The sequence below is a fragment of the Hyperoodon ampullatus genome (genome assembly GCF_949752795.1).
Source record: "Hyperoodon ampullatus genome assembly, chromosome: X".
Taxonomy (NCBI): domain Eukaryota; kingdom Metazoa; phylum Chordata; class Mammalia; order Artiodactyla; family Ziphiidae; genus Hyperoodon; species Hyperoodon ampullatus.
In genome coordinates this window covers 96,827,472-96,949,367 of record NC_136913.1, presented here as the reverse complement: position 1 = coordinate 96,949,367, position 121,896 = coordinate 96,827,472, and the positions used below count along the sequence as shown (strand labels likewise).

The 121,896-nt window shown below is 37.6% G+C and overlaps 3 protein-coding genes and 1 pseudogene across 4 annotated transcripts; 1 reads left to right on the top strand and 3 right to left on the bottom strand.

Moving 5' to 3' along the window:
- Positions 1–4,805: 4,805 nt before the first annotated feature.
- Positions 4,806–57,957, bottom strand: LOC307069773 (UDP-N-acetylglucosamine transferase subunit ALG13-like; the record flags this gene model as incomplete). Its single annotated transcript, XM_079728098.1, is given in 27 exon segments — positions 4,806–5,083; positions 15,068–15,245; positions 17,012–17,052; positions 20,851–21,024; positions 29,405–29,570; positions 30,853–30,924; positions 34,190–34,204; positions 34,208–34,234; positions 34,238–34,270; positions 34,636–34,691; positions 34,788–34,820; positions 37,518–37,638; positions 38,343–38,499; positions 38,688–38,801; positions 39,373–39,619; positions 40,381–40,508; positions 41,533–41,633; positions 41,959–42,023; positions 43,624–43,732; positions 45,039–45,114; positions 47,243–47,405; positions 47,600–47,687; positions 52,783–52,855; positions 54,252–54,298; positions 55,066–55,116; positions 57,160–57,243; positions 57,817–57,957. Coding segments are annotated over 27 exon segments (2,838 nt in total).
- A 14,568-nt stretch (positions 57,958–72,525) lies between these two features.
- LOC307069177 (UDP-N-acetylglucosamine transferase subunit ALG13) lies at positions 72,526–77,927 on the bottom strand (the record flags this gene model as incomplete). Its single annotated transcript, XM_079727353.1, has 4 exons — positions 72,526–72,640; positions 75,357–75,495; positions 76,743–76,905; positions 77,847–77,927. The coding sequence occupies 4 exons, from the start codon at positions 77,925–77,927 to the stop codon at positions 72,526–72,528; spliced, it is 498 nt and encodes a 165-aa protein (XP_079583479.1).
- Positions 77,928–98,470: 20,543 nt separating this feature from the next.
- Positions 98,471–99,411, top strand: LOC307069123 (heterogeneous nuclear ribonucleoprotein A1-like; annotated as a pseudogene). The gene has a single exon. The product of its transcript is annotated as a heterogeneous nuclear ribonucleoprotein A1-like (transcript).
- Positions 99,412–100,089: 678 nt separating this feature from the next.
- Positions 100,090–101,302, bottom strand: LOC307069479 (heterogeneous nuclear ribonucleoprotein A1-like; the record flags this gene model as incomplete). Its single annotated transcript, XM_079727855.1, has 1 exon — positions 100,090–101,302. The coding sequence occupies one exon, from the start codon at positions 101,300–101,302 to the stop codon at positions 100,340–100,342; it is 963 nt and encodes a 320-aa protein (XP_079583981.1). The 3' UTR covers positions 100,090–100,339.
- Positions 101,303–121,896: the final 20,594 nt, after the last annotated feature.

Genomic DNA, 121,896 nt, shown 5'->3' with positions numbered 1-121,896 from the left:
AATTTTCTTTGTAATCATCAAAAAATAGGATTTATAGATGGTTATGTGAAAAGGTAAGTGTAGTAAAATGTTAATTATATGATCTAGGTAGTGGATATACAGATGTACACTGCACAGTTATTTCAACTTTCATGTTTAAAATTTTTCATAATAAAATGTTGGAAAAAAATAAGCAGTGAGTAAAAGAAAAGAACTAGGTTAACAAAAGCCAAATCTATACCGTGCTTCAAAACAACTAGGAGGAAGAAAACTTGAGTAGCTGAAGCTCTTTTAGCAGAGCTAAAAGAATGAAAGAAAATTTAAACAAAGTTCAACTGCTGATGCAAGCAAAGCAACTGAATATAAAAGTTTGTTTTTCTGTGGGACTACACATGTGGTAGAACTTTTATTTCTTTTATTGTGGTAAGAACATTTACCATGAGATTACCCTCTTAAGACATTTTTAAGCGTACAATACAGTATTATTATCTACAGGCACAAAGTTGTAGAACAGATCTCTGGAACTTATCTTGCGTAACTGAAATTTATCAAGATAAAAATCGTTACTCTGATCTGGTTAATACACCAGCAAGGAAATAAAAGGTTTTTTAAGTCAAGAACTCTAATACCCTAGTATTAGCGTAGAATTTTTTTTCTACAATTCTGCAAATGATTTGAAAAAGCTGTACCATATAGTTTAGAAAAAGCCATAAGATCTGCAAGAAAAGGTTTGTTAGTTGATTAGGTGAAGGGACTGATCACCTATATAACACCAATACATCAATAACTATTATTAATATTTGGCTAAAATAGATCTTAACATTTTACTCATTGACTGGCCTTAATTCATAAGAATTGATTCAGTTTAATCTCAATATTGTAGAATTACTCTCCATCCCTCTCATAAAAGGTTTAGCCAGTGGCAGGAGCCACCTACCAGGCAAAAAAAAAAAAAAAAAAAAAAAGCTCTTCAACACTAAAGGATTCCTGGTTTCCAAGCTCCCCTCTGGCAGCCATAAGGAGAAAAGTGAACTCAAAAGTGGTGGTGGTGATTATTAGAAAACAATGAAGCAGTTAAACCTGAAGTGGTTCACTCACCTCAATTAGTTTCAACTATAAATAAATGTCATGGTTTAATATAATTTAGTTTTACATGTAGCTAGTGAATATTCTTGAGAATTACAGGACTTTAAGAATCAGTTGCCTATACTATAGGCTTCCCCCAACCCCCAGATACCTTAACAAGGGTACCTATGAACCTTATGGGACAGTGTCTCTAAGATCTTGTTTCTTTTCAGGATTCAAGGCAAAATGTTTAAAAACCTGAACTTTTACTAATTTTATAAACATTACCTCTCCAGATGGCCAGTTACCAAGGTAGTTTTTCTTCAACTATTATGAAAGATTTCAAACACAAAAGTAGAGGGAATAGCACAATGAACTCAATCTTCAACAGTTATTATTCAACAGTTACAAACATGCAGCTTATCTTCATCTATAAACCCCACCCCCCAGATTATTTTGAGATGATACCCAGATTTATCATTCTAAAGCAGTTTTAGTCACTCAGTAGGTAGTTACCTAAACTCAGGTCCAGCCTTTCCTGAAGCTCCATCTTTCCACATACAGGCACCCCACACATCCCTGAAACTGCCTTTGATGACTGAGGCAGGAGAGAAGACAAGTGTTCTAAATCAAGTTGCTCCAACTGAAATTTAACACTCTAGCTAAGATGGGGGAAACAAGAGGTTGCCTTTTGCTGTATTAGTTCTCCTGAATTCTTTTTATTATAAATGGAAATATAAATGGCCTCAAAGAGGTTTCATGTAAAATGGACAAAATTTGACCCAGATTTAGAAAAATCTAGATTAAGTTCATGCCCTACCCTTCTCCAATGGACTATTTCATTATTCATGGAGATTTATGTCTGAATTAAGTTCTGAATGTATGGTGTTCACATAAAAAAATCATGATTTGTTTATACTTTTACTTCCAAAGCTAATTAAAAGGTTATGCCTTGATTATAGGCTCTAAGGAAATGAAAGATGTTTTAAATTCACAAGTCTTGAATTTCAACAGTAAAACAGATTCAATATTTTCATCTGCTCTTAATCAAGGCAGAAAACCACAATTAGTCTTGAGAATAAATATACACAGCATAAAAATGAATTCTAATTGTTTTTCCTCACTATGGAAATGAACCAGCTTTCTACCTTTGGTGTAAACCAGATTTATCTCAGGAAGGTGGTGAAAGTAAAGGGTCCAGAACAAACCACAGTGCCTTTATATCCTCCTTTCTCCAGCAATTCTCAATGTCTACCACTATGCTTATACTATAGGTTGATTAAACATGTTAAGTCTTAGGGTTTTTTTTTTTAACCAGAAAGACCACTTTGTTTTTAACCCAGAAGCTGCCTTCAAAAACCACTGCAGGGCTTCCCTGGTGGCGCAGTGGTTGAGAGTCCGCCTGCCGATGCAGGGGACGCGGGTTCGTGCCCCGGTCCCGGAGGATCCCACATGCCGCAGAGCGGCTGGGCCCGTGAGCCATGGCTGCTGAACCTGCACGTCCAGAGCCTGTGCTCCGCAGCGGGAGAGGCCACAACAGTGAGAGGCCTGCGTACCGCAAAAAAAAAAAAAAACCACTGCAGACTTCTGCTTCAGTACAGGTTACCTTCACCCTCCCAACTCACAAAACAATAGGAGGGTCAGGGCTCACTCCTTGATTATTTCTTAGAGAAGTCTGACTGTAAAGCATAAACAAGTGGACTATACTTGTATGATTTAAACAGACCATTCATACCACTGATTTCAACACTGGTAACAACAATTAGGTTGATCTTGGGTTTTTAAGTTAATAATAAGCATCTCACTAAACTGCATTAAATTAGTAATGGAAATCAAGGCAAGGCAGCAACCTACAAGTTTAAAAAATAAACAAATCAACTGGAAGCCTAAGGCAAATGTACTTATCTCAAAACCACACAATTTCCAAACCCACATTCTCAAGATAGACTACAACCTTCTAAAACACTGCTTAGAAGCTAATTAGTGAACCACTGACAGTTGAAGATACAGGGCAATCACTTGCTGTGAGTTATGTACATTTCAGAAATGCTGGCATATTTGAAAAATGTTGGAGAGGGGTTGTTCCATGTTTCAAGCTTGACTAAAATAAACCTTTAAACATAAAACAATCTGTAGGCTGCACAAATTGAGAACCCAAGAGGTTAGCAGAGAAAAAGCTGAAACATTAATACAGAGGTTGTTAGATAGATCAGTGCACTGTTGCCCATCTTTCTTTATTAAAGTTGTCAGATGCCAACTTGTAGAGCAAGGACTTGTAAAGATCCAGGATGCAAAACCAAAACACTACCAGTTCCATGTCTATTACGAAGCAGAAGCCTTAACTAGTACACTGACTGATTTGAAACTCATTGTTATCAATCATCTTGAGAACAGTATACTGAAGATAGGATATCTTCTTTGCAATGGATTCCACTCTAGTTCTTTCACCTGTTCAAGCACCTTGAGCCCTGAGTCTCAATTGGTTCTTTTTGCCTGGGGTATAGCTGAAGGTGGGAAAGAACAGAATGATTCACAAGCATAAATAACTTTTAAAGGAGGCAATATAAATAGGTTTTGTGGCAACCAAAGAACACTTTTAAAATAGCTGTTTGTAGGTGAGACAGAGCAAAGCATTCATGATGAATTACCTCTCAGAGGAGAACTGAATGAATACAGAAAATCTTGTAATCTTTGGGTAGATGAAAGGGAGAGAAGGGAGAAGGGCTTATAAAATGTGTCTCACAGAAAGCTGAAGACAAGGCAGGCCTGAAGAGATACAAGGTAAATCTAAGCAATAATTTAAAGATTCAACAACCATTAGAAATATAGGAAAATGAGAAAGTAAGTCTAGATTAAAGTTCCATAAGAGAATTAACAGATTTAAAAAAAAAAAACAGAAACACAACTTAAAGGGACATTCTCAAGGGAAAAGAACTGGATATGGTAGTATGCATTGCAATGTCTTGAGATTAAGTAACATTTCAACTGACCCTGCCAATCCATGCTATAAATTCACATTTTCTGGCAACCAAAATACGAGGGGGAAAACATATGGAAACAATCAAATGTCTGGTACTCTTTGCTGCCATGAAAAAGCAAAAGAAAATCTCACTCATTTTAGCAATTTTAAATGCTAATTTTTATTTACTGCTAAATGTGCAAAGGACACCAATACTGTGCAGGAAAATGGTTACATAAATCCAATATTAAACAACAACACATGGGATAAATCTAAAGCAGAGCACCATGTGCCTTCAGAACTGATTAATATCATAGAACACAACTCAGTTCACACAATTCTTAAGAAACCTGAAGAGAACTCTCACTTAATATTAAGCTAGTTACTCAGAAGCAAATGCGCTTGGTTTTGTTGTTTCATTTTCTAGGAAAAAGTAGAAGTTTTTCCAATTTTGCATGGTTTAATATGATGTGTGACATCGGAACCAAGGCAATAGTTCATAAGATTTACTCCATTTATCAATTGGTACCATCAGCTAATACAAAGTTGACAAGCTGGCTAACAGGAAAACAGCTGAATACAATGAAATATGCTCAAATATGAGGCTACATGTACATTCATCTCAATGTCCTTATTCACAACCCAAAGAAATATTCCTTTATTTTAAAGAACTACTTTAAATCAAAAGATAAAATAATCTTAAAGACAGATACAACAGTAACCACTCTAACCACTCTTAAACACTAATATAAAACACTTTTTAAAAACAAAACAACAAGAAAAATGGCAGTGCAAGAACACGTCATACTACTGAATCTTCCATATTCTGAGGTACATAATGAGAAGGTGAGGGAGGTGAAGCAATATAGGCAAGTGGCCCAGGACTCATAGCACCACGAACCTGAGAACCAACATATGCAGCACTGACTGGATGCCAGGGGGCAACACAGGGATAATCTGGCACAACAGGAAGGCAGGAATCAAAACCTGGCAAAGGTCGCTGCCCATAGGGATCTGACATCACTGGATAACAGAATGCTCCATGAGGGACAGATGCAGGGTCAGCATTTGGAAAAGTACCTGAAACAAAGAAAGCATATAGTACACTTCATATACAAAGATTCATTAACATCAACATAAATAGATGTTCTTACAGGTAAAAATGAAATTTAGCATTAACTCCAAGAAAGATCATAGCAATGGCAGCAGGAGCACTTTAGATATTAACATTAGTGACTAAAACAGGCTACTAAAAAATAATATGAAAATTTTCTAATTAAACAAATTAAATATAGGAAGATGGCGGAAGTAGGACGCAGAGATCACCTTCCTCCCCACAGATACATCGGAAATACATCTACACGTGGAACAACTCCTACAGAACACCCACTGAATGCTGGCAGAAGACCTCAGACCTCCCAAAAGGCAAGAAACTCCCCCACGTATCTGGGTAGGGCAAAAGAAAAAAGAATAAACAGAGACAAAAGAATAGGGATGGGACCTGCAACAGTGGGAGGGAGCCGTGAAGGAGGAAAGGTTTCCACACACTAGAAGCCCCTCCGAGGGCGGAGACTGCTGGTGGCGGAGAAGGGGAGCTTCGGAGCTGTAGAGGAGAGCACAGCATCAGGGGTGCGGAGGGCAAAGCGGAGAGATTCCCGCACAGAGGATCGGTGCTGGTCACCAGCCAGAGAGGCTTGTCTGCTCACCTGATGGGGCGGGCGGGGCTGGGAGCTGAGGTTCGGGCTTCAGTTGGATCCGAGAGAGAGGAATGGCGTTGTCGGCGTGAACACAGCCTGAAGGGGTTAATGCACCAACCACAGCTAGCCGGGAGGGAGTCCTGGGAAAAGTCTGGACTTGCCAAAGAGGCAAGAGACTTTTTCTTCCCTCTGTTTCTTGATTCGCGAGGAGAGGGGATTAAGAGCGCTGCTCAAAGGAGCTCCAGAGACAGGCTCAAGCCGAGGCTATCACCGCGGAACCCAGAGATGGGCATGAGACGCTAAGGCCACTGCTGCAGCCACCAAGAAGCCTGTGTGCGAGCACAGGTCACTATCCACACCCCCCTTCTGGGGAGCCTGTGCAGCCCGCCACTGCCAGGGTCCCGGGATCCAGGGACAACTTCCCCGGGAGAATGCACGGCACACCTCAGGCTGCTGCAACGTCACGCTGGCCTCTGCCGCTGCAGGCTCGCCCGACACTCCATGCCCCTCCCTCCCCCAGGCCTGAGTGAGCCAGAGCCCCCGAATCAGCGGCTCCTTTAACCCTGTCCTGTCTGAGCGAAGAACAGACGCCCTCCGGCGACCTACATGCAGAGGTGGGGCAAAATCCAAAGCTGAACCCCGGGAGCCGTGTGAAGAAAGAAGAGAAAGGGAAACCTCTCCCAGCAGCCACAGGAGCAGCGGATTAAACCTCCACAATCAACTTGATGTACCCTGCATCTCTGGAATACCTGAATAGACAACGAATCATCCCAAATTGAGGAGGTGGACTTTGAGAGCAAGATATATTATTTTTTCCCCCTTTCCTCCTTTTGTGAGTGTGTATGACTATGCTGCTGTGTGAGATTTTGTCTGTACAGCTTTGCTTTCACCATGTGTCCTAGGGTTCTGTCCATCCATTTTCTTGTGTTTTTTTGTTTTGTTGTTTACTTAAAAAAATTATTTTTCTTAATTATTTTTTATTTTAATAACTATTTTATTTTATCTTACTTTATTTTATCCTCTTCCTTTCTACTTTTTCTCCCATTTATTCTGAGCGGTGTGCATGAAAGGCTCTTGATGCTGCAGCCAGGAGTCAGTGCTGTGCCTCTGACATGGGAGAGCCAACTTCAGGACACTGGTGCACAAGAGACCTCCCAGCTCCACGTAATATCAAACGGCGAAAATCTCCCAGAGATCTCCATCTCAACACCAACACCCAGCTTCACTCAACGACCAGCAAGCTACAGTGCTGGACACCCTAGGCCAAACAACTAGCGAGACAGGAACGCAACCCCACCCATTAGCAGAGAGGCTGCCTAAAATCATAAAAAGTCCACAGACACCCTAAAACACACCACCAGACATGGACCTGCCCACCAGAAAGACAAGATCCAGCCTCATCCACAAGAACACAGGCACTAGTCCCCTCCACCAGGAAGCCTACACAACCCACTGAACCAACCTTAGCCACTGGGGACAGACACCAAAAACAACGGGAACTACGAACCTGCAGCCTGCAAAAAGGAGACCCCAAACACAGTAACATAAGCAAAATGAGAAGACAGAAAAACACACAGCAGATGAAGGAGCAAGATAAAAACCCACCAGACCTAACAAATGAAGAGGAAATAGGCAGTCTACCTGAAAAGGAATTCAGAATGATGATAGTAAAGATGATACAAAATCTTGGAAATAGAATAGACAAAATGCAAGAAACATTTAACAAGGACCTAGAAGAACTAAAGATGAAACAAGCAATGATGAACAACACAATAAATGAAATAAAAAATACTCTAGATGGGATCAATAGCAGAATAACTGAGGCAGAAGAACGGATAAGTGACCTGGAAGATAAAATAGTGGAAATAACTACGGCAGAGCAGAATAAAGAAAAAAGAATGAAAAGAACTGAGGACAGTCTCAGAGACCTCTGGGACAACATTAAATGCACCAACATTCCAATTATAGGGGTCCCACAAAAAGAAGAGAAAAAGAAAGGGACTGAGAAAATATTTGAAGAGATTATAGTTGAAAACTTCCCTAATATGGGAAAGGAAATAGTTAATCAAGTCCAGGAAGCACAGAGAGTCCAATAGAGGATAAATCCAAGGAGAAATACGCCAAGACATATATTAATCAAACTGTCAAAAATTAAATACAAAGAAAACATATTAAAAGCAGCAAGGGAGGGGCATCCCTGGTGGCGCAGTGGTTGAGAGTCCGCCTGCCGATGCAGGAGACATGGGTTCCTGCACCGGTCCGGGAAGATCCCACATGCCACGGAGCAACTGGGCCTGTGGGCCATGGCTGCTGGGCCTGCGCGTCCGGAGCCTGTGCTCCGCAACGGGAGAGGCCACAACAGTGAGAGGCCCACGTACCTCAAAAAAAAAAAAAAAAAAGCAGCAAGGGAAAAACAACAAATAACACACAAGGGAATCCCCATAAGGTTAACAGCTGATCTTTCAGCAGAAACTCTACAAGCCAGAAGGGACTGGCAAGACATATTTAAAGTGATGAAGGAGAAAAACCTGCAACCAAGATTACTCTACCCAGCAAGGATCTCATTCAGATTTGATGGAGAAATTAAAACTTTAACAGACAAGCAAAAACTGAGAGAGTTCAGCTCCACCAAACCAGCTTTACAACAAATGCTAAAGGAACTTCTCGAGGTAAGAAACACAAAAGAAGGAAAAGACCTACAATAACAAACCCAAAACAATTTAAAAAATGGGAATAGGAACATACATATCGATAATTACCTTAAATGTAAATGGATTAAATGCTCCCACCAAAAGATACAGACGGGCTGAATGCTGTCTACATATATATGCTGTCTACAAGAGAAACACTTCAGACCTAGGGACACATACACACCGAAAGTTAGGGGATGGAAAAAGATATTCCATGCAAATGGAAATCAAAAGAAAGCTGGAGTAGCAATTCTCATATCAGACAAAATAGACTTTAAAACAAAGACTATTAGTAGAGACAAAGAAGGACACTACATAATGCTCAAGGGATCGATCCAAGAAGAAGATATAACAATTGTAAATATTTATGCACCCAACATAGGAGCACCTCAATACATAAGGCAAATACTAACAGCCATAAAAGGGGAAATCGACAGTAACACACTCATAGTAGGGGACTTTAACACCCCACTTTCACCAATGGACAGATCATCCAAAATGAAAATAAATAAGGAAACACAAGCTTTAAATGATACATTAAACAAGATGGACTTAATTGATATTTATAGGACATTCCATCCAAAAACAACAGAATACACATTTTTCTCAAGTGCTCATGGAACATTCTCCAGGATAGATCATATCTTGGGTCACAAATCAAGCCTTGGTAAATTTAAGAAAATTGAAATTGTATCAAGTATCTTTTCCGACCACAACGCTATGAGACTAGACATCAATTACAGGAAAAGATCTGTAAAATATGCAAACACATGGAGGCTAAACAATACACTACTTAATAACGAAATGATCACTGAAGAAATCAAAGAGGAAATCAAAAAATACCTAGAAACAAATGACAATGGAGACACGACGACCCAAAACCTATGGGACGCAGCAAAAGCAGTTCTAAGGGGGAGGTTTATAGCAATACAATCCCACCTTAAGGAACAGGAAACATTTCGAGTAAACAACCTGACCCTGCACCTAAAGCAATTAGAGAAAGAAGAACAAAAAAACCCCAAAGTTAGCAGAAGGAAATAAATCATAAAGATCAGATCAGAAATAAATGAAAAAGAAATGAAGGAAACGATAGCAAAGATCAACCAAACTAAAAGCTGGTTCTTTGAGAAGATAAACAAAATTGACAAACCATTAGCCAGACTCATCAAGAAAAGAAGGGAGAAGACTCAAATCAATAGAATTAGAAATGAAAAAGGAGAAGTAACAACTGACACTGCAGAAATACAAAAGATCATGAGAGATTACTATAAGCAACTCTATGCCAATAAAATGGACAACCTGGAAGAAATGGACAAATTCTTAGAAATGCACAACCTGCCAAGACTGACTCAGGAAGAAATAGAAAATATGAATAGACCAATCACAAGCACTGAAATTGAAACTGTGATTAAAAATCTTCCATCAAACAAAAGCCCAGGACCAGATGGCTTCACAGGCGAATTCTATCAAACATTTAGAGAAGAGCTAACACCCATCCTTCTCAAACTCTTCCAAACAATATCAGAGGAAGGAACACTCCCAAACTCATTCTACGAGGCCACCATCACCTTGATACCAAAACCAGGCAAGGATGTCACAAAGAAAGAAAGCTACAGGCCAATATCACTGATGAACACAGATGCAAAAATCCTCAACAAAATACTAGCAAACAGAATCCAACAGCACATTAAAAGGATCATACACCATGATCAAGTGGGGTTTATTCCAGGGATGCAAGGATTCTTCAATATACGCAAATCAATCAACATGATACACCATATTAACAAGTTGAAGGAGAAAAACCATATGATCATCTCAATAGATGCAGAGAAAGCTTTCGACAAAATTCAACACCCATTTATGATAAAAACCCTGCAGAAAGTAGGCATAGAGGGAACTTTCCTCAACATAATAAAGGCCATATATGACAAACCCACAGCCAACATTGTCCTCAATGGTGAAAAACTGAAACCATTTCCACTAAGCTCAGGAACAAGACAAGGCTGCCCACTCTCACCACTCTTATTCAACATAGTTTTGGAAGTTTTAGCCACAGCAATCAGAGAAGAAAAGGAAATAAAAGGAATTCAAATTGGAAAAGAAGAAGTAAAGCTGTCACCGTTTGCAGATGACATGATACTATACATAGAGAATCCTAAAGATGCTACCAAAAAACTACTAGAGCTAATCAATGAATTTGGTAAAGTAGCAGGATACAAAATTAATGTACAGAAATCTCTGGCACTCCTGTACACTAATGATGAAAAATCTGAAAATGAAATCAAGAAACCACTCCCATTTACCATTGCAACAAAAAGAATAAATATCTAGGAATAAACCTACCTAAGGAGACAAAAGACCTGTATGCAGAAAATTATAAGACAGTGATGAAAGAAATTAAAGATGATACAAATAGATGGAGAGATATACCATGTTCTTGGATTGGAAGAATAAACATTGTGAAAGTGACGCTACTACCCAAAGCAATCTACAGATTCAATGCAATCCCTATCAAACTACCACTGGCATTTTTCACAGAACTAGAACAAAACATTTCACAATTTGTGTGGAAACACAAAAGACCCCAAATAGCCAAAGCAATCTTGAGAACGAAAAATGGAGCTACAGGAATTAGGCTCCCTGACTTCAGACTACACTACAAAGCTACAGTAATCAAGACAGTATGGTACTGGCACAAAAACTGTAAGATCAATGGAACAGGATAGAAAGCCCAGAGATAAACCCATGCACATATGGTCACCTTATCTTAGATAAAGGAGGCAGGAATGTACAATGGAGAAAGGACAGCCTCTTCAATAAGTGGTGCTGGGAAAACTGGACAAGTACACGTAAAAGTATGAGATTAGAACACTCCCTAACACCATACACAAAAATAAGCTCAAAATGGATTAAAGACCTAAATGTAAGGCCAGAAACTATCAAACTCTTAGAGGAAAACATAGGCAGAACACTCTAAGACATAAATCACAGCAATGTCCTTTTGACCCACCTCTTAGAGAAATGGAAATAAAAACAAAAATAAACAAATGGGACCTAATGAAACTTCAAAGCTTTTGCACAGCAAAGGAAACCATAAACAAGACCAAAAGACAACCCTCAGAATGGGAGAAAATATTTGCAAATGAAGCAACTGACAAAGGATTAATCTCCAAAATTTACAAGATGCTCATGCAGCTCAATAACAAAAAAACAAACAACCCAATCCAAAAATGGGCAGAAGACTTAAATAGGCATTTCTCCACAGAAGATATACAGACTGCCAACAAACACATGAAAGAATGCTCAACATCATTAATCATTAGAGAAATGCAAATCAAAACTACAATGAGAGATCATCTCACACCAGTCAGAATGGCCATCATCAAGAAATCTAGAAACAATAAATGCTGGAGAAGGTGTTGAGGAAAGGGAACACTCTTTCACTGTTGGTGGGAATGTAAATTGATACAGCCACTATGGAGAACAGTATGGAGGTTCCTTAAAAAACTAAAAATAGAACTACCATATGACCCAGCAATCCCACTACTGGGCGTATACCCTGAGAAAACCATAATTCAAAAAGAGACATGTACCAAAATGTTCATTGCAGCTCTATTTACAGTAGCTCGGAGATAGAAGCAACCTAAGTGTCCATCATCAGATGAATGGATAAAGAAGATGTGGCACATATATACCATGGAATATTACTCAGCCATAAAAAGAAACGAAATTGAGTTATTTGTAGTGAGGTGGATGGACCTAGAGTCTGTCATACAGAGTGAAGTAAGTCAGAAAGAGAAAGACAAATACCATATGCTAACATATATATATGGAATCTAAGAGAAAAAAATGTCATGAAGAACCTAGGGGTAAGAGAGGAATAAAGACACAGACCTACTGGAGAATGGACTTGAGGATATGGGGAGGGGGAAGGGTAAGCTGTGACAAAGTGAGAAAGTGGCATGGACATATATACACTACCAAACGTAAAATAGATAGCTAGTGGGAAGCAGCCGCATAGCACAGGGAGATCAGTTCGGTGCTTTATGACCACCTAGAGGGGTAGGATAGGGAGGGTGGGAGACGCAAGAGGGAAGAGATATGGGAACATATGTATACGTATAACTGATTCACTTTGTTATAAAGCAGAAACTAGCACACCACTGTAAAGCAAGTATACTCCAATAAAGATGTTAAAAAAAGGGAAAAAAAATTACATATATAAATGTATGTACAATGTGTCAAATGTATTCTACCTAGAGACAGCTATCTTCCTGGGATAATTTAGATATCAACAGACTACACAAAGAAACGTTCTCTAGAGTCATTCTTGTCAGTTCAGTTCTTATAAGAGTTTGTTGCAATTAAGTTGTCATATAGTTTTCCAGTATAACACACACCGTCCAAATAACCATTTTGTATTATTTTTGCAATTAAAAACTCAGGTGTTTTTACAGTCTGGTCTATACTTGAAGGCAAAACTCTGAAGACCATCCCAAAAGACCAAACATTTAAGTGTCATCTCTTGAATGTCATGAACATGCTAGCATCATTTAAAATTTACAGCACTTTCACTACCATGCACCAGTTTCAATGGAAATAAATAGATGCTGTTCTGACCTTATTATAGTAACTATATAAATATTTTAAAAAAGGAGTCCCTCATTACTTGGGATAACTTAAGTTCGTTTTGTGAAGTAAAGACTGGCGCTGTCTCATGTTTACTACAATAAAAATAGCTCTATAAAAGGTACATGGAACAAAAATGTAATAAAGGTTGATGCTTTAATTTTTATTACCATGGGCCATATCACACCACCACATGAAGAATAAGATTCTATAGTGCTAATATTCTAAAACTATTAATATTCTAAGAAAAGGGAGGAGAGAAAGAAAATTCACATTCCTCACATGCACCAGAACAGTATACTTATACATATAAGGTTTCATATAGTTCTTATAACAACACTGGAAAGTCATAAAATACATTATTTCCCACTTTACACAAAATCAGGCTTAGGGAGGTTAAGTAACTTAGCCAAAATCACAACCATCAAGTAGCAGTCGCTGGAATGGAAAACAGATTTGGTTAGGTTAGTCCAGATCGTTTCTTCTACCTCCTGCTGATTCTAAGAAGGGCAGTCCAAAGATCCTATTCTAAATCCTTGAAAATGCCTCCCCATCTATATTATACTGTGAACTCATAGACAAAGCAACCATCCTTATAGTCTGGCACAGAGGTCTCAAACTTTTTGGTCTCAGGATCCCTTTACACTCTTAAAAATTGAGGATCCCAAATAGCTTTTGTTTATGTGGGTTATATCTATCAATATTTACCATATTAGGAATTAAACTAAGTTAAAAATATTATTTCATGTAAAAATAAACTCATTATGTTAAACTCATTTTCCATACAAATTTGTATTTTCCAAAAAAAAAAAAATTGTGAGACCAGTGGCATTGTTTTACACTTGTGCAATCTCTAATGTATGGCTTAATAGAAGACAGCTGGATTCTCATATCTGCTTCTGTATTTTATCTATTATGATACATTTAGTTTGAAATATATGAAGAAAATCTGGCTTCATACAGATATGTAGCTGGAAAAGAGAGAAGTCTTAATAATTAGGCTTTTCAGATAATTGTAGATATTCTTTGATGCTGTACCAAAACTAGGTAAGTGGTAATTTCTTAGAGGTCAGTAGCAATGTGGACTTTTCATACTTTGTTAACATTAAAATCCAAGTCCACTGTTTTATCTTGCATCTTGGATAGATCTTTTACTAAATCATGCACAGGTAAGATTATACATTGGTAATTGGGAAAATGTTATTTCACTGAGTTATACGATCTACCAAATGTTGACACAGTTCATTATACAATGTAAAGCACCACATTCATTAATAGCCCCCCACCATTTATTTTATTAGAAGAGTTAATGAAGTATTGGAAGCTGTCAAGCTCATGGTGGTAGATAAAAATTAGAATTTTGGATAACATGTATTTGAGTGCTGGAATTTTTATCTTTGACAAAAAATACTATCCGTTGCTTTTCTTGAAGTGATAAGGCTTAGCTGTTCATTTGAGAAAATGTCTGCCGGATCCCCAAGTCTGAATAACCATAGTCTGTCTATCACTCTTTCAAGTAAAAACAGTGTTCCATGAAAAGTCAGCTAGTTTAGCTCGAAACTCAAGCTTACAACCCTTTTCTTTAAAGTTAATCAGTATGCAGAGAGCTTTATGAATACTTCCTATTTTGTCATACAGAATACTAAGTACAATTATTCAAAGAATAAAAATTTAGTAAAATAAGAATGTCTTTGATCAAACACAAAATAAATAAAACTGGCATTTTTATATCATAAGTGTGAAGGCACTAAATACTAGCACAGTTTGGTGCCCCTGCCTTGATTTGTGCTTAGGTGCCAGCTATTCTACCCGCCACTGATTTTTGCACCCTTAATACAAATCTAACACAGCAAAAGGGACAAAATCCGTGTATTATGATGAATACTTTTAGCCTCATAGATCCCTTGAAAGGGTCTCAGGGGCCCCAAAAGGTTCACATACCATGCTTTAAGAAATGCTGGTCTAGTATAATATCTGAAGGCTATTATTAAATTACACACAATAAAATCCAATTGTCTTTCTTGCAGGGAATCTCATTACATACTTACCATGTGCTGATACATCTGCCTGTGTGCCATCTTGTCTCCCCACCTCACTGTGTAACTGAGGAATGGTTTGATTCACCAGAGGTGGCGGCTCAGTATAGACTGGATAATTCTCTACATGAAGCTGCTGCTGCATCTGCGGCACACAGACCATGGAGTGCCACAAGCTGTGGTGATAGCACTTGGGCAAGAAAGGGAAAAAACACTTTACTATTCCTTTTCTTAAACTAGTACCATTCTTCACTGAAAAAAAAAAGTTGGGCCATGATTTCCAGGTGGGATAACAATGACTTTTGAACTAAGATACGACATTTAGAAAATCTATTCTCTGTAACAACTTTAAGATCTTTCGCAGCCTCTGTATCTCATATGTGGACCTAGGAATTATTTTAGGAAAGCACCCTAAGGAAATTAGAGATATACACAATGATCTGTATACAAAGGTGTCTGTTATAGCATTGTTTTTAAAGGCAAAAAAAATTAACGACCTAAATATTCAACAATAAGAAACTGGATGAATGAATTATGATATATCCATGATGGAATAAAATACAGGCAATAAAAAAATCATGGTGTCAAATATTTAAAGAAAAAGTGTTCATATTGTTTAACTTAAAAGTTTACAAAATTACATAGCATAGTCCATATTTTATAAAATAAATAAATAAGCTGTAAGGAAATATACCAAAGTATACAGTGATTATACAGGTGATTTCAGTTTTCTTTACACATTAGTATTTTCCATATGCACCATAATGAATGCTATTACTTTTAATATGAGAAAATATTAAAATATCTATTCTACATTTCCTTGTATTCCCATGATGTAAAATATAGGAGACTATATTGTACAACACGGGGAATACAGCCAATATTTTATAATAACTATAACTGGAGCATAACCTTTAAAAATTGTGAATCACTATACTGTACACCCGTAACATATAATGTTGTACAACTATACTTAAATTTAAAACAAACAAAAATACTAAAAATAAACAAATAAATAAACTGCCTCCACCTTGTCTCCACAGGTGACTATAATAAACAAACATAACTGAAGGGGCAAGCACTTTATTTTTTCAATTTTTGAAACTGCATTTAGGAAATATAATCTCAAGAGAACAAAAACCCACTCTACTACTCTTAAATTATAAATGTGTGCCAGTCAGTAAAGATAGTTTTCTGGAAATGATATGTCCAATGTTTTAGGGAAATCAGTGTCTTGGAAAATATGAACTAATCTGAGTATTATCCAGGAGACTATCTGGTTTACTATGTCATATGCCAAAACTTAAGATGCATCATTCCTTTTCAGAAAATGTGTCATCTTATTATATCAGAAGTATATTTCAGGGGGAAAATGATCCCTGAAAGTATAAAGTAAAAGAGCTCTTACCTGAAATCAGAGACACCTTTCAGTGATATTAAGGTATCTGTCAGTACTCCCTTTCTACAATTCAGGGAAGTGGCAAAAATCAGTGTTTGGCAAATATCTATGAACACATGAGTGCTTTAAAAATAATACAGCTCTTTAAATGTCTTTGAATTAGTCGGATTACTTTTCACATAAAATGCAGAAATAGCTACAAAAATGTTTTAAGTAAACAGGATAAATAATCCATTTGTTATTTCAAGACAGAAAAACATAGTGAAGGGTTGGCATATGATGTTAAATATGGAGGCCAATATATGCTAAAGTTGTACTTCATAGGGCCCCCACTCATGACAATTTACAACTCTTTTATAAGAGAAACTGAAGTATTGGGAGGTTAAAGTAGAAAACTGACCTGTGTCATCTTCAGAGATATAAAGACAGAAATAAATCTTTTAGGGCCCTCACAGTGTTCTTGGGTTTTAAGGTTCAAGAGTCTGATTATCAAAATGGCTTACATTTTTAAGTTAGAAGTTTTTTTTTAATCAAAGCAATTTTAACAGGACGCTTACCTGCAATCCCAGATTGAAATAGTACTGCAAAACTTTTGCATCTAAAATTAAAAATTTAAATTTTAGTGACTAGATGACATAAACAATTAAAACTTACCATTTAAAACCTCTTCTATTTCAGTATTATGGTAGATACAACAAATGTAGTCTTCCCACATCAACACTACCCTCAATTCTACCTTATAGTAAATGACCATTTACCTACCACTATAGCTAAGATCATTTTCTGAGCCAAGAAGGTTTAATCAACAAATACAGATTTTATTTCTATTCTTAATATTAGACAGATGTTACAGGAATACTACTCTGCAAATATTTAGAGAGACTCTAGTAAAGGCATTTTCTTGCTTGTCTCAAGACTAAAATTTCACTTTAATACAAATCTACTACAAAAGCAATCATGTTGGTCTTCAGAGCTAATACATAGTACAAACTAACGTTCTACAAATGCCAAGATTAGTGATGTCTACTAAGATAACTAGCACTGTTTGAAACAATTCACCTTGTTTTTATTTAACATGACTAACATACCACCACTAGGACTCCAAAAAGAGGAGGCAATGAGCAAGGTAACTTGAAATAAGTTATACAGTAAGGTGATAAAATTTCTCCAGACATAGAACTTTAAAGTATTTTACAAATGAACAAAAAGCAGATGTATGAGAGAAGAGGGAATAGCCTTAGCATTTCAAGTATATCTCTAAATATATTTTTATTGATTGACCTGTGATTCAAATATATTCTTATAAATAAGATAATGTAACTTGATTCCACTAACAAACTCTCAGAAAACCCCTCTTTCTTAATTTGAAGACTCCCAATACATACAAATGTATTTACTGCCACTTTAAAAGAATGAGCTTGTAATTTGACTATTATGTGGGAATATAGTATAAAGCGTAATGCTCAAGCTAAAGAATATGAAAAGATAATAGCAGGAAGTAAATCCACAAATGGCATGGGATTCCACCCCTTGGTATTCACATACATCCACAAAAAAAATCCATAGCAGTATTACTCTCAATAGCAAAAATGTGGAAACAACTCAAATGTCCATCAACTAATAGATAATAAAATATGGTACATCTATATAATGGAATGTTATTCAGCTGAAAAAAAGAATGAAATACATGATACATGTTACAACATGGATGAACCTTGAAAACATTATGCCAAATGAAAGAAGCCAGCCTACAAAAGACCACATATTGTATGACTCCATCTACATGAAATGTCCAGAACAGGCAAATCCATAGAGAATAGTAAAAAAAAAAAAAAAAAAAAAAAAGAAAGCAAAATAGTAGTTGCCAGGGCCAGAGAGAATGAGGAGTAACTGCTAACGGGTACAGGGTTTCTTTTTGTGGTGATGAAAATATTCTGGAATTAGACAGTGGTGATGGTTGTACAAATTTGTGAATATACTAAAAAGCACTGAATTATGTACTTTACATGGATGACTTGCATGATATATGAATTATATCTCAAGCTGTTAAAAATGTGGCAGGTAAGGACTATTAAGAACTCAAAATCATCACTTTGAAATGCAACTGGGGGGTGGGATCATGAAAATGATAGGATTTAAACAGGAAGTTAGATGGAAGAGTAGAGGGGGAGAGAATCTGAGTAGAATCATCATGACAGCAAAGTCTTAGAAGTAGAAAAACAGGTGCATAGAGTTCTTGTGAAAGTAGAAGGAGATAAGGTACAGTTTTGGAAAAATGACCAGCAATTTCTTATAAAACTAAACACACACCTATCTATGCTCATCAATTCCACTCCTAGGTATTTGCCCAAGGGAAATGAAAACACATGCTCACAAAGACTTTTACAAGCATGTTCATAGCAGCTTTATCATAACTGATCCAAACTAGAATAGTCCACGTGTCCCTCAACAGGAGAATGGACAAACTGTAGAATACCCATACGATGAAATACTACTCAGCAATAAAAGCAAATAGACTACTGATAATATGCAGCAACATGGAAGAATCTCAAAAAACATTACATTGAGGTTAAGAAGCCTTCCATAAAGAGTACATACTGTATGATTATATTCACATGAAATTCTAAAACAGGTAAAACAAGGGCAGAAAAATATCAGAACAGTGGTTGTCTCTGGGGGGAAGTAGAGACGGGGTAGGGAAAGACTGGGAAGGGGCATGAAGGAACTTTGTGGGATAATGATAATGTTTTATAACTTGATTGGGATTTGGATTACACAGGTGCATGTACTCATCTGTCAAGACTCAGCAAGTGTACATTTAATATTTGTTCATTTCGGGCTTCCCTGGTGGCGCAGTGGTTGAGAGTCCGCCTGCCAATGCAGGGGACATGGGTTTGTGCCCCGGTCCGGGAAGATCCCACATGCCACGGAGCAGCTGGGCCCGTGAGCCATGGCCGCTGAGCCTGCGCGTCCGGAGCCTGTGCTCCGCAACGGGAGAGGCCACAACAGTGAGAGGCCCGTGTACCGCAAAAAAAAAAAAAAAAAAAAAAAGATTTGTTCATTTCATTATATGTAAACTTTACATCAAAAGAAAAAATAAATATCCAACTCTAGTTAATGATATGTATGTTCAAGTTTTTAATGGGGAAGAATGATGTCTACAATTTACTTTGAAATGCACCGAAAAGATGGATTAATTGATGGACAGAGAGATGGATGGAGGAAAAGATGGAGAAATGCATGCTAATGCAAGTATAGTTAACAATAGAATATAGGTGGTGGATATATGAATATTCATTTTAAAATTCAAATTTCATGTATGTCTAAACATTTTCAAAATAAAATGCTGGAAAATGCAAAATCAGCATTATGTGCTGAGAAGATCTTGGGCAGGGGTAGGTAGGTGAGGGGAGAGGAGTAAAGGGATCATTGTTCAATGATACATTATTAATAAAATAGAAAACCAAGGAAAAGAGTCAATGTTTTGCATGGCCTCAAGAGAAGAAAGAAGGGAGATGAAAATGAGAAATTTCATTGTAGACAGACTGAGTCTGAAATAAAAGTAAGAAAGCCAAGTGAAAATGTCTAGCAAGTAGGTAGAGGCTAAGGCCAGATAGATTTAGAAATCATCTACATAAAGTTGATAATCAAGTTTTAAGGAAGGGAAGAAGAACAGAATGGAGTTGAAGATCCTGGTGACTACCTTAGAGGCTGAAAAAAACCAAAATAGAATAGAAAAGCAGCTAGAAAAATCAAGGGAATGTTACAGCAAAAAAAAAAAAGTATGAATAAACTACAAACAACTTTCGACTACAATTCTCTTTTGAGATACACTGCTAAACTGAGGGGTAACAAAAAACTTCCAATGGAAAGCTACTCCTTAGTTTAATTAAGGAAACAACACATGGCTGAAATCCAAGGCAGATCAGAGCCCCCCCCCCACAATTCCTCCCCCCAAAACCTTTTCCAATTCTTCAAAATTCAGTTGGAATCTTAAATATCAAGAATGCAACAATTTCATGCACTTATGGTAGGCATTAAATAAAAGAAATGGAGAAAATTGTGTTATCAACTCCTGCTTTTCAAGAGAAATAATTGAGAGCAGATATCCAGTTGAGAATCTTCTTCAGGGCAGACATGTAGCTACCTTAGAAAAGCAGTGTGAGTCAGCTCAACCATACACTTCTTGATTATGCAGAAGATATTCTCAGCTTTCGATTCCTTCTTTCCTTAGTCATTTACCTAGCATTATGCTCTCAAGTCAATTTCCATTTGGTCCACCACCCTACCCTCATTGGTCAACCAAAGAGAGATATGCTCTAAAATTTAAAATTAAAAAACCGAAAAAAAAAAACAGACCTAAATAACCCTCACCCAAGTCTCAAAATCTACTTACCTTGAGGCAGATCACTGCCATGTGGATCACAGGAATAAGGGGGAGGTAGTGGTGGTAAGTTTGAAGCGTCTGTCACCTCAAGAGGAGGAGGAGGAGGAGGTGGTGGTGGAGTAGGTGGAGGTGGTAGAGAGGCAGCAGCAGCGGGAATAGGAGCAGCCAGGTATGGATAGGATGCTGAAGCAATCACCAAAAAAGAAACAAAACAAAGTAGCAATGTACAGCTGTAACATCTTATAAGCAGTAGCTCATCCTCTATTTATTTTGTGTTCCCAATATGGTCAAGCAACTCTGAGTCTTATGGTTTGACCTAAAAACAAAAACTTAGGGCTTCCCTGGTGGCGCAGTGGTTGAGAGTCCGCCTGCCGATGCAGGGGACACGGGTTCGTGCCCCGGTCCAGGAAGATCCCACATGCCGTGGAGCGGCTGGGCCCGTGAGCCATGGCCGCTGAGCCTGCGCATCCGGAGCCTGTGCTCTGCAGCGGGAGAGGCCACAGCAGTGAGAGGCCCGCGTACCGCAAAAAAAAAAAAACAACTTAGAAGGTAAATTGCACATATTCTTTTAGACATACATGCCAGTTGAAAAGTAGGAGTTCATTACAAGTTATTTTGAGTTAAGGAAATTACTTGATATTAAAAGGAAAAAACCCTGGAAACTACAGAGGCTTGACTACCAAGATTTTGAACATCAGCTAACATGTACATAAATAAATACTACTAAAGCAAAATTTTTACTTAGCTTAATACAAAGTTAAGGATGTTTTCAGCCATCTGCCAAACCACAAGATGTAGAAGCTAATAAGAGAGACTAAATTGCACAGATTACAGATTTAAGCAATCCTTGAAGGTTTCTACTTGGTAGCATCAGAGGAATATAGAGAACTCTAAATCGTAACAGTTTCATTTCTAAGGACCTACAGCATCTAAAACAGACAGGCTAGATGAACTATCTTATCCCTTTAAATTTCTATAACTGTTACTATAGTTTAAAAACCACAGTCACTTAGGAGTTTCACAGTTTTTGACATAAGAAATTCAAATACAATTATGTTTAAATATCAATACATTCCTCTATGATGATAAAGGCAGCAATGTGGTTCCAACCTAGTGAAAATAAATTATCTCCACATATACATACTATGTTACATAAATTTGTTAAATTGTTTGATACAACCCTTAAAGTTTAATTGAACATTTTAGCTGACTTAGAAATTCCAGTACTAAATTTTATCACTGTGTTGCCTGCATTATAATTTTACCCCTGAGAAGTATAGAAAGTTTGGGCTCATTGTTCAATAAAGGTTTAAATTTGGAGTTTCATAACACTTAGTTTAGTAAAAGAACAGTCCACACAAGCTGAATTTGTTATTCTGGTAATTTAGCAAGAGGAATTTAAGGCCAAGTATTAGAAGTAATCCACATTGCTTTCATTCACTAACAACACATTTATTTATACCCTTTATACAACTACAGGCTAATAGTAATAGGAAATCTAAATCTTAGGGTGATTTAAAACTTGATAACCAACTCTTTTGGGGTGATGAGACTGTTCTCTTGATTGTGGTGGTAGTTACACAATGTTATGCATTGTTATAACTCATAGAACAGGGCACCAAAAAATAAATTTTACTGTATCTAAATTAAACAGTAAATTTAAAAAATTTGCTCAAATAACTTTCGAGTTTTGGAGTTTTGTCATGCATGTAGAAATCTCCACCTTTACCGTTTTAGAAGAGGATTTAATTTTTAGAACATCTCCAAATGCTCTAAAGATTCATGGATTTGTTTTCTATAAAATAATGGCTTCAACAAAGCCACACTCTTATTCCTTTTAAACTAGCACTCAAATCACACCATTTTTTTCAAAAACAACTGGAATAAGTTCAATTAGCTAAAAATAGTAGAATGTGATTATGATTACAAGGTAAAAACCAACTACTAGACATAGAGGTAGCTAAGTAAGTTCTCCTGGGCCTGAGAGAATCAAGGACGGAAGAAATTTGGAGGTTACTTTGAACTCAACTTTTTCTTTTTTTTTTGATAACTTAAATTACATTAAAATTAAGAATTTCTCTTCATCAAAAGGTACCACAGAAAAAATGAAAATATCAACAAAGTGAGAGAAAATATTTACTATACATATAACTGGTAACATTAGTATCTAGGACAAACCTCCGGTTTCATTTGGCATGATTAACATATTGGGCGCAATAATTCTTTGTTGTGGAGGCTGTTTTAGCATCATCCCTGGCCTCAACTTATTAGATGCCAGTAGCTCTCCCCTGCCAAGTTGTAGGACCACTGAAAATGTCTGCAGACATTGTCAAATGTTTCCTAAGGGGCAAATTCTCCTCCAGCTGAGAATCACAGATCTAAACTAAGTGAAAAATGAAATAAGTCAGACAAAGACAGATACCCTACATCAGGGGTCCCCATCCGGTCACGGCCTGTTAGGAACCGGGCTACAGCAAGAGGTGAGTGGCGGGTGAGCGAGTGAAGCTTCATCTGCTGCTCCCCATCGCTCCCCATCGCTCGCGTTACCGCCTGAAGCACCCCCTACCCTCACCCCCGTCTGTGGAAAAACTGTCTTCCGTGAAACGGGTCCCCGGTGCCAAAAACGTTGGGGACCAATGCTCTACATTATCACTTATATGTGGAATCTAAAAAATAAAACAAATGATTATAAAAAAACAGAAACAGATTCAGATATAGAGAACAAACTAGTGGTTGGTTACCAGTGGGGAGAGTGAAGAGGGGCAAAAAAGGGGTAGGGGATTAAGAGATACAAACTACTATGTATAAAATAAGCAACAAGGATATTGTACAGCACAGGGAAATATAGCCATTATTTACTAATTGAACTCAACTTTCTTTTAAAATGCATATTATAATACGTTCCATAAGAAAAAGCTTTTAAAACTTTCAGTTGCTCTAGAGATGCATGAGCATCTAATTCGCAGACTTAACAGGGCTCTATAGGCTTACCAGGTATAGTTCAAGGGATGGATCCAGAACAATGGAAGCAAACTTTTCTAAAAGTGAATGGAAACCAATGAAATTCATTCAAAAAGCTTATTTCCTTGTCCATGCAGCTACAGTCTGCTTCAGGACATTTCAGAAAAGAACATGAATATACATAGTAAGACTCAGCTTCTCTAGAGACCAAAGGGCAGGGCCAGTACTAAAGTGCAGTGAGGTGCAAAATTTAAAGGGCCACCAAATTAAAGCAAAAAAAAAATTCATGATGAATAAAATACCAAAATTCTAAAAGACAGGATCCAAGCTTGCACTTGCATGACCACAAGAGTGAGTGCCTCACTCACCTCACCCTAAGCCTGGCCCACAGTTCCTATCTTTTAAAAAAAACTTTGATACTTTGTTTATCATGGATTCTTTTTTTGCATTAGTTTTTTTAATAGTGCATTAAAGTATTATTTATCTTGATCACTGTGGGTTTTTTTTTTTTTTGACACTCCCTTAAATTTTGTACCCAGAGCAAGTAAGTCACCTGTTCTGGCCCTGGCAAAAGACTTGGAAACAGTTACCAAAAAACTCAGTTAACAGGATTTAATGCCTATGAAGACAATCATAATAAAAGCAATCATGGCATCTAGTTACCTGGCAGATAGGAAGTGACTTAAAGGAGGATGGGATGGGGCTGCCAGACAGACACATGAATAACAATGAGAAACTTGAGTTTTATCTAGAGGACAGGAATGACAAAGAGCAACTAAAAAGCAGCCATTACCTATTAGAGTTATAGTTGAGGTTCACAAGTGGCTCAACAAAAAGTAAAATGAAGGCCGTATATATTTTTAGAAGTATCTACAAAACAACATAAATCTGGCATTTAAAGGGTAAGCTTTCAATGATTCTACATAAATGGGGTATTACAATGCTTGATTTCACCGGTCACTTATTTTTTTAAGCTCAGACATCTGCTGGAAGCAGACAGCCAACATGTTCCCCTACAATTAGCACAAAGTAGTAAAACCAGTATCTACATTAACATTTCCAATGAAGAATTCCTGTGGTCATTAATGAACATATATTGCATGTTTTGTTCCAGGCACAGTGGCTAAATACTTATTTTTTACATTATAAATAAAAGATACAGAAAACAAATCAAACTAATTATTTTCAGGTGGACACTATCCAGGTTAAGAAAGAAAACTTTGCCAGCCATTTCAGAAAACTTCCATGCACTCCATCACAATCACCACCCTCTTACCCCCACCATAATCAACCATTATCCTGACTTTCATAGTAATCACGTCTTTGTAGTTTTAAGTGTTTTGTCACCCAAATGTGCACCCCTACACAGTTTTTTAAAAACTGTATCTTGAACCTCTTTTAATCTATAGGTCCTTTCTCCATCCCTGTCATTTCCTTTCAATTTGTCTTTTGAAGACCCCTTGACCTGTTGAGTTTCCCAGTCTGGATTTTGCTGATTACATACTCATGCTGCATTTCAATATGTTCTTGTATTTCCTGCAAATACAGCAAATCTAGGCAGCTAGATCCAGAAGACCAGATCAGACTCAGGATTGATTCCTTTGGTAGTCTATAGGTAATGTCTCTCTATCTTTGCAATCTTAGCAGCTATTGCTGTTCAATATGCATCCGTTCAGTAACGACTGCAAAATGATTACATTCTGCCACTTATTTTTCACTGATTAGAATACTAATATATAGAAATATTTCCCCTCATCTACTATTTGGTTACCCCATATTATAGTTCATATAAGAAAGGCAGGATAAATACTTGATTCTTTCACTTTACTGTCCCGTTTTCAAGAACGTAAACTGGTTTCCTAACATCCTCTTAAGAGAACCAATTCTTTTTTCAGTTATGTATTCTTTTCAGATTATTTTCCATTATATGTTATTACTAGATATTGATTACAGTTCCCTGTGCTATACAGTAAATCCTTGTTTTTTAATCTTTTATGTATAGTTGTTTAGATAGATAGATAGATAGTTGTTAATCCCAAGGGAAGAAATTTTTTAAATATCATCAGGAACTTTTAAATATATTTGACATGTTCCAATCTATTGCAATTATCATTGTTGAAGCTCAAACTGTTCCATCTTTGGCCAGTGGGAACCTCTTCAAGATGGTTCCTGAGTCCTTTTGACATGACCCCCAGTACTCGCTGATAGCTTCCTTGCTATCTAGCATGACAAGATGATCCAGGCTAATCTTGAACATTTCCTGCCCAGACCTGGAACCACAAATTTCTCCATAAAGCTGTTTGTTTCTGTTTAAGTGAGAAGCAGCATTTCAATGTCACAAACTGAGTGCTAAAGATACTCATTGTTTCTAGGCCTTTTCAGTGGACAGAGCTAGGAAATACACAAATTTAAAGATAAAATACCTCAAGTTCATATTGATACTTCCAATTCAAATGTGATACCATAAAAGTTTCTCCTTAGCCTCTTTTAGTACATGTGTATTACCTTTCTTCCATACTAAGATCCCGGTTTGCAAGGACACAGAGGGATAAAACTGGAATATCCCATACTCATTTGTTTTAGCCAACATTATAGTCTCTGAATAACAATCTAAGTATCTAGATAAAAGAATCTGATGTGTTTACTGAAAGCATTAAAAAATGCTTGGCACATGGTTTCTCAATTCTCCCATTTTTAAAAATAGCTATACTGTACCTATATTGTTCAAATATAAGGCTTTACATAGTATATTATCAACCTCTCAGCCCTCATTTTGTGTTAAGTATATATTTAATACTTACAATTAGGTCTTAAGCTGATGTCTTTTATAAGTTTTGGTGGTCTAAAAGTCAAAATCATTCTCCAATACACTCTGTCCCTCCAATACAACTTTCTGTGATGGCAAAATATTCTGTATCTGTGCTGTCCAATACAGTAGCCACTAGCCACATGTGGCTTTGAGCACCTGGCATGTGGTTAGTGTGACCGAGCAACTGAAGACTTATTTTACTTAATTGTAATTAATTAAAATTTAAAGTGTCATACGTGGCTAGCAATTACCTTACTTGACAGCGTATCTTTATTAGATTCTTCAAGAAGGGCTCATGCAATAATATTCTCTGAATTCTTTTTTTTTTTTTTTTTTTTTTTTTTTTTTTTTTTTTTGGTGGTATGCGGGCCTCTCACTGCTGTGGCCTCTCCCGTTGCGGAGCACAGGCTCCGGACGCTCAGGCTCAGCGGCCATGGCTCACGGGCCCAGCCGCTCCGCGGCACGTGGGATCTTCCCGGACGGGAGCACGAACCCGTGTCCCCTGCATCGGCAGGCGGACTCTCAACCACTGCGCCACCAGGGAAGCCCTCTCTGAATTCTTATACATTACCCTTTAAGCCTGAAAATGTTTGGCTGGATATAAAATCTTTGGTTCACATATCCTTTCATTATCTTAAATGTTACTCCATTTTCTTGTAGCATGAAGCATTGCTGTCAAAGTTTGATGATTATCATTTTATTTCCTTTATACTCCATAGGCTCTTTTTCTTTAAAGTCCAGTTGTTTTATTAATAGAATATCCTGGTGTTGGTTGCTCTGGCTCAATATTCTGCAGAGCGCTGTTTCAGTATGTAGTTTTGAAGTTTTTTAATTTCAGGAAAATTTTCTGAATTACAGCTTTTAGTATTTATTCTTTTCCCTTACTTTGTTTTTCTTCTTCAGGAACTTCTATCAGTGTTGGATATCCTTTGCCTAACTTCAATATGTCACACTTCTGAATCTTTCTCTTCGTTTTTTTCATTTTAGATTTCCCCCCTTTCTTACATCTTTCTCTTAAAGCATTATCTGTTGTACATACTTGGTCATGTTCTTTATAGTTTAGTCTTCATTACCAAAATGACTTTCTTCCATTTCTAATGCTTTCCTGAGTTCTGTCACCTCATCTGAGTTTTTCTAATCCTGATTTGTTATTTTTTAACATTTTGTGTTATTTTATTAATGTCTTTACCTCATTTTGAAATAGTTGTTGGTTTAGTTTAAGTTCTGTTTAGTGTGCACATACTGACATGCTTTTACTGTCTAACAGGGATACTATTCTGTTTTCCTCTTAAAACTTACCTTTGTATGCAACCTTAGTGCTTCTCTTTCATTCATTTTTTTTTTTTTTTTTTTTTTTTTTGTGGTACGCGGGCCTCCCACTGTTGTGGCCTCTCCCGTTGCGGAGCACAGGCTCCGGATGCGCAGGCTCAGCAGCCATGGCTCACGGGCCCAGCCGCTCCGCGGCATATGGGATCCTCCCAGACCGGGGCACGAACCCGTATCCCCTGCATCGGCAGGCGGACTCTCAACCACTGCGCCACCAGGGAGGCCCTCATTCATTTTTTTAACATCTTTATTGGAGAGCAATTGCTTTACAATGGTGTGTTAGTTTCTGCTTTATAACAAAGTGAATCAGCTATACATATACATTCATTTTTATGTGAAATTATTTTTCATGAACTCTAGAATGAGGTGGAATACAAGAAAGGTTTTCTAACTTCTTAGGGATCTCTATTGTTTTTGTAGTGTTTAAAAACATGACTGCTTTCTAGGATTCCTTGGCTCTGTTCTCTCAGCTTTAGTTTGAACCTGCTCTTTCCCTATCCTCATCAATTTTGATTCCACTCCCAGCAGTTTCTACCCAGTGAGGAATATTATCCTAAAAGGTAGCCCTGCCAGGTCACTTTTCAGAATTCTTAGGGGCGAAACTGTTCCAAGCCCTTTAGTCCCTTTACCATGTACCCAAAGCACTCACCTAGTACTGGAGAGGTCAAATCCCTTCCCAGTCTTAGCTGTTCCTTCCAAATTGGCTGCCCCACTGTCCAGTGAATTCTTATTAGCTCTTTTGGGGTTCTTCTGTTCTCAGGTCCATCAGACAACATCCCCGATGCTTCCATCTTATTGCTCCCACATTGACCCTGACAGCATGCAGGTCTTGTGACTGATGGTTTGTCCGTACCTCCTTAAATTTTGGGGTTCATGGGGAGACCTTGTCACCTAGTTTTGTTGTTAAACATTATCCCATGGGTTTTGGTTTTGCTATTTCCATTTTTATTTGGGGACGCAGACTGAAAAGCTATGCTGTTGTTGCCACCACTTTCCCAGAATTCTGCTGAAAATTTTAAATCATATTAACTCAGTGGAATTTCACAACCACTTCATAAATTGGTACCATAAGTACCTCCAAGCTCACAGATAAGAAAGGTTCAATAATTTGTCCAAAATTACATAGCTAGTAAGTTGTAAAACCAAGATTCTAACCTGGATCTCTTAAATTCTAGAGCCAGATTTTTCAGGAATTAATTCTGTGAAGTGTGAAATCCCTTTACCTTAATTTCTGTATAATAAAACTTAACTTGAAGTTTAAGAAACTAGTACAAGTCCTCTAAATTTTCAATGGGGTTAGCAAAACAATAGCTATGAAATCATACCAAAGCCAAATTTTCAAGAAAAAAAAATTGAAATTTAATACTGGAGATTAAAGTAATCTTATCTAATCACTAGAATTGTTGTATGGGCATGTTCATGAATAGAAAAAGAGGCTTCCAAAGTAAGGAACCACTAATAACCTACCTGGCCTGCCTTGTGTAGGCGGAGATACAAATAGAGGCTGTATAGCATTCTGTGAGCAAATTGAAGTGGTACTACTAGCTTGATTAGCTGCTGCACAGTTAGGCAAGACTGGAGCTGGAATAATATTTGCACAGGAAGCTGCAACTGCTGCAGAATTTACCATCACCACCTGTAAGTGTGGAAGAAAGTTTAGAACTCTAAGTTTGGTTTCACAAACAATATTAGTCTCTTATCTGATCCTAAACTTCAGGAAATAGTATTCTAATAACTAAAACACCAAGAAGCCAATATTTATGTAAACCTAATATAGGAAGGTTATTTCTTTTAGAAGACCCCAGATGACTTTGAGAGCTTTACTTTTTTATTTTAATATTTTTCTGGAAAGGTAATACATTAATATGATTCAAAAACCAAGTATAAAATTGTATACAATGAAAAGTTTCCTCTAACCCCTGTCCTCCATCTGCCTAGTTCCTCTCTCCACAAACAAGTAACCTCTGGGTTTCCTGAATACTATCCAGAAATTTATAGTATGTATTTATCTTTACATGCATATATGTTTCCCCACACACACTTTAAAAAAAAAAAAACAAACAGAAAATGTTCTTTGCTTTTTTTTTTTTAACTTCTTGAGACTGTACTTTGTTTTTCTGATTAGGCCACAGTACCCAATACAGGGCTGTGCACAGAAAGATGTTCAATAAATGGTAACAGATTCTTCTTCATGAACACCCTGTCCTCACTGTAGTCTCCATTTTCTTATTACCCACTGCAATATGGCTGCTACCCTCTCTGGTTCTCAGAAACTGTATTCAAAGTCACAGTGGTCTCCATGGCAACAAATCATAGTAGACTCTTGTTAGTCCTTATGTTGCTTGACACTTGACAGCAACTGACACTTGACTATTCCTTGAAACATTCTCTTCCTGGGGCTTCCATAATAATACACTCTCCTGCTTTTCCTCCCTCCTTGGCTATTCCTTCTCTACCCATTTTCTAAATGGTGATGCACAGGCTCTGTTCTAGATGCTGTTCTCAATCTCTTCCTTTTTCCAGGATGATCTTATTTACTCCTATGGTTTCAGCTACCTTTCTGATGCCAGCTTCCCATTCTATAAGAAAGCTTTACATTTTAAGTTTCAAGAAATGGCACAGACTTGACAGGTTATTTATATTAACTCACTCATTATATAAGAGGTTCAGAGTAGACTGAGTAGTCCAATGCCAGCACACAGAACAGTGTCTGGAACAGAGCAGATGCTCCATCAATTTGTTAATAAATTTACTAATTACTGTGCCAGGCACCAGGAAGTACAATAACACTTAACATAAGAATATAAGCAGCTTCTTTGAAGTATGATGAAGGGCAAAGAGAACAAAAAGAAAAAATTCATTTTCTGCTGTTTAGGCCACTGAAACTGACTGCAAAATAAAACTATAAAGATTACCTTCTGGGGGTAGTTGTATGAGGTAACTGTATCATGAGGAGACATAGAACATGGTCTTCTATCCTGAAGAGACTTTAATGAATACAGAAGTACAAATAAGGGGAAATCAAGAAATTAAACAATACATCAATAAAAGATCTGCTTTGTTTCAACACCTCCTAAAGATAAGTGAAAGTGATCTGTCCTCAAAGTATTCAAATTTGGAGGTGACTACTATGATAATGCTCCAAAAGGTATCACTCTAGTGCCTGACTTAGGTGACTGTTCTATTTCCTATCTACAGAAATCCTGATCATATCCAACTCTAGTCCCAATATAGATACTAAAATGTAATGGAGAATTGTAATTTAAACACTTTCTCAGTGTCCTCTGTTGCCTTAAAAACCTCAAAATCAGTAGGGCCAGCAACAGTGTTGCTAAAAGAAAGCATTCCATCTAAAGGAACAGCTTGGGACAAGGGTGGATAACTGGCTGGTCAGCTGCATCCTACCTAAGCAGGATGTAGTATAATCCAAACACCATTCCCCTTTGGCTCAAGACCTTGTCTTTGTGAAAGTAACAATGATTTTAAAAGGCTCAGAATTATGCATGACAGACTGTCATGACAGAAAAATAAACTAGCAGCAGAAGTTGGTAATAAGGACACAGAGGAAATCAGGGGAAGTAATCACAGGAAACAAGAGGAACCACATTGGGACAAAGACAAGGCCAACTTAACATGGACCTAAGAGTGCATGTTTCGAAAGTCTGTGTTCAAGTACAGCCCAAGTACCGGCCAAAGAGCAAACTTTAGCCCTGGCTCAGAAGGCCCAGTGTGAATTCTAAACAATTCCAGAGAAGGATTTAGGTGAGAGTTGGGCGTGGAATTAAGAAGAAAAAATGTTCATGGTTTCTTAGAAGGTTCTGTACCTGGAAATCTTTAAGTCCTGCATTGGTCTTCTCCCCTCAGAATGCTGTGAAAAAATCACTTAGAAAACTTACTTGGTGACTGGAGAATGGGAGTGGAGCACGTCATGAAGAGATTGAAACCTACTGGGGATGTATGATAAAGTAAGTTCAGAACAAAAAGGAACACGTGACAAGTGAAATTAAAGGGACAGAAAGGAAGTGTCTACTCCTGTCATCCCTGAAGGCGAGATTTTTACTTGCTTTTTCAACTTGGGTGGCTATTTCAAGAAATGGTGTAAAAACATGTGATATGAGAAGAGTAATGACAGAGTGAGAGGAAAAAACTATTTCTCTAGCAGGGGCAAAGGAAGGGAAGGAGAAATAATGGGAAGAGAATTATATATCAGTTTTCATCACCTTCCTAAGATGTACTGCCTAAACAGTAAAAACAAAAATTCAGTACATGAAGCTATCAAAGTTAAGATTAATCACAGAGAATAGAGGGTAGTCATTCAACTTCCTCACAAATATTCCAGCTCTCCTCCTAGGTACATGGGTAGGTTGCTCTTCCTGGCCTCATCTAATTAGGTATGGGCACGTGACTTGTTTGGACAATGAAATATGAGCAGAAATATTGAGAGCCAGTGTTTAATTTCCCTATCTTCAGCTCTGCCAAGGTGACTGTGAAAGTACATGTCCAGCAGCCTGGATTCCTGAGTGACTCTGATAAACAAAGGCCTGCTACCAACCTGCACTGGACCTATAACATTAGCAAGAACAGCTGTGTTAAGCCGCTGAGATTTTGGTGGACTGTTGTTGCAGCGTAACCTAGCTTGACCAAAACAGTAATTGGTAACTAAAATCAGGGTGCTGCTGTAACAAAAACCTAACTTGAGAAGGAGATTATGAATTTGTAGCTCTTAAGGGAAGAGGTTTGGAAAACAGAATGTTAGTTTTGTGTTTTGATTACTGCTGGCAGAGTTGAGCAAGGTATTTTAAGACAGATGTGTAAAGAAAAGTAGTTTGTAGGCAGGAATGAAAGGGAATAGAGTCCTTGAATACTAGGACTTGTAGGGTTTGGAAAGGCAACTGCTTCAACTCAAAACTCTAAAAGATAAAATTGATAAATGCTTTGAACAACAAAGAGAAGTTAAAACTTGGCCTTGAAGGAAGACTCAAATCATTGTTAAAATATGATTGCACTAAAGTATCTCAAAGCAAGAGTACCATTAAGGATATAACACCCAATGAATCCTTGCACTTGGACAAAATGGCTCATGGAAAAGTATTCAAAGGTATGGCTCTTTCATCAATGCCTGATAAGCTGAAGGTATTTGCAATCAAGTAGAGACAGGGATAAGAATGCAAAGAATTATAGCAAATCTAAGTAGTATATTTATAAAAAAGAATTGTCAGTATGGCTATTGGCAAATGAAACTAATAGGAATCAGAGAAGCTGCACAATAAATTACTCACATAGCCAAAGAAACCATGAGCAGAACTAAAACTATCCAACTGAGATAAAACCACCCTTGGGCCCTCAATATTCTATGAGTAAGAAGCAGGCTGAGAAAGCTGCTCAGCTGCCAAGATGGATTATTCTCCAATGCCTACTTCAAATATAGCCAAGGAAGGAAGGTCCTTGGAGTAATCAAGAGCCCCAGAAAACAATGAACCAGGGAGCCTCTCCAGGGAACAGTCCCCATGCCTAGGTTGGGGGCCCTCAAAATGTCTGTCCAGCATGATGTCAGAATTGCTATGGACCAGTAACTGTTTCTCCCATTTTACCTGCATCTGAATGGAAAGTTCTACTGCAATGTTTCAGTCCCTGCTCTACCACTGGAAATTGGGTATGTAGGGGGTAAATAACTTTGTATATTTGGTTTAGGCCTCCAGATCAAGAGGAACCACATCTGGACCCAATACAAAGAGTACTACACATTTCCCAGAAACCTTGGGCTCTGAGTTTTATCACACTGAAGGGGATTTTGGGGTTGCCTCTCTTGAGGTAGAAGGAAGTATTTTGCCTGTGGGAGTTTCCACTGAATGTTGTAATCCTTAGTGCTGTTAAAATATTTCCACCTTTTTGACTTCTAGGCACAGAGAAGTTAGAGTCTTCAAGAGAAACATGCTCTGGCCGACGAAAAAGAAATGGAGGGCTTCCCTGGTGGCACAGTGGTTGGGAGTCCACCTGCCGGTGCAGGGGACACACGGGTTCATGTCCCGGTCCGGGAGGATCCCACATGCCGCAGAGTGGCTGGGCCCGTGAGCCATGGCCGCTGAGCCTGCGCGTCTGGAGCCTGTGCTCCTCAACGGGAGAGGCCACAGCAGTGAGAGGCCCGCGCACCGCAAAAAAAAAAAAAAAAAAAAAAAAAAAAAGAAATGGAAAAGAAAGTGATATGTGTCATCTCCAGGTAGAAGCTGTAAGAGCCAGTGCACCATTCACTACCTCTTGTTTCCTGCCTTAGCAATCATGGACGGAGCTTCCGTCAGCCTAAGTCCCTAAGCAGAGCCCTCCTGCAGACCTCCACTACACATGTAGCATAACCAAGAAGTAAACTTTTGTTATATTAAGTACCTGAGATTTATGGCCCATTCTTACTGTTAGAAAGATCATGATAAAATCCTCTAAAAAAATCATCATCGCCAATGTTCAAATTTCCTCTTCTATCAACACATATTAGGAACATCTCTAGGATAATTTCTAGAAAGGGGTGTGATCTTGGATGAGTTACTTAATTTCTGGGCCTCAATTTCTTCATCTACAAAATGGGAATGATACCCTAATACCTCATAGGATTGTTCTGATTTAAATACATTTATATGTACAGCACTCAGAACAGTGTTCTAGTACACAGGAACTATATGTGTTTGTCATTATTATTAAATACCTACCAAGTTTGCTGTAGATTCAGTTGTGCTGTAAACACCTGAAGTTTCATAGTCTTGTTCTAGAGGATATAGCCAAAGTAAAAATAATGAGCATTATTTTATAGTTTGAAATTTTATAAATAATGAATATCAGACTTTACCTAGATCTCACTGACCTGAAGGATAAATATATTCTTCATGATATCCCCCTAGAAAAAAAAGACAGAAAAAGTGTGTTTATGTAGGACTTTTTGCTCAGCAGAGCCAGATGGCCAGCACTTGCTTTTTCTCAAGTTTTATGGATATATGTTCAAAACTAAAATGTATACATCCTTGAAACAAGTGATTTGAGCTTTCATACTACTCAACAGATATTAAAGCCAGAGACTGGCTGTAAACAGTACAAATTTCTCCTTTGAAAATTCCCTTAGTTCTTAGAGTTCAGACAGACGTGAAAAACCCACTTGTGTCCAATTCTGGCGGTACAGTATGGTGATTAACTTCACTGGCTCTGGAGTTAGGACTGTCTAGATTTGAATCCTAATTAACTATATCACTTTAGGCAGGTTATTTAATCTTTGTGTCTTAATTTCTTCACTGTAAAACAGGGTTAACAGTACCTAGCTCATAGTGGGGTGAAAAGAACATAGCATGATGCTTGGCATATAGTAAATGGTGATTATAAAGTAATCTGAGTATAATAACCAATAGTTTGCTTAGGTGAACGTTAAAGGAATATGGCATGCTTCATCTGTTTTTCAGCCTGATTCAGGTAAATAATACATTTACAATCAGTTTGTTCTCAGAAGATGGCTTAGAGGACTGAAGTACTTTGCTCTAAGATGCTACACCATTGAAACTCAGAGAAAGTCAATCTTCAACTCGACAGTTTTCCAGCAAATAACACCCCAAAGGTCAAAACTGGATTGATTCTTAAACATGTCACTTATCCAACACACATACAGGTAACCCCTCCAGATAACAGGATTTAAGGTGAGAACGAATATTTGGTTACTCTGAATATGCCACTATAGGTGAACAGTACATATGAAGATACCCACTGTGCTAAAAGGAAAAGGAAAAGGGTCATCCTGAGTAAAAGAGCAGAGAATACGCATACTCAGGCACATGCATGCACACTAAGTTCTTAGAAATGTCTATTTTCTCCAACATAAGTAGCAGAAAGAAGAATATCACAAGAAAATACGTTGACCAGTAAGTCAAATCATTCAGACTGCCTCACACCTCCTTAATCCACCCAATTCCTCCAGAATTGTTTCAGTAGGCATATTTCATTTTACACAAAAGTGGTAAAAAAAAATAAGCAATCCAATGATGAGAGGCATTCTAACAACTATAAAGGTCATGTATACATGTTTTAGAGTCAGATAAACCCAAATTCAAAATCGATCTCTGCCAGTCACAAAGGACCACATATTGCATGATTCCTTTTATATGAAATGTCCAGAATAGACAAATCCATTAAGACAGAAAGCAGACTGATGGTTGCCTAACACTAGGGGCAGGGGATGCTGGGGGGATAATGAAGAATGATGGCTAATGAGTACAGGGTTTCTTTTTCTAAAATTGATTGTGGTGATGTATGCAACTTTGTGACTATACTAAAAACCACTGAATTGCACTTTAAACATTGAATTGTACAAGTTAGGCTAATTGTATAGCATGTAGATTATATCTAAATAAAACTGTTATAAAAAAGATTAAATCTCTGCCACTTACCAAAGGTATGACTTTGGCCATGTCATTTACCCTTTGAACCTCAATTTCCTCACATAAAAAACAAAGAAGGGCTTCCCTGGTGGGAAGAATTGGTTAAGAATCCACCTCGGACTTCCCTGGTGGCACAGTGGTTGAGAGTCCACCTGCCAATGCAGGGGATGCGGGTTCGTGCCCCAGTCCGGGAAGATCCCACATGCTGCAGAGTGGCTGGGCCCGTGAGCCATGGCCGCTGAGCCTGCACGTCCGGAGCCTGTGCTCTGCAACAGGAGAGGCCACAGCAGTGAAAGGCCCGCGTACCGTAAAAAAAAAAAAAAAAAATCCACCTGCGAATGCAGGGGACAGGGGTTCGAGCCCTGGTCCGGGAAGATCCCACATGCTGCAGAGCAACTAAGCCCGTGTACCACAACGACTGAGCCTGCACTCTAGAGCCTGCACGCCCCAACTACTGAAGCCCGCACACCTAGAGCCCGTGCTCCACAACAAGAGAAGCCACCGCAATGAGAAGCCCATGCACTATAACGAAGAGTAGCCCCAGCTCACTGCAACTAGAGAAAGCCCGCACGCAGCAACAAAGACCCAATGCAGCCAAAAATAAATAAAAATAAAATAAATTTATAAAAAAATTTAATAAAAAAATAATAAAGATACCACATTCCTCAGAGTGATAAAGTATTATATTAAATTGTAAATATAATTGCTTAGTACAGTACATGGCCATTAGAACTCAATGAACAGTAATGTTTATAGATCAAGTAGATTTCTTTGGGAAACGAAATTATTTCATAGCAGTCTTGTAAAATAAGAGTCACATGAAAAGCCTAAAATAGTTATACAAATGGGGAGGACAACATGAATAGCTCCTCACTAATAAGGAATAGATATTTTCCATACTGAAATCTCACCAAATCAAAACTCACTGAAGACCTATGCAGAGAGCTGAAAGTTTTAACAATGTAGTGGTCTACAGATATAGAAGTCTGTCTTTCTGAAAAATACCAAGACATCTTCAAAAACCTAGCAAGCTCTGATACAAGAACTGATAACTCTTTCAAAATGAGTTGCCAGAACAGAGTGAGACCCCCCACCCCAAACCAAAACTTTAGCCCTGTTGTGCTAATACAACAAGAATCATCTTTTAAAAAAATATTTAACTGGAACTGACTCACCATTGTCACTCTGGCCATCACCTTCCTCTGAATTCAGAGTCTGTTTGCCTGAGCTATGTCCTCGCCTTGCAACATGGTATCTCGAAGTAGCAGGAACCATTGTAGAGGGCCCTCCATGATTCTGTACCAAAGAGATACACACATACACATGCAGTTCTCCCTATATAGTCAGAGAAAAAGCTATAAATATTTTAAATTTACTTTAGAATCAAAAATATGTGAGGAAATAACGATCAAGAGAACAGAAGAGGGCTTCCCTGGTGGTGCAGTGGTTGAGAATCTGCCTGCCAATGCAGGGGACACGGGTTCGAGCCCTGGTCTGGGAAGATCCCACATGCCGCGAAGCAACTGGGCCTGTGAGCCACAATTACTGAGCCTGCGCGTCTGGAGCCTGTGCTCCGCAACAAGAGAGGCCGCGATAGTGAGAGGCCCGCACACTGCGATGAAGAGTGGCCCCCGCTTGCTACAACTAGAGAAAGCCCTCGCACAGAAACGAAGACCCAACACAGCCATAAATAAATAAATAAATAAATTTAAAAATTCACGACATATGTCAATATTAAAAAAAAGAGAGAGAACAGAAGATTTTAGCCCATACTTATATAGGCAAGATTATTTGTCCACCTCTACTCCTCCTCCATAAGAACAGCTTAAAAAAACATTCTCTCCAATTTTTAAAAGCTCTAGGATGAAAACTCACGTTTTCCAGGAGGGGCTGTATTTGGTCATTTGTAAAACAGCTAAAATGTATCCATATTACCTTCACTTAAAAAAGTACAATAAAAAAAGTAAATGGCTTTTTGAGTAAAATTTTGACCTACTTACAGGTAAAGCTGGATAAGAAGTCTCATCCCCTTCTTCAACTTCATAAAAAGTAATGGTTTCTTCCAAGCCCCTGGGCATCTGTCCATTCTCTGGAACAAAGCTAAACTGGCACTCCTTATTCATACAATGCATCTGGCGGTGACTACGTCTAAAGGAACTTAAGTAGTTTGCAGAATGAGAAGGGGAAAAAAAGATAAAATATGGTAGTAACTTGTTTCTAATTTCTAAATAACAGTTCAAACATCTCAATGTTGGCACTTTAAAATTTAGTCCGTATATTTACTGCACAGCAAGAAAGTCAGACTCACTCATTTTCTCTAACTTTCAAAGTTAAAATTCACTTACCGAGATCTATAGGAGAAGTTATCATAGCTCTGGCAGCACCTTCTACCCGGGCCAGGGTAAAAACCAACTTTAGGGCCTGCCATGTTGTGCCTGTTTATAAAGCGAGGTGAATCCCTAAGAATAAAGGGGGAAAAAACCCAGAACTCCTTATTTACTAGTGCTTGAGTAGTCAGTCTTTGTAGTTAAATAGAATTAACATATCCTTCTAAAAATGACCAAATAGAAAGAGCTTTGCTTTCCTCACTACTGACATTAGGCCTATTCATTTTTTTTTAATTGCAGTATAGTTGCTTTACAATGTTGTGTTAATTTCTGCTGTACAGCAAAGTGATTCAGTTATACATATACATACATTCTTTCTTTATATTCTTTATGGTTTGGCCTATTCATTATTGACAGACACAGTGCCATATACATGGCACTCAGCTTGATGGCATTCTATCTTCTAGGATCTCTTCAACTGCTCCATCATATTTTCCTAGACTATGAGAATACAAATCTTCAATAAATTTGACAAGAATTTAAGTATACATCAGTTCCATCCATTACGCTCCCTTCAGGCAGAGATTATAAAATAATTCTAAACTATTGAGATATTTCTAAATTCTACTGTAATTCTGCCGAGGAATTATTTCCAATGTCTAAACAGAGATGTACATTATCTTCAAAGACAGTTAAGACCTACCTGGGCGTCCCACATCCCCGACCTTGTCCCTGAGATGAATGTTGAGGATGAAAATGTCCATTAGACATAACACCGCCAGCTGTCTGTGAGCAGTGCATTGGAGAGTCATGCCCATAACGCATACTATGCTGAAGCCTGGGTGGGAGGAGGGGGTCTCCCCTGCTGTAAGCCATAGTCATATAAACCTCTTTCCCTCTAATTTTCTTGAACATCTTCCTCCGTTGCTTCATGTCCATCTCTGACATAGCTTTCAAGCAAACAAAGAAGTAAGCAATAAGCTTCAAAACCAAAGCAAAAGGTCCAGTGTCTCCCACAAATGTCTAAGACTCTCAGATGTTTTACTTAGGAAAACCATATGAATACAGGGAAGGAACTTCTGTATTTTCAAAGGATGTACTAGGTCTTTCATTCGGAAGGGCAAAACCAGCAAGTAACTTCTGTATCAATGGACATCTCAGCACTACCTTTAGTATAGGCAACTTTGGTCATCAAAACATAGAGTCAGTCATCCAGTCATCTATGTTACTGTTATCCAAAAAATTATGTCTATTAATAGACATATTAATATGGCTGCTTCCAGCTTCTCTGGCTGCTTCCATGAGGTGTTTTTCTAGTTCTTTGAGAAATCTTTTCCCTTCAAGTTTTAGAATTTAAAATCCACTCCACCTTAAGCTTAAACAAAGTCACCTAAACAGTAGTTCTCAGCCAGGGACAATTCTGCCCCTCCCCTTCTTGAGGCACATTTGGCAATGTCTGGAGACATTTTTGGTTGTCATAACTTGGAGAAGGATGCTGCTGGCATCTAGTAGATAGAGACCAGGGATGCTGCTAAGCATCCTACAATGCACAGGACAGCTCCCTACAACGAAGTATTATCCATCCTAAAAAGTCAGTAGTGCTGAAGTTGAGAAACTCTAACCCAGAATAAGACTTAACGTTCCAGCATTTTTTTTAAGTGCAATGTAGGTAAATACAAGAGGAAAATAATAAAACCTTCAGCATACAAACCCATTTCTGGGACACAGCCGCAGGAAATTTTCTGGTAACCTCTTCCTTTCCTACTGGGTGTAACATTCCAGGCAGGAACAGGTGTTACTTGGGTAAGTGGTTTTAAGTTAGCCAGTGGAACAACATGCCTTAAACGTAAAGATACCACCATTAAGCCATTGCAACACAGACTTAATTCTCATTTGACACATATACCTGATCCCTCCTGCTTCATTTTCAAGTGTTTTCTATTTAAACCTGTTAACACTAGCTTCCTCATTGAGGTCTTCTTTTTATGTTAAAAAACCTAAGAGCAGTTTGTACAATTTCACAGCTGTTTGTAGCACATATCATGCTCAGGAGGATAGACTGTGGTAGACTAATTTACAAATATTTGTTGCCTCTCCTTGAAGAAGGATTATATTTTCTCACCCCATTGACTTTAGACTTAGTTATGTAACCTATTTTGGCCAGGAAAATTTGAGCAGATGCTTTAAAAACCAGCACACGGTTTGTCATGTTTTCATTTTTTCCCTGCCTGTGATCCTGGTAGCATACGTCTGGATAGAGCCGTTGTCAACCTGGGTCCCCTTTGCTGACCTACTATGAACATGCTAAATGAGCAAGAAATGAACTTTAAGTTGCCAAAAGTCTTTGGTTGTTAGGGCAGCATAACCTACTTTAATGGTTCTCAAAGTGGACCAACGGCATTAGCATCACCTGGAAACTTGTTAGAAGTTCAAATTCTTGGGCCCCACCACAAACTTACTAAATCAAACTTTGGGGATGGAGCTCATCAATCTGTATTTTAACAAGCTCTCCAGGTAATTCTGGGGTATGTTAAAGTTTGAGAACAGATGGACTAGCCTATCTTGATATTGGCAGAGACTCAGTTAACAAACTAGCTTTCCAGTTAGTATAGTTTTATATCAGAATTCTGTTGTACTTAGTATTTCTAATAAGTTGGCTATTACCCAGGATTTTGAAACTTATGCATAGGTATACTGAAATTTCACACTTCACCATATGCTTTTACAACTCACGACAAGTCATCTTAGGCCAGTACCAGATATAACTTTGGTTCTCTTACTAGCATCCTGGTAATTCTCAATATTACAAAAAGGCATCAAAAGCCAAAGATTTTAGTAATTCAACAAATTATTATATTCTTACTTTTCTGCCAATTCTTCAATGAAGACTGTTACAGAATTGCTTTCATTTCCAACTTCCTGAATATGAGCATTATAATATCTTCCACCTGATTCCAAGTGAACCTGAAAGAGGGGAAGAGACAGTAAGAACACATCTAGTCTCAAGTCAGATCTGGCTTTTGCCAAACAAAAACACTACTTCTCCTCCCAAGTGGAGTTCAGTATCTACTTATTAAAGCAGTTGATAATCAACACTGCCAGTCCAGCTCAATGGAGGCAGCACATGCTGAAACAGCGTTACATCTAATCACAAGTTTGTAATTAAAATTTAACCAAACATTAAAAAAATTCCTAGCATTTTGTAAATTAGTTTTGTTGAACTCATATTAATGACTAAAACCACAATCTCAGAAAAACAAATTACTGATTCTTTAAAGAAGGAACTAACCTGACATTTGTCTCCCAAATAGTACTGTCTCCCAGCATACTCCATATAATCAGATTTTTGAAGTTCTATGAAAAGAAAATGAAGATTCAAGCTCAACCGAACTGGTTCCTTTGCTGTTTTACGTCATTTCATTTTCTAATTTATTTTTACCACAGTGTTTTTGACAATCCTACCACTATAAGCTAAAATCTGGTGGGAAAATGTCCTAAAGGGTCATTCCATCACTCTTGATGGGTTATTCCTGTGGTCAATTTAAGGTGACCTGCCAGAATAGTTCTGTGCTATAAAACACAAATAGGGGGCTTCCCTAGTGGCGCAGTGGTTGGGAGTCTGCCTGCCGATGCAGGGGACGCGGGTTCGTGCCCCGGTCCGGGAGGATCCCACATGCCCTAGAGCGGCTAGGCCCGTGAGCCATGGCCACGGGGCCTGCACGTCCGGAGCCTGTGCTCTGCAATGGGAGAGGCCACGGGGGTGAGGGGCCCACGTACCGCAAAAAAAAAAAACAAAAAAAACCCCACAAATAGGTGGAAATTGGGAGGTTGTAATCTTAAGAGTTGGTCACATACCAACAAGGTACAGTTTGAAAGTAACACACTTCAATTTTTTAAAAAAAGGAAAAAAAAAACACTGTGTAGCTTCTTCAGAGCAATACAGTTTACCCTTGAACAACACGGGTTTGAACTGCATGTATCCACTCATATGCAGATTTTTTTCAATAGTACTACAAGTACCGAGGTTGTTGAATCCGAGGATGTAGAACTGAGGATACAGAGGAACTGGGAATACTGAGGGCTGACTACAAATTATATCTGGATTTTCAACTGCTTAGGGGGTCAGCGGCCCTAACCCCCGCACTGTTCAAGGATCAACTGTGTTTTTATTGTGTTCCACAAGGTATTAACCTCATTCTAGATTATTAACTATACCTAGGTTCACCACCGAGGTTCAAGGAGTTGAATATGAAACATTAGAGGCTACCTTGATGGCAGAACTTTAAGACCTACTTTGATCAACTTAGTTATCTTACAAGGGGAGAGAAACAATTACTTATTTCAAGGGTTGGCAAACTTTCTCTGTAAAGAGCCATATAGTAAATATTTCAAAGTTTGTGGGCCATACAGACTCTTGCAATTATTCAAGTCTGTCATAAAACTTTATGGACACTTAAAACTGAATTTCATATAATTCTCATGTATCACAATACACTGTTCTTTTAATTTTTCCCTGCCACTTAAAAATATCAAAACCATTCTTAGCTCACAGACCATACAAAAACAGGTGGCAGATTGGATTTGATTCACAGGTCATAGTCGGCCAACACCTAACCTATTCATCTATCAGTGAGGGCAGTCTTGACACATTAAACTTAAGATGAACTTATTTCCACTTACAAGTTTCTGGTACTCTTAAAGTTATCTAAAGACACACAGTCTTTGCACAGTTGAAGTCCCTGATGAACATCAGACTCTAAAAGATCCCTCCCAGTTCTAAACCTATTTGTTTCCTCCTTTGGATGTAAATCATGTATTGAGTAGGCTAAAAAGTACCATATAAAAGTGTTTTTTTTATAACAGTAGTTTGAAAACATCTCTTACTAAAAAAATTTGCACAATTATTCTCCTAGATCTGTCAGGATTCAAAAATATCCTGTTGATGTTTCATTACCTTTTCTGCTGTCCAGCCAAACATCAAATTCTACATTACGATAGATTTCTGGATCCAGGGCTTTGAGCACCTTATAAGGGAAGAGCATCTTTGATGGATTTTCTGGAGACTAAAACAAAAATAATCATGCTACAAACTCACCATCCTTAAGTCTTCCTTCTATGAAAAAGGAAGAAATAAGGTTCTTTTCTTCCTTTTTTAAAACTATGTACATATAGGCCTGTCCTTCTTTATTAAAAGAAATAGGACTTCCCTGGTGGCACAGTGGTTAAGAATCAGCCTGCCAATGCAGAGGACATGGGTTCGAGCCCTGGTCCGGGGAGATCCCACATGCATTGGAGCAGCTAAGCCCATGTGCCACAACTACCGAAGCCCGCACACCTGGAGCCCATGCTCCACAACAAGAGAAGCCCCAGCAATGAGAAGACTGCGCACCACAATGAAGAGTAGCCCCACTCACAACAACTAGAGAAAGCCCACGCATTGCAATGAAGACCCAACACAGCCTAAATAAATAAACCTTCATTAAAAAAAAGAAATAAAAGCCGCAATAAATTTTACTGTGTTTTTTAAAAATCAGGAGTCTAAATAAGCAATATGCAGAAATCTAAAAGGTTATAGATGGCAGAAGAGAAATATTGTCTAAAGCAGCCAATAACTCAGGAGATACATAAATCAATGCAACACAGACCAGAATTAAAGATTCAGTCAGGGCTATTCAACAAGTCTCATCTTGATATGCATACAGAGGTGCATATCAAGTTCAAGTGTTTCTGTATCCTAGACACCTAGACAAATCTGAAAAGGTTACTTCATTTTGATTAAAATCTGCTACAATTTCCAAAAGAATTATCTTTTTCTTCTGCTTTCCTAGAATTTCATGGTATTCCATACTGTTTCCAAATTACCAGCACTTGGGGGCATACACAGAGATTGTTCTAGTAGTATCTGCCCTATTTAGCTAGTCTCAAACTGAAGGTCTGCTTGATTTTAGACCTATACAGGTGGTAAAATTCCTCCTGTTTCTCCAACTAGGATTACTACCTATTTTCTGAGTAAAATAGGAATAAACCTTACTCTCTTTAATGACAAAAAGAAACCTCAGCATCAGAAGATTGATTACAAACTAAATATCTATTGGGTTTCTAATATTACTTTAACTTGAAAACAACAGCTTCTGAAATTTCTCAAGTGTTCAGAGTTAGCTTTGAAAAAAATTTACAATTCCATAGGAATAAAAATTCACAGAACATTAAGCACAAATTTTACATTTCAGATCAAGACTTACACGAAGGAAAACATCAGCTCTTCCCCCACCCCATATAACTAAAATGGACCATCTGACCTTAACTAGTTTAAGTTATGATACTGCAATCCAAGATTATGAAAATTCTTTGCCCTAGAAGATCTCAAACCTTTGCTTCTTCTGTTCCTTGATTGTACCCCTCTGGTATATTTTCAACATTGCAGCAGGCACCCCACTCTTCAGTCCTAATTGAAAAGATTTAGAACAAAGAGCTTTATATAAATGCAGTAGCTAAGTCGTAAGTCTAATGACTATACCACCATCTAGTGGTAAAGTAGCTCAGTTCTAAAAATGAGGCAAATACTTTTTCATCCCAGCATTTACACTTATGCTTCCTCTTTTTAAGTACGTGCTATAAATACCTCCTATATATTTCATACCTCCTGTGGGGACACAATCTCAGGATGGTCACTATGATCCCCACCTCCTGGTGTTCACACTCTTGTATGATTTCCCTCCAAGTTTGTGTCTAACCAATAGACAGGATGTATATCATTACACTATATAAGAATGTAGTGCCTGTCTTGCTGATCTCTCTTGCTGACTATAAGGAAGCAAGCAGACATGTTCACCAACCCCATGTGGCAAGGAGCTGAGGGTTACTCTGGCTGACAGCCAGCAAAAAGCTGAAGTTCTCAGTCCTACAGCTGCAAGGAATTGAATACTACCAAGAACCATGTGGATCCTTCCCCAAAGCTCCAGATGAGAACTCAATCTTGGCTAAAACCCTCATTACATTCTTGTGAGATCCTAAGCAGAAGACCCAGATAAGCTGTGCCCAGATTCCTAACCCACATAAATTATGAGATAAGAATGTTGTTTTAAGCTGCCAAGTTTGTGGAAATATTGTTACTCAGCAACAGATAACTAATACACCCTGCCTTCCTACTACTTTAGTTTCTGTAAGCCTCAAGTTCTTAATACAAATAATCAGTGAAGAATGAAGTAACTTCTACCCTGATATATATGGTTGCCACCCCCCCCCCCGCATTCCTTAATACAGTCATCCCTCGGTATCCATGAGGGATTGGGTCCAGGACCCCTGGCAGATATCAAAATCCTCAAGTTTCTCAAGTCCCTCACGGTCAGCCTTCCACCACCCCAGGTTCTGCATGTGGATCAGGAGGGCCGATTGTTAAGCTTTTTTAAAAAACCCTCTTTATCAAAAAAAAAAAGCATTAAACATTCAAGAAATAGAACTGCAAGACAACAAAAAGACAAGGTTATATCTGACTAGCACCAAGCCTATCTGAATTTCCAGACAGAAGAATCAGGGAGAAATATAAGACAATACCTACTTTATTATCTCAAAGTTTTTGACTAAATCTGTTCAATAATAGCTGCTTCCTCAGAGGCCACAATGTATACTCCTAGTGAGTACCAAAGGCAGACACTAAAAGCTCCTAAAACTCCCCTTTAGCCTGAGAGATTCTTTTCTACTAGCTGGATGTATGTGTCAAGTAACCACTTTGAACCTCAGTTACCATTTACAAAATGATGGTGCTGGTTTAGAATCAGGTTTTTTTCCCTCAAAGTGTGGTCCATGGCCTACCTCTATCAGAATACTTGGGTGTACTTGTTTAAAAAGTAGATCCCTGGCCCTACTCTGACCTCCAATTTTGAAAGGAGGCCCCAAAATCTGCCTAACAAGCGCCCTAAGTAATTCATATATAAGTTTGAGAATCATGGGATTATAGTTCCAAAGTCTCTTCTAGCAATTAAAAAACTGATTCTGGAGTCAGACTTGAGATATGTGTCAGGAGGGGGAAATTTCCCCCCTACCCCTCTTGAGTTCTTGTGGCTGGACAAATAATAAAATTGACACAAGACAGGTTAATAGGAGAAAAACAAAAAAACGGATTCCAACTTGGACCAAACCCCCAAAGCCTGAGCATTTCGCAATGCAACATATCTTTTGGTAAAACTTCTCTTCCCCCATTAAAAAATGTATATCCCTGTACATACAAGCATACATACATACATACATGTGTGTGTATATACAGTTGGCCCCTTCATTTCAGCAGGTTCCACATCCACAGATTCAATCAGCCATGGATGGAATTGGTTGAATCTGTGGACACAGAACCCATGGATATGCAGAGGGCTAACTGCACATACTACACTGTTTTATACAAGGGACTTGAGCATCAAGCATTTTGGTGTTTGCAGGGGTCCTGGCGCCAATCCTCCGCAAATGTCAAGAGATAACTATATAAATACACTAAGTCATAAGCTTGCCAGGTCCCTTCCACTTTCAAATGATACACAGAAACATCATGATCTTGTAGTTGACATCCCCTTTCCCTTTATTACCTATCCTGAGTTGAACTCTTGGAGCCAATATGGACATTCCCACTTCTAGTCACAGCATTGTTCCTGTTCTTCTTGGAACCACTTCGAAACAACTCAATTGCAGTCTTCAACTCTTCTTCATCCACAACAAACACATCTTTATAGAGAATTTCATACAACACAGCTAAAGGAAAAAATGACCAAAACTCCAATTATCAAAATAAGAATTTTTATAACAATGTGAAAATAGCTATAACCCAGTATACAAATTCAATAGGTACCAACAAAGTTTTAAAAGAGCTACTTATGGTGGGCCCCTCAATTTAAAGATCAGCAACAAATCATCTGAAAGCACACCCAAACATTTATAAAGCCTACACATGCCTTGACAAACAGCTGCACTTGACTGAAATTGTTTTGAGTACACTGAATCATAATGACCATTACTTGAACAGCAGAGTAGAATCTGAAGAAAAAACACACAGAACAATTAAGTGAATGTTAGACTTCTTACAACCATGAAATACTTCAAATTAAGTTGCTAATCAGAAATTGATAAACTAAATGAATTTGCTTTTTAAAAAAAGTGACTTTCTGATTCTACATATGTGATATCATACAGTAGTTGTCTTTCTCTGTTTGACTTATTTCACTTAGCATACATGTCAATCAAATCTCAATAAGGCTGGGGAAAAAGTGAGTTTAAAATCCAAATACAGATAAATGAAAGCTGTATCCCATAATCAGATTTTCTTGACAGTGACTTTTATTTCTTTAAAAAAGTTTTTTAATAAGTGAAAAGAATCTGAAAAAATATATATATGTACAACTAAATTACCCCGCTGCACACCTGCAACTAACACAACACTGCAAACTAACCACACTTCAATTAAAAAAAAAGACAGTTTTCCAAAGTGGTTGTGCAATTTATACTCATACTAGCAGTATATTAGAGTTTTAGTTATTCCAGGTTCTTGACACAATTTTCCATCCTTTTTTATTTTTGTTAATTGTTTGGAGTTGTTTTTATAGTTCTTTTTTGTTCCTTTCTTCTTTTTCTGCTCTCTTACGAGTTGATAACTTTCTTTAGTGTTACATTTGGATTCTTTTCTCTATTATGTGTGTGTATCTATTACAGATTTCTAGTTTGTGGTTAGCATGAGATTTATATATAGCAATCTCTCTCTCTCTCTCTCTCTCTCTCTATATATATATATATATATATTTACACGTGATTATTTTAAACTTCTGATCTCTTAATTTCAAATGCATTTTATCAACCCTGCATTTTTACTCTCCTTCCCTCATGATTACTGTTTTTAACATCATATTTTACATCTCTTTTGTGTATCCCTTAATGTTTATTGTGGATATAGATATTTTACTACTTTTGTCTTGTAACATTCTTACCATCTTTGTATGTGGTTGACTTCCAAAAAGATGTGGTACATATATACAATGGAATATTACTCAGCCATAAAAAAGAATGAAATAATGCCATTTGCAGCAACGTGAACAGACCTAGAGATTATCATGCTAAGGGAGGTAAGACTGACTTTTAAATGTCAAGATTAAAATCACTGCTAAGGCAACAGTGTGAGCCTCAATCACATTCCTGATAATATACCAAACAAGTCCTGATTTATGAATTTGCAGAAGATGGGAACTTTTACAAATTGAGCAAAAAGAATAGGAAGCCTAACAGAAGTCAAACGACCCAGCTTAACTTCTAAAAATGGAGAAAACAGGTCAAATACCCCAAATTTAGACTATGGGGGGAGGAATTTCATTCAATTTATTCAAAATGGTATCCACTATATTGAATAGCAATATATCAATATGCTATATAGGAGACTTCCTTAAAGAATTGAGGCACTGAGATGGCTATAAAATGAGTTAATTTCTTAGCTGATTCCTTCAATATCTAGTTTTTTCAAACAACGTTCGAAGGCCAGGCTTACTAATCAAATTATTTCAGTAAAAATGCTCCCTGGCTCCATGTGATGAAATCTGTTTATATAACAGGTCCAAAACCTTTTTGAATTTTTCTTCAAAAACCTCTGTCTTGTGTAAGGGATGTAATCCCTAGTGATTAAGTCTATTTCATTTTGAAGCCATCTCTGGAAACAACCTGAGGTACCAAGGACAATTCTCTGTGATCTATGAGTGGATAGTGTCACCAAACTTCCTTGGCAGAAAATTATCCTAAGCACTCTTTCTACTTTCCTACACTACCCTGGGCTAACTTCTCCCAATGAACAAGTTCTCTGACCGCAGGTCTATTATTCTTCCCTAGTCTTTTTTTGCAATCACAACTCTAACTCTATTAGTATAATCCATTTCAAAGTACTGAGAGGGAGTATCAAGCTAAAGTAACCCACAATAAAGTTTAAGTTGCAAAGTTTCACCCGCCCCCAAGGAGTATTTGCATTTAAGAGGAGTTTATTAATCTAAAAGAACAGTGAGCAGATTTTGAGCTGAGAAGCCTTTTGTACTTTGGACTAGAAGAACTGGGAACTCCAACAAAGAAAGGTTAATAACCAGAGGCAGTTAGTAAGGATTAGTTAAAGGAACCCAGCTAACCAGAACTGATGACTAAATAAGCAGGAAAGAAAACAAAGATGAGTATACAATTTCTCTATTGAAGTGGCAAGAAGTTCTATTTTGATTGGAAGAGGCAAAACTAAAGCATGATGGCTTTTATGTTCCTGGTGGTATCTCAACATAAAATAATAATTTTCTCATAAATACTTGTGAGTGGTGTGTTTGTTGGGGGTGGGAAGGTGGGATGTAATGGCAGTAAACTAGTTAAAAATGAGGTAGATCTATATGACTGATGGGGATAAATATCTGAAAAGAACAAGTGACAGAATGTTAAGTATGAGCCCATCTACATAAAAAATAATAAATGAATAAATACATAGAGAATGAAATTGGGATACCCACCCAAACTTAATAGCTGTTACTTTGAAGCACATGAGATTGAAAAGCATGAACAGAAACTTGACTTTACATTTCCAGATACAGGTTTCATTTTGTTTTAAATATAGTGTTTTTCTACTCTTTCTAGATAGAACAAATTGGCTGAGTGAAAATGGCTAGTTTGCAGTAGCATTCACTTTGACACTGGATAACTATGTAAAATGCAGAATTAAGTCAGCTAAAAAGGTGAAAGGTACTAGGGTGAACATTAGGTATTTATTTCTTTGAAAATTTGCTCTAAATTATATTTTATGCAAAGCTTATTAATAATGTTCACTGCTTTTAATAAAGTCATTTTTGAAAATACAAACAATTCAAATATAAATCTTAGGAGCCTGAACTGATACAGCAACTAAGTTTTAGGCAAAGCAAGGTGTCACACAACAAAAGTACCCTGCTGCCACCTGGCTCTTCCATACTTAAATTTCAGTATAAACTAACATTCGCTTTGTACATTCCCAAATCAGACATATATACAGTATCCTGTGCAATGCAAATACCCAACTGCTGATAAGTATTAGCTCTCTCTATATATATGTATGGATGAGACTTACACATGATATTCTCATGGCTGCACACACTAAAAAGGTCTTACATTTTTGTATTCTTATGGTTCCCAATGGGTGATGTTTTCCCCTTAATTAGCTCAAAAATATCTCTGTAAAATGTATAAGACTCATTTGAAAACAGAGCTGTATAATTATAGGAACTAGGTGGTAGGTATATGGATGTTCACTATACAAGTCTTATAATTTCTCTCTGTATGAAAAATTTCAGAATAAAATGGAGAAAAAAATTAACTGCAGGTTTAAAGGTTCCTGGTAAAGATCTAACTGTCTAAATCTCATCTCAGACAATGCTGTGTACAGTTGCTAAAACACAATAGCTAACACGCCTCTTCCTCAAACAAGTCTGATTATGTCACACCATTCTTAAAAACTCTGAATTGAGTGTTAAGGGACAATTATACTAATGTCTGAATTTACTTTGAAATACATCAAAACTTAAGGTGGATTGATGCATGGATAGAGGGGTGGTTAGATATGTGACAAAACAAGGATATTAAATATTAGCAGTGGACTAAGTGGTGGGCTTATGGATGCTCAATGTAAAATTCTTTTAGCTTTTCTGTATGTTTGAAAAACCTTCATAATAAAATATTGGAAAAAAGCTTCAATTGACTATTCTGTACAATGAAAAGCCAAATTATTGGCATAGCCTACTACATCCCTCTAGCCTATCTTCTCAGCACTGTCTTCCCCCCATCCAACTACTTGGTCTCCAAGGGTCTCTTGCTTCTATGCCTTTGCATATAGTGTTTCCTCTGAAGAGACTGCCCTTTATACTTGTTAGACTCATTTTTTTAATACTCCACTTAAATGTCACAACCACCATGAAACTTTCTAAACTCCCTGAAGCACAGTGAAGGGCTTTTTCTTATATGCTCTTTGCATATAGTTCTATTATAAAACATATCACTTCACTGTAATTATTTACATGTCTATCTTCATAGCCTCTTGAGCCCTTAGAGGGCAAGGATTTTGCTGTATTGTTTGTGGTATCCCCAAAACCCAGTAAACTGCCTGGTACACTACAGGGGCTTAATGTTTACTGAACAAATTGGCAGTACCATCAGTAAAATAATTAACATGCCCCAATTTATACTTATGTTCTAAGTTATCTCTTGCATCCTATTCAGTCTTTTCTATTCCTAATGCCACTTGCCTAGTTCAGGTCTTCTGTCTAGATTACTGTAACATTCTAACAGTTCTACCAGTATCTAGTATTATTTTACCATCAAAATGCTGCCTGAATTTTGCTCCATGGTATGAAACAAGACAAAACTCAAATACTGTGTAATCTACATTCACTAATCAAATCATCTGGATAGAAGGCTTTTCTTAAAAACTTTTTGGAAGAAAAACTGTATGCTAAAGAACAATGTTTACCTGCTGAGAGTTCTCAACCAACAAAACAACCTCCTACTATTTTCCAAGCACCTTACTAGACAGTAGTAGCACATTGTCCCTGCACTTAAGAAACTTTCAGACTAATGAGAGAAACAGACATGAAAACATATACAAGGTGATAAACACTATACTTACCTGGGTGATTCTAGGGGAACAAAAAGGGAGGAAATAACTCCAGGGGAGTTGGTAAAGTTTCAAAGAAATTGACATCTGAGATACAAAGGAAAAGAGAGATGAAAGTCGGACTCTCTGGTCGCATGATATACTAAGGTTGAAGGACAATGAAGCTGGAAAGAAGGTTTGGGACCCTATACATTACTGAATGTCTAGCTTCAGAGTTTGATCCTTATCTTCTAGTCAATGAAGAGTCAATTAGGGTTTTGGGTGTTTTTTTCCTATTACAGAGGAGTGACAAGATCAGGTTTGTTCAGAAAGATAGCTAACAATACTTAGGCTGACTAACTGGAGAGGAAAAGGCTAGTTGTAGAAAAGCTTGGCTTTTAGACTGTGCTTATTTTTTCATTAATTAGGTTTAAAAGGATGATTTCTTAACGATAAACTGGCAGCATCATTCAATTTTTTATTTTAGTAAACATTCACTTATCTTACCTTGTCTTCATAGCCATTATCTGTGACATGAGTTGGAGGCCTGCCAGGATAGCGATAAAGAATGAAATCCCGACTACATGGGTAGAAAACAAAGATGGATGAAAAGAGATAATTTAGTATATGCAAGAAATAGTTATAAGAACAAAGATTTGTGCTTTTAAACTGCCTACCTTATTCATCTAAAATAACCTAAATGTTTAAGAGGATAAATATTAATTCAACATAGACAGCTAACTGGCCCTAAAGTCCTATGCATTTTTAAAATGTATCTTAATTTGAGGAAAGGAGGAATAAAGAAGATAAATTGCCAATTGTATGAATATAAGTTTTGGAGGCTCCCATTTATTTAAAGCAGGTGTTGGCAAATTTTTCTTGGTAAAAGACCAGATTAAAAACATGGTTTTTGCAGGCCGTACGATTTACTCAACTTCGACTTTGTAGCCTGAAAGCAGCCATAGACAACGCATAAACAAATGTACGTGATTATGTTCCAATAAAGCTTTATTTATGGACAGTGAAATTGAATTTTATACAATTTTCATATGCCATGAAATATTATTCTTTTTTTAACCATTTAAATTTTTTTAAAAAGCATTCTTAGCCAAGAGCCATACAAAATAACAAAAAGCAGGCCAATTTAAAAGGTTGTCCCTGATTTAAAAGGAACAGCTGATTAGCTGCCTGCTTGATGCCTCTTCTGTACTACTTCTTCCTGGATTTAGTGAGGAATGAGCAGACTGCAAAACACTAACTTGAACAAGTCCCCATACAAGAGGGTTCTGATTCTATCAAGGTATGCACCATCTCACCATCCTAAGAACTGTGGAGTCTTACACAGATCCAACTCCTTATAGGAACAAGATTCCCACTAGCCTCTAACCCACATTATATAACCTACAGCTTTCAGAAATGCAACTTTCGCAGTTTTAAAGACCAAAACAGAACGTCCAAAGCGGTACAGCAGTGTTTTTCAAATTTTTCCACCATTACTGCCTCCCTAAAGAGCCTTTTAAAAACATACGTTTATTAATTTCCCTATAAAATTTTAATACTACAGATACACTGTATATCTGTTTTCATACTGTGACCCTTTGAAGGATCATAAACCAATGTAATCTCTAATATTTGTTGTCCTCAGGAAACAATTTCTACACTCTTGGAAGTGATATTGCCCCACTGAGCACACATGCACAAAAGGAACAAAGTTAAATACACAAAAATTCTAAGATAAGTATTCTGATTTTCTACAGGAATAGTACTAGCAGTTCTTAAAGCCCTTTATTCTTCCATTCAAACGGACACAAATGTAGTTCTCCACCCCCAAAATTACGCCACTGACTTTGCTTAGACCACTTCATTTGACTATCAATACATCAAATCTCAAATATTCCCAGTCCTAAAGGGACTTTATTAGAAACCTTACACACACGCTTTCTCTCTCTAAAAGAAAAAAAAGAGATACAACTTACTTATAAATTAGAGAAAGAGCTCTTATTTCCAGATGGCCAGCACTTTCCTAAACATAAACAGTGCATAAAGTTTTTAAAAGCATTCTGTATCTAGGAGGTAAAAGTTTTTGCAAGTTCAACAATTGTTTTTTTAGATGCTTAGCACTGTTGTAGGTGAAGAATTTGTACAACACACTATAACTTGCTTTGAGGCTTGGGATACTGTGACAGTTACTTATTAACATAAACTTATTCTGAGAAAAAATTGGACCTAAAGATCTTCTTAGTTAGCTATTAAGTAACAAGGACAGGAATATGGGAGATTTAAAAGACACAATAAAAATGTAATTAGTGTAAGAATACGAAGTTAGCAGGGTATTTAGTAAATGTGTTAAGTCCAGAACTATGGAATTAATTTAATCACATAAAATTATTTTTAATTATGTTTATGAATCTTACTCCCACATAAAAGAAGGATAACTACAAATCAGGGGAATTGTTTAACAAAAAAAAAATAATGACCTCCTAGTAACATTCACTGCCATCCCCCTCCCCCATTAAAGTGAAAAGGCTTGGGTTAGTCCTGTTCCCAAGTAGTGTATATATACTCTTTCACTAGTCTATAGATGATAAAATTGTTAACACACAATTTTCAATATTCAACACAAAACAACAGGTCAATTCCCAGCCTCTAAACTTTTGCAAGAACTATTTGATTCAACACAGCTGGCTACTTAAGAAAAGACTGGGCCTAGCTAAAGTGACACAGCTGAATGATATTTAGGCTACTATTCCAAATACTCTGAAAAGATTAAACCCCCATATTTGATCTTACCTTGGGATCTCCCAACCGTTCCAGGTATTTCTCAAAAGATCCCTCCACATACTTCAAAAATAAAACAAACTTGACTTAACCAAATACATAGCATTACTGAAATCTGATTATATTCTGCAATATTATCCTCCAATGAGTTTTTGTTCAGCTGAACAATTATGGTATTAAATGACTACTTTGCACAGCACCTCAAGAAGATTTGTACATACACAAAAGTTGAGTGGAGAAAAGCTGGACTATAAAACTATCTTAGGAACTGGTCCTGGCTTATCCGCATACCAGTGCATTTCATCAAACAGTATGCCTTTGGAGTTTCTTTTGAAATGCCAACTTAAGTAACGACAATTTTCATAAATCAAGCAAGCACAATAATTATAAGGATTTCAAATTTGACAGCAGAAATGCATTTACAAAGTTAAACTGAGGAACTTTAAAAGGAATTTCACTAGTTTCAAAAAAAGCACAGGCAACAAGGGAACTTTTTGGGTGATGGAAATATTTTGTACCTTGACTGCAGTGGCAGTTGCATGACTATATTATTGCCAAAACTTAAAACACTAAACTTAAAATGGTGAATTTTATGATATGCAAAATATACCTCAATAAAAATTAAAATCAGGAAATATATTTAGTTCCATGCATGTATATCACTAGACTTAAAAAATCATGTTAATTTTTCTCAGTTCCCTTTTTAAACAGTTTTGAGGCATAACTGACATACAATAACCACACATATTTAAATGGCACAAATAAGTTGACTTACGTATGCACCCATGAAACCATCATGACAATCGTGATAGTGAATATATCCATCACCCCCATAAGTTTCCTTGTGCCCCTCTATAACTTCACTAACCCACAAGCAACCACTGATCTGCTTTCTGTCACTACAGATTGGCTTGTATTTTCTAGAGTTTTATATAAAGGAAATCATACAGTATGTACTTTTTGGGGGGAGGTCTGGCTCCTTTCACTCTGCATAATTAATCTGAGATTCATCCATGTGATTTTAAAATTTTACAGACATCTTTGTTACTCAAAATGTGGTCCTTGAACAACAGCAAGCATCACTCAGGAATTTGTTAACTGCGGAAATCTTGGGCCCCAGTTCAGATCTAGTGAATCAGAATTGTTTTTTTAACAAGATCCCCAGGTGATTTGTATGCACAAAAACACTTGAGATGCACTGCTTTACACCACCGTCTTGCATTTGAAGTAATTTCACGAATAATCCTTTCCCCAGGTGTGGTGACTGCTAGTTAACTTCAAGGTAATAAGCTTTAAAATCAAGAAGGCTTCATATAGTTTTAAAATTCACAGAAACCTGTTGAGATAATTAAGAGTAAACTTCGAACAGCAGGCAAATACCCATAATATAGTCAGGAGAACAAATAGTACTGGAAGGGCTAGGAATGTTTAAACAAAAACAAACAGCAAAAAAAAAAACAACAGCCACAGGAAAGGGCACACTTCAAATCAGACCTTGATAAAACCTTATTTTGTTAACAAGAATTTAAATACTTCAAAGTATACGAAGATGTCTTCTAAAAGTTGTTTTAAAGTCAATCATTAGTGGCAGAGCTCCAATTACCACAGTTTGTCACATGGAAAGACATGTTCAGGAATAATTTGTTTCCTTAGAGTTAAGTTTTACAAGATTCTTCAAGTTGACTGGCTGACTATCATTGTGCATAGAAATAAGAAAGAACACAAGGGGCTCCCATTTATACAAATTTAAAAATACACATTTAAAAATATTAACATAGCCAAAACCCTCGTGAACTGATTACTTGTTTAAAAAAACTGTGATATGGATAACAGCCACAATGTGACTTTTTGGGTGTGGGGGGGAATAAACAGTGGGAAGGATAAAGATTAACTTTCTTAATTTTTAATTAAAGTACAAAACAATCTAATTCTGGGAGGAGATCCAGAAGCATGCTAGCTAGGAGGAAGGAAGCCAACTGAAAATTAAATATTTGCTATTGAGAGGAGATGGCGGGATATAATATTCATACGTAGGTGCTCAAAATTCATTTCCTACCTGCTACATATTCTATGAACAACTCTCCCTTAGGTATGTATTCTACTTACAGACTCAAAAGTTTGTTGATTTTCTCTCATATATGAGACACAAGCCTTCCTGATTTCCAAGTGATGGACCTGGCTGCAAAACAACTAAAAAGAAGAGAAAGATCAGCTCAACTGTCAGCAGTTATTTGAAACAGAAGCTTCTAAGTTAAGACTATGAACTGGACACTCATGTCCTCCCCTTATTCAGAACATATGTCGGAAATTGGGAAATTAAGTCCTGACCTTACTAAAATCTGTTTTTGTCATCTTTGGCGATATGGAAGAGGTATGATTCTGTCATGCCTCCCCTTTCTACTACTTATGGGCACAACCTATAAATTTTTCCTTAGGCATAAAATTTAGAGGAAGAAGGTGCTGCTCATAAAGGATCAAGATACATTTCAAAGTTTTCTTTAACCCCATTACTTTATCTCTTACATTCCAAAGTGACATTTAGAAAACAGAGAAGATAGCAAAGGCAGAGCAATATATTTGAACTAATCAGCAAAGGCACGCACCAAGCTAATAAGCAGAGAGACCCTGATGTTTTAAATAGGGAAAAGGGAATTTTTGTTTTGTTTTGTTTTGGTGGGCTACAGGTCTTCTAGCTACAGTACTGAGCCAAGTCTCAAACTCCAAAAACTCAGCATAGAGAAGATATATTTGTTTTCCTTTTACCTGCTCCGAAATAGCCCGAAAGAGGCAAGAGGCATCCTTGGCAGTCAGCTTTCGAAACAGCCCTAAGCTGCCTAAATATTCATCCATTGATGCCTCATTCAGAGACTTCTGGCCGCAGTACTTTTTCCATCCTTTATGCATTGTGCACAGGGGGTGGAGTTGGGGAGGGGGAGAAAGTAACACAGGTGTGGCAAGAAGGAAAAAGCAGGGTGCAGGTAGGAATGGGTAGCAGTGACAGGGCTTGCTTATGCAGGTATCCAGAAAGCAGCACAAAGTCTAGGCACGAGAAGGCAGTTGGAGTCAGCGCTGCAGAATCTTGGCACTTCTCAGGAGCGGGAGAAGCAAAGGGCTGGTCCAGGATAAGTCGGGACCCTGTGAAAAGAAGAGGAAGAGCCGATGCTCCTAGGAATAGAGAACTTGACTTGAGAAGGAGATGTGGGAGCGAGAAGGAACTTGCAGAGCTACCTTGTTGGGGAAGGGTGGGATTAACCCAGCCAGCCCAAGGCTGAGAGAAGTATGCACAAGCAGCTGAGCTTCGGGACCAAAAGGAAGCCGAGTCTGCAGCTTAACTCAAGGCAACTGCTGCACGAGGTTGCAAAGGGACTGCAATAAGGCTCAGGTGGGTATGATGTAGCCCAGCCCACATTACATTGCTTTAAGATCTCTGCCCGAATTTTCAACCAGTCTCTGCCCAAGTTCCCTGCTCCCATCATAGTTTAATGTAGATGAGAGGAAAAAAAAATCTGAACATAATTAACTAAGTAAGCTTTTGTGTTAAGACTATCTTAAGAAACAAAGAAAATGGGGGGGAGAGGGGGACTCCCTTGATCTAAAAGGGCAGAGGTCACAGTTCAAGCAAAGTAAAGTGCCAAAGCAAGTTATCTGGATATTTCAGGTATGATGTTTAAGTAATCTCATTTATTTCTCCTAAATAATAATAACCCTCTGCTAGTACCACAGAAATTAAATCCATTAGTTATGCTAGAAAACACGGATACAATTCTTGACTAATGTCTCCAAACTACCATACAACATTAACAGAAAGAGAAATTGCAAAAAGTGTCTTTCTCTGAAAATGCAAACAATGAAAATTTAAAATGAAGCTTAATGGAAGAAATATCTTACCCACAAACTTGCTAATAGGCTACATTTAAAATGCTGTGGCACCACACTAGAGGTGTTGGACATGAGAGGCATGTTTCAATGTTTAGGGCACTTTTCTGGAAAAACTGCTCTTAATTCTGAGAAAACCAAAGTAAATATGACTATACTTTTCTAAGGTTCAAAAACAGCACTGGTCACTTGTATTACTTGATTCCACTGTCAAGTGTTATTTAAATGCCAAAATCCAATTCCGTTCTTACTTTTTCTAAGTGTTTTAAGAAATAAATAGATCTAAAGCTGGCTTTGGAGAAGCTGTAAAATTAAGCTGCTTTCAGACTTGTTTTTCTGGTATCTGTGGCTCCAGTAATCATGACTGCCTCCAACAGGAAAAGCATCAATAAACAATTTTACAATTTAGGAATGAAATAAAAGCATGGTAGAAAAAATAAAATCTTGACTTTCTTTAGCATGCCAATTTGAAATTACCTTGACTAATTTATTTTTCAAAGAAACCAAAACACTGGTGCAAAAGTTCTGAAACATGGTTTGGGAAGAGGGATCACCGTCGTTCTTTAAGACCATAAATTCACTGAGAAAAACTGAATTATAGTGAAAAAGTTAATTCATTTTTGGCATTTTTCACTTGTAGAGAAAAATATAAATTCTTCATATTTATTGCTATTTATACTAAAAATATGGTATATAAAGCTTCAATCAATATTAACCCATACACTTCATTTTGAAAAAGGGAATAGAAGAAGGGAAAACTGGGAGAGGGAGAGAGAATCAGAAAATAGGAGAAAGAGCAGGAAACAGAAGAAAAATTAGAGGCAGGAAGACAAAGAGAGATAGAGGAAAGGGAAAGTAAACACACAAAGAAAACACACAGAAAGAGACCCATACAAATTCAGTCAATTGATTTTTGACAAGGGTGCAGGAGCAGCTCAATAGAGAAAAGATAGTGTTTTTATCAAATGCTGCTGGAACACTTGACATCCATATGCAAAATAAGAACAATGATCCTCAACCTATACCTCACATCTTCTACAATAATTAACGCAAAATGGATCAAAGACCTAAATGTAGAACAAATCTTCAAAACTTTTAGACGAAAGCATAGGAGAAAATCTTCAAGACCTTGAGTTGGGAAAAGAGAACTTAGATATGATATAATAAAAGAAAAATTGATTAATTGGACTTTATCAAAATTCAGAACTTTTGCTCTGCAAATGACACTATTAGGAGAGTGAAAACACAAGCCACAGACTGGAAGATACATATCTGACAAAAAAACTTTGTATCAAAAATACATATAAGAACTCAAAAGTCAACAATAAGAAAAGAACAATACAATTTAAAAATGGGCAAAGATCTGACTACACATTTCACCAAAGATATAGGAGCGCCTAATAAGCACGTAAGAAGGTGTTTAACGTCATTAGGAAAATGCAAATTAAAACCACAATGAGACATCACTACACACCTACTAGGGTGGCTATGATAAATAGTACAGACAATAACAAGTGTTAGCAAGGACATGGAGAAACTGGATCCTAAGTAAAAGCAGCCAGATGCAAAAGGGCGTGATTGCAAAAGATATGATTCCATCTATATGAAATATACCAAAAAGACAAATCTACAGAGAAAGAAAGCAGGTTAGTGGTTGCCTAAGGTTGAGATGGGAATAGGTACTAAATGCAAACAGGCACAAAGGATCTTTTTGATGGATAAAAATGTTATAAAACTCTTTTGTGGTGATGTTTGCACAACTTTGCATAATCACTAAGAATTACTGAACTGTACACTTAAAACTGGTGATTTTTTAATAGCTTTATAACATAGTTCACATGTCATACAATTCACTCACTTAAAAGGTGAATTTCAGTGTTTTTTTTAGTATATTTACAGTTGTATATCCATCACCACAATTTTACATTACCCCAAAATGAAACCCCACATCCCACAACCATCAGCCTCCAATCCTCCTATCCCCACCAACTCCATGCAACCACCAATTTACTTTGTCTCTACATATTTGCCTATTCTGCACACTTCAAATAAATGGAATACAATATACAGTCCTGTGTAACTGACTTCTTTCACTTAGCATGATGTTTTCAAGGAGCACCTATGTATCAGTATTTCAATCCTTTGTATAGTTAAGGCAGATTTTATTTATCCATTCATCATCAGTTGACAGACATGTGGGTTGTTTCCACTTTTTGACTATCACGACTAAGGCTGTTATAAACATTCATGTCCAAGTTTTTGTTTGGACATTTCTATTCTCTTGGGTAATACCCAGGAATAGAGTTGCTGGATCATATGGTAACTCTATGTTTAACCATTTGAGGAACTGTCACCACTTTCCACAGCAGCTGCACTATTTTCATTCTCATCAGTAGTGTATGAGGGTTCCCGATTCACATCCTATCAACACTTACTGTCCATCTCTTAGATTATAGCCATCCTATGTGGGTATGAAGCGGTATCTTGTTGTGGTTTTGTTTTGCAGTCCCCTGATGGCTAATAATGTTGAGCATCTCTTCATGTGCCTATTGGCCACTTGTATATCTTTAATGGGATACTACTACATATATCTTAGAATGACTAAAAATTTTTTTAAATGACAATACCAAGTGTTGACAAAGATGCAGAGCAACTGAAACTCTCATATGTTGCTGGTAGTAATATAAAATAGTACAGCCACTCTGGAAAAATAGTTTAGCAGATTCTTATAAAATAAAAGAGTTGCCATATGACACAGCAACTTCTGGGTAAATATCCAAGAGAAATGAAAACTTAAGTTCACACAAAAACCTGTACATGAATATTTATAGCAGCTTTATTCATAATCATGATTCCTCCCAAACTGGAAACAATCCAAACATCCTTCAACTGGTGAATGGATAAACTGTGGTACATCCATACAACAGAATACTCCTCAACAATAAAAAAAATAATGAATTATGGATATATATAAGAACATGTGTGAATCACAGATGCATTGTGCTAAGCAAAAGGAGAGATTCAAAAGGCTACATACTGTATGACTGCATTTATATGACATACTGGAAAAGACAAAACTATAGGAAGGAAAAACAGATTGGTTGCTGCCAGTAGTTAGCATTGTAGGAAAGGGTTGACTACAAAGGGATGACAGGAGTGGATTTATGGATGTGGTGGAAGAGTTCTGTATCTTGATTGTAGTGGTGGTTACATGATTATGCATTTTTCAAAATTTATAGAACTGTACATGAAAAATGCTAATTTTGCTGTATTTAAATTTAAAAATAAATAAAACAAAAATAGTAGAAGGAATAGAATTTACAGTTGAGGAGCTCACAAAACAGACAAGGTTGGAGAGAAAAAACAAGAAAATTAGAGGATCAATTGAGGAAAGCCAATATCTAACTAACACGAGTCCCAAAATGAGATGAAGAAAGCGGAGAGGAAAAACTAATGATGATGATGATGTAAGGAAAATTCTAGCACTGCAGGATATGACTGTCTATATTTAGATTGAAAAGGTCCATGAAGTAGCCAGAACAATGAAAGCAAAAAAGATGATCTGCAATGCATATAACAACATTCTAAAGCTTTCTGAGAGGAAAAACAGGTCTTAAACAAAAGATCACACATATGAATAGCAATAAACTTCTCAACAGAAGAACTAGAAGCTAGAAAACAATGAAGTTCAATATTTGAGGGGAAATTATTTCCAACCTTGAACTCTATACCAAGCTATCAATCAGATGGAAGAGTAGAAGGCGGCATTTTCAAACTTGAAAGATTAAAAAAAAATGTGCCTTACTGTCAGAAAGCTAGTGGAGGATATCTGAAACCAAAATAAAGAAGTTAAACCACAAAAAGGGGTGGGGCACATAGAATCCTGGAAACAGAAGATCCAACAGGAGAGAAGCAAAAGGAATTTTTAAGATAAGGATAAAGGGGAAATCCCAGGAGGACAGACTTTTAAGCAGGATTAGATAGAGAACAACCAGTTCAGGTAAAAGAAAAGAGAACTCCAGCACAGACATATTAAAAAATAAATAATAATAAAAGTCATAGATAACCTAGCATATTTAAACATACTAGGAAAGATGGCCACCTCTGTTGGAGAGTTTGGGAATATTCTATAGAAAACTGAGCAAATGAAAAAACAGAAATGAGGTAAACAGTTTTATAGAAATGTAATCAATCAACACTTACTACATGGCTCATATGTGAATACTGTACTCAAAGAATCATAATAATGTCAACACTGAAAACAGATCTCACCATAACTGATAAACTAAATTTGTTTTTGTTTCTTAAATTTAAATATCACCTATAGACTTCCCACCGTGGAAGCAAGGGAGGAGGGAGATAAAGCCTCTCTTCCACAGTAGGAAGTCTACAGATGGTATTTAAATTTAAAAAACAATTTCGAAAATATCACTTATAAAACATATAAAATAATGTAATATGGTTACCCACGGGAGGAAGGATTAGAGATGGGGAGGAATGGGACATAGATCTGCTGTTTCTTGTTATAAGCCTTGTAGAACTAGTTAAAATTTTATATATTTACATGTATTAAGAAATAATAAAACAAATTAAAAATTCAATAAAGTGAGCAAGAAACAGACTGGCATAATAAACTGAGAAAATAAATGATAAGTAGAATGTTACAGCTAAAAGGGACCTCTTATTTTACAGATGAAGAAATGGGTTTCAAATAATTATAAGACTTGCCCAAGTTTTCACATCCAATTGGCAATAGTACTAGGATTAGAACTATATATTGTCTCCTGATTCTTGCATAATTATTATAAAGAGGAACTGCATACTAAATAAGAAAAGATATAAACAAGGACTCAGAGATGGTTAAGTACAACTCATGTTCCACAAATTAGTACAATAGGACTTTTAAAAAAAGACCTGTGGGACAATACTAGAATTCATCCTGTATATAATAGAAAGCAATTTCATAGTATTTAATACTGTCCTTTGAAATATCTATTGCATTGAAATCCAAACTGGCTATTTTTCCACAGCAAACTACTCCAATCCTGCAAACTTCTAGAACAGTGGTTCTTAAGTGAAGGGCTTGAAAAAAGATTACCCCATGCCCAGAAATTCTGATTCAGCCAGGTCTGGGGTGGGTCCCAAGAATTTGCATTTCTAACAAGTTCTCAGGAGATGCTGATGCTGCTAGCCCAGGACCACAACTTTGGGAACCAGTGCTCTAGAACAAGGTGTTCCACAAGTTATTAAGTATTCCTAAGAAGAGAGTTTCAAGGCCACCTACTATAATCCTGTCTTTGAGGTTCATATGCCCATTAGCAATATTAAAGGCATCAAGGAATGCTAAAGTTACCTGCTTAACTTTGACCTGGTCTTTCCCTAAGAGGAAAAATGGTTTAGGAAAAGGCCAAGTCAAAGTTAAACAGGTAACTTCAGCATTCAAGTTACTAATGGTTTTTAATGTGCTACAGCTACTGCTTTCAAATTTTAAAAGTTTGAGAAGTGTTACTCCAGGAATTTTTCTGTGGTCTAAATTTAAGGTTGTTGGAATAATTACATAAGATACTGCATGTCAAGTGCGTAGCACATAAGTGTTTAAGTATCGACTGCTGTTAACTGCTACCTGCCAAATAAAGTGGTTCACTAAGAAATTATTCTTTGGTCAAAAAAAAGAAAAAAAAATGGTAAGAACCAGAACAATTTCACCTAAATTCTTGAAAATAATGGGAAGAAAAATAATTGCCTTAAAGACCTTTTAAGCACTGTACTGTGGGTACAGATTAAAACAAATGGAAGAAAATAAAAATAACTTAAAATTATCATTTGACCTGTCATAAAATTGACGTGCTTTAATTTTACAACTACTTTCCATGCTGTAATTCAACTTGAAAATGGGATTTGTTGTTTTAACTGGAATTGCCTATTTCTTCTTTCACTGATGAAGTAGGGAAATTCTTTGAAGTACAACATATAAATACTGATAGTTTTAATTCTAAGATAACACTCCTTCATGTTTCAACCAATTAGATGAGGTATATGCCAGAATTTTTTTAAAGCATACATTGTCTGTGACATATATGGTATAGTTGCAAATGTATAATTGTAAATGTATAAAAATGAAGCTTCTGAGTTATTATTTTAATTTCTGAGAGACAATATGGTACAATGAAAAGAATATTATGAACTTTGTTATGCCACTTTAATCTCTGCATCAGTTTCCTTATCTGTAAAATAAAGGAGATGGGCTGTATGATCTCTAAGCTCTCTTTCAGGTCTAAGGAACTGTGATTCTCTGTGATTCAATGGTGGGTAACAGATTTGCCCTCCCTTTAGAGGATCAAATTTGTGATCAACATTAACCATAAAAATAGCTTATAGGGGGATTAACATATCATCCTGGCAAATTGTGAGGCTGAATGGCCCATATAAAAATGAATGATAAATCTTACCTTATCAAATGAAATAAACAGACCTAGGTTTTTAAAGGTAACAAAATTTGTAACTATATGTGGTGATGGATGTTAACTAAACTTATTGTGGTAACCATTTTTCACTATATACATACATCAAATCATTATGACACACAAGTTAGACAATGTTACATGTCAATTATATCTCAACAAAGCTGAAAAAATTAACAATAGATACATGTATATAAGGACTTGTAACAACCTGCTGAAAAGGCAATTCATATTTTTTTAGAAACTTAATACTAAATCATTTAACTATTTTTAGTACCAAATAACATGGGGGCAATGGGGGAAATAGCTCTGCAATTCTACAGAACCTTTTTAAGGCCTTTCATTATTGAAAAATATAATGGAAAACTGTCTTTTTTTAAAACATGTTTTAATAGCACTCTGAAACTAGAACCTGTCACTTCCTTTCATGGTGAACATTTAAACAGAATTAGCGAAGCAAGGTTAATGAGGAAAAGAAATACAATGGTTCCAAAACAAAATTTGGCCAATACGGCCCTATTCAACCTCCTCAAGTTTTAGGAAGGAGACAATAAAGAAAAAGAACTGACTTCCCAGAGCAGTTATCCTTGCTCAGATATGCAAAACAGAAGAAACATTACCAAGAGCCACTTGCTTTCATTTCCCTCTCTTCCCTACTTTCACCTGAAGCATTCTAATACAGATTAGAAAAAAAGGAAAACAGTATTCTTTAAAAATATATCATCTTGACACAGAAATACTGAAGGTTGCTTTCTGTTGTTTTTTTTTTAAGCTACTTGCAGTGTCCAATCAGTCTACAGACAGACAGGGGATTGAAGAAAGGGAGAATAAAGACCAGAACATTCTTTTGTTTTGATGCACTGAAAAGACTCATGCACTTAAACCTCTAAGTAAACTTCAATTCTCTAACTACAACCCCAACTAGGCTGAATATGAATTTAAATATGAAATTCAATGAAGATTTTGCTTTCTGTATCATTTAGGACTATATATATACTGTGAATTCTAGGAAAATATCTCTAAGCCTATTCCTACTTCTTAAAACGAAAACTCTAACCAAGAGAAAATGTCTTATTTCAACATTTTTTATTTTCAAACATGCCACACAATTGTTTTAATGTCTTAGAAATCACCTATGAGGAAAGCTAGTTTAACTAATTCACAAAAGGAAAAACTGAAATCTAGAAAATTACTTAGGCTGAAAATTTAGGAATGGTTTTCACTCTTAAATTTGGGGAGTGTATTATCCACCCACTTCATACAGTAGTGGAAAAAAGGGGGAAAATGTTCTGGACAAAAGGGGAAATGAACAGTAACAAAGATGCAATATATGGCCTCTCACAGACATCATTCTAACAGTGACTATCAGTTCAGCAAATACTTTAGAAGCACACTTAACAGCAAATGAGTAAATTACAACACTGTATTGCTTTACCAGATAGCCCAATGTAATATATCCTAAAATAATTACTACAAACGAAAATAATTTTCATTTAGTTCCTTTTATCAATTAGAAATAGTACTACACAAGACATTATGGGTTATAGATACTGAGTTAAAGTATTAAGGTTAGTGTCAAAATGTGTTGTTTGGCACGTTTTAAATGAAGAGAAAAATTTATAATTTGTGTTATATTATAAAAATTGGAAATTACTAAACTTAAATGTATTTAATCAGAGGGTTTAATTATAAAGGAGTCTAATAGTTACCATCAAATATTAATGAACAATGACCAAGGAATTACTGAAGTTGGCCTCTGTCTAGGGATTCTTAACCTGGGGCGGCCTCAAGGTACCTGTAAATTCCCTGAAATTCATAGCAAAATATGTATATGTGTGAGTAGAGAGAGAAGCAATAGTTTAAAGTATTTTGAAGGGTTACATGACCGCAAAAAAGCTTAAGAACTACTGCCTTAGAAAGCAGGACTGTAGCCATCAAAATAAAATCATGACATTGGAATTCCCTGGCAGTCCAGTGGTTAAGACTCCGTGCTTCCACCGCAGGGCATACGGGGAGGACATAAAAAAAGGAAAATTCATGACAGAGTGTCAATCATAATAAATAATTTCAGCCAGGATCCAGTAAAAGTTCATAAAGACAATAAGGATCTAGAAGTGAAATATTAAAATAGATGTGACATGACGGTATAAAAACCCCTCAAAATAATTTTTAAGAATCAATATCAACGTCAAGAAACATGTATTTTACTTTCCCGTTTGAAGCTAGATTGTTTTGCTCACACCTTTTATCTAGCCACCAACAAAAATCATAAGAACTCAAAGAACTATACAATATTGTGCTAGAATATTCATGTAAGGAATTAACCATTTAACAAGGAGTTAAGTGTGATTTGGTGGTTATCCTAAACCTTTCTCCATGCAATCTTTTACTGGAAAACACTATAGCTACTGCTGTTTATAAACCTCTGATTTTTAACACCATGTTTGTCCGAAAATCCCCAACAGGTACCATTCTTTGACAGACCCTTAAATACCATTAGAACATTACATAGGATCAGCACTACTACGTTTTAGATGCCATTCCTATAAATGCTTGATCCTACAAACTTCACCATATAATGCGATGGTCACATCTTTCTCCTGAACAAGAGACATACTAGATATTTTGAAGTCAAGTCAAAGAGAGTAGGAAGTGAATATGTGCAAGATGACAATGTTTCCTAGACCCAATACCTAATCAAGATGAGAAAAGAATACTAAGTTACAGAAGTGCATTTATCATTTACCAATAGCCAACTGTTTTTCAGGCAGAGGATGCATGAATATATAGTTCCTCCTCAACTATACTTAAGAGTTCCTCGAGAGCAGGAATCATGTCTTGAGTCCTGCTGATAGAAAAAGTAGATTCTTATCATGCACTTATGTTTAAAAAAAAACTAAGAGAACAAATAAATGGGCTTGAGCCATTTAGGAAGTAAAGCTGAGAGTACCTGGTGACCAATCATATATAAAGGGTTGGAGATGTAAGAGTTAAAGCCTGGAAGACAGACTAAATGGTGACACCATTAACAGAGATAAGGATCTCAGAAGGATGAAAAGGAGAAATATGATTTTAGTTTGGGGCATATCAAATTTAGGGTGCTTAAGAGAATTAACAGAGTGACATGACCTATAAGCAACTGGAAATAATAATAATAATAATAAATAAAAATAAAAAAATAATAAATAAAAAATAAGTAAAAAATAAAAAAATAAAAATAAATTAAAAAATAATAAATTAAAAAATAAAAAAAATAGCAATGTAAAAACTGAAATAGGTTACATACCCATGGCTACCACACAATCTAAATTTTTTGGAATAGTCCACTGATTTCAAATATACAGTCCTGTCCACATAAATGATAGAAATATACTGGAATTCAGTGTTCCAATGACAATTCCCAGACCATCTTTTGGATACTTAAGTAGCATAACTCCTTTTTCTTTTTCTTTCCTTCTTTTTTGCAGTACGCGGGCCTCTCACTGTTGTGGCCTCTCCCGCTGCGGAGCACAGGCTCCGGACACGCAGGCTCAGCGGCCGTGGCTCACAAGCCCAGCCGTTCCGCGGCATGTGGGATCTTCCCAGACCAGGGCACGAACCCTTGTCCCCTGCATCGGCAGGCAGACTCTCAACCACTGCGCCACCAGGGAAGCCCAGCGTAACTCCTTTTTCACATTATGCTCTGACCTCAGTTTCCTGATCTGCAAAATGCAACAATAGTAACTATTTCATAGAGTTATCCTGTATAGAGTAAATGAGTTCATTTGTGTAAGATGTTTCAAACAGTACATGATACATACTAAGCAGGCGGGTGTTAACTGTTACTGTTATTTTTCATTCCCCACTCCCCCATAAAAATATGGTACTAATTGTTCAGCAGAAAACTGATTACCACACAGCTATCAGGACCACTGCGTCCAAATCTTTCCCAAGAAAACAATTTCAAGTAATCCGGCCATACACCCCATTTCTCAGACCACATGAAGATTTTTGGTCATCTCTGATAATTTCCTATTTTTAATAAATCACAGGGTTTAAGTGCTTATACTATAATAAAGGACCAAGAAAAATATCTACATTACTGTTAGTCATTCCTGACATCCTTAGTCTTGGAAAATTTCCTCAAATTATGAAAGTGGTATACATTTTTATATTGCCCTTTGTGTCCACATGATTTGCCTTTAAAAGCATACAAAGCAGTGCTCTAATACAGGTTCTTGGTGTCTAGAATCACTTAATACTTTGAGATGACTACTTTTCAATGTTACAGAACCCTGCATCAAGTTCATCAGTTGTACTGTCTTACCTAACACCAAATCCTTACTCTTTCCTTCCAAATTATAAGCATGTAGTCATCTAAAATCCTTACTTCCCAAGCATACTATAACTTCACATCACTTTTCACCTACTCCAACAGCAATCAACTTTCTATTACCTGTCCACCTTTGCACCTACCAATGATGTGAATTTCTCAAAATACTAAACTTTCTCTTTCACTTCCTCATCCCTGGATATCTAAATACCTCTCAACAGAAAACTGCTACATAAACTGCATTGCACTTATACATTGATTTAAAACATCTGAAGCCCTCTCAGGTAATGAAACTAAACAAATTTTATTGGGTAAATATTTCAAATAGAATTTTGATTACCATGAATCTTTTTCTTAAGGACCAATTAGAAATACCCTTCTAATTGGGCAATTAATTTATCCTAGCCTCTTTCCTCATGTGTAAAATGAATGGTTTGCACTAGGTATTTTTAAAATTCTCTACCAATTCCCAAAATCTACAATTCTTTGTCTTAAAGTCTTTATTTGTTCAATCTAGTATCAATGCTATACCATAGCATTTTGCTAGATTCCAAAAACTCAGGAATCACCGGTTTCTAAGTCCCAGCTAAGGCTGCAATACACCAAAGGAAAACCCAATTTAGTGAACTGTGAAGTTCCTTCTAAAATAATTCAACTTCTGGAAATGAAGAAAATCTCCCTTGGAAGGAATTAAAGTAACTAAAATAAATACTAGGCAAACAACTATAAAGAAACAAAAAGCTTACAACATATATTATGGTATGGTAGAAAGAGGACAGGACTGGGAGTCAAGAAGTTGCTTCTAGTGGCAGCTCTACCAAAGGCTGTTATTTTAGACAAGTTGTAACCTCTGGCCTTCTTCCTCATCTGTGAAATGAAGAGACTGGACTACATGATCTTGAGGATTCCTGCCAAATCAAAATGGTTCTAAGATATCCTTTGATTTTTAAACCCCACAAGTGATATAAAATTTTACAAAGGTATAGTCAAAAGATGTCACTACACACAATTGACACCACTGGCTTAAGCCTCTGCTAAATGAAATAATGGAATCTGGGTTATGTGCTCTTGTGGGAAAGAAGCAGAGGATTTGAGGCCCTATGCTGCTCTTTAGTTGTCTAATGTTTGAGTAGACCCTTTCATTTGTTTCTGATTCTCTATGGTTAATCCTTCATGACATAAGATAATTAAAGACTGAGTGATCAACATAAATTTTAAACCACATTTTTTCTCAAACTAGAGAAACATATTTAAAAGAGAGGCCAGAAAAGTGAAATTCTCTCTATGGATTTGAATAGGGCCTTTCCTACAGCATTATGTTAACATTAATATACAATTATGATTACGGTGCTGAGAATTCTCAACTGTGTAGATTACTCACTTTTCAGGTTATTCTCAGCAAAATTTAATCAAAGTTGGTATCCTCCTGCTACCCGGAGTACTCCTCAGCCACCACCTTCTACCATTAGTAAGAATTTATTTTAGTATTAGCCTACGTAAAACACAATTAGGAAAATAAATCTACAGAAACATTATATAATGCATCCCAAGTAAAATGTTTAGAATATTCAACATTTTGGGATAATACAATCAAAAATGAATCCTTATAGTGAATGCTCTATTTTTATGGATGAATTATATCTAAACTTTCTACCAGAAAACTATCAATACTTATGGATAATCTAGTTTATTTTATAGGTCTTGAAACCACTTACCATAATCAGAATTTCATAAAGTATCTATTTTGAGTTATGTGAATTTTAAAACCATATATTTAGGCCATTACACACGTCAGATCATTTATTCATTTGTAAAACTAAATTTATAAGGGCATAAATTCCTCTATGATGCTACAGCAAATGTTTCAATACCACTGTGGGGGGGGTCCTTAAAAAATAACAGCAAGTCCTATTGGCACAAGTGCTTTTTGATTTATTCTTCTCAAATCAGTAAAGCTTTGACATTGGGCAAGATTATTTTTGTCACTTTCTATTCATATTTTACAGGAAAACAGTGAACACATCCACTCCACTCTATTCTTCAGAATAAAGTAGTTTCTCGAAGTACAATAGATCAACTGACTTGATAGTTAATCTTTTTTTTTTTTTTTTTTTTTTTTTTGCGGTACGCGGGCCTCTCACTGTTGTGGCCTCTCCCGTTGCGGAGCACAAGCTCTGGACACGCAGGCTCAGCGGCCATGGCTCACGGGCCCAGCCGTTCCGCGGCATGTGGGATCTTCCCGGACCAGGGCGCAAACCCGTGTCCCCTGCATCGGCAGGCGGACTCTCAACCACTGCACCACCAGGGAAGCCCGATAGTTCATCTTTTTAAGGTAATTATTGAGCTTTTTATTTCACAGAACACAATCCATCATTTTTTTTTTAAATTTGGTTCCTTGGATTATGAAGCTAAAGATTCTGACTCAAATTTTTTTTACAAGTTTGTTACTGTTCCATTTTTTACTCTAATATTAAATTAACTAAATTTGAGGGTTTTGTCAAAGTTTTCATATTTAATTCATTTCTTTTTCATGATTCCAAATCCATTTGGGATTCTAGAATAAAACGTGTGAATGCTCACTACATATTTCTTTTACTAAAACATGAAGATTAGGGAAAAATCTAATAAATTTGTGAAACTGCAATTAGAATTTGGACCCAAATGCTAACATTCACACCATAAAATTTTCTATACATTCTACAGATGTAGGAGACTTATTAATTTATATTATTCTACAAATATATACTCTATATTTAATTCGATTTAACCACATTCCATAAGTTGAATTTGAGGGGTGTTTTTAAAGCTTTGAGAGTTTAGTGTTTATTTTTGTAATCCAACAACTTTATCCAAAAATGCAGAAAATTTTTCTGGCTGGCCAGGAGGAAAACATTTCAGTGTTGAAAAGTCCATTGACTGTAACAGCCCAGGAAGCGTGCTAAAACAAAAGAAGAAAAATATTAGGTAATATGGGAGAAAATTCCATAATTCAATGCTGCCCACTTGATGGCTGAATCTAACTTCCAAGAATATTGTGATGGTTCTCAAACTGTATATGTGAATTTCAATGTATTTTAATATTATAGGTATACACAATAATAATAAAATAATACAAAGAGTACTACATGTCAACAGCAATTCAACATTTTATCTTTTACATCAACTGAAATATTTCAGAAATGTTATTTCATGAAAGATGTGGTCACATGGCTTTGGAACACTTCTCAGGACTGGGCAGATATAACTTGAAGCAAACTCAATTTATGAAAACAGAATAAATGAAACCAACAGTAACAGCTGCAAGACAAGAACAATAAGCTGGGGAGACTACTAGACCATGCATGAAGATTGTGAAATAATTTTTGCTAGTAATTTACTACCATAAATCCATATATAACTAAGCAACATACAATCGCCATGCACGTTGGAAATAAGGTTCAGACCCACAACATAAAACTATTACTTCAGAAACTTAATTAAACCAGCCACTTAAATTAGAACAGACAATCATCCAGCCTACATTTGGGGCAAATAAATGATATACCTAAAATAAAAATACAACCAATTATTGATTCTCCTTATGGCATCCACGTGTGCAACTTTCTTGAAATTAATACAAGAAAAAAAGAATTCTAAAACTGAAAAAAATTAATAAATTGGAGATTTGTACAGCTCCTTTTTCAGCCTGAGAGTCAGGATGTGTCTATGAAATCAATGCTTTCCCCTTTTTAATGTACTAACATAAAAATCGAAGCTGATTTAATGTTTAGAATGAAAATACTCATCAAAAGTGTCTGGAAAAATTGACTTGCATAAACCAAGGAAGATGAACATTGATTCCTCCTCAAAAATGGTATTAACCCCTAACAATCTCAACTACCTAAGGACAGATATGCCCATTATCTGAAGCCCACATAATTCTGATTATCTAGCTTCTCCCCTGACTCACAATATTTTAAGAATGGTTTCTATATTACAAAGCCACCCTGACATTCCCTCTCCTCCATCATTATAGGGATTAAGACAGCAACCAGGGCTTCCCTGGTGGCGCAGTGGTTGGGAGTCCGCCTGCCGGTGCAGGGGACACGGGTTCGGGCTCTGGTCCGGGAGGATCCCGCGTGCTGCGGAGCGGCTGGGCCCGTGAGCCATGGCTGCTGGGCCTGTGTGTCTGGAGCCTGTGCTCCGCAACGGGAGAGGCCGCGGCGGTGGGAGGCCCGCGTACCACAAAAAAAAAAAAAAAAAAAAGACAGCAACCGTTGCTCCTGGAACAATCCATGAATCTGTCTCCTCTCAATGAGAATAGGAAACTTTGTTTTTGTTCACTGATGATGCCAAGTGCCTAGAATAATGCCTGGCACACAGTATGTGCCCAATAAATAATGAATGAACAAGTATTTACTGAATGCCTAAGACACAGAAACAGTAAAATTAAAAGAAAAGCTTATGTTCTAACCAGTTTTTTCTAAGGTTTATTTTCAAATTAATTTCAATTTATTATAACATAAGAAATATGCATTTTGTAATACTTCTATGAGGTCTTTTCTTTTTAAAACATCAAATTAGGATAGCTTTTAAAGTCAAACAACTGGGAATTACTGACCTGACCCTTTGGCAAGCTTCTAGTGTCTGAAGAGAATTAACAGAAAACCAGCAATTTTCTTCATCCTTCTATTGTGATGTTGATCAGTTCTTGCTGAATTCTAATATACTTCTAGAAAATAATACTCCTTACCATAAAGCAATTCCTCTGCTTAAAATACTCCCATGGCTTCTTATTAAACATAGAAATTGGAACTCTTCTGTGAACTATCCCTACCCAGCTTCATCTTCATACTACATTCTCTCCCTTGCTTACTGTACTCCTGCCACACTAACCCTCTGTTCCTCAAACACACCAAACTCCAAGCTCATTCCCAACTTAGGGCCTTTGCAATTGCTGCTGTTCCTTCTGCCTCTAGAGCTTCACATGACTGGCTCTTCCTGGTTATTCAGGTCTCAGCTCAAATATCATATACCCAGTTATGCCTTCCCTGAGCAATCTAATTAGTCTTCACCTCAGCTATCACATCACCCTGCCCTATTTTCTTCATAACATATTTCACCATATGAAATTATCTCGATTGCTTATTTATGAACCATTTACTGTCTATCTCCCACCACTAGAACGTAAGCACCATGAAAGCAGGGACTTTATGTCATGTTTACCACTGTTATCCACAGCACCAAAAACAATGCTTGCCATGTATTAGGTATAGTTGAATGAAAGAATGAATAAATTTAATTTAGGGATTCCAGTGGATTTACTGAAGGCAAAACCTTAATTCAAAATAAGCAAATGCCTTCCTTAAATAATGAAAAATAATGAACACAAAAGTTTATATTCTCAGAGACCTGCACACCCAGATGAATACACACAGATATGTGCACACACACACATTCAGATATTCACGTGCAATAAGCATAGACAATGAAAGAAATACAACACAGATATCACAGTCAAAGTAAAAGACAAATGAGCAGGTTTTACAGGTGAGAAAATCAAAATGTTTGCTAAGTGGGAGAAGGTAAGAGATCAAAGATACAGGTGGGTTAGGCAGGTGGGTAAGAATAGCTAGGAAGGAATTAAGAGGTCAAATAATCAGTCTCTAGTATACCTGCAGGTACAGTAAAAGAGATGCCCGTCTTTGTGTAGCTGCTTTGCCAATTCCAGCTGATGATTGTTCATCAACTTTTCATTTATAACCACTATGAGTGGCTTTCCTTTTTCCAGAGTCTCCAAACAGCTTCCTGCACCTACGAAAATATACCAAATTTGTTAACACAGTTTAAAAAAAAGTTACGGTACTTCACCAGGCCTTAAAACTAGAACTCAAAAGATGAAAAACTTAGTTGGCAACACTACAAATCAAGCCTTTTAATTATACATCCAAAATGACAAAAAACAGTTATGAGTGGTCTCTAGTGTTACAAACCTGACTTGAAAAACACATTCTTTATCACTACCAACAATATCAGTGCTTTGCAACTTGCCCTCTAGTAGTATGCCCTGGGCATGGGCCTTGAATCCAAATAAGATTCAGGTTCAACATACTGTACATGAAGCCATACTGCACTTCTATTCAAACACAAGTAAAAAAGCAAGCCTTCAAAAGTGACAAGCACCAATAAAGGAAAACTTTGACCACTCCTAATGAGTCTGCTTGTCAAAATAGTCAAGGATAAATCTCCACAAACGTGCATATATACAATATTTGGGTCAATTCAACTTTTAACTCTAAACTCATTTAGATAGTTTAAATGGGAGCGAGGAGACTGCTAAGCGAGCAGACAAATCCTTTTTGGGTAGACGATGCCAGCACCAGACTGTTATCTGTCTGCCGCTTACTGACTGGACAAATTACTTAACCTTTTAATAGAAATGTAAAAAATCTTCCAAAGCCAAATTCTCAATGACCAATCCGATCAATTAGCTGGCTGAACGTTCCTACAGACCTAAGCCCACATACTAATTCCCACTGACAACTCTTGACACATGTCATTGGATAAATTATTTTGCCTGTGTTTAGGGTTTCTGTAAACCCTAAAGTTTACAGTTCTGTAAACTGTAAAGTTGGGCTTCAGTGACTGATTTCCCATTTTTCTATCACCCAGAATTATAAATTCTCTCCAATAATGTTCCCGACTGCTATATTGCAATCAGTATTTTATTCAGAAGGGCTACCGGTGAGTTACCCTAGTGATTTTATTTTACATCAGAAAGGTTCGAGTTTCTGTTCTTATTTGTTGTCTATCAAAAACCAAACCGGGGGCTTCCCTGGTGGCGCAGTGGTTGAGAGTCCGTCTGCCGATGCAGGGGACGCGGGTTCGTGCCCTGGTCCGGGAAGATCCCACGTGCCGCAGAGCGGCTGGGCCCGTGAGCCATGGCCGCTGAGCCTGCGCGTCTGGAGCCTGTGCTCCGCAACGGGAGAGGCCGCAGCGGTGAGAGGCCCGCGTACCACAGAAAAAAACAAAACAAAACGGACGGTTCTACAGCACTTTACCGGCGTGACTAATGACAAGATCTGCTTTCTGAAAGTCTTCTTTCAATGAATCCTTGTATCTGTAAACATCCAGAATAAATGACTCCGTACTGAATGGTTCAGGTACCACCTTTCCTCTACCTATTTGTAGGACAAGTCGGTTGTAACCGAGGCTCTGGATTATCTGAAACGGGAAAAAAGAAAAAGCGGGCCTTTTAAACAGGCTACTGTAAAAACAGTAATATCGACGACAAACCACCCAATCGGAGCACGAGCTGCCGAATAAATAGTCGAACTGGAGCCCGTTAGTTTTTCAAATGGCTCCTTTTCCCCCCGTCCCGGGCCCCGACTTGGCACCTCACTAGCCCTAAGGGATCTAAACGCCTCAGCTCATCCCGTCGTGACAGAAATGGCCCAGCAAGAACTAGGAGACCAACGCAAAGACTCTGAAAAAGGCATCGCAAACTAGGGAGGGAGAGCATCGGGGGATGACGCGCCGCGCGGGCACGCCGGCCGCGAGGGTGCCTGAGCCGGAGGTAAGGCACGGAGGCCTCGGCCCGAGCGCGGCGGGGCAGGGCCGGGGCAGGACGCCGAGCGGACCGGCCGGGTCGGGCCGGCCAGAGCGTGACGGAGCGCGTCGACCGCGCGGCCCCAAGAAGCGGCCAGCGAGGCGGGCCCGGGAGGCGGGCCGGAGGCCCGGCTCGGAGAGGCGGAAGCGCTGGAAGGAGGGGCGAAGCCGGAGGACGGAGAGGCGGAGGCGGAGGCAGGGGCGGAGGCGGAGGCGGAGGCAGAGGCGGAGAATTAGCGGAGAAAATCCGGGAGAGAAGGGGAGCCGGAGAAAGGACGGGGAGGAGCGGCCCGGCAAGGCTGTGGGGAACGGGAAGAGGAGGCGGAGGACCCTAAGGACCGGGGGAGCTGGAGGAAGGTCCAGTCAGGCGCGGGGAGGAGCCGGCTGATAGGCGGCGGCCATTAAACCAGCGGTTGAGCTGACAGGGATTCTTCCCGAGTGCAACGGTCAGGCAAGGTTACCGAGGTTAGCGGTCAGGCTGGCGGCGGCGAGCGGCGAGCTCAGCGCGGGGAGCCCAGCCGCCGCCCGCCCGCCTCCCGCTCGCCTTCCCCACTCACTTGCAAACTGTCGTGCGCCGATACACATGCAATGAGGTCGTCAAAGCTGGTGGTCCCTACAGTAACAAACACGCACTTCATCGCGCGTGATCCAGAGCCTCGAATATCAACGGCCGGATGTGACGTAGCAGAGACTACGTGGACGAGGCAACAGCGCTCGGTGCGGGAGGCGGAAGTCGGCCGTGGCCTCCAGGGGTAGCAGCCACCTGATCTGTGTCGCCTGGGATGGGTTGGGAGCAAAGAATGCTCCTGCCTATGTGCGGGCCACTGTTGTAAGCCCTTTGAGTGTAGAAGCTCATGGAACCCTCACATTTAAGGAGGTGGGGAATTGACAAATTTATTTTTTTCAAAAGTGGGGTTTAAAAAAATAATCATTAAGCCTCACACCCTTGTGTTTGCATCCTTGCTCGGGTACCACAGCTCTTTTAATGATATAGAAGTTTGGGATTCTTTAGCCAAGATACATTTGAGAGATGGTTTTACTTCAAGTCTGTTGAGGGCATCTGAAAAAAAAGTGCCTTTTAAAAATCGCTCATTAGCCTGGGCTCTTCTTCCAACTGTGGTTCTCAAGAAACCAGAGCCCTACGGAGTCTTGGAAGCTGCAGAGAAACAGTAAGTTCCATTAGCAAGCACTGTGTATAAAATAGAGGCTTTTTTTTTAACATCTTTATTGGAGTATAATTGCTTTACAGTGGTGTGTCAGCCTCTGCCTTACAACAAAATAAATCAGTTATACATATACATATGTTCCCATATCTCTTCCCTCCTGCATCTCCCTCCCTCCCACCCTCCCTATCCCACCCCTCTAGGTGGTCACAAAGCACCGAACTGATCTCCCTGTGCTATGTGGCTGCTTCCCACTAGCTATTGATTTTACGTTTGGTAGTGTATATATGTCCATGCCACTCTCTCACTTTGTCACAGCTTACCCTTCCCCCTCCCCATATCCTCAAGTCCATTCTCTAAGGAAAAAAAAAATAGAGGCTTTAAGGCCTGAAGCCTACATCTCTGTCATTGAACCCATCCATTGAACCATTTAAAACGTAGAATTACCATAAATTTAAATTATAATAAAATGTAAAATTATACATTAGCATGAATAAATACCACATATATATTATACTTAGGCAATCAGGTACGGGAGAGGCGATTTCTCAAGACTCCTTTGTCCTACCACCATTACTAAGATCATTGCCTGCTTTATCTCATTCTAATATTTTCTGTATTTTCTACTTAAAATTTCAGTTTATCTAATATGCATGTTTTGCTCTGCCTGGTTAAATACAGAAGGGAAGGTATGAGAAGAAACTCTTTTAAACACGAGTAGGATTAGAGGTGAATTAAGCCTAGAACATGGGCTAAAAAAACCTATTAAGCCTATTTCTAATAAGACTGTTTCTCTAAATCTTGTAGCTTGAGTACATGTCTTTTTTTTTTTTTTTTTTTTTTTTTTTTTTTTTTTTTTTTTGTGGTACGTGGGCCTCTCACTGTTGTGACCTCTCCCGTTGTGGAGCACAGGCTCCGGACGCGCAGGCTCAGCGGCCATGGCTCACGGACCCAGCCGCTCCGCGGCATGTGGGATCCTCCCGGACCGGGGCACGAACCCGTGTCCCCTGCATCGGCAGGCAGACTCTCAACCACTGTGCCACCAGGGAATCCCCGAGTACATGTCTTTTTGAGGGGTGGTATGCTTTACCCCTTTCTTGATACCAAATTTCATGAATTAATAAAACTAGTTTCATAATAACAATAAATGTAGAAAGATCATTGTTAAATAATAAAATATAAGCATATTTTCTACCCAATAAGGGGAATAAAGTATGAATATTTATTGGAATATAAAGACAAAATATTCCAAAATCTTCTGTAATTCAGAAAGATCTTGTGTCTATGATATCTTTTCCTATATCTGGAAGATATAAATTAAAGGAGCACTGTTCTGATGAGCTCATAGAGAGAATAAGCACATACAGAAATTGAATAGTCTTAAATTTCCAGAAAATAAGAAAATTGAATATCTAATGAAACTGAGCCCCGCTGAAACAGTTTCCTTACCGAGTTAATGATTAATCTCTCTATTCAAAACTTTTTTCCCTTTCTTGTGCCCTCTGACCTCAATCCTATGCTAACTGAACACTAACCAACCAGAGTCAGGTGACTAAAATTGCTGTTGTTGTAGATATCATCATTACGTTAAAAACTCAGGTTGTTTCTCCAGGGCAAGATGAGCTCACAGACCCCTGAGCCATGGACCACATGGCCAGAGAATCCTAAACCAGAGACATCTTGACTCCTGAAATCATGCTTAAGAAATGTCACAGAAATATCACAAGACAATGATTAATTCCAGTTTCTTTGTTCTTCCCCTTCAAAACATCTCCAACTCAGAGACCAAGATGGAGTGAATCTGAGGCTTTTATCCCACTCCCTTGCTTGGTGCCCTGCAAATAAACCCTTACTTTGCTGCAAACTCCCACTGTCAGAGTTTGGCTTTCTGTGGCATGGGCACACAAGCCCTTGCTTGGTTACATTAATACTTTAAATATTCTAGACTTTACTAAAACATCTTCTTGCAGAAATTGATCCAGAAACGTTTTAAGAACCCAAGATTACATAATTGATATAAAATTTTGGTAATTAAGTCTTTTCTCTGTTTTGTCAGTGTCAAGTATGCATTTTATTTTACTTGGGTGTGTTTTTCCTAAACTTACACAGGCTTACTTATCAAATAAATTAACATTATTTCTAAAAATGTTTATGATTATGAAAAATGTAAATTTCTTTTCAACTACATTAAATCAGCATTCTGACAAACTTTATTTCAACAGTAACTATGCTTCCTGGTATGCCAGCTTGAAGATAATTTCCAAGATCTTTAAGCACCTTTTTAAAAAGTGTATACTGACATTAAATTGAGTTAATTAATGGATAATTGTTTCACAGCTGGATACTTTTTAAGTAAAACAGAATATTGTAACATTGATTTAAACTAAGCCTAATTCTAAGTTTATATATTTTTGCATCTTATTTGAAATACTATCGAGAAGCTCTATCTTGGAGTTGTGTAATCAATTTGTTCATTTTTTCCACTTTAGGAAGTTATCAAAAGGATTTGTGTGGCTATAGAAAGTTTTGTCATGTGTAGTCTTAAACTCTGCTAGTCTGTTAACACGCTTATATATGCCAGACAGTTCTCAATTATATCCACCCTTCACTTTTCTCTTTAAAGTAGAAATTAGTCACTTTCATTAAAAGTTATAATTAGTATGGGTGGTTGAGGCTCTTCAAGGAGTGACAGTGACAGAGAATTACAACAGTATATGTGCTTTTGTTTTTCAAGGGAAAAGAATAGTTTTTTTTTTCCTGAAGCAGCTTTTTTGGTTCCAGAACCCTTTATACGCTTAAAAATTATTGAGAACCTCAAAGAGCGTTTGTTTATGTGGATTATAATGTTAGTTATAACTATTGAAATTTACCGTATTAGAGACTAAAATATGAGAAAATTTAAAAGTATTTATCAATTCATTGGAAAGTAGTAATGATGAGCACATTGCATGTTGACAGAAATGACCTATTTTTTCTGAAAAATAACTATATTTTTCGAAACAAAAATTTTCATGAAAAGAATAGCATGTTTCACACTTTTGCAAATCTGTTTACTATCTTGCCTTACAGAAGAAAGCTGGATGCTTGTATCTGCTTTGGCATTTAATCCATTGCATTATCACACATCACAAAACCTCTGGAAAACTCCACTCTGTACTCATGTGAGGAGTGGTATACCGCTACCCCTTTCTTGACACCAAATTTCATGAATTTGAGTGGATGAGAGTCAAAAAAACCCCACATGACATCTTAATATTATTATGAAAATTATTTTGACCTCACAGATCCTGTAAAGGAATATGAGAGTATTAAAAAAAAATGACAAAACTTAGAAAGTGAATTTTATTTGCCTTTGTTTATAATACCTGAGGCTGAAAAGAAGCTACGAAATACTTTAAAATGTTTAGAGTACTCCGTCAGTTTAGATGGGGTTGTTTCCTTTATTTAGTAATTAATGCTTCCACCTATGATTTGAAAGATTATTCTTTACCTTACATGTAATCTGCCTAAATAGCAAAGATTCTGTGTCTTACAAGAATAATCTTCTATCACTTAAGTTGCCTTTATTGTGTCCCTGATTATTTAAGGAGAAAATACCCATAGAACGCGACTCTTCACTTACAATAGTGTTACATTGTATTTTTTTAAATGCATTATTTGTACTTGGATTAAATAGGAAGGGAAGCATTGTTTCTCAGTCACTCATGATCCTACCTAATCAAGTGACCAAATCTCCTCTGACAACCCTTAATTTTGTCTTCCCAAAATCAGTTCCTAAATTTAGGACACATAAAATAAAATTTTCAGAATATATTACATACATAAAACGAAAACTTTTATGCATAAAACCTCTAAGACTTCTCAGAGGGCCTTGGAATCACAAAGATTTGCGCTGCCACCTTATAAAAAAAGATACTGGAAATAATTACGTTTGTTTAATTTGTTACTATAGCAAAGTTGCATGGGAAAAGTTGTCAGATCAGAAGGGACATTCAGCCTTTCCTAAATTACGTTCGTTTGGTAAAATATTAGTATAAAAATTTCAGAAATTGCATGCTTTACGGGAAGTCCCCAGCAATTTGTCAGTGCCCTCCATGACAGATGTGCCCTCCATAATACTGTTTTACCTTCAGGAATAACCCTCATCAAAACTCCTATGAAATAGTTACATACTGGACTCCAATACGGAATTTTACTCCTCTATTTTGCTAGAATTGGCAATAGTAATAAATTAACCACAGCCATTAAATCTCTTAATGTTCTGGTTTTACTCTAAAGCTTACCCGAAGATTCTACTACAGGCTAGAATTTGTATCTTCAACAAAGAAGAACAATCTCAGAGCCTCATGGAAAAGGACCGTACCAGGTACTTCACATGATTGCCACTTCAAAGAATAGACTTCTGAGTTGACATCACTTAGATAACTTTCAGACAGCACCAGTGGACTGAGGCAAGATTTCCAGGACTCTTTCTAATCTAATGAAAGGCTCAGAACAGTAGAGTCAGATAACCAGGAAGGATATACTAGGCAATGCCCAGCCTTCCGTAAGCTACCCAGTAATCCTTTTCTTCCTCCCCTTTCAAAATCTTCCAGTTTTTCATGACATATGAAACCCAGCTTTTCTGACATGCGTTTTAGAAGAAATATCGTATATACTTGCCCAGATAAAATAAACACGGAGCTATTGCTGAGAATCTAAAGGAAATATGGAAAATAAAGTAGCATTAGTTATCCTTATGATTAGGGTGGTTTCATATTGGTTTTATATAAATGAGGATCTATTTTATTTTTTAAATAATTCAGAATGAAATTGTGATGAATGCCATATTAATTTATTCATATTCTTTTTATATTTTTTTTGTTTCTGCTCTTGCTGTTTCCTCTCCCTCCCCATCAATATGGTTAGCTAATCCTTCAAGATTCAGCAGAGGCGCAAGTTCCTCCAGGAAGCCCTTCTCTGACCCTTGTAAGGTATGTGCATTATGTGCAAATATTGTTCTTTGCCTACCTCTGTCATAATTCTTGATGTTTAAATTACCTATATACTTTTTTCTTCCTCTGGACCATAAAATCCTGAAAGAGTGGAGACCATGTCTAAGTCATCTCTGAATTCCCAGAATTTAGTGCTGTCCCTGGAACCTAGGGACGTAAAATAAATGTTTATTGAACTAAAAAAGAGTTACATTATTAGGTACCATGCTAAGCCCTGTGGGGAATACAACGATAAATAAAACATAGTGCCTTTTCTATCTCAAGAATATATGGTTTTGTTCATAGGCTGATCAAAGTTTTGTGGACTTACTTTTTTAATTAATTTTATTTATTTATTTATTTTTGGCTGTGTTGGGTCTTCATTGTTGCGCACGGGCTTTCTCTAGTTGCAGCGAGCGGGGGCTACTCTTCATTGCAGTGCGCGGGCTTCTCATTGCAGTGGCTTCTCTTGTTGTGGAGCACGGGCTCTAGGCGCCCAGGCTTCAGTAGCTGTGGCTCGTGGGCTCTAGAGCACAGGCTTAGTAGTTGTGGCACATGGGCTTAGTTGCTCCGTGACATGTGGGATCTTCCTGAACCAGGGATCGAACCTGTGTCCCCTGCATTGGCAGGCAGATTCTTAACCACTGCACCACGAGCGAAGTCCTGTGGACTTTTAGAATTAAGAAACCATGGAATTCATTGGTTTTATTTTATGAACAGTAAACAGAGATTCAAATAGATTGTGATTTTTTCCCAAGATAATAATAGCAGAGGGTTGAATCCAACCCTCCAGATGCTTGTCAAGGCATACTATGCAGACTTATCCTTTAATGATGAGCCTACAGTATTGGTATCTATATTATAGTATAAAGTAATAACAGCAATATGACTTTTAAAGTCTGATAAACCAGAAATGTTTCTTAATCTTTTAAACACAGCACATTATAGAATCCTTGAGCTGCCTAACTATTGTGTTTAGATTTATTTCTTTAATTTTTCATCATTCATCAAAAGTTTCTATATATCCTTTATTATTAAAGTAAATGTCTTTTATCAAAGCTGAGAAGTTGCATATTATAAAACATTTGTTTTTAATGTTTCCACAAATCTGCTTTGTGGATCCATTGTGTTCTTGAAGAGTTGCCAGAACTTGACTCTCCCTTTCCTCCTCCCCCTTCCAAATATTATTGATGGTAATTGTCTTACTGTTAGGGACACAAAAATAATTATTTCTTGCCTACACTGGTCAAATCAAAATTTTACTATAATAGAGTCAATTTTTGGAGAACCATAAAGAAAATTGTTTAATTTTAAACAGCAGAATATGCTACTGCAAAATATGGCACTTTGACATAAGAATTATTTTGAGCTGAAGGCAACTGAGAAGAAGCAGATACAAGAAAAACTCTCTGCCCTACTCTTATTTGCCTAAAAGCAGTAGTTGTAAGGGTATGCACCTCCCCTCTGTACCAGGAAGGACAGAAGTTAACCACCAGAGACAGCTCTAGACCCTTACAGCCTGGAATCAGCATCAGAGGAACCTACATAACAAACTTTACTAACTAGCTCTTATGATCCGTTAGTTCCCTCATATATTTACCTTCCCCCAATTTGCCACCCAAAATACTCAAAGTCCATTTCCTTTGTCTTGTCAGTTCTCTAAGAATTTTTTGTTATTTTAAGCTGCTGCATTAGGTCAAGCTCTAACCACCCCTTTCAGTTACTCATCATTGAGTACATGTAGTGTATGTCTGATGCACATGTTAGTAAACTTCTGTTTGTTGTTCTCTTGTTAATCTGTCTTTTTGGAAGAAGGAAAAGACATTTATGTGATCCTAATTATATGAGTATATGCCTCCTGTATGGATCAGTGATGTTAATTAAGCCCCTGTTGCATAAACTTATCATAATCAGCTTAATCACAAATGCTAAAATGTTTGATTAAAGGAGACTATACTGAATGAGACATAATACCAGACATGGTTTAGAATCCATTATATGATAGAGGGCTAGTACTCAGATGAGACAAAAGATGTTAAGACTTGGATGTTTTTCAAGAACTCAAGTTTTCAAAAAGGTCTGAGTTGTTTTATTTTGTTCTTACTTAATTCTCTATCTAATTTTTGCTAACTTATAGCAAAAACTACAGAATATAACATTCCATTCTTTATAAATATCAGAGGTATGGACAGATCACTTAATAAAAACAAATTAATTCAAAAATATTCATTGAGCACTTACTATGTACAATCCCTCTGCTACACACAGATAGACTAGACAGCTTAGAATCTAATGAAAACACACAAGCATGCAAATATGTTGTGATAAAGTGCAATAAAAAACTGAGCAATGCAAGAGAGAATAACAGGAGGAGTGGGGTGGCGTGGGAACCGACTTTAGATTCAACGGTCAAAGAAAGCTTCTCTGGGGAAGTGACATTTAAGCTGAGGCTTGAAAGATAAGGAGCCAACCAGGAGAAGACTGAGGGAATAGCCTTCCAAGCAAAGTGAATAGACTGTGGACAGGTCATCAGGAAAGGTGCTTTTCTTGTTTGAAAAGAGAAATGAAAAAGGACAGTGTAGCTAGAGCATAATAGGCAAAGGAATCGGTGGCATGCAATGAGATTAGAGAGTTAAACAAGCCCTGTAGGTCATAGCAACAATTTTTATTTGTATCCCTCAAGAATTGAGTAAGTGCAAATGTGCCAATATATGTAAGAGGATTTTTACCTATCTTAAAAACTGTGCTTTCTAGATTAGAATATGCCAACAATGCATCTTAGATGAATTAAGCTAAGCACAAAAATGTATTGTTCATGGGAATAACTCACTTTTAAAGTAAAATTTTAATTTTATTAAATTGATGCCATGTAGATAGTTTTTTTTTAAAATAGTACAGTAAAAAACAATAGTTCTCTGTCCTATCCCTCTCCGTTCCTGATTCTTACTCCAAAGGACAATAACTTTAAACAATTTTAGCTATTCCCTATAATATTTACTACCATGTTTCTATGTATCGATAACATGCTTATATTGCTATGTCAACTGAAGAAAAACACACAACCTGAAAGTTGCAAGTTATGTTTTATTCTGGGATGTTATTGAGGACTGTAGCCTGGGAAACAGCCTCTCAGATAGCTCTGAGGAACTGTTCCAAAGAGGTAAGGGAGGAGCCAGGATATATAGCAGTTTTTGCTAAAAGCAAAAAAAACATGTAGTCAAATATCAAAAGTTACTGATAATCACAAAAAAACAGACATCTCAAGGTAATGAATTTAGCGCTTTTCTATGTATGGGAAGATGCAAGAGTCTGGGCTCATCAAAATTATTCCTTTGATATGCATCTTAACTATTTGGGGCCAGTATCCATCTTTTCTCCATTCTCAGTTCCCCTCAGGGTGCACCGTTGGTGGGGGGGCTGCAGTGGCTGATGGTTTGATGGCTGCAACACCCTTTGTTTACTGAAATGGCAGGCAACATTCATTTTCCACAGCTATTTCTTGATTTTTCAGCTTTTTAGATAATATCTATTGACTTTCTATTATGAAAGGTGGCAATTTGACTCTCTTATGTACCCATAAACACATACTTCCCTTCCTCCCCAAATTTTTGGTAAAATCAATATTCAGTGATTATATTAATATGACTTTGTAAACATTATTGAGTTTAACCATGTATTGAGTTTGTTATTACATTTCCTATCCTATAAAAATTTTGTTCTGCTACATTTTATTTAATTTTTATTTGCTTAGGATTCTTTTTTCTGAATCTATCACTTACTCATACCCAAACAGGTCTTCCCAAGAAATCCATACAGCTCCTCTCTGTATGTTCAAATACATCAGGGTAACTATAACTTTCATTTTTTTAAATTAAAGATGTCTGTGATAGGGATTTTTATCCTGTTTCAGTTTGAGCTGGTTTATCTTTCTGAATAGCTGTCTTCCTGGGGTATCCTTTCACTGTTATCTTGAAAATTCCTTTTGCCTTTCTCTTGTATTGGATCTCATTTTCTATACCCTATGTTCCCCTCACTTTTCCTTTAACTTCCTCATTTTGGTGGACAAATATCCTCCAATAACTTCCTGAGAAAGATGATAAATTTTTTCGAGATTTTTGCATGTCTGAAAACACCTTGTTCTAATCTCTCATCCAGTTGTTAGACTGATATAGAATTCTAGGTTGGTTTGTTAGTTTCCTATTGCTGCTGTAACGAATTACCCCAAACTTAGTGGCTCAAAACAACAAAAATTTATTCTATTTTGACCAGAAATCTGAATTCATTTTCAGTGGGCTAAAGTCAAGGTGTTAGCAAGGCTGTTTCCTTCTAGAGGCCCTAAAGGAGAATCCTTTTCCTTCCTTTTTCCAGTTTCTACAGGCCACCTGCATTCCTTGGCTCATGGCTTCTTCCTGTATCTTCAAAACATATCACTCCAACCCATGCTTCAGTTTTCACATCTCCTTTTTTTTACTTTGGTTTTCTTGCCTCCCTGTTATGATAATTCTTTTAATTACATTGGTCCTACCCAGAAGATCCAGAATAATCACCCATCTCAAGATCCTTAACTTAATCACATCTGCAAAATCCCTTTTACCATGTAAGGTAACATATCCACAGGTCCAGGGATTATGACCAGGACATCTTTGGAGGGAGGCATTATTCATCCTATCACAGTTGGAAATGATTTTTCCCTAAAAACTTGTCTTCTTGATTTTAGGGATACAGTTTAGAAGTTTGTTCCTAATATTATTTGTGATACTTTGTATATGACCTGTTTTTTTTCTCTCAGGAAGCTTCTAAAATCGTTTGTTTATTCTATCTTCTGAAATTTCACTATGATGTATGTTACTGAGAATTATTTTCTCATTCACTGTTCTGGATACATGATAGACCTTTGTAATCTGTATATTCATATCCTGCAGTGCTAGGAATTTTCCTTGTGTTATTTCTTTAGTAATTTCCTTCCTTCTGCTTTTTCTGTCCTCTCTTTCTGGAACTTCTTTTGGTCCAATTTGGCCCTCCAGTACTGAATCCTTGAACTTTCTCATCTTTTCTCTATTTTCCATTTCTTTTTCTTTTTGTTCTACTTTCTAAGAGAGCTCATCAATTTAAAATTTTTAATCTTCTATTGATTTTTAAGATTACTACTATATTTTGAATTCCTAAGAGCTCTTTCTCATTCATTGAAAGTTCCATTTTTACAGAACACTGTTCTTGTATCTTGAATTTAGTATCACCTCATTTCTCTGAAGATGTTATTATAGTTTTGTTTCTTTTCTCTTTGACTTTTGTTGCTGCTGCTGTTGTTGTTTTGATCTCTGTCTTTCATTTTAGAAAATTTACTCAAATATCTAGGGATTTGGTCAGCCATAAATATTTAAGAGTGAGGCACAAAAAAGAAGTTCTGTCTCCATTGTTGGGACTTATGGATTGTTGAGCTTCACTGGGGAGTAACTGGAAAGAAATTCAATCTTTTTAATGGGAGACCCCAAATATCAGTGTCTGTAGGGCTTTACACTTGTGTTGGTCAGCTTCTACAGAATCCTCCAGTCTGCTCAGCTGAAAATATCTTAGAAATCAGCCAGCAGAAAGGTGACAGAGAGCAATCTTACTATTTAGTAAATAGAGATTCAATCCCCATTTTCACTAAAGTTCACAATCCAGCCCTCAGCTATGCCTATTGTTTCCAACACTAGAGCTTCTTTTCTGGAAAGATGTTTTAATTACCATAGAAAATAAAACTTGAATCTTTTTTTTTAACTGAAATCATTGTTTTTCTTTCAACTAAGTCAGCAAGCTTCTTTAACAGCAAGAAGCACCCATTGACCCTCCAAGCAGTGAAATAGAATGCTGTATTAAAACTTGAATCTTGTTTGAATGGATAAGGAGCTTTCGGGACCTAATTTTTCCTTATACATACTTTCAATCAATCCTCCTCTTTTTAGCTCTCCCTTCAACCTGTATTTCAGAGATATTGAGTAACTGTAAAAACAACTCATCACCACCAGCCTTAGGTTTCAGCTTTTTCCAGTTTGTTAAGTAAGCTTAACATTCATCTCATCTATTGCTTTCCAGCTTCTAAAGTTTTGTCAACTTTGCTTGTCTGCTGTTGTCTTCTCTCCTGTTCTCTTTGTCCTTCTCTATTTATACCTTTTTAAAAAAAATTCCTTTACTGTCATTTTAGTGGAGCTTCATGCAGGTGCAGAGATGAATGCATGTTTCTAATCTGCCTTGTTTAACTGGAAGTCTTATAGCACACTCTATATGGAGAAATAATGCAGTCCAAGCTAATAACATTAAAGGTGGAAGACTAAGAAGCCCACTTGCAAAAAGAAAATCTGTTTTTGAGAAACGTGAAATAAGTAGTTCTATAATATATAAGCCATATATATGACTATTCACTGTACTGTAAAAGGTCTGTTGCTACAGAAAACTGTTATATCAACTTTCAAGTACTTAAAATTATAGGTAATTTAATTGGATACACAAACATAAGATATACAGACTTGTCTAGTGTTTTTAGATACAGAATGCATTTTTATGAAAAATTGCCTCTAGACATTAATTGCCCTCATTGGGGAACCTTAAGAAGTATGCCATTTAGTGCCTAGTTGGAAAGACTCCTGATTGGAGAGATGGAGCCGGGAATTTAATGTAGATTTCATGAAATGAGTGAATTCCAGACACTATTTTAAAAATATTATTCAGACAGACCTTAAGTGTTAAAAAAAGAGTCTGCCTGGTCCTCCTCTATTCCAACCCTGACCACACACCCTGCCTATATGTAAATTTGGGGAAAGAGGTCAATGTAAGAGCAAAGAAGTGGGACTGAACACAATCATAATACTAATCGCTAATATTTATTAACCTTTACTGAGTGTTTACTGTGTGTCAGTAACTGTGCTAAACACGTTTTGTGAATTATTTCATATACATGTTTAGTGATTATTTGACAAATGAACTTAAACAGTAAAAATGGAAGGTTAAATAGGTAAGGAGGAGGAAAGGCGGAAGAATGTCTCCAAAGAGTCATAATAGTCTCATTTCCTTTCCCTCTCCCATTCCTCCCCTTCCCAAGTGCTCTAGACTTATTTATATTCATGGCATAATTCTGTATACTATCCCTGCTTTTTGCTGTTCTTTCAGTATGTTAATACTAAATAGTTCATCTTCGGTGCTTGAATTTGAAGGTTAATAATTTGGAACTTCAAGCAGGAGTTTTGATTCCAATAGTTCACTGTTTTGCAAAATATACCATCAAATATTTTGTAAGAGAGGATATGGAATAAAAGGAGAAAGAGAAGAGAGAGAAACCTGCCAAAGCATTACTATAAATTTTAAACGTGTTTTTTTTTTAAAGCAATATGGCTGATGTTTCCAAGTGATCAAACTTTCACAAAAACTCCTAGATAATAGCAACCTGTGATGATTTAATACACATTCAGTCAAACAAACTACCAAGAATGCATAGGTCTGGAACATTTATAAAATTGGTCTAGGATTAAAGGAAATAATCTGGAGAGGAAATGAGAATTTAAATAATTAATTCTCCCAAAGATTAGTAAAATATATTTCAGCCTGCCAATTGTTTAAGATTGAAAAATTTGCATTTTTTATTGCAAAAGGACAAGGTATATTTCTTTCTCCTTACTTGATTGATATCTACTGAGTACCTACTCTCTGCAAGGCATTGTGATTAGCATTATGGGAGAAAGGATATTAAAAATGCCTAAACTGCTGTTTATCAAGAAGCTCATAATCTAGTGTTGAAGGTAAGACATATACAAAAGAACTGCTATATTGTATATGGTATTATGTGACAAATACCATGTGAATGATGCAATATATTTTGATTTTTCTGTTTTGCCAACTTGCAGTATAAACAGAATGAATTTTGTAGGTAACGTTCCATATCTATGTGTTCCTTTGTATACTATTCATACATGCTAACCTTTGACAACTGCTGCAAAACATCATTAAAACCAGTTCAGGTACAGCAAGTCTAGAAAAAGAGCTGCCAGCTAAGGCACACCAAGGGAGAAAATTACTGGTTTCAATGAGATATATGTGCATGTGTTTCTTATAGTGGAATGTATAACTTATTTATTGTTTAATAGAGTACATTCAGCCAAGTGTACTAGGTATATATTTCATTTAATTTTCACACTAATCCTATAAGATCAGTACTATTTATATCCCCATTTTACAAATGAGGAAACTGAGAATCAGAGAAATGAAGTAACTTGTCCAAAGTTACACATCTGGTAAATGATGGAATCAGGAGTTGGACCCAGTCTGTTTAACCCCTAGTCTGCATTCCTAACCATTTAGCTCTGCTGTCTCTTTTGTGGAACATGGTAGTAGAGATGTCTAGGAGATATTTAGGTATCTGAGTCTGGAGTTCAAGAGAAAGGGCTAGGCTAGAGATGCAGATTATGTAGTCATCAGCATGTGTTATATATCCTCAAATATAAGGAGACCTCAATAAGAAGATATCAAAAAGTTTTTCTTGTCAACTGGATTATAAAAATGTTTAGGGATATAAATGAATGAGTTAAATATCTACTTAGGTTATTTAAAATTTCAATTTAGTAAAATAATTAAGTTCCATTATATAAACACATTGATTTATCTGTATTGCTTTTATCCCCTCCTATTTCATGAAATATATAACTCTTCACATGTATTTTCAACATTAGTATCTGCATTACCAGAGCCTATTCTTGTCATCTAACTGGTTTCCAGAGCTCGTTGCCTCACTTATACATACAAAAACTATTTGCATCATCTTACTGTAAAGGAAATTTTATCCCAAATCACAAATGCCCATTCATATAACATCACATTTGCAATTGTGATGTCATATTTCCTGGAGTAGTCACTACATTTGTATTAATATTTGTATTAAATTTGTATTGATATTTTATGTATATACATATGTATGTATTTGCTTGCTGATTTCTTTTTTTTTTTTTTTTTTTTTTGCGGTATGCGGGCCTCTCACTGCCGTGGCCTCTACCATTGCGGAGCACAGGCTCCTGATGCGCAGGCTCAGTGGCCATGGCTCACGGGCCCAGCCACTCTGCGGCGTGTGGGATCTTCCCGGACCGGGGCACGAACCCGTGTCCCGTGCATCAGCAGGCGGACTCTCAACCACTGCGCCACCAGGGAAGCCCTGATTTCTTTTTTAAAACTAACTTTGATGTAGGTTATTTCATGCGAACATGGTAGTGTTAATTGAAATCATCAGGGTGGAAAAGTAGATAGGACTTCAGTAAAAGAAAAAACACACACACAACAACAACAAACAAAGAAACGAAATACCCACTTCTCATATTTACTGAGATGTATTAAAAATCTATTTGGTAGGTGCTCTCATCCCTACAACAACCCAATACTATCCCTGTCATTAGGGAAAAGAAGGAGAGAAGAGTAAAACTAGATAAGCTGGGTGGTGATATTTGAATCAACAGTCATTTTGTATTAGAGTAAGTTAGAGAAGGAACTGTTTATAGTTCTGGCATATATCTGCTCCTGAATCCCCATGGTAAGGCTGTTAGGTAAAGGCATACTTAATATCAGAAGTCACTTTGACATTTAAAACAGAACCAATGTGATGTCATAGATCTTACTTCTAGACATTTTTAATATTAGCGTGACAAAATTTTGTTTAGCAAGAATTTGCTAAATAAAAAAGTCACATTTATTACCTTTTGAATCCGCTCTCTTTTCTTTTTGGTTAGTCTATCTAAAGGTTGGTAAATTCTGTTTATCTTTCAAAAACCGACTCTTGGTTTCATTGATTTTTTGTTTTATTATTGTCATTCTAGTCTCTATTTCATTTATTCCTGCCCTAATTTTTATTATTTTCTCCTTCTTCTAACTTTGGGCTAAGTTTGTTCTTCTTTTTCTAATTTCCTGGAGGTGTAAAGTTATGTTGTTTATTTGAGATCGTTCTTTTTTCTTAATGTAGGTATTTATTGTTTTGAACTTTCCCCTTAGAACTGCTTTTGCTACATCCCATAAATTTTGGTATGTTGTGTTTTTGTTTTCATTTGTCTCAAGACACTTTCTGATTTACCTTTTGATTTCTTCTTTGACTCATTGGTTGTTCAAGAGTATATTATTTAATTTCCACACATTTGTGAATTTTTCAGTTTTCCTCCTGTTATTGGTTTCTAGTTTTATGCCTTAGTGGTTGCAAAAGATACTTGATAGGATTTCAATCTTCTTAAATTTACTAAGGCTTGCTTTGTGGCGCAACATAAGATGTGTCCTGGAGAATGTTCCATGTGTGCTTGAGAAGAATGTGTATTTTGGTGCTGTTGGATAGAACATTTTGTATATGTCTGTTAGGTCCATTTGGTCTATAGTGTTGTTCAGAACCACTCTTTCCTTATTGATTTTCTATTTAGATGACCTATGCAATATTGAAAGTGGGATATTAAAGTCCCCTACTATTATTGTATTGCCATTTCTGAACTGACCCCTTTATCACGATATAGTGACTTTCTTGTATCTTGTGAAAGACTTCAGCTGAAAGTTTATTTTATCTAAGTGTAGCCACTCCTGCTCTGTTTTGGTTACTATTTGCATGGAATATCTTTTTTCATCCCACATTTTTTACCTTTTAAATCTGAAGTTTTAATATACTTGCTTTCGTGGTATTTTTCCCTCATATTTAAGTTACAAAAAACAGGCACCCATTCAGAGCAAATCACAAAATGGACACTTAATAAATGTTCAAAGAAACCAGATGTTTTCTAAAAGTGGCAGCTTTGCCCATCTAGAAAAGGATTATTCTGCTTTTACCTATAAATGTTGTTAGCTTATAGTTAGAGAAAATCCACCAGATGGCAACCTCATCTGCATGTGAAGCATGATGTGCAATTCTCTGCAACCCATTACAAGTCCCTTGAGCCAAATGCTCCCTAATTAATGGCTGATTTCTATTGTGATCCCAGTAAATGGATACTAGGTAGTCACTTGGCAGTGATTGTAGGAAGGTGGGGGATGTGCAAAGTTGAGATGTATTTAGTATCAAGTGTGAAACACTTTTATAACATTCTTTTTTAAATTAATATCAAAAACAGAAATAATAGTATCTATTTCCATGTTGCCCTCTACACATATTTCTAATTTGAAGCTAAAGGGAACCATGTTCATTTGTCCAGTGTATAAAGCTGCAGATAATGTTATTTCCCCATGAATCCCACGTTTATCTAGTTGGATCCCTTATACTTAATGGCAGTCTGGTAGCTAGCTGGTTTATTGCTTAAAATGCAAACTGTCTTCTTTATTTCTAAAGCTGATAGTATGCAGAGAGTACTGCTGGGGATATTTAACGTGTCCCTTATTGTTTTCTGTTTATAAACAACCTTCCCTGAGGTACTAATTAGGTGGAAGATATTGAATATATTTAGCAAATACTGTTGTGTTTTTCCATACAAATAAATCTGTGGTCAAGGTGAAAGTCATTCATAGGCTGGTTACATGAGCTGCAAATTTCTGAAAATATAAGTGATAGTAAAAGTTCAAGAAAAATTTAAAAAAAGGATTTGTTGAAAATTTTATTCCTGAATAGCTAGAGTTCTAATTGCATCTAACATTTCATTAATACATTTATTTCTAAAGTGGCATGTTTCACCTACCTTAAAATGCAGCTGTGTAAGACATCTATTTGAATTAAATATCTGTAATACCTAACAGATTGCCTTTTTTTGGGACTATAATTGACTTTATTTTGCATCTGTATATTTTTCAAACTCCATATTTGAAAAATATGTTTTCTTCTCAGTCTCCTGGGTATTTTTAGTAACATTATTGAGGCATATTTTACATATCATATAATTCACCCGTTTCAGTGTATAATTCAATGATTTTTAACAAATTTAAGTCTCCTGAGTATTTTAAAAATGGTATAGATATTCCTAGATGCTATTCCACATTATATAACAAATACTCAGCATTTTGGCAGCTCATCAATCTTTGGCTCCTAACATGCCTGCTTTTAGATATTGTTTACATAAGTGAAGGTCAGAAAATCTGACTCTTGTGTGGCTGAAATTTTGTTAGTGTCAGTGTCTCAATGCCCCATCTTCTAGATTGAGGAGGACACACTAACATTACATTACAGAGTTAGAATTTGGCTTCATGGCCATAAAATACTAACAAACCTAGCCTTCAGTACTACCCAGACCGTTGGAGCTAGTGAATATTACAGTATTTTAATTTGACACATGTGCAGTACTGACATTACATTAAAGCATTTTACAACACATGAAAGATTGTTCTTGCTTTTGAAGGATTTAAAAATAATTGGAAAATCTATCTGGGTATAAAGAGCCCTTTGGAAAAATCATTAGACTCTTTTCATATTCTTCTCTCTTTCTTTCCTAATTTCTCTTTCTCATTCCCCAGACATATGACCCTCTGTTTGCTTCTTCTGCCATCTAGATTTGCTCACATGGCTCCAAGTTCAAATCATATCAGCAAAGTGTACACCAAAGCTGATGTCCATTTTCTATTAAATATTAGTTCCCTTCTTCATATGTTTGGATCAAAGGCTGTATTGTAAAACAGTAGAAAAATCTCCAGGTCAGTATTACTATTGTATCTTGCACTGATGCTGGTCAGAGACTGATGTCTCCCTCAGTTGGAAGAGTTTCTTTGACCTTGATGAAGAGAATCCTCCTGTATTTGAGTAAATAAATTCTTGAGTTTAGGGGATTTATGCCTATGTGCAGAGCAACTAAAAAGTTGAACAAATTGTCAAAAACAACCATTTCAACACTCTGGAAATTAACCCAAGGCTAGAACAAACCTAGAACTTCTGAACTTTGGGTAAGAACAGAGCAAGTGTACTTGCCTGAGTGTGATGGTTAATTTTCTTTGTCAACTTGATTGAACTGAAGGATGCACAGATAGCTGATAAAACATTATTTCTGAGTGTATCTGTGAAGGTGTTTCTGGAAGAGATTAGCATTTGAATCAGTAGAATGAGTAAAGAAGATTTCCCCACCAGTACGGGTAGATATCATTCAATCTACTGAGGGCCAAAAATGCAGAGGAACGGCAGATTTGCTCAGCTTGAGCTGGGACATCCATCTTCTCCTGCCCTCAGATGTTGATGATCCTGGTTCATGGTCCTTCAAACTCAGACTTGGACTTACACTATTGGCTCCCGTGGTTCTCAGGCCTTTGAGTTTGGACCGGAACTGCACCATCAGCTTTCCTGGACCTCCAGCTTGCAGACAACAGATTATGGGACTTCTCAGCCTCCCTAATCATGTGAGCCAATCTCTCATAATAAGTCTCTATCTGTCTATCCATCTATCTGTCTATATCCTATTGGTTCTGTTTCTCTGGAGAATCCTGACTAATACACTGGACTTGCTCCAACTTACCACTTATCACCACCACCACTCCCCACTCCAGCTTTGTTGGCACAGTAGTTCAACCATGGTGAGGCAGGCTGTAAAATAAAAGCTAGCCGCTTTGCTGTTGCCACTGCTGCTGCTGAAAGGAAGTCACTTGATTTAGAGCATTGTCAGATCTCAGTGGCAAGTGAGTAAGAAGGACTGCTAGCCTGAGGCTGCAGGACTGTTTGAGGCAGGCACTGGGCCAGCAGACTACCAGGGGATGTAACAGGGAAATCCAGGAAGGGAGACAGCCATAGTGGACTTGATAGGCAATCCACATATCCTGTGTACATGTGCATACATCCCTGGCCTACATGCCTATGAGAAGCAAGAGAGACCAGGAGAAAATAAAAGCTGGAGCAGACTTGCAAGCACTTTGAAGCTTGAATGTGTTCCCCAGTCCAACCACAGACTCATCAGCAGATAATGGATGTATACTGGCTGGAGGTGTTTGAGCAAAACCTTAACACTGAGCTATGCAGATATAGGAGCAACCCTGAGGAAGCTAGTCTTTAAAAATAAAAGCAAGAGAAAAAAGTCTTAGCAGAGACATCAGCAGCCCCACATTATAGTGGAGACAGAGGTCATAAACTTAGTTCAGGCAAGTTAGTAAACAACCAAGAAAATAATGATAACAACCATCAGGAGGCAAAATCAGAATCAAGAATTGTTAAAACATACAGTTGACCCTTGATCAACATGGGGAGTTGGGGCGCTGATCCTCCATGCATTGAAAATCCACATATAACTTTATAGACAGCTGTCCATATTCGCCATTCCTCTGCATCTGCAGTTCCTCCGTATATGCATCCACAGACTGAACCAACCGTGTAGTACTGTGGTATTTACTATTGAAGAAAATCCATGTATAAGGAGACCCATGCAATTCAAACCCATGTTGTTCAAGGGTCAACGTATTATCTAATATGAGCAGTATTCACCAAAAAATGATATGCAAATAGATTTTTAAAAAAGTAAAGAAATGGATTCAGCAATTTAAATCATCCCCCCCCACACACACACACAAAGCCCAGGCTCATGTGGCTTTTGTGGTAAATTGGATAAAATATTTAATGGAAAAAAATCACACCAATCCTTTACAGACTCTTTCAACAATTGAGGAGGTGGGAAGTGCTTCCCAATTCCTTCTGTGAGGCCAGTATTACTCTGATACCAAAGACACATATAAAGACAGCAGAAGAAAAGAAAACTACAGACTGATATCTCTCCTGAATACACATGCAAGAAATCTTAAAAAGCATTAGCACACTGAATTCAGCAATATATAAAAAGGATTATAAAACACAACAAAGTTGGATCTGTTCTAGAAATGCAAATTGGAGAAGTATTAAAAACAATTAGGGACTTCCTTGGCGGTCCAGTGGTTAAGATTTCACCTTCCAATGCAGGGCGTGCAGGTTCGATCCCTGGTCAGGGAGCCATGATCCCACATGCCTCGCGGCCAAAAAACCAAAACATAAAACAGAAGCAATATTGTAACAAATTCAATAAAGACTTTAAAAATGGTCCATATCAAAAAAATCTTAGAAAAAAACAGTGAAGCTTTCTGCCCATGGATGCTGCCAAGTAAGCATCGTTGAAGTCTCCCCCCTCTACTGCCATCATGTCTAAGTCAGAGTCTCCCAAAGAGCCTGAACAGCTGCAGAAGCTCTTCATTGAAGGTTTGAACTTTGAAACAACCAATGACAGTCTGAGGAGCCATTGTAAGCAATGGGGAGCACTCACAGACTGTGTGGTAATGAAGGATCCAAACACCAGGCGCTCCAGAGTTGTCACGTATGCCACTGTGGAGGAGGTGGATGCAGCCATGAAGGCAAGGCCACACAAGGTAGATGGAAGAGTTGTGGAACCAAAGAGGGCCGTCTCAAGATTCTTAAAGACCCGGTACCCACTTAACTGTGAAAAAGTTTTTTGTTGGTGGCATTAAAACAGACATTGAAGAACATCACCTAAGAGATTATTTTGAACAGTATGGGAAAATCGAAGTGATTGAAATCATGACTGACCAAGGCAGTGGCAAAAAGAGAGGCTTTGCTTTTGTAACCTTTGATGACCATGACTCCGTAGACAAGATTGTCATTCAGAAATACCACACTGTGAATGGCCACAACTGGGAAGTAAGGAAAGCCCTGTCTAAGCAAGAGATGGCTGGTGCTTCATCCAGCCAAAGAGATCACTGTGGTTCTGGAAACTTTGGTGGTGGTCGCAGACGTGGTTTTGGTGGGAGTGACAGCTTTGGTCATGGAGGAAACTTCAGTGGTCGAGGTGGCTTTGGTGGCAGCTGCAGTGGTGGTGGATATGGTGGCAGGATGGCTATAATGGATTTGGTAATGATGGAAGCAGTTTTGGAGGTGGTGGAAGCTACAGTGACTTTGGCAATTACAACAATCTTCAAATTTTGGACCCACAGAAGGAGGAAACTTTGGAGGCACAAGTTCTGGCCCCTGTGGCGGTGGAAGCCAATACTTTGCCAAACCATGAAACCAAGGTGGCTCTGGAGGTTCCAGTGGCAGCAGTAGCTATGGCAGTGGCAGAAGGTTTTAATTACTGCCAGGAAACAAATCTTTGCAGAAGAGGAGAGCCAGAGAAGTGACAGGGAAGCTACAGTTTATAACAGATTTGTGAATTCAGCCAAGCATAGTGGTGGCAGGGCCTAGCTGCTACAAATAAGACGTTTTAGACAATACTCATGTGTATGGGCAAAAAGGACTCGAGGACTGTATTTGTTAGTTTTTTGCTGTTGTTGTTGTTGTTTTATATTTGTATAACTTTTTTTAAACATCTTTATTAGAGTATAATTGCTTTACAATGGTGTGTCAGTTTCTGCTTTATAACAAAGTGAATCAGTTATACATATACATATACATATGTCCCCATATCTCTTCCCTCCTGCATCTCCCTCCCTCCCACCCTCCCTTTCCCACCCCTCTAGGTGGTCACAAAGCACCGAGCTGATCTCCCTGTGCTATGCGGCTGCTTCCCACTAGCTATCTATTTTACGTTTGATAGTGTATGTATTCGAGGACTGTATTTGTGACTAATTGTATAACAGGTTATTTTAGTTTCTGTTCTGTGGAAGATGTAAAGCATTCCAACAAAGGGTTTGTTTTTTTTTTTTTTACACAGCACATTTAAAAGAAAGACACATTTATTCAGCGTCATGATCAGACTATTACATTTAGCAATCAACAGCATGGGTGCAAAAAAAAAAATCTACATTAAAACCCTTTGTTGGAATGCTTTACACTTTCCACAGAACAGAAACTAAAATAACCTGTTATACAATTAGTCACAAATACAGTCCTCGAGTTTTGCCCATACACATGAGTATTGTCTAAAACATGTCTTCTTTGTAGCAGCTAGGCCCTGCCACCACTGTGCTTGGCTGAGTTCACAAATCTGTTGTAACCTGTAGCTTCCCTGTCACTTCTCTGGCTCTCCTCTCCTGCTAAGCTTTGTTTCCTGGCAGTAATCAAAACCTTCTGCCACTGCCATAGCTACTGCTGCTGCTGGAACCACCATAGCCACCTTGGTTTCGGGGTTTGGCAAAGTATTGGCCTCCACCACCATAGGGGCCAGAACTTCTGCCTCCAAAGTTTCCTCCTTTCATGGGTCCAAAATTGGAAGATTGATTGTTGTAACTGCCAAAATAATTGTAGCTTCCACCACCTCCAAAATTGCTTCCATCATTACCAAATCCATTATAGCCATCCCCACTGCCACCATATCCACCACCACCACGGCTGCCACCAAAGCCACCTCGACCACTGAAGTTTCCTCCACGACCAAAGTTGTCATTCCCACCAAAACCACCTCCACGACCACCACCAAAGTTTCCAGAACCACTTCGACCTCTTTGGCTGGATGAGGCACTAGCCATCTCTTGCTTAGATAGGGCTTTCCTTACTTCACAGTTGTGGCCATTCACAGTGTGGTATTTCTGAATGACAGTCTTGTCTACAGAGTCATGGTCATCAAAGGTTATGAAAGCAAAGCCTCTCTTTTTGCCACTGCCTCGATCAGTCATGATTTCAATCACTTCAATTTTCCCATACTGTTCAAAATAATCTCTTAGATGATGTTCTTCAGTGCCTTCTTTAATGCCACCAACAAAAATCTTTTTCACAGTTAAGTGGGCACCAGGTCTTTGAGAATCTTCTCTTGAGATGGCCCTCTTTGGTTCCACAACTCTTCCATCCACCTTGTGTGGCCTTGCATTCATGGCCGCATCCACCTCCTCCACAGTGGCATATGTGACAAACCCAAAGCCTCTGGAGCATTTGGTGTTTGGATCCCTCATTACCACACAATCTGTGAGCGTTCCCCACTGCTCAAAATGGCTCCTCAGACTCTCATCGGTTGTTTCAAAGCTCAAACCTCCGATGAAGAGCTTCCGCAACTGTTCGGGCTCTTTGGGTGACTCTGACTTAGACATGACGGCAGTGGAGGGGGGCGGGGGAGACGTTAACGATGCTTCCTCGGCGGCGTCCACGAGCAGAAAGGAGTAATCTACCAAACGTATCTCCAACAAAGGGTTTTAATGTAGATTTTCTTTTTTTGCACCCATGCTGTTGATTGCTAAATGTAATAGTCTGATCATGACACTGAATAAGTGTGTCTTTACAAAAAAAAGCCCACAAACAATTAAAAATACCATATTAATAGAATAAAGGACAAAATACACATAATCATCTCAAAAGGTACAGGAAAAGCATTTGATAAAATTCAACACCCTGTCATGATAAAAGCACTCAACAAACTAGGATTAGAAGGAAACTTTCCTAACCTGATAAAGAACATCTATGAAAAACCTTTAACTAATATATGTAATCATGACAGACTGAATACTTTTCCTCTAAGATCAGAAACAAGACCAGAGTGTCCACTGTCATCACTTCTATTCATCATTGTACTGCATTGTACTGGAGATTCTAACCAGTGCAAAAAACCAAAATTATTTTAAAGCCATTCAGATTAGAAAGGAAGTAGTAAAAACTGTCTTAATTTGCAGACAACATGATTTATATTTAGAAACTCCTAAGGAATACACACAAACACACACTACTAAAATTAATAAATGAATTTAACAAGGTCACAAGACACAGGATCCATATACCAAAATTATTTGTATTTCTGTACATTAGCAATGAACAATCCAAAAATGCAATTAAGAAAACTATCAGGAAAACATTCCTAACAACATCAAAAAGAATAAAATACTTAAGAAGAAATTTAGCAAAAGAAGTACAAAATTTGTATACTGAAAACCACAAAAACATTGCTAAGATAAATTTTAAAAGATCTAAATAAACGGGAGAGACATTCCATGTTAATGGATTGGAATTTTCAGTATTGTTAAGATTGCAAGGTTCCCTAAATTGACAAGGTAAGCCTAAAATTCAAATGGAAATGCAAAGGTCCTCAAATAGCCAAAATAAACTTGAAAAATGATAACAAAGTTGGAGGATTTACACTACCCTATTTTAAAACTTTCAAAAGTTAATAATGGAGACAGTGTGGTATTGGCATAAGGATGGGCATGTAGATCAATGGAACAGAATTGGGAGTCCAGAAATAAACCCATACGTTTATGATCAAATGATTTTTCACCAAGGCTCCAAGACAGTTCAATGGGAAGAGGATAGCCCTTGCAACAAATGGTTCTGTGTCAATTGAATATCCATAAAATGTCAAAAAATTAATTTAGACCCTTACTTTACACTATAAACAAAAATAAGTCTAAATAGATCATAGACTTAAATGTAAAAACTAAATCTATAAAAATTCTAGGAGAAAATATTTGTAACCTTTGGTTAAAGCTTAGATATGATACCAAAAGCACTAGCAACAATGACAAAAAGTAAATAAAAGACTTCATCAAAATTAAAAACCTTTGTGTTTCAAAGGATACCATCAAGAAAGTGAAGACAACTCATGGAATGGGAGAAAATATTTGCAAATCATTTAAATATTAAGGGACTTAATCTAGAATTTTTAAAGTGCTCTTACAACTTGATAATAAAACTACATATTAAAAAAAAGGAGAAAAGATCTGAATAGTCATTTCTCCAAAGAAGCCAGACATATGGCCAATGAGCACGTGAAAAATTGTTCAACATAATTAATCATCATGGAGATGTGAATTAAAACCATAGTGAGATACCAATTCATACCAAGTAGAATGGCTCTATCCAAAAAGACAAACAGTAAAAATATTGGTGAGGATATAGAGAAGCAAGAATCTTCATACATTGCTTGTGGGAAGGGAAAATGATATGGTCTTTTTGGAAAATAATTTGGCAGTTTCATGAAAAGTTGAACATAAACTTACCAGGCATACCAAAAATTCCACCCTTAGGAATCTACCCAAGAGAAATTAAAATATACGTCACACAAAGACTCGTATGCAAATATTCATAACAGCGTTATTCAAAATAGCCCAAAACTGGAAGCAATTCAAATGTGCATCGCTGGTGAATGGGTAAACAGTATGTGGTATATCCATACAATGGAATACAATTCAGCTATAAAAAGAGTAAGGGCATCCCTGGTGGCACAGTGGTTAAGAATCTGCCTGCCAATGCAGGGGTCATGGGTTCAAGCCCTGGTCCAGGAAGATCCCACATGCCACAGAGCAACTAAGCCCATGAGCCACAACTACTGAGCCTGTGCTCTAGAGCCCGCGAGCCACAACTACTGAAGCCTGCGCGCCTAGAGCCCATGCTCCGCAACAAGAGAAGACACCTCAGTGAGAAGTCTGCGACTGCAATGAAGAGTAGCCCCCACTCGCCACAACTAGAGAAAGCCCGTGCACGGCAACGAAGACGCAGCCAAAAATTAATTAATTAATTAATTAACTTTTTTAAAAAGTGAAATAATAATTCATGCTACAACATGGATGAACCTCAAAAACGTGCTAAGTGAAAGAATCCAGATACAAAAGGCCCCATATTGCATAATTCCATTTATATAAATTGTCCAGAGTCAGAAAGCAGATAAGTGGTTGTCTGGGCTTGGTGGGGAGTGGGAATTGACTGCAAAAGGGCCTGAGAGCATTTTTAAGTGTGATGGAAATATTTTTAAAAACTAGCTTTAGTGGTAGTTGCACAATTCTATGAATGAACTGGAAATCTTTGAGTCAGTACATAAATGATAACTCAGTAAAGCTTTAAAAAATAATACCCACCGTATTCCAAGGAAATAACTGAAATAAGATTCCCTCATCAGTTCACTCATGCCTAAGTATTTAACTTTTGTTCCATTTGTGTCTATTGCATCTTAGATGAGCAGTCGGCCTTCATGAACTGTACAAAGAGTTCTGGAAACTCTGACCCACTCCACTCATTCAGTCTAAAACCTATCTAAGCAATGTCAGCTCAGAATCCTAGAAGCAGGAGTCTCTTCTTAAAGTAGCAATAGTTCAGAGTACCTGATCTAGTCTTATCCACAAGCCTCTGCAACAGTCCTCTTTTGTTGTAGACACAAATTCCAGCCAATACCTTATGGCAGAGACTTCAGGCATGCATCAGGAAGGAGAAATCTGTTTGATAATGATACCTAGAGGCTATGGTTAATTTATTACAGTCACCAATAACATAGAATGGAGGAAAGTAAAATTCTCTATTGGCACACACTACACAACTATTTCATAAGAGTTTGATCAGTGTTCTCCTGAGTGTAAGCACATACTTAACAACAAAGACATTGACAAGTCTCCAGTGCCTTACAAAAATTATACAATTTCTGACTTCCGGGTAAGATGGCAGAAGAGTAAGACACGGAGATCACCTTCCTCCCCACGGATACACCAGAAATAGAGCTACACGTGGAACAACTCCTACAGAACACCTACTGAACACTGGCAGAAGACCCCAGACCTCCCAAAAGGCAAGAAACTCCCCACATACCTGGGTAGGGCAAAGCGGAGAGATTCCCGCACAGAGGATCGGTGCCGAGTGGCACTCACCGGCCCGAGAGGCTTGTCTGCTCGCCCGCCGGGGCGGGCGGTGCTGGAAGCTGAGGCTCGGGCTTCGGTCGGAGCGCAGGGAGAGGACTGGGACTGGCGGCGAGAACTCAGCCTGAAGGGGACTGGTGTGCCACGGCTGGCCGGAAGGGAGTCCGGGAAAACTCTGGAGCTGCCGAAGAGGCAAGAGACTTTTTCTTCCCTCTTGGTTCCCTGGTGCGCGAGGAGAGGGGATTAAGAGCGCTGCTTAAAGGGGCTCCACAGACGGGCGCGGGTCACGACTGAAGGCGCGGAGCCCGGTGGCGGGCGTGGGACGCTGGGGCTGCTGCTGCCGCCGCCAAGGGGCCTGTGTGCGAGCGCGGGTCGCTGTCCACACCGCCCTTCCGGGAGCCTGTGCGGCCCGCCACTGCCGGGGTCCCGGGATCCAGGGGCGGCTTCCCTGGGGGAGCGCACGGCGTGCCTCGGGCTGGTGCAGCGTCACGCCGACCTCTGCCGCTGCAGGCACGCCCCGCACTCCGTGCCCCTCCCTCCCGCCCGGCCTGAGTGAGCCAGAGTCCCCGAAGAGGCTGCTCCTTTAACCCTGTCCTGTCTGAGTGAAGAACAGACGCCCTCCGGCGACCTACACGCAGAGGTGGGGCCAAATCCGAAGCTGAGACCCAGGAGCTGTGAGAACAAAGAAGAGAAAGGGAAACCTCTCCCAGCAGCCTCAGAAGCAGCGGATTAAAGCTCCACAATCAACTTGATGTACCCTGCATCTGTGGAATATATGAATAGACAACAAATCATCCCAAATTGAGGAGCCAGGAGTCAGTGCTGTGCTTCTGAGGTGGGAGAGCCAACTTCAGGACACTGGTCCACAAGAGACCTCCCAGCTCCACATAATATCAAGCAGCGAAAATCTCCCAGAGATCTCCATCTCAACACCAGCACCCAGCTTCACTCAACGACCAGCAAGCTACAGTGCTGGACACCCTATGCCAAACAACTAGCAAGACAGGAACACAACGCCACCCATTAGCAGAGAGGTGGCCTAAAATCATAAAAAGTCCGCAGACACCCCAAAACACACCACCAGATGTGGACCTGCCCACCAGAAAGACAAGATCCAGCCTCATCCACCAGAACACAGGCACTAGTCCCCTCCACCAGGAAACCTACACAACCCACTAAACCAACCTTAGCCACTGGGGACAGACAAAAAACAACGGGAACTACGAACCTGCAGCCTGCAAAAAGGAGACCCCAAACACAGTAAGATAAGCAAAATGAGAAGACAGAAAAACACACAGCAGGAGAAGGAGCAAGATAAAAACCCACCAGACCTAACAAATGAAGAGGTAATAGGCAGTCTACCTGAAAAAGAATTCAGAATAATGATGGTAAAGATGATCCAAGATTCTATTTCCCAGATCCAAAATCTTGGAAATAGAATAGACAAAATGCAAGAAACACTTAACAAGGACCTAGGAGAACTAAAGATGAATCAAGCATCAATTAAAAACACAATAAATGAAATAAAAAATACTCTAGATGGGATCAATAGCAGAATAACTGAGTCAGAAGAACGGATAAGTGAGGTGGAAGATAAAATAGTGGAAATAACTGCTGCAGAGCAAAATAAAGAAAAAAGAATGAAAAGAACAGAGGACAGTCTCAGAGACCTCTGGGACAACATTAAAAGCACCAACATTCGAATTATAGGGGTTCCAGAAGAAGAAGAGAAAAAGAAAGGGACTGAGAAAATATTTGAAGAGATTATAGTTGAAAACTTCCCTAATATGGGAAAGGATATAGTTAATCAAGTCCAGGAGGCACAGAGAGTCCCATACAGAATAAATCCAAGGAGAAATATGCCAAGACACATATTAATCAAACTGTCAAAAATTAAACACAAAGAAATCATATTAAAAGCAGCAAGGGAAAAACAACAAATAACACACAAGGGAATCCCCATCAGGATAACAGCTGATCTCTCAGCAGAAACTCTACAAGCCAGAAGGGAGTGGCAGGACATAATTAAAGTGATGAAGGAGAACAACCTGCAACCAAGATGACTCTACCCAGCAAGGATCTCATTCAGATTTGATGGAGAAATTAAAACGTTTACAGACAAGCAAAAGCTGAGAGAGTTCAGCACCACCAAACCAACTTTACAACAAATGCTAAAGGAACTTCTCTAGGCAAGAAACACAACAGAAGGAAAAGACCTACAATAACGAACCCAAAGCAATTAAGAAAATGGGAATAGGAACATACATATCGATAATTACCTTAAATGTAAATGGACTAAATGCTCCCACCAAAAGACACAGATTGGCTGAATGGATACAAAAACAAGACCCATATATATGCTGTCTACAAGAGACCCACTTCAGACCTAGAGACACATACAGACTGAAAGTAAGGGGATGGAAAAAGATGTTCCATGCAAATGGAAACCAAAAGAAAGCTGGAGTAGCAATTCTCATATCAGACAAAATAGACTTTAAAATAAAGACTACTAGAAGAGACAAAGAAGGACACTACATAACGATAAAGGGATCGATCCAAGAAGAAGATATAACAATTGTAAATATTTATGCACCCAACATAGGAGCACCTCAATACATAAGGCAAATACTAACAGCCATAAAAGGAGAAATCGACAGTAACACAATCATAGTAGGGGACTTTAACACCCCACTTTCACCAAAGGACAGATCATCCAAAATGAAAATAAATAAGGAAACACAAGCTTTAAATGATACATTAAACAAGATGGACTTAATTGATATTTATAGGACATTCCATCCAAAAACAACAGAATACACATTTTTCTCAAGTGCTCATGGAACATTCTCTAGGATAGATCATATTTGGGTCACAAATCAAGCCTTGGTAAAATTAAGAAAATTGAAATTGTACCAAGTATCTTTTCCGACCATAATGCTATGAGACTAGATATCAGTTACAGGAAAAGAGCTATAGAAAATACAAACACTTGGAGGCTAAACAATACAGTACTTAATAACGAAGTGATCACTGAAGAAATCAAAGAGGAAATTAAAAAATACCTAGAAACAAATGACAGTGGAGACACGACAACCCAAAACCTATGGGATGCAGCAAAAGCAGTTCTAAGAGGGAAGTTTATAGCAATACAATCCCACCTTAAGAAACAGGAAACATCTCGAATAAACAACCTAACCTTGCACCTAAAGCAATTAGAGAAAGAAGAACAAAAACATCCCAAAGTTAGCAGAAGGAAATAAATCATAAAAATCAGATCAGAAATAAATGAAAAAGAAATGAAGGAAACGATAGCAAAGATCAACAAAACTAAAAGCTGGTTCTTTGAGAAGATAAACAAAATTGATAAACCATTAGGCAGACTCATCAAGAAAAAAAGGGAGAAGACTCAAATCAATAGAATTAGAAATGAAAAAGGAGAAGTAACAACTGACACTGCAGAAATACAAAAGGTCATGAGAGATTACTATAAGCAACTCTATGCCAATAAAATGGACACCCTGGAAGAAATGGACAAATTCTTAGAAATGCACAACCTGCCAAGACTGAATCAGGAAGAAATAGAACATATGAACAGACCAATCACAAGCACTGAAATTGAAACTGTGATAAAAAATCTTCCAACAAACAAAAGCCCAGGACCAGATGGCTTCACAGGCGAATTCTATCAAGCATTTAGAGAAGAGTTAACACCTATCCTTCTGAAACTCTTCCAAAATATAGCAGAGGGAGGAACACTCCCAAACTCATTCTACGAGGCCACCATCACCTTGATACCAAAACCAGACAAGGATGTCACAAAGAAAGAAAACTACAGGCCAATATCACTGATGAACATAGATGCAAAAATCCTCAACAAAATACTAGCAAACAGAATCCAACAGCACATTAAAAGGATCATACACCATGATCAAGTGGGGTTTATTCCAGGAATGCAAGGATTCTTCAATATACGCAAATCAATCAATGTGATACACCATATTAACAAATTGAAGGAGAAAAACCATATGATCATCTCAATAGATGCAGAGAAAGATTTCGACAAAATTCAACACCCATTTATGATAAAAACCCTGCAGAAAGTAGGCATAGAGGGAACTTTCCTCAACATAATAAAGGCCATATATGACAAACCCACAGCCAGCATCGTCCTCAATTGTGAAAAACTGAAACCATTTCCACTAAGATCAGGAACAAGACAATGCTGCCCACTCTCACCACTCTTATTCAACATAGTTTTGGAAGTTTTAGCCACAGCAATCAGAGAAGAAAAGGAAATAAAAGGAATCCAAATTGGAAAAGAAGAAGTAAAGCTGTCACTGTTTGCAGATGACATGATACTATACATAGAGAATCCTAAAGATGCTACCAGAAAACTACTAGAGCTAATCAATGAATTTGGTAAAGTAGGAGGATACAAAATTAATGCACAGAAATCTCTGGCATTGGGCTTCCCTGGTGGCGCAGTGGTTGAGAGTCTGTCTGCCAATGTAGGGCACACGGGTTCGTGCCCCGGTCCGGGAAGATCCCACATGCCGCGGAGCGGCTGGGCCCGTGAGCCATGGCCGCTGAGCCTGCGCGTCCGGAGCCTGTGCTCCGCAACGGGAGAGGCCACAACAGTGAGAGGCCCGCGTACCACAAAAAAAAAAAAAAAAGAAAGAAAAAAAAAAAAGAAATCTCTGGCATTCGTATATACTAATGATGAAAAATCTGAAAGTGAAATCAAGGAAACACTCCCATTTATCATTGCAACAAAAAGAATAAAATATCTAGGAATAAACCTACCTAAGGAGACAAAAGACCTGTATGCTGAAAATTATAAGACACTGATGAAAGAAATTAAAGATGATACAAATAGATGGAGAGATGTACCATGTTCTTGAATTGGAAGAATCAACATTGTGAAAATGACTCTACTACCCAAAGCAATCTACAGATTCAATGCAATCCCTATCAAACTACCACTGGCATTTTTCACAGAACTAGAACAAAAAATTTCACAATTTGTATGGAAACACAAAAGACCCCGAATAGCCAAAGCAATCTTGAGAATGAAAAATGGAGCTGGAGGAATCAGGCTCCCTGACTTCAGACTATACTACGAAGCTACAGTAATCAAGACAGTATGGTACTGGCACAAAAACAGAAAGATAGATCAATGGAACAGGATAGAAAGCCCAGAGCTAAACCCACACACATATGGTCACCTTATCTTTGATAAAGGAGGTAGGAATGTACAGTGGAGAAAGGACAGTCTCTTCAATAAGTTGTGTTGGGAAAACTGGACAGGGACATGTAAAAGTATGAGATTAGATCACTCCCTAACACCATACACAAAAATAAGCTCAAAATGGATTAAAGACCTAAATGTAAGGCCAGACACTATCAAACTCTTAGAGGAAAACATAGGCAGAACACTCTATGACATAAATCACAGCAAGATCCTTTTGGACCCACCTCCTAGACAAATGGAAATAAAGACAAAAATAAACACATGGGACCTAATGAAACTTAAAAGCTTTTGCACAGCAAAGGAAACCATAAACAAGACCAAAAGACAACCCTCAGAATGGGAGAAAATATTTGCAAATGAAGCAACTGACAAAGGATTAATCTCCAAAATGTATAAGCAGCTCATGCAGCTCAATAACAAAAAAACAAACAACCCAATCCAAAAATGGGCAGAAGAGCTAAATAGACATTTCTCTACAGAAGATATACAGACTGCCAACAAACACATGAAAGGATGCTCAACATCTTTACTCATTAGAGAAATGCAAATCAAAACTACAATGAGATATCATCTCACACCAGTCAGAATGGCCATCATCAAAAAATCTAGAAACAATAAATGCTGGAGAGGGTGTGGAAAAAAGGGGACACTCTTGCACTGCTGGTGGGAATGTGAATTGGTACAGCCACTATGGAGAACGGTATGGAGGTTCCTTAAAAAACTACAAATAGAACTACCATATGACCCAGCAATCCCACTACTGGGCATATACCCTGAGAAAACCTTAATTCAAAAAGAGACATGTACCAAAATGTTCATAGCAGCCCTATTTACAATAGCCCGGAGATGGAAACAACCTAAGTGTCCATCATCGGATGAATGGGTAAAGAAGATGTGGCACATATATACAATGGAATATTACTCAGCCATAAAAAGAAATGAAATTGAGCTATTTGTAATGAGGTGGATGGACCTAGAGTCTGTCATACAGAGTGAAGTAAGTCAGAAAGAGAAAGACAAATACTGTATGCTGACACATATATATGGAATTTAAGGGAAAAAAATGTCATGAAGAACATAGGGGTAAGACAGGAATAAAGACACAGACCTACTAGAGAATGGACTTGAGGATATGGGGAGGGGGAAGGGTAAGCTCTGCCAAAGTGAAAGAGCGGCATGGACATATATACACTACCAAACGTAAGGTAGATAGCTGGTGGGAAGCAGCCGCATAGCACAGGGAGATCAGCTCGGTGCTTTGTGACCGCCTGGAGGGGTGGGATAGGGAGGGTGGGAAGGAGCCGCAAAAGGGAGGGGATATGGGAACATATGTATATGTATAACTGATTAAATTTGTTATAAAGCAAAAAATTTAAAAAAATTAAAAAAAAAATTATACAATTTCTGAAATATTTTCATGGGTACCTGAAAAACAATACTTGGTTATCAATTTAATCAAAATGATAATAAAATGTTTTAAAATAACCATAGAGGAAAGCGATATGGTTATAAGGAAACTTAGTTCTTCCTTATAGAAGAAACTTTGTTCTTTGTACCTTAGTACCTTGGATGCACTTTTTTAAAAAATCAAAGATATGATAAAGGCAATAAAATGTAGATAAAATTATTCTTATGATATTTGAAATCTCTGCTATCAGGCATATTACACAGTAGGTAAATATAACCTCTTATTACCCCTTGGTAACAGCTTGAAGATCAATTTATAATCTTAAAAATTTTTTAATTTATAATAATTATAGATTCATAGGAAGTTGCAAAGAAATATACAGGGAAGCTCTATGTACTCTTCTCCCAGCTTTTCTCAGTGGTAACAACTTATACAACTATAGTACAATATCAAAACAAAAAAACTGATATTGTTACAATTCATAGAGTTTATTCAGATTTCAACAGTTATATATGTACTCATTTGTGTGTGTGTGTGTGTGTGTACCTCTATGCAATTTTCTCATGTGTAGCCTTGTGTAACCACCACCACAATCAAAATACTCAACTGTAACATCAGCATAAGACTCTTTCATGTTACTCATTTATGTCACACCAATCTCCTCCTCTTCTATTCCTAATTCCTGGCGACCAGGAATCTCTTCTCTATCCCTATAATTATGTTATTTCATGAATGTTACATAAATAGAATCATGCAGTATGTGAGTTTTTAAGATAGCCTTTTTTTTTTTTTGTGGTACGTGGGCCTCACACTGCTGTGTCCCGCCCCCCGCCGCAGAGCACAGGCTCCGGATGCGCAGACTCAGCGGCCATGGCTCACGGGCCCAGCCGCTCCACAGCATGTGGGATCCTCCCAGACCGGGGCACGAACCCGCGTACCCTGCATCGGCAGGCAGACTCCCAACAACTGCGCCACCAGGAAAGCCCTAAGATTGGCTTTTTTAAACTCTTTTTTATGAGTCCTCTTTTTTTTTTTTTTTTACAACTTTATTGGAGTATAATTGCTTCACAATGGTGTGTTAGTTTCTGCTTTATAACAAAGTGAATCAGTTATACATACAATACACATCTGTTCCCATATCCCTTCCCTCTTGAATCTCCCTCCCTCCCACCCTCCCTATCCCACACCTCCAGGTGGTCACAAAGCACGGACCTGATCTCCCTGTGCTATGTGGCTGCTTCCCACTAGCTATCTACCTTACGTTTGGTAGTGTATATATGTCCATGCCTCTCTCACACTTTGTCACAGCTTACCCTTCCCCCTCCCCAAATCCTCAAGTCCATTCTCAGGTAGGTCTGTGTCTTTATTCCTGTTTTACCCCTAGGTTCTTCATGACATTTTTTTTTTCTTAAATTCCATATATATGTGTTAGCATACGGTATTTGTCTTTCTCTTTCTGACTTCACTCTGTATGACAGACTCTAGGTCTATCCATCTCGTTACAAATAGCTCAATTTCGTTTCTTTTTATGGCTGAATAATATTCCATTGTATATATGTGCCACATCTTCTTTATCCATTCATCCGATGATGGACACTTAGGTTGTTTCCATCCCCGGGCTATTGTAAATAGAGCTGCAATGAACATTTTGGTACATGACTCTTTTTGAATTATGGTTTTCTCAGGGTATATGCCCAGTAGTGGGATTGCTGGGTCATATGGTAGCTCTATTTGTAGTCTTTTAAGGAACCTCCATACTATTTTCCATAGTGGCTGTACCAATTCACATTCCCACCAGCGGTGCAAGAGTGTTCCCTTTTCTCCACACCCTCTCCAGTATTTATTGTTTCTAGATTTTTTGATGATGGCCATTCTGACTGGCGTGAGATGATATCTCATTGTAGTTTTGATTTGCATTTCTCTAATGATTAATGATGTTGAGCTTTCTTTCATGTGTTTGTTGGCAGTCTGTATATCTTCTGTGGAGAAATGCCTATTTAAGTCTTCTGCCCATTTTTGGATTTGTTTGTTTATTTTTTTGTTATTGAGCTGCATGAGCTGCTTATACATTTTGGAGATTAATCCTTTGTCAGTTGCTTCACTTGCAAATATTTTCTCCCACTCTAAGGGTTGCCCTTTGGTCTTGTTTATGGTTTCCTTCGCTGTGCAAAAGCTTTGAAGTTTCATTAGGTCCCATTTGTTGATTTTTGGTTTTATTTCCATTTCTCCAGGAGGTGGATCAGAAAGGATCTTGCTGTGATTTATGTCATAGAGTATTCTGCCTATGTTTTCCTCTAAGAGTTTGATAGTTTCTGGCCTTACATTTAGGTCTTTAATCCATTTTGAGCTTATTTTTGTGTATGGTGTTAGGGAGTGATCTAATCTCATACTTTTACATGTACCTGTCCACTTTTCACAGCACCACTTATTGAAGAGGCTGTCCTTTCTCCACTGTACATTCCTGCCTCCTTTATCAAAGATAAGGTGACCATATGTGCGTGGGTTTATCTCTGGGCTTTCTATCCTGTTCCATTGATCTATCTTTCTGTTTTTGTGCCAGTACCATACTGTCTTGATTACTGTAGCTTTGTAGTATTGTCTGAAGTCAGGGAGCCTGATTCCTCCAGCTCCAGTTGTCGTTCTCAAGATTGCTTTGGCTATACGGGGTCTTTGGTGTTTCCATACAAATTGTGAAATTTTTTGTTCTAGTTCTGTGAAAAATGCCAGTGGTAGTTTGATAGGGATTGCATTGAATCTGTAGATTGCTTTGGGTGGTAGAGTCCTTTTCACAATGTTGATTCTTCCAATTCAAGAACATGGTACATCTCTCCATCTATTTGTATCAACTTTAATTTCCTTCATCAGTGTCTTATAATTTTCTGCATACAGGTCTTTTGTCTCCTTAGGTAGGTTTATTCCTAGATACTTTATTCTGTTTGTTGCAGTGGTAAGTGGGAGTGTTTTCTTGATTTCACTTTCAGATTGTTCATCATTAGTGTATAGGAATGCCAGAGATTTCTGTGCATTAATTTTGTGTCCTGCTACTTTACCAAATTAATTGATTAGCTCTAGTAGTTTTCTGGTGGCATCTTTAGGATTCTCTATGTATAGTATCATGTCATCTGCAAACGGTGACAGCTTTACTTCTTCTTTTCTGATTTGGATTCTTTTTATTTCCTTTTCTTCTCTGATTGCTGTGGCTAAAACTTCCAACACTATGTTGAATAAGAGTGGTGAGAGTGGGCAGCATTGTCTTGTTCCTGATCTTAGTGGAAATGCTTTCAGTTTTTCACCATTGAGGATGATGTTGGCTGTGGGTTTGTCATATATGGCCTTTATTATGTTGAGGAAAGTTCCCTCTATGCCTACTTTCTGCAGGGTTTTTATCATAAATGTGTGTTGAATTTTGTCGAAAGCTTTCTCTGCATCTATTGAGATGATCATATGATTTTTCTCCTTCAATTTGTTAATATGGTGTATCAGGTTGATTGATTTGCGTACATTGAAGAATCCTTGCACTCCTGGAATAAACCCCACTTGATCATGTTGTATGATCCTTTTAATGTGCTGTTGATTTCTGCTTGCTAGTATTTTGTTGAGGATTTTTGCATCTATGTTCATCAGTGATATTGGCCTGTAGTTTTCTTTCTTTGTGACATCCTTGTCTGGTTTTGGTATCGAGGTGTTGGTGGCCTCGTAGAATGAGTTTGGGAGTGTTCCTCCCTCTGCTATATTTTGGAAGAGTTTGAGAAGGATAGGTGTTAGCTCTTCTCTAAATGTTTGATAGAATTCGCCTGTGAAGCCATCTGGTCCTGGGCTTTTGTTTGTTGGGAGATTTTTAATCACTGTTTCCATTTCAGTGATTGTGATTGCTCTGTTCATATTTTCTATTTCTTCCTGATTCAGTCTTGGCAGGTTGTGCCTTTCTAAGAATTTGTCCATTTCTTCCAGCTTGTCCATTTTATTGGCATAGAGTTGCTTGTAGTAATCTCTCATGATCTTTTGTATTTCTGCAGTGTCAGTTGTTACTTCTCCTTTTTCATTTCTAATTCAATTGATTTGAGTCTTCACCCTTTTTTTCTTGATGAGTCTGGCTAATGGTTTATCAATTTTGTTTACCTTCTCAAAGAACCAGATTTTAGTTTTATTGCCCTTTGCTATCATTTCCTTCATTTCTTTTTCATTTATTTCTGATCTGATCTTTATGATTTCTTTCCTTCTGCTAACTTTGGGGTTTTTTTTTTTTTGTTCTTCTTTCTCTAATTGCTTAAGGTGCAAGGTTAGGTTGTTTATTTGTGATGTTTCCTGTTTCTTCAGGTAGGATTGTATTGCTATAAACTTCCCTCTTAGAACTGCTTTTGCTGCATCCCATAGGTTTTGGGTCGTCGTGTCTCCATTGTCATTTGTTTCTAGGTATTTTTTATTTCCTCTTTGATTTCTACAGTGATCACTTTGTTATTAAGTCATGTATTGTTTAGCCTCCATGTGTTTGTATTCTTTACAGATTTTTTTCCTGTAATTGATATCTAGTCTCATAGTGTTGTGGTCGGAAAAGATACTTGATACAATTTCAAATTTCTTAAATTTACCAAGGCTTGATTCGTGACCCAAGGTATGATCTATCCTGGAGAACATTCCATGAGCATTTTAGAAGAAAGTGTACTCTGTTGTTTTTGGATGGAATGTCCTATAATTATCAATTAAGTCCATCTTGTTTAATGTATCATTTAAAGCTTGTGTTTCCTTATTTATTTTCATTTGGATGATCTGTCCATTGTTGAAAGAGGGGTGTTAAAGTCCCCTACTATCATTGTGTTATTGTCGATTTCCCCTTTTTTGGCTTTTAGCATTTGCTTTATATACTGAGGTACTCCTATGTTGGGTGCATAAATATTTACAATTGTTATATCTTCTTCTTGGATTGATCCATTGATCATTATGTAGTGTCCTTCTTTGTCTCTTGTAATAGTCTTTATTTTGAAGTCTGTTTTTTGTGATATGAGAATTGCTAAGCCAGCTTTCTTTTGATTTCCATTTGCATGGAATATCTTTTTCCATCCCCTCATTATCAGTCTGTATGTGTCCCGAGGTTTGAAGTGAGTCTCTTGTAGACTGCGTATATACAGGTTTTGTTTTTGTATCCCTTCAGCCAGTCTGAGTCCTTTGGTTGGGGCATTTCATCCATTTACATTTAAGGTAGTTTTTGATATGTGTGTTCCTATTACCATTTTATTAATTGTTTTTGGTTTGTTATTGTAGGTGTTTTCCTTCTCTTGTGTTTCCTGCCTAGAGTAGTTCCTTTAGCATTTGTTGTAAAGCTGGTTTGGTGGTGCTGAGTTCTCTTACCTTTTGCTTGTCTGTAAATGTTTTAATTTCTCCGTCGAATCTGAATGACATGCTTGCTGGGTAGAGTAATCTTGGTTGTAGGTTTTTCCCTTTCATCACTTTAAATGTGTCCTGCCACTCCCTTCTGGCTTGCAGAGTTTCTGCTGAAAGATCAGCTGTTAACCTTATGGGGAGTCCCTTGTATGTTATTTGTTACTTTTCCCTTGCTGCTTTTAATATTTTTTCTTTGTATTTAATTTTTGAATAGTTTGATTAATATGTGTCTAGGCGTGTTTTTCCTTGGATTTATCCTCTATGGGACTCTCTCTGCTTCCTGGACTTGATTAACTATTTCCTCGCGTCCTTCTCTGGAGCTCCTTTAAGCAGCGCTCTTAATCACCTCTCCTGGCACACCAGGAAACAAAGAGGCAAGAAAAAGTCTCTTGTCTCTTCGGAGCTCCAGACCTTTTACTGAGTCCCTCTCAGCTAGCAGTGGTGCAGTAGCCCTCTTCAGGCTGTTTTCATGCTGCCCACCCAGTCCTCTCCCTGGGATCCGACCTCCGAAGCCCGAGCCTCAGCTCCCAGCCACCGCCCGCCCCAGCAGGTGAGCAGACAAGCCTCTCGGCCTGGTGAGTGCTGGTCGGCACCGATCCCCTGTGCGGGAATCGCTTCGCTTTGCCCTCTGCACCCCTGTTGCTGCGCTCTGCTCCATGGCTCCAAAGCTCCCACCCTCGCCACCTGCAGTCTCCCCCCGCAAAGGGGCTTCCTAGTGTGTGGAAACGTTTCCTCCTTCACGGCTCCCTCCCACTGGTGCAGGTCCCGTCCCTATCCTTTTGTCTCTGTTTATTCTTTTTTCTTTTGCCCTACCCAGGTACGTGGGGAGTTTCTTGCCTTTTGGGGGGTCTGAGGTCTTCTGCCAGCGTTCAGTAGGTGTTCTGTAGGAGTTGTTCCACGTGTAGATGTATTTCTGGTGTATCTGTGGGGAGGAAGGTGATCTCCGTGTCTTACTCTTCCGCCATCTTCCCCCTGGTCTCCCGATCATTTAGTATTAAAGGATAATTTCAAAAAGATAAAATCATGATTTATACAAATATAAGTACATCAAAGGTTTTATTTAACTCACATTAATGATTGAACAAGTAAAATGTTAATACTGGTTCACAGGAGAGTCCAAAGAATAGGCACGTATATAGGTAATCAAATGAATTTCCTAATAGATGCAAAACTGAGCAATACTCACAGGGAAATAAAATGTAATGTGTGGAATCATCTCTTCTTCAATCACTTGCATCCCCAACCAGAAAAAAATCATTTGCATGTCTATAGATTAAAAATTAGTTTGCACTGTTATCAGTTTTCAACAACATATCGAACTGTAAAATAGTCCAAAGAGATTACAAAGCATAGATCTTAATAGAATCAGATAATCCCTAAAGGTTCGCTAGACAACATCTAGCATTCCATTGAAAGGACAACTAGTTATCTTTTGCTTTTTTTTTTTTTTTTTTAGTGTTTCACAATTTTTACAGTTCAGCCTGCTGGTCAGGCAATGCTAGGTTTATTAAACTTGCTACAGTATGAGAGAAAACTTCCATGACTGTTCCAAAATGGAGAAATTAAGGAAGGATGTTTATTGGGTCTTTAGGGGTTTAGAGCCTGGAATGGGTGATTTTAAGGTGATTTGCAAGGCAGGAATCTGCTATAGATTGAGCAGAGTTTATGACAAAATATCTTGGGATTGGTGAGCACAGCAAGGATGAGGATCTTGAAATTAATCTTGACAATTAACTATTTTAGTTGGCTTATCTTCTAAGAGCAAGTATTTCCTGTAGTGAGTAGCTAAATTTTTATGTCTGGTCCCAGATTAAGGACAGGAAAGCATCCCTGGTGTCAGTATTATTTAACAGAGGGACAGAAAAATATGCCTGCTCTCAGACTTAAGACAGAGATAGGAAATTACATTGGTTTCAGTTCTTATACCCAATGTGCCTTGCCCAATTATTTGTATATTGTATACCTTTGCTCTATTTGCCTATTTTAGAGCAGAAATACCTGCTCTGGCTTTTAATACCTGAGCACACTCCATTCTAAAATGGCTTCTTGCTCTGGGTAGGGACACACTCAGAATCCCATAGTTGGTATAAAGATTATACCAACTTTAAGCTGAAGGTATTTGAGATTCAACAGATGCAGAAAGAAGCCATCTCAGAATTTCCTATATCTGACTAAAAGCAGAAACTTCTGAGAAATGAAGACTGCTATAAATTCCCTCTTGGGGCAGGCTTCTACTCCCAGAAGAGAGACCAAGAGTAAACCTACCGTAAATCTCTCTGGGGGAGTTTCATGGCCACGAAGAAGACAGAAAGACCACTCACAACTGCATAAACCAAATTGTCACAAGCTTTCTTATCTCCTATTTGTTCTTCTAGAAACTCATTTGTCTTCTCTAAAGAAACCTATTTGTTCTTCCCTGGAAGCCCTTTACCCCCTTCCTTTCCTCTACTAAGTTAAATATATAAGCCCCAGATTCTAACTACCCCTTTGAGTATATCACTAAGCACTCCCTCGTATATGCATATTGCACATGTAAATAAACTCTGCTTTCTTTTCCTCTTGCTAATCTATCTTTTGTCAGTTTAATTCAAATGTCCTCAGATACTGAGCCCAAGAGGGTAGAGGAAAGTTTTTCCTTCAAATTGCAACATGGTGTTACTTATTATTGTATGAACCTGCCTTCCTCTTAAAATTCTAAGAAACATTTTTGAGTAAACATGTTTTTTTTTAAATATGTTTTGTAAATATGTGTTTCTCTTACTAAAAAAGAAAGTAAAATTAAACGAGTTTGAACTTTTTTATTTATCCTCTCTCATGCCTGTAGTTATATCTACAGGTAAACCTATCTACAAATTTTCTTAGGCAATTAAATTTGCAATTGCTTCTCAGTTCTGTGTTGCTCTAGGAAACAAGTCTATCTTAGCTGCACTTTTAGGCTAAATTCTCTAAAAGCAGTAATATCTAAGCATCACCTGAGGAATTTGCATAAAGTGCAAATTCCTGTGTCTTACCTCCCATCTCCATATTTTCTGATTCACTAAGCAGGAGTCCAAGGGTTTGTAATAAGTAACCCAGGTATGAAATTTAAGCATGCTACACTTTAGAAGAGCTTCCCTAAAACCAAAAATAACTAGACCAAATCTATCTAGATGAGACATTCAGAAAATAAAGTCATCTTTTTTTTTTAAATCTCACTTGACGCCCTTTTGAAATACTGGAGAAATTTGCAATATGGCTGTTATCTTGGGAATAAATTTTTTCTAAAATCAACACTTGCTATATTAACGTTAACATCATTTTGACATACTAAAATGGCTATGGCTAGTCCTCGTTTTGAATACATACCTATTTAATCCTATATTCAAGACATAGAAGCATCTTGCTTACAGACCTGCTGAAGTGGGAAACCAAATTCATCACTTTATGTCAAGGTGCCAAATAAAATGCATACTTTTTGTAATGCCAAGGAAAGAAAATGTACATTTTTTGTAACGTAAAAGTTGGTGTACATTTTACTAAACTTGTTCTTTCTGATGATAATGCCCCTTCCATCTTCTCTGCTTGGTAATTCTTTGATGCTCATCAAAAGTCACCTCCTGTGACCCTCTTCTTCCACTTTCATTATCCCTTTCTTTGTTTCATCATAATCACTTATTTCTTTGCACTTGTCCGTAGCACTTTGTATTTGTCTGCATTATGTATTTTTTATTGTAATTAATTTGTTATATATCTGTCTTCCTTGCTAGACTGTAAACTCCTCCAGGGCAGGAATCATGGTATAATGATTTTTGTGACCTCAGTAGCTAACTTATTACTCCATTCAGGAGATATGGCCATGATTTAATATCTGTATACATAAGCATCTCTGTCTATAGGACACAAAACCAGCTTTGTGAATATAATCCAGGACTATATCAGGCACCTTCCCTTAACAATGATAAAGATATATGCATCCTAATAATTTCTGTTGGTGACTGGATAAGTGACTATTTTCAAAGAATTGCTAGACTTCTTTGAAAACTGATAAAATCTAAGAGATAATTATGTTCCCATTTTCAGATTGTAAGGTACTAATGAAGAAAGAAAACAAAACAAAAAAACCCCATATAACATCTACCTAGGATAAAGGGATGATTGGGTGAATTTTTTGTTTTCTTAGTCCCAATAAGATGGTGTTCAACAATATGGCATTTCTGTCAGCTTAAATTTTCTCAAGGCTGCTTTGATTCTGCTGGGTAATGTTAATGTTCATAAATTAGTCAATACTAGTGTTTCTAGGGAACATAGTTACCTTATATTACTCCAGTCAATTTTGGAAAAATAATCCAATATTAAATTTTATTTGTGAGTGCATGTTCTACACATTTCAAGCTAAATAGCATCATAACAAATACTATGTAAAACGTTATGATTGTGACTAGTATATGTCAGGGTGTGTGAGTCTGTATTCCTCAGATGCCACTCCAATTTACTGCTACATTGTGCTATGGAAGAGGTCAGCCAGGAAATGGGCCAAGGCTTTTAAAAACTCCAGTGTTCAGCCAATTCTATTAGTTCCAAGTGCTTTGCTTCCTTCCTCTGTGAGGATACATCAGCTTAGCATAATAGGTCCTATTTTCAAAAAGCTGCATTTGATTTATTTCTTTTGGAAATTCAGCTTTCAGTCTGAAAAAAAAAATAACGTGCTTGTATTTAAATAGCCAGATTCCCCACACCCAAACTGGTAGGTGGAATTATGGAATCAGAAAAGACTTCTCTTAGAGACTGATTACGGAAGCACATTTTAAATAATGAACTGTGAAGGAGAATTAACATTTTCTTCCCATTATCCTGATGTTAGGAAGTAAGGGTACAGAATCTTAGTTAGGGGACCAAATACTTTGATTTCTTGAAAGCCTGCCTTAGAGGCTTTAATGCAGTCATTACTTCACAAACATGACTTCACTTCCAGCATACGTGATTCAAAGATTTTAAAAAGGATTAGGCAGTTTTTAAATGTATCAAGCAAGGAAGTATCAAAGTACTTGTCACTAAACA